The following is a 107,612-nucleotide window of genomic DNA, read 5'->3' as shown; positions in this document are numbered from 1 at the left end:
CAAAGTAAAGCGCCCTCTGACAGAATGATAAAGTTTTGAAAATATTCTAAATATAGCATACACTTATAATTACTGTTTGCACTGGTGTGGTCTTAAAATGTTATGATAGGCAAAGGGAAAACCCCAATCTTTTAGCAGGAAAAAAAAAATCCAGATGAAAAGACCAAATAAAACACAGCATTAACTCAACAAGCGAAAGGTCAATGTTCAAAAGTACAAAGAGAAATTCACCAAATGTGGTGTGAAAAGTCCGTCAGATCAAGGACATTTCATTGTGTAATCAAACTTAGTTAAACATTAAAAGTTTGTCACATGTTATAGAAGGACTCCTGATGCTTGACTTGCAGATTTATTTGATAATTCTCTTCAGCTTCAAGATTATGAGCAACTTCTTTTACACTGTAACACTGTTTTCACATCTTGTGGTATTAAGAAACTATTGATTACAGACCTTATATGAAATCTGCAGCTGTAGTGAAATTGTCATTGACCTAAACATCTACATCATGGCAGATATGATGTGACAGACCCAAGAATAGGTTGCAGTACTGTCTGCAATAAGATATTAAAGAGAAATAGCTGCACGTCTTCCAAAAATCAGATCATCAGATCACAAATCAGTTTTCTTCTGTGTTTTCTTAAAGCAAATGAACAAAAGAATGAAACTGCAGATACAAGCAGCTGAAATGGGTTTTCTCAGCAGGGTGGTTTGCATCTCTCTTAGGGATCAGATGAGAAAATCCCTCATCCATGATGGATTTTCCACCTGGTCGACTCCCCGGACAGATGTTGCAGGCACATCCAGGTGGGGGGAGGCCACGGGGCAGACCAAGGTTGTTGATGGATGGTTTTCATGAAGCAAATTATTTTTTATAACAAATAGTAAATACTAAAGCACTGATGACTGCCACAAAAGATAATAAATTGTTTGCACAAAGAATTTAAGATCAAATCTGTGCATGTAAACAATTCATGTGTGCAGCCCAGTGTTATTGATGATGTTATTTTGAGATTAGCTTGCTGCATGAGTGATTGAAATATGCTTAATAATAACAAGAGTAAGATTCCCTGATTAACAGAGTGGTGGAGGATAATATAATTATATATGTCTAATTTTTCCTACATTATTGGTGGAGAATGTAGGCATATTCAATATGTAATATTTTTCCTACACCTCCAAGTAACTTTATTTCTCAGTTGATTTGCTACAATACCCCCTTAAACACGTTTGTTTGCAAAGTTGCTGTGAAAAGTGAGAAACTGAGAAATGTTCTGTTTATATTTGTCTGAAATCCAAAAGTGAATCAATTTCCAGTAAATATAGTTAATACTGTTTCCTCACTGCACGCCCACTGAAACAGTAAACAGATATTTTGCAATAAAGCCACAGGTTAAATCTGATGTTAAAAATTAACAGGTAATTTTTAAACAACATGAAAAGCAGCCAGAGGGATCACATCAGTCAAAATTTAGAGGACTGACCACCACTGAACTTGGAAGATGAATTTCACCATTTTACTGTTTGTGTCGCTGTTCTGGAGCCTGATTTTGGCCAAGGATGGTGTTAGTACAACTGAAATAGGAACAAATACTGACATACCATTTTGCTTTCCTGACATGTGTGATCTCCTGAAAGAATTTGGTGCCATGAAAGAAAAACTGGGAGCTATGGAAACCAGGCTGAAGGAGAGTGAAACCAGGCTGAATGACAGTCAAAACCAAATTCTTGAGCTGAAGAACAAAGGTAAAGTAAAACGTTTAGTCTGATGGATTTAAAGACTTTGGAGTGATGGAATAAACAAAATATAACAGTATGGAAGTAAGATACATTAACAAAATAATGCGAATTCAATGTTTTGTTTTACATAGAAAGAACGATGGTCGTATTCAGTGCAGCAACAGGTCCGGGAGCAAAGGGTAAGAGTGGACTCATTGGACCCTTCAATACAGACAAAACTTTAGTCTACAAAACAGTGAAAACAAACATCGGTAATGCCTACAGTCAATTCACTGGTAAGTAATGGTTTTGTCAGTAATTTCTTTATTTACAGAAAAACAAGTAAAGTGTTATGCTGTAGTGAAGACACCAAAATATAATAATGTAGATATGTCTATAGCAGTTTTTCCCAAACTTTTTTCTGGGGACACACTTTTTAAAAATAACAAACCGTCACGACCAAATTCTCAATACCTTATCAATAAATCATGGAAAGAGTTAATTTCTTGATAAATTGAACTTTCCTGACATTTTTTGGTGCCACTTCCACATCATCTTATTGTCTCTTGACGCATGCATATACACATGTTGAATACTTTATAAGTGAGAAATAAATATATTTAGGCTGAATTAACAGACCATCTTATTATTTGTATTCCCTCTCATCAAGTTGAGACAATTCAAATTTTCATCTTACTGTGACAGATTTTTGAGTTTTTGAATCAAACTCAAACTCTTAAATTTTGAGATTATTTTTAAACATTTTGCCCATGTAGTCGAGATAATTTACTTTCCTTCTTTAGATAAACTTGAATCTTTGAAGTTTATAGGCTCAAAAAAAAAAAAAAAGATTTCCAGAATTATTCAAAGTGAACTGTGAAACTGATTCGTCATTATTTGGGTGCTTGTAAATGCAATGTTATTTATTGACAGTATTAAATTATTAACTCAATGATCCAAGTTTATGTTAAGAAGAAAATTTAATTATCTCAACAAAACATTATTAGTTGGTAAAACTTTTTTAAACTTGAGTTAAGAGTTTGAGTTAGGCTAAAAAATGTACCAAAGTAAGTTGCCTTGAAATTTTCTTCCATAGCCTTTTATTTGTTTGGTGAGTAAAATCTCCTGCGGGTCATGACCCAGTCTTTGGGAATGACTGGTCTGTAAGGTAAAGGCACAAAGGAGGAGATGGGTTTTTAATTTGATTTGCAGACAGTGAAGTTCATCTTAAAAGATTTTTCATCAGTTTTCTTCAGATGTGTTGTCCAGGGTATGATAAAGCTTAACTGATACTACTGATGTTTTATGTTTCGATTTCCTTTTTTCTTTTTTAAGACTCTTCATACTGTAAACAGTTTCTCATCTTAGACATTTGAGAGCAATTCTGCCATCATCTGTGCCTCCTCCATTACATACATAACTTTTAGTCTTTAAAAAAATGGACCAAAATAGTTGTGACTCTGAGTCTGTTTCCACTACTTTTTTCACCTTAACAGCTTTTAGTCAGTTACTTTTTCTTTTTCCAAGACATGGAGCATATACAAGTTAGGTACATGGTTAAAATGGTTAGTTTGTGGATAGATGTAGGAGGAGGAAATCAATGGCAGTAGAAAACAATTCAATACAGAGAATGAAGCATTTAAGTAAGTATTTTCCTTCCACTTTTAGTCCGTTTCTCATGTGGTATTAGTCTTAATAAAGAATATACTTTTAGCCACTGAATTGCAATATTGTAGTGCAATAAACAGAGGAGGAACTGTCAGTGTGATCCAACCAGGTCTCCAAGAAGGATTCAAGGACTTCTACAAAACTGTGTCAGTTGTTTGAATAACATGTTGTGTTTCCACAGGGATCTTCACTGCACCCGTTACAGGCATTTACTACTTCACCTTCTTCTGTCACGCCCATTCAACACACTTGATTTGTCTAAAACTCATCAAGAACAACGAGGTTGTTGTGAACACCTATGACCACAAAACATCAAATGACGGAGCTGATAACGGAGGCAATGCAGTGTTCTTGCAGCTGCAGCAAGGGGATGAGGTGTATATGCGCATGTGCCCAAATTCAACTGTTTATGGAAACAATTACATTACCACCTTCAGTGGTTTTCTGGTCAGTGAAGTTTGAGGCACCAGTGTTATTATTTGTCGTTAACAGAGCCGAAATGATCAGGCAATTCAGAATTTTATCTGTTAACTTTAACTGATTCCATGATTATTATTACAGGTGTTCTGGGGGTTACTGCAGTACAATTTGTGCACAATTCAATAGATATGTAGCTGGAAGGTCAGTTCAGAATTAATAATCTGGGAGCTCATTTAGTTTTTCCTCCTCGAAAAGAATAACTCAGACCTAAATGCATTTTAGTGCAGGTTTAGTGTCTTTCTATTGAATTTGTATAGTCTGTCGATCTTTTGAACTTTTTTGATTGAACTTTTGATGAAAGTCAAATTTCTCAGTCCTTTTATTTGCATCATTTACAGTCTGCAGAGTTCTTCAAACTCAAAAGCTGGATAAAAAGATGATAAAGTTGAGATTTTATACACATCCATGCCATAGAAATGTAACAAATATCAATACATTAGAGAGAGAGAATTGTATAAATGTGATTTGTGTCTAATAATTAAAATCATGTTTTGACCAATGATTCTGACTTCTGCATTACATATTACCAAAAACATAAGGGTTGTTTGTCTCTTGAGACAGCTGGTAGGAAAGAAAACAGCCAGTACAGTTCAGCAGTGCAGGAGCTCTACTTCTGTTTACATGCTGTACTGAAACATTATGAAAGGAAAAGACGATGTAACCAGTCCCCAGAGCTGGTCGGCCCTATACGGCCCTTGTTACTAGGCAAGTTGTGTAGGGCCCCAGGAGGTACGCAAGGGCCCCAACTCTTCCTCGTGTCAAAGTGAGTGTCAGGGTTTATGACTTTGATGAGAGGATGAAGCAGAGCGAAAGAGAAAATAACATGTCAAGAATGAATGGGGTGAACAGTAACCAGGTAAACTTGTGTTTCCTCCTCTCCAAGTTTAATATCATTCATTCACTGTAACGTTAAGTTGATGCTCCTCCTTCTGTCTGTCTGAAGTTAGCTGAGCTGCAGTCTGTCTGTCTGTCTGTCTGTCTGTCTGTCCAGACAATGTATGGACATGATGTTACTCCTGCTAGGTGAAAGTATTTAGATCCTTTACTAATACAAAAGTAGTAATATCACACTGTAAAAATCCTTCACTACAAGTAAAAGTCCTGCATTCACAAAACCTTACTGAAGTAAAAGAATGGAAATATTATCAGATAAATATACTTAAAGTAAAAGTATTCGTGTTGCAGTAAAATGTTCCCTGTCAGTGTCAATACCTCTGGTGTTTTTGGATTAATTATTAATTGGTGATTAATCTATTGGTGCACTGTGCTTTGCATTTGTTGTAAACTTTGATGTTCACAGAAGAATGATTATGGTGATATTTTATTATACTCTTTTCAAATTTGGTATGTATTCATTTGATTTCTTTTTTCAATTGCCTTGTGCTTCCTTTACATCCTGTCTTACTGTTTTATATAAGGCACTTTGAATTGACATGTTGTTGAAAGGTGCTAACTAATAAACATGCCCTGTATGTTCTTTGAGCCACACAGTCACAATTGGCAAGAAAAATAGTTTGCTAGTAAATGTATTATTTCCTCATTGTTCAAACAGCTGGAACAGTTAGATGACATATACTTCAGAGTAACATAATAAAGCTACATATTCACCATTTTATGTTTGCACTGTTGTTTAGCGGCCTGACTTTTGCCCAGGATGAAGGTAATACTGTTCACACAGAAAAATAGTGAATTCTGCCATCCTGTCACGTGTGATGTCCTGAGAGAGTTGGGTGCCTTTAGAGAAAAACTTGTAGCTATGGAAACCAGGCTGAAGGACAGCGAGACCAGGCTGAAGGAAAGTGAAAAACAGATTCTGGACCTGAGAAACAAAGGTAAAGTGGAGGATTTTATTCCAGGAATTCATTAGGCACTTTAATTAAAGCAAATCCTCCAAACTAAACAATAAAATATGTGAAAGAGTTTGTCTCCTGACATAAAAGTCAGTTGAAATCTACGCATCACAAACACACAAACAACTGATGCTTTTTTTGAGAGGACTCTGGAAATACTTTACAAAGTAACGTGATCTGAATGTTTTATTTTACACACAGAAAGAACCAGTGTTCTCTGAAGGTCTTTCACAGCGTCTTGCCTTATACACAAAAACAACAGTTGCTGATTCCATGACAATGTTGATTCAATCATTTCTTCTTCAGATGTTAATGTGTAAACACAGTAGCCTGTCTGAGTACAATGTCCCATTGATTTTACACTCCACCTTACAGTTATCTTCCTCACTACTTGGAGACAAAGAATCCCCTAATCAATACATTGAATATTCATCAGAATTGATCATCTTCCACAGTTTGACACTGCAAGAGATAAATGCAAACAGGAGGTGCTATCAGTGATACATTTTAGCTCACATGTTGCAGGAACTTAGATGGTGGTCCAGCAGTCTAAGTCATTTATAAAGAGAAATAACTTTCATTTATATTTCCACTGTGAAACTGTTTTTTAAAGAATTTTCTAATCTTTTGTCTTGTTTCACTCTCAGACACAACTACACCTTAAAAATCTGCCCATTTGCTGAGTGTCATTCCCCCTCTCTCTACCCCCTTTCCTGTCATATCTCCAGCTGCCAATATTGTAATAAAGGCAAAAAAGCTGTGCAACCACCAAAAATTGTGCAACCACTTTTGTGTTTAATTGATTTATTTAGCTGAAAAACAATATACTTTCATTTTGAAGGTTTAAAATTGTCTGTAATGAGGTACATGACAGTAATGTTATTTTATCTTTCATATGTAATATGAAGGAAATATGGTAAATGTAAGCAACACCCAAGCAAAACTTTTCTCACACAGTAATACAGCCTTGGATACTTCCAGATAGTGTTGACCTCACACTGCTCAACAAAAAAAAAACAAATAAAGGATTTATTTTACATCTGCACTTAATAAAGGATTATATAGAAAATAACCATTATGATTACATTCAGGCAGATGGTTTTATAGAATTCAAAGGGAAAGAGGTGTGAGGTGTGATGACGAAAAAGGCAAGATAACGCAGACAGGAAACAAGAAGAAGAAGAAGGGGGAGCAGTTGTGCCCCGGGTTATTTAAGGCGGGACCTGCCGCCCACTCCTCAGACACAACCTGGATGACGAACTGAACGCTCCTGTCTTCATTCCTGCTGCATTTTAATCTGTACTTAACAGGTCAGAGGTCAGTACTTGGTGAAAGTTACCAATTTCAACTCCTTAAAAGCTAATGTCATGTGGGAAATTACAAAGAAGGTGTGACAGGAAACAGTTATTTTGTTAATTGCTTTACAAAGAAAGAGAGTTAATGTTTCTGTTAATGCACTTATTTACGCAACTGTTTACATTGTGAAATAGGTTGTTTAAATTTTTTACACTGATACAAGATGTAGTTAAACGGTAAAGTGTTATGGTGAAATCTGGTTACAGCCAAATGGTGTCAAATTGGAAATAGTTTACATTTCTCTTTGAGTGGAAGTGATGTTTAAGTGTGTATGTCCAGAATCATAGCAGATAAGGAAAATGCTGTTATTTGCACTATATCTTTACCAGTAGCCCTGATGCACTTTTATACAAGTGATATCGCCTGCACGAGAATGCTGCTTTAAGTATGAAATTGTAATACAGCTGTGAAGGTATTATGTGAGGTGTTTTGGACCAACAGATTTTTGGATGTTTATTGCACTTACCTTAAACAGTTGTAGGCTGAAACAGAAACTGACACTCAGAGGAAAGTTTTAAAATAGCGGCGCAACCTGGATGAAGAACTGAGCGCTCGTGTCTTCATTGCTGCCGCATTTTATCTGTATTTTACAGATTTGTACTTTCTTGCTGTGGTACCATACTCTGGGACCCGTAACACTTATCTTATCTTAAGGAGTTGCATCAAGTGAAAAGAATCATTCAACCATATGATGGATTACAGTTTGTGTCTAATTGTGGTTTACACTTTAGTTACTGACACCTATATAAAGCTCCTGAGTGAAAACACGTACATTATGTTTTTGTGGCTAATTTCTTTCAACTGAGCACTGAGCACTACAGAGTTTGCATTGCCAGATAAGGAACTTTTACATGTAGACATTTAGAATCACCTTTTTTATTGAAAAGCTTTGACTGTGTATATAAGAAGTTGTTAAAATTTTAATGTATATTACAAACTATTACACAATGAATAAAACAAACAAATAAAAAAAAATAATTTCATTCAGTTAAATTCCAGCATCTGCCCAAACTTACAGCAAAATTTATCTAAAGGCATGTGACAAATGGAAGTGAAAAGTCAACAGGTCATCATAAAATCACATCCTGTAAAGTAGGGAGAAGCAATCTTGAATGAACTTATGATTTACAGTTGTGGTTGTGTTCTGCAGTCTGACTTCGGGACAGGACGGTCTCAGCACTGCAGAAACATAAAATACTCAAGCACAGCCGGTCTGCGATCCAACATGTGTGAAAACGAGATGGATCTGACCCTGGACGAAAAGCTGGCAGCAATGGAAACCAGGCTGAACAGGAGTGAAAACCTGATTGAGGAGCTGAGGAACAAAGGTAGAAAGTTAAACTTTTTATTGGTTTAATGGAAAGAGTAAATTAAACATTTATTACACAATGTGTGGAAATACAAAATAATGAGATGAGAATATTTTTGCTCTAGAGAAAACAAAGGTGATGTTCACCGCAGAGGCAGGAGCAAGAGGAGCGATTGGACCTTTCAGCACAGACACAAATCTCATCTACGAAACAGTGATTACAAATATTGGAAATGCCTACAGTAAATACACAGGTAGGGGCATCATAAAATACCTGCAATCACTCACTTATTTAATTTGGATATGACCACTGGTGAGGGTTTTTTTTTTTTTTTGGAATGGCTAAAAGGGTGACTTTGGTGTTTTTCAAACTGGAGCCCATGATTTTTTGTGTCTCATGCGGACCACAATTTGCCTGGAGCGATTATGTTGTAGCTTTGTTTCGTGTCTTTCGGCTGCAGCGCTCTTGCTCAATAATGGAACAATTTCAAAAACTGTTTCCTGTATTACTCAGTTAGGGTCCAGGATGGAAAAATAACATTCATTCATTCAGCGCTGAATTAAAAAAGGGTTATGGAGTTGACATGTTATGGTTGAGAAATATTATTTAAACAGTTTATCAAAAAAATTACTAGAGCTTGAGCGGGACTCACTGAAAATGTTATGTCTTGTGTGACACAGTGTTGTGTTCCTAATGCGTGTTCTTGTCAGCTCGCTTTGGGTCAACTTGTCACTCTCTGGATAAACTAGAAAAACTGTTTACTAAAAAGCTGTTTATTAACCTAATTTTTGCCTTAATCTTAAGATTAAACCTACACCCCTGATGGTAATTTCAAACATGATTTTTTATATGTATGCGATCATCACTTTACAAAGTTACACTTCCATTTGTACTGCTAACATTATACTTCACTGTTTTCAAATGACTTTGACCTTTGACCTATCATAACATTATAATGGAAAATACATGGGAATCTGGGGTGTAGTTGTAAAAACAGAGGTATGTTTCCCTCATTTCAAATAGTTGGATAAAGACGGATATTACTGAGCCCCTGAACTAAATAGTGCTAAAATATATTGACAAGATGGACTAAACAACAAAATTAATAAAAATATACTAACGGGCTTACAAATATCAAATAAACATATATGATAACGTGTTATTCAGTCCTGCATATAGATGAACACGCAACAATTCTCAACAAAAGACTTCATCCCTTTAACAAACAGTGGCTTGCTGGTAGGTCAGAGAAATCATGTTGTGTAGCTAAACATTGCCAAAATCCATAGAACATTATTTTAAATTATTTATTATAATTTATTATTTTAAACTGGGACCCTAAAATATCCAAAGATCCCAATTACTGTATGACAGTAATGTGAAAAAACTTAAGGAATGTCTTAAACTCTGTGACTTAGAATTTCATTTAGTTATTGAAAAAAAGTTAAAAGGAAAAACAAAAACCTATTAAACATGACTAACACCCTCTTATCCACAGGTGTCTTCAGTGCACCTGTTGCAGGTTTTTATTACTTTACCATCTTCCATCATGCTGGAGGAGAACATGGGACAGTGCTGCATCTCTACAAGAATGGCCAACACATTGTCATGACACAGAATCACAGAGCTGTCCACGAAACGGCTCATAATGGAGGAAACGCAGTGTTCCTGCAGCTGCAGCAAGGAGACCAAGTGTATGTGCGCATGGCTGCAGACACACATGTGTGGGGATCCAACCACCACACAACTTTCAGTGGTTTTTTGGTCAGTCAGATGTAAGAGTGGATAAGTCCACAAAAATCTACCATTTTGGCTAAGACAAAGAATCAATACTTACACATATATCTCTAAAAAATGATTCATTTATAACAGACTTTAATATCGGCTTATAAAGAAGGCAATTGGGATGTATTTTAATGCAGATAAATGATTTATGTTATGAAGCTTGCTGTTTTATTGTTTAATGACTGAAAAGTCATTAAAAATTCAAAGCACACATGATCATCTTTATTTGTTTGTTTTTCAAGATTTGAAGAAAGTAGTTCTGACATTTGAAATGTAGATGACCTGATAAAGTACTCACATCATACGCATATAAATTAAAGTGAGCAAATTACTGATGTAAATGATTGTGTATTTTGTGGAATTGTTTAATAAATACAGCTGCTTGTGTGACCTCTGCACAGTTCATGTCCCTGACATAATCCATTGATATCAGATATGAAAGCCATTTCAAGTCAAAGTAGAGGGACAGTTTCATGAACAGGCAATAAAATGAGATGATTTTCCAGGCTCACACTAAAGTGTGAGATAGGTCTGCTGATCCATGAGGATACAATGTCAGCGTCATGTTTTGCCCCACCTAATCCTAACCCTGCTAATTGAGAGACTCTTTTTACAGAGGACTATGTAGGACTACTGAATTTGAACCCAAACCCACAGAACACTAAGGCAGGGAAATGATACAAGTAAAATAATATATTTTGAACAATACTTAATGAATGAATTAGTTTCTCTACGAGGGGGGAGTGTAGAGGCTGAGTTGTGAGATAAGGATTGAGCAGAGGAGGCAGGGTGAGTCCAGAGATCCAGCAGATCCAGAGCGTGTTGCAAGTTAGGCAGGAGTGAGACAGAGGCAGGAGTTGGGCTGGACAGCTGCACACACAGAAGACAACATTTAGTAACTCAGCTTAAACACAGAGCACAAAGAATCAAAGGGGCCAGCGCTAGACTGACTGGGGAGCTGAGTATATGATCTGGCAGTGTGGAGGAGTTGAGGCCTGGTTTATATAGCAGAGTTGATTGGAGATGATTAGCAGCTTGGTTCCCAACACCTGCAGACCTGATCCCACTCCTGTAATCAAGCACAGAGAGACACAGAGAGAGAGAGAGAGACTTCTGCTAGGAAGCAGCAGAGGGCATGGAATATAGAGGACTGATTTGGTAAACTGGTCTCCTCGTCTCCTTCACTTGCTTCCTTTCCTCGCGTCTTAGCTCCACCCAGGAAATGAAAGAGGGATGCGAGGAACAGACGCAAGGACATAGGAGACAAAACTCCGAAATGAAAAATCCTCGTTCCACAGCATCAGTCCAAAGGCCCCATTAATACTGAAAGGTACATACAAGTTTTGGAGCCACATATGCTGCCATCCAGTCGTCTTTTTCAGAAATGGTAAAACAACAGTGTGGCTTCATAAGAAAAAAACGGTTTCAGACACTAGACTGACCTGCCTGCAGTCCAGACCTCCAGTCTCCCATTGAAAATGTGTGGTGCATTATGAAGCACAAAATATGACAAGAGACCATAGACTGTTGAGCGACTGAAGTTGTATATCAACCAAGAATGGGAATGAATTTTGCTTTCAAAATTTAAATATTTAGTGTCCTCGGTAGCCAACCACTTACTTGCCCAAATGATTACTGAGCGCCGCTGGGGGAAAAGGTGACGTATCACAGTGTTAAACATGCCCCTGCCACAACTTTCTTGGAATAGGTTGCAGGCATCAAATTCATAATGTATTTACAAAAAAACAGTCAATCAATTTGAACATTAAATCTTGTCTTTATATTGCAATAAAATGAAAGTAGGTCAAAGCGTTTTTGCAGATTATTGGCTGTTTTCATTTTACATAACATCCCAACTATTTTGGAGTTGGGGTTATAAATTTATTATTGCTGGCTTGACTGCAGAAGGAGAACATGTGGACTTTCACACTTTTTAGGTAAGGCAAAATGTGTCACTGCAACATTTTACTCAGTGGTTCATAATTTGAATATATACAGATTCAAATTTTTCTTCCAAGTAACTTTGTTTCTTTGTGGATCTGTTATAATACCCCCTGAAACACATGACTCTTTGCAAAGTGACTATAATATCAGTGAAAAGTTGATCAATACTCTGTTTACATTTCTCTAAGGTACCACAGGTTAATAATTGCCAGTAGTTAAACAGTAATCTTTAAACAACATAAATGAAGCCAGAGGGATCATTATCAGTCAGAGTTTAGGTGACTGAGGGACATTCGACTTGGAAGATGAATTTTACCATTTTAGTGTTTGTGTTGCTGTTCTGTGGACAGATTTTTGCCCAGGATGGTATTAATGCCGCTGAAACAGAAAAAAGTAGTGTAACACAAACGTGTTTTCCTGACATGTGTGATCTCCTCAAAGAGTTTGTTGCCATGAGAGAAAAACTGGGAGCTATGGAAACCAGGCTGAGTGACAGTGAAACCAGGCTGAGGAACAGTGAAACCAGGCTGAAGAACAGTGAAACCAGGCTGAATGACAGTGAAACCAGGCTGAAGAACAGTGAAATCAGGCTGAGGAACAGTGAAAACCAGATTCTTGAACTGAAGAACAAAGGTAAAATAAAACATTTGCTCTGACTGGTTTAAAGACTTCAGTGCATACTTATTTCGGCATGATGAAATTAACACAATGTAACAGTGTGGAAATATACTAATTCACAAAATAACATGATTACAATGTTTTGCTTTATATAGAAAAAACCATGGTAATATTCAGTGCAGCAACAGGTGGGCGTGGAGCCATTGGACCCTTCAATACAGACATTGCCTTGATCTACAAAACAGTGAAAACAAACATTGGCAATGCTTACAATAAATTCACTGGTAAGTACTGACATTGATAAAGAGTCATATTACTGGTGTTTTACCCTTTTCCTTTATCTTGTTAGCATATTAGCATGCTGACATGATGCAGCGTTTAACACTATCACCTCACAGCAAGGGTACAAGTTTGCATGTTCTCTATGTGCCTGCGTGCTGGTTGCTCCATGGCTTCCTCCTTTATGTGTCAGCCCTGTGATTGAGTCCATCACCCACCTCTAATCGCTTATCCTTGAAGGGTTGCAGGGGGCTGGAGCCTATCCCAGTTCACATTAGGTGAGAAGCCAAGCGCGCCCTGGACAGTTTTCCAGTTCATCAACAACCACTGATTCCACCTACAGGCAATTTTGAGTCACCTTTGGAGGAAGCCAGAAAATACACAGGGAGAACATGCAAACGCTGCACAGAAAGATCCTGCCTCAGCCACAGCCTCCCTGGACTCCTCGGACTGTGAAGACATGTATTTAGAAAAACTACACACCCAATGGCTGCGCAAGCAAAGTCATGACTCTCTCGATCCAAAAGTTAGCCGCTGAAGCTACAATACCCGTGAGTTTCCATACCAGATCTTGGTGATTCTGTCAAAAAGGGCAAACTATTAAACTATGAAAACAACTGAGAATTGCTGAATACAGATATTTGCTACTTGGAATGTTTTTATTTTTGACATGTTGTGGCAATGATAGAAAAAGGTCCAGAGAGCTGAAGGAATATATATGACTGTATGAATTAAATTGCTACAGTTTCCCGCAATAAATACAGAGAGCACTGTCAATGACCCACCAAGTTTCAGAAACATTCCCAGGAAGGATTGAAGAACTTTCACAAAACTGTGTCAGTTGTTAATATAATGTTGTGTTTCCGCAGGTATCTTCACTGCACCTGTTACAGGCATCTACTATTTCACCTTCTTTTATCACGCTGCTTCATCACACCCAGTGAGTCTAACCCTCGTCAAGAACAACGAGATAGTTGTGAACACCTATGACCACCGTACATCTCATGACGGAGCTGATAATGGAGGCAATGCTGTGTTCTTGCAGCTGCAGCAAGGGGACCAAGTGTTCGTGCGCTTGGGTGCAAACACAAACGTTTGGGGAACTGATCACATAACCACCTTCAGTGGTTTTTTGGTCAGTGATGTTTGAGGAACAGTGATTAAAGATGCAAGTCATTTGTCACTATCATTGTTATAATTGTTTGTCATTAACAGATTTGAATCAGAATCAGAAAGATCTTTATTGCCATTATATTCAGGTACAATGAAATTATGAATGGCTTCTCTCCTTGAATCAGAAAAATATACACATCCAAAAAGTATAGAATTAAAAAAATATATAAAATGTAAATAGATTAGAAAACAAACACCAGTTATAGCAGCTCTAAAACAGTTTATGTACATTGTGCTATCTTTTGCTATCTGTTCATTTTCATTTATTGCAATCATTACAGCTGTTCTGGAAGTCACTGCAGGTTGCAAGTACACTTGCAGTACAATTTTGGCACAATTTAATAGATATGCAGCTGGAAAGTTAGATTTACAGTATACAGAGTTCCTCAAACTCAATAGCTGGATAAACAGATGATAAATTTGAGATTTGTATGCATATCTATGGCATAGAAATGTTAATATGGAATGATTATGACAATCTAAAATGAAGAACATGTTAAAGCTACTATAAGGAGTTTGTAATTGGTTATGAAATGCTGTCAGTTTATCACTGACGCCTGTATATGACTTACTTAATTTAATGAGACTGTCCACAAGAAGACTGGCTATAGTTATTCGTAATGCCTGCCATAAGGTTGGATTCTCTTTGAAATTAGATTAAACAGACCTGTGTTTGGATTGTTATTTAGATAATTTCACTTTTGACATAACTTAATGTTTAATTAACAGTGAAAAAACTGCAGTTTATGTCCACATGGACCTCCAAAGTTCACAAAACAAAACAAAAAAATCCTTGTAGTAGCTTTAAGTATGATTAGTTCAGGTTAGCATACAAAACCATGTATCACATAAGGACAGAAATGGGGACACAAAAACTGATCATTTGATTATGTCTCACAGGACTGTTCCACTGGTGGTTAATGGTCAGCATCAGTTCAAGTGCTGTCTCACTCTCTCTTCCTCTCCCATGCATAAAAAATATATTTTGGCCATTCAAATGAATGCAAAGACTATGCATCTTTCACAACATTTTGTATGACATCATTGAATAGATTAAGTTTTTCGCAGCTCCCCCAACTCTGACTTCTGGTGTCCCCAGTCTTTGGTCATATCTCTAGTCCTTGATCTGTTCATGTGACTTCTCAAATCTATTGTTGTCAGCTATTATTGCACTGATATCAAACTCAGTTCCGGGGGAACGTGGGTTTTACAGTCTCACAAACAAGTCATAAAATTAGTCAAGCCTTCAGAATACTGAAACAGGGCAAGGGACAGTTATCCTGTGAAGTGTACCTTCAGAGTTTCCTTTTCTGTCACGTCCAACAAGTTATTGTATTCTATGTTTTATTAAGCACACATTATTATGAATAGATTCAGATATTGGTTTATTTGGTTTGTATATAGTCAGAGTTGATTGGTTGTCTTCTGCTTTCATAGCTACAACAGCTCAGACATCTTACTCAAGAAAAAAAAAATGTCTAATGTGTCTAATCTACAAGCTGAAAATGAAAGAGATAAACAGGCAGAAAGATGAAACCATCAACGAAGTGTCAAAAACTGCAGTTTCTCGAATGGCCACTTGAGGCTGGCTCCAAAAGCGAGTCACTCCCTGTAGACAGCCATATTTAAATATCCAACTGCACAGCAAAAACAAACATGTTTACAGCCTGGTCAAAAAGATAGTTTGGTATCTGTAGCTAATTTCCTCATTCATGACAACGGTATAGGGGGTGAACTCACAGTTAAAATTATATAAAGGCTTAAAGTTATACGTGATTAAGGGTGTGCCTGCTTTGAGTGACACTTGGGTACCATCACAGATGGCTAGCAGCTGGGCACCTGCTTCATTCAGCTATCTCAGCTCCACTCATCCTCCACCTCTTTGCCTATTTTTGGATTAACCAGGACTTAGTTGAATCAGACACTGCCAAGATGAGAGCAGCCAGAGCCTCCACAACGTGAGCTTCACAAGAAGAAACTTCGGAGTAACATCACAGACACTCTTTCCTCTATGTATTATATAGTCTATGGTCAATATGTATAAACTTAAAGAAAAAGGAATATTATTATTACTGCTACTGTGCATCACCCAACCCTCTCATAAACTGTTATTTAAAGCCTCTGAAACTTGTCTTGAAAAAGTAAAAATGCATACTTGATATCCAAGTTTACTTTCTGATTCAGGATCCGCAAAGATCTGAGTGAAAATAGACGTTCATAAGTATTAGAAAACAGGGTTCAAACTGCTCACTTTATTTCAATGATATATTCACATCTTACATGTAACACATTAGAAAATAATGACTAATAAAGGGAACAGATACAAAGCAATGTGTGACTTGGTTATTACAAAGTTACCCATTACAAACTAAGTTAAGAGTGATGAACTCACTAACAGCTATGTGATTCATGAAGGGCTGCAATGCAACATTAATCCATGTGTATCATTTATTATCTAATAATTCAGCATTTATGATTTAAAACATCTAAAAAAGATTGTGGATATCCTTTTTACCTCATCAATGCAGGCACAGTCAAATTAAGTGTGCAGTGCACAATGAAGGCTCACACACACACACATGGTAATCTTTCTGAACAAAAGGTCTGCATTACTGAAAAAAGCCTGATACAACCAAAACAAATAATTGGTTTAACATTGTTTGATTTAATCGTGCTGGTTGCGGATACATGCTGTTCTTCAGTGACACCCTGATTCAGTTTCACATATTTGGCTTATGTACACCTGGGCGCTGTTGGTACAAGCACAGTCAAAGTAAGCTTCATGGTCTCCAGAGACAAGAAATAAGCTCGGCAAAAAACATCATACTAAATCCAATGTAAAAGAGACAGAACACCTCACCAGCTGACCATAACACACTATACAGGCATTATTTACACATACACATGCAAATTGTGTTATTATTATTTCATTTCATTGACATTTCTCTCTATGACAGTGTCTTCATAGTAAAGTTTAGCAGACCTGCATTAGATATCTTTTACGCAACAATGATAACTCCTCCTATGTTTTTGTGTTGTGTACAAGTGGGTGGCAAGTCAAGTTATTTTTCTATGAAGATACTCCAGAAAGCACAAAGGACAGTTCAGTAGTTTGATCATTAGCAAATGTATTGAATTTGGACTCCTCGTCATCAAAACACCAAATTAGTAAATAACTTTTTGTAAGAAGAGTTTTCTATCTTTTAGTCAGCTTCAGTGACAAAGATAACCTGTGCCAAAGAACAATGACGCTGTTCTGGATGCTCATGGTCTTTAACGCACACATTCTTTTAATGTCCATCAATGTTAATGGGTGTATATGTTCACTGTCATGTTTCTAAACTCATACTGCCTCTTCCTCCTCTTCTACGTGTGCAATGCTTGACAACACTTCTGATCCTGAAGTTTCAAATAACTGGAAGAATAGCAAATTATTGTTAGGAGATATCTGATACATCTGTAGACTCAGTGAACACAGACAAAACTCATACAGAATTTGTTTCTGATTCTGGTGTCAGGTGCATTCATGTTAGTGTTTGGTGTTTGCATTTTCAGTTTGCGGGTCCTCAGTTCCTGGTTCTAGGATGACATGACGGAAAGATGGTACGATAAGCAACAGTATATAAGAGTCAGACTGTCTCCTGTTCAATACATCACCAAGGAGGAAGAGGAGACGATAATTCTGCAACAGGTTTGTGATTACCTCTTATTATTTTCTGTCTTTTCTTTAATGGACTGACAGCCACTCAGAGTAGTCTCTCTTTACAAGTATTATTAATGTCTTTTTATTGAAGGTCAACATCTGCACGAGTTTCACCATGAAGATATTAGCTGTGTCTGTGCTTGTCATTGCCATGGTGGCTCTGACTAGCGGTGCTGGTGAGTATCACTATTTTGGCTGTTTGTGTAAAAACAGATTCAGACAATTTATCCAGTTTTGTGCGCCAGAAGCAAAAAGAGTCACTTACTGTTGTATCAAACTGTCCCGCTCTTCCAGAGGCAGCTGCTAATACAGAACCACCACCTACAGAAAGTAAGTGCATTTTTCTTCAGATTTGTATCAGGCCACATGATAAACATGTCTTTAAACTCAGAGAGGAAGAAATTTAAACATATGCATGAGTTTCACCATGAAGATGTTAGCTGAGTTCATACTTGTTGTTGCCACGGTGCGTCTGACTAGCGGTGCTGGTGACTATTACTGTTTAAGCTGTGTTTGTATGTGAAAATTCTGAATATTGTCTTCAAGAGAGAAAAGACTCAGAGAGGAAGAGATTAAAAAAATAATGAGTTACTTACTGGTGTGTTAAACCTTTAATTTTTCAGAGGAAGTGGAACCTGAATCAAGTGAGTACATTTTTCCTCATATTTCTATTCACATCACACTTTGTTATGTACATTGTACTTTGACACAAGTAAAAAGAGTCACTCACTGGTGTTTCCAACGCTTCAGCTCTTGACAAGGAAGCCGAAGAACCTGAGATCGGATCATATGGTGAGTGCAATGACAAGTTATTATTTTAACACTTCTGCTAACTTGCTGTCTCAAACTAACACAAAGAACCAATGACATGTAAACCTGCATCTATATCTTTAACCTCACCAACACACAGACACACTGCAGATGAGGTCATTACAAACTCAACCAACCTTTAAAGCTGCTACAACTTAGTGATTCTGAAGAAAGATGGTTGAGTGTTGAGCCTCATTCCCAAGTTATCAAAGAGCGATGGAGGTCGTGGTTCCAAAAGTACTCATATCATACCCATATAAATTAAAGTGAATGTTGTTTTTAATTTTGTAATTTGTTTTAAATATGTGTATCATTTAAACTTTCTTTTAAATCATCTAATATATGCATGGGTGTGTGTTGTTTGACGATCACTCAAAAAAAAAGTCACCTTTATATCCTAAAGTCCCAGACACATCACGCACAGACTGACGGTGCATGATATTGCATTGGTAGCTATGGAAACCAGGCTGAGTAACAGTGAAACCAGACTGAGGGACAGTGAAAGCCAGATTCTGGTGCTAAGGAACAAAGGTAAAGTTGAAAATTTGAGGATTTTATTCAAGGAATTCATTAAGCACTTTGGGACTGATTTACTGGAGGTTTGTGTGTGTAAAAACATGTTTAAACTTGATGTCACCATCAAACTAATGTGCAAACTGATTTACTAAGAACGTGCACTGAGGATTACATCTTTCAAATGTGTTCATGAATGTGCAATATGGGGCATTTCTACCCTGGTGTGCAAAATACTGGAGGGAGAAAATGTAATTAAGTTAATTTTGCAGATGCACAGTGATTTACCAAGCCTGAAAATAATTTGTGGTGACTGTGACTGCATCTGTATATTATATGTTTGAAAGGAAGGTACTAATTGGCCCAGTGTTGTGCACAGATCGCTGCTGTTACTGTGGCAAGGAGGAGATACTCTGATTTAAAGTAATTTCTTGTAAGCCGTTTGTGGGATGCACAGAGGATATCTCTTACACAATTAATTTTAATATTATTATTATTAAAAAATAGTTGAACAAGTTTTATTATAAGGCAATTTTTCTTCTGTTCTTCACCTTATATCTTGCCATCTTCTCTTAATTTCATCTGTTGTTCTTTACTTTTTTATGTTAACTTGTCTCTTCCACTAACACCTCCACAGGACAGAATTTCATTTTGCACTTGCAGTAATTCTACCTTCCATCCAAACTCTCTGTGGCAGAAACCTGTAAAACATGTAAAACCCTCATTTAAATACTGCTGTCTCAACAGTGTTTGTACCTGTTGTCATTTCTACAGTTATTCTTGGTTGATCACCCACAGCGCACACCAATAAAACATGCAATATGTTAGGATGCACCTGCAATTTAGTACTCTTTATTTGGGATCTTAGTAAATCAGGTCCTGTGTTTATTGTCTATTATTAATGGAAACAAAACAAGTCCTACAAACCAAACAATACAAGATGTGAAACATGGAAACAACTAATGCTTTTTCATGATTGGACTTCTGAAATAGTGTGATGTAAAGTGATTAAATGTTTTGTTTTACACAGGAAGAACCAAGGTGATATTCAGTGCAGTAGCAGGAGTCGGAGACAAAGTCATTGGACCCTTCAACGTGGACACAACTTTAATCTACAGAAGAGTGTTTACAAACATCGGTGATGCCTACAGTCCATCAACAGGTAATACTCACAGTCACCAACATGTTTACCAATGTTTTCAATGATTTATTGAAGGGTGAAGATACTTAGAACCCTAGAAGCTTACACACATGGGTAGAAATTTTGGAAAAAAAAGTACTACTAAAAAACTATTCTCCATGGGTAAACAGTGTAATTAGGTGCAGTTAGCAGTTATATTTTTCAAAAGTAAACAAAATACTTATCAATTACTATATAGTGCACGTATAACTAAATTATTTTAGTGTAGCTATATTCTGATAGTGTAGTTGTATTATCTTAAGGCGGCATGATTGTCAGCACTGTCATCTCAAAGCAAGACGGTTCTGAGTTCAAGTCTTCTGCCGATAGCTGTCAAACTTTTATCTATCATTGTACCTATTGTCACTGATATCACTTATTAATAATCCTGACAACTAGAGGGTAGCTACATTTTTCTTGCCAATGAGTTAGACAGTACGATTTAGTAGAAGAAGACCCACAGAAACCTGAATGTTGACCAACTATCGCTGCATTATAAAAAATTCTACAGCATAACTCCAGCGGACATTTTAATGTTGATACTTTTCTGTGTTCAACACCCTGTTGTTTCCACAGGTGTCTTCATTGCACCTGTTGCAGGCGTTTATTTCTTTTCCATCTTCTACCATACTGGACGTGGGGGAATGTTGAATCTCTACAAGAACAATCAACTCATGGTCATGACACATGACAACCCATCAAATGGAAATGATAATGGAGGAAATGCAGTTTTCCTGCATCTGCAGCAAGGAGACCATGTCTATGTACGCCTGTCTGCAAAGAGCCAAGTTTGGGGATCCAACTGGCATACAACTTTCAGTGGGTTTTTGGTGACTCAAATGTGAGGCTCCATATCTTGTATATCTACTCAAAAAACCAATGTGAAAGAAATTCAATAAAAAATTTCATCAGATTATGAAACTTATTGTTGGTTTTCTCTCAACCGGTGTGGTCAACTATCTCAATCATCAGAAAATTCCCCAGTACCCATGTAGGAAGGGGATACACTGAAGAACTTGTGGAAGGCTCCCTGATCCATTAAAGAACACTGGAAATGTTCCTAAACCATCCTCTTTTTGGTATAAAAGTCCTGCAGGTCATAGTTGTCTAAATGACTCTACCTGGAACGTTCCATTTTGGTTATTTTATTATTTCACACTGCAACATTACAAAGAGGACATTTTGCTATGTCAACAATAATGGTTAATCAGATACTCCTGGTCAAATATTACTCAACTACAAGTGCAAGTTGCTCAGTCAAAATTTTACCCATGTTAAAGTACTAGAGTACTTGCTTTTAAAAATACTTAAGTATTGAAAAGTACAAATTACAAAGTACATTTTCTAATATAAATACATTGCTGTATTGTCATAGTCATTTACAGAAGCTTGTAACTCTCTGAAACCATCTAATGATGCACTGACTTGCTTGTAGAACCACTCTGCTACACAAAGCCTATAGAAACACCTATAAAAACTTCAGCATAGAAATACAATCAAAAACAAAAAAGACAGTTGTCATTTTCTGACGTAACTGTATTAAAATCACCACATAAAATTAGTTTGAAGCCAACTGTAAGGAGTTCTCCAAGTCTGGTAAATAACTGAGATTTCCTTCTTTCTTCAGGGGCAGTATATACATTAATACATACATTAATTTTGCAGTGTTTTTATTACATTAAAAGACTACCTGGAATTATTTCTCTTATTCTAATTCTAATTTAAAAAAACTCAAATACAGATACTCAAAAAATGTACTTAAGTACAGTACTCAAGTAAATGTACCTCTTTACTCTCCACCACTGGTTATAATTCTTCAGTAAAGTCATACAACATTTATGGTCTGTTCTGTCTCTTCAAACACCTGGGAAAAGGCATTTAATGTGTCTTTATTTGCTTGGTGCGCTTTAGTGTTTATCAGCTAGTTTCTGATTTTCTCTGTTTTGAATAAATAAGTCCTCAAGGCAAAAAGATGAGCTGAGAGAAATGGAACTCTTTAGACCTGCAGATAGGGTTAATAGTTCAGTATATAGCTCAAAAACACAAATGATTATGCAGTTTTAAGGCATTTATTTTTCAAACATCCAAAGCAAACATCAACACAAAATTTCTCAGTGATAGAGAAAGCACAAAAATGTGGTGAAGATTAATTTTACAATGAGAGGATTATACACTGGGAAAAACAGAATGACTTGAAAATAACATTTTAATATACATTGTAGATAAGGGATCTATTAACCTTGACGTTAAGTGACAGTTCAATTTGCACAGTTGGAAGAGGCTGTAAAGAACTTTAGATGGAAATGTAAATCTCAGTTACAGTGGGAAATATGTTTAATATAAAAGAGCTCAGCCCAGATAAAATAGTCAAATGTAACAGAGAGAATATAATCGAAAACAAAATCACATGTAAATATTTTTATGCAAGCAAAAAAAACACTTCATTTAGCTAAACTTGACATAGTCTTGGATCTCAGCCCAATACTGAGCCTGAAAACTGGAATCTGATGTCTACTGACTCTCCAAAAACTTTGTCTATTCTAAGCACGAGGTCTGCAGTGTCTGGCTCGAGTGTCTGGCCTTTGGTTGTTGTATGCTTCAAAATGGACAGGGCGGCAGCGGTTTTGGATTTTATCACATGCTACTATCACAGGTGTTGTTCTAGTCGCTAGTCTCTCAATTTGGCAACCCCTGCGATTGCTGACTCTGACATAATATACCAGCATGGTTGAGTCACTGATGCATAAGTTACCTTGGTAACTACTACACAGGGGCCTGCCGGAGCCATTGCAGATCCGCACGACTCTTGGCTGATCCCCCTCACTGATGAACGACTGCCGTCTTCTGTCGCAGAGACGATACTTAATCAAGTACCTGTATGATGAGATCACTGTTTCACTGCATAGCTAATGGAATTTAACAAGTTTTACAACACGCTGGCCTTTGAACAAAATAAAACAGTAATGTTACTTAGCTGACACAATGGAAACATATATTCAAAGATACTGCAAAAGTCTGTATTGCTGTAATGTACAATCTTCTTCTCCTTGGTAGGATTTGATCTGTGCACCTATAACATCTAAGCAACTTTCTCCTTTTCCTGTAAAAGTGGCAGTTGGTCAAATTGTAACAGTGACATGTATTCACATCTTAAGTTAGCTAACGTTGCATTCATTAGCTTGCAAGTAAGCAAAATGGTAGTAACTCGCAAGCTAATAAATGCAACTTGAGAATGTAGTTTAACTTTCAACATAGACAAGCCCAGCACGTTTCATATCTATTCTGTTCGCTCAACTGTCATTGGGGCACAGAGTGAAAAGGAGTTGGACTATGGAAGAGTCGACTTCACAAACAACTCACTGACTTAACCCTTTAACTCACCTTCTCCATTCTCTCTTTGATCTCCTGTCAAAAGACTCCTGGAGGATGTGTTTCCTAACAAATGCATTGTAGGCATTGTTGTTAGGGTTCCTCTGACAAGGACTTTGATTGTACCCGTGAACAGATGCAAGAGTGAACATGATGGTGATCATCTTGTCTAGAATGAGAGACAGAATGAGAGGTTTTGCATGTTAATTTGTTGTTTAGAAACACCTAAAATTAACAACCACCTTGTCCAAACTGAAATGTTGGATATAAATGATGACAGTATTTAAGTATTTCATATAAGATCAAATGGCTTAGTGACATGCATCTTTAAAAATGAGGTACCTAAAGATAAGTTTTGAGCTGTTTTTCACACATATTAAGGGAAGCTTGTATGTGTCAAAAAGCTCACCACAGACTTTACTTCTCACTCAAGGCTGTTTTCATTTATTTGTTTTTTAACATTAACTGGACACAGGCTGTAGTGAGCCGGTGTTGGACGGCTGTAATCAAGTTTTTGTCCATTTTCATTTACGAGTTGACTCAAAAACAGAAGACAAAGAAACTGCAAAATATTTAGCCATGGCTCGTGTGCCTCAGTTTCATTTCTTTCATTTTGAATGTTATCCAGGAAGTACATTAGGTGCCTTTGTATGGGAAAATTATGTTTGCAGTTTTTGTCTGTAAACACCTTAAAAAACAAAAAAAAAAACAATTCAAGACCCACTTATTTAGTTTGTCTTTTTAATGATTGTTATTGTTTCATGAAGTAAAAAGCAAATGGTCAAGAAGGGTGTTCTCTTTAGAAAAACTAAACTTACTTTTTTCAGTTGTTTAGTTAAGTCATAAGGACTAAAAGCACATAATAATAATAATAATAATAATAATAATATTAATAATAATAATAATACAGTAAAACTATTCATTTTTGTTAGCGATGACAATGTTTTCTCACCTGCTCTGCTCAGCCAGCCTCTTTACTGTAAATGTTGCTGCATTTTTTTGATGTCTTTGCTGAAGTCAGTATTTCTCACCTTTTAAATTTCCTCGTCCTGTAAACATGTGATCACAACCAATCATTTAAACCATAAATAACAGCCAGTTAAAATACTGCAAACTGCCTTTTCACCATATATGTCTATGGTAATTACCAATAAAAAAAAAGTGTACAACAAGGTGGTAGGGTGACGTATTTGTTGACACTAACCACCTCTATTTCTGTAAATGAGGATGTCCTTGTGCAGCGAGCTGCTGTATGTGTGAAGCCACTGAAATTCTGCAAATATATCAGCTATACATGCAGGTTGTTTGTTGTTGGCAGGCCTGGTTCAAGAACACAATGACTGCAACACATCTGAATTTTGTTATTGTTACCTGCTACAATGTTTCTTGCATTGTTCCTGACAAATAAACTCATAAAATGAAGAAATACAGATTAGTCTTATGTGTCCCTAATCACCCACCTGTGTATTTAGTCTGTGTGTTTCCCTTCTTCTTCTGTTTGTCTTTCTGTCAGTGGCTCCAGCCTTTGCCTTGTGTTTGGGTTTACTGTCTGTTTTCTGGAATTTGAATTTCCTGCTTCCCCCTGTGGATTTATTTGCCTTTGTACTGCTAGTCACTCCTTAAGACCAAACTGTAAGTCTCTTTTGTATATTGACTCTGAGATGTTATTGTATTATTTTTGTCCATTTCTTTCTGGTTACCTCACATGACAACAGGACAAAACTACACAGCAAATGTGCTGGAAAATCAAAACAACAATGAAAGTGTCTGAAAACTCTGTAAAAATGCAGAAATTGGTGGTTATTTTGTGATTTCATTACATTTAACTCATTTTATTGGAATATAGATTTCAAATGCAGGTTTAATGCATGCAAGCAGGATTACAGTACAGTTTAACAAACAAAACTATGCTAAGGAGATAATGAATGGATACAAATTATGGGAGGATTCATTTAACATGTTAAAGTAACTTGCATTCTAACTTTACCGAAAACAAAACTGAGGTTAGCATGCAGTTTTTTTTGTCAAGGTTGTAAATTAGCTTTAGCTTAAATAAAATTCTGTCAGTAGAAAATCTTTAATAAAGGATAAGTTAATTTGGTTAAATGGTGAGGTTGAGGGTGGGAAGCTCAAATTGTGTACAGCTTAGAAGTCAGAAATATAGAGAATCTGACAAATTGCTATATTTTCACTGCTTCCTGACTGATCCGCAACTGAAAAGATGATGGTCATTGAAAATCTGTGGTGACATTGGGCCATATTTCAAGCTAAAACAACATATCTCATTAGCTACCCTGACAGAACAGATAATGTTAGCATTCAGCCACTTCCTAGCTAACATCACTGTTAGATCGTGTTATGAGACAGAGAAATTAACTACGGTATACACATCTTGGACAACAAGTCTGGAAGATTCATCTTCATAGATATTTTGGTTAAGTCAGTAATGTTATATGACATGCTGACTGGAACAGACTTTTCTGTGTAATGTTCCTGCAGATTTCATCCAACACAAAAAAAGTAAAATCAGAAATAATTTTGTTCTGACATACCAGTAACCCTGTCTTAGATTAATGCTACATGCTTGGACAAGAGACAGCAAGACAGGAAATGTTATATTGCGAGCTTGTATGTAATGTACTGTAATATTCATTCATTTAGCTAAGCTTTCTTGAAATCTTGGACGTCAGGGAATAATTAGCCTGACAGCTGGAATTAAGCGTGCACTAACCCTCCAAAAATGTGGTTACATGCAGCGTTTAACCAGCTTTTGATGGCTGCCTCCCTCAAAATGGACAGGGAAGCAGCGGTTGTCAATCTTATCACATGCTACAGTCACATTCTTTTGGCGAGGTGTTACTCTGCAAATTTTGCAAGTTTTATCAGACACAACTTCATATACAGTCATGGCTGAGTCGCTGATGCACAAGTTGCCCTTGCTTCCAGTAGCACCCTGAACGCGCCAGCCAGCACTACTACAGATCTGCCGGACTTGACCCTCTGGAGCGTCAATGAAGGACTGCAGTCTCGTTCTGCCACAGAGGTTTGAGCTCTGTAGGTATCTGTAAGGAGATGATTGTTTCACAGCACAGTACTGACAAGCCCAACTTTTAATGTAGCTGTCACAGTGTGTTCCTGCTATTAACTACGGCGTTTTCAAACCTATATTTTACTTACTGTGTGCCTAAACTTTGGATGAGTTTTTAATCTTGTATTTTCTCCTTTTTTCTCTCAGAAAAAATGTGAACCATAATACATCACTAAAAGTCATGTGAGAACATCATGTATCAATGTGTTTGCAATGCAGTTATGTATTTTAAACCAAACTGCTGTTGTATTCAAAGCTAAACATCACACAGAAACTGTAGGATTTGGAAGAATCATTAAGTTCAATTGTAATACAGCAACAACTTCTGGTTCTTTAAGAATGAAATAATAGATTTAAACTTTTACCTTGCCCATTCCTGTTTTGAATTTCTGTTAAAGCACTCTTTGAGGATGTGTCTTTTGACGAATGTATTGTATTTAGAGATGTTGCTCTTCTGCTGACAGGGCTGTAACATGGGAGCGGCTGCCCAGTTGCTGATTATGTGGTTGCCATCAGAAAACCTTCCTTGCCCGCTGTGGGCTACAGAGAAGATGATGGCAGTCAGGAGGATGACATTCATTTTTCCTAGAGTGAGAAAATGGGAGACACAAAAAATCCAATGAATTTAATTTTTAAATAGTTTAAAATGTATTAAATTAGCAAAACATGAATAAATTATACAGATATAGAGAAGTTTTCTCACCTTTCTCTGCTGCTGTGCGAGTCTCAAGTGGATCAGTACCAACTGACGTTTAAGTGTTAGATTGAAGCCATCCTTTTTAAACCTGTGTTGTGAATGTTGCACAAGCAATCTCTTTAGCCCACAACGATTAACGGCCAATTAAAATACTGCATCTGTTGTGACAAACCAACTTCTGACAAATGAGGAAGTGTTCTTTTCTTAGGAGCTTGGTGTGAGGGATGGGTTGACGCAAGAAAAATATAAAAGTGGCAAGTCGCTCTGCTTGATGCAAGAAAACCACGCTGTGAGAAAAATGTGAGAACCATGTTATTGTGGATGAGACTTGATAGGATCCAAGGACAAGCCAAGAGCCTTGTAAGTGATCAGGCTGCTATCAGGCTTCTGCAGAGGCTCAATGACGAGCTGATCATTTGAATCAGGTGTGTTGGAGCAGGGAAACATGAAACATGCAGGGCAGGGGTCCCCGAGGATCAGGACTGAGAAACACTGGTCTAAATAAACCCTTACTTCACAGTGTGAAGGAGCGCTCAGGACAGGTGATGCTGGACAGCGGCTGCAGCCTTGGAAGAGAAACTCTGCACGTCCGTTGACTTCATAACTGAACTATAGGAGGATGCACACTTTTAATTTCTCTGACTGTGTGAAAAATCCAATATTAATAAAGCATTAAAACCTGAGTCTAGCTGGTGAAACACGCTCATTTAGGCTCATATAGGAAATATAGTGTGGCGCACTGCACTGTTAAAATAAAAAAAATCATTGAATATTTGTATAGGCGGTCAAATTTGATTTTACTAGGAAAGAATCTTAGTTGTGGACAGCCCTACCATGTAATATCCATTATACAGGCATTCAGTGTTGGTTTTCAGCCTTGTCCCCTACGTGCAGAGATTTCTCTGGATTGTCAGAATCTTTCAATGATATTATGGATTGTAGATGATTAAACCCCTAAATTCCTTGGAACTGCACGTTGAGAAACCTTGTTCTTAAATGTTTTCTCAAAAGTAGTCCTTCCATAGTAGAATATCATTTGTACAGAAATGATTTCTGTAGAGAAATCAAACTTTACTGTCCTACAGACCGGTGATGCAGACTGTGTGAGACATGCTGACATCTTCTGATTCACAAAGATACTCTGATTGTGTTGTAACTGCATCCAGATTGTTACCAGAACAAAGTTCAAAAGCTAGAATTTGTGATGGTGATGTGATGGGGGTGATTTAGTGCCCATGGCATGGCTACCTTGCATATCTGTGAAAGTCACATTGATGTTGAAAGGTACATACAAATTTTGGGGCAACATATGATGCCATCCAGACATCTTTTTCAAGGCATTCATGTTTATTTCAGAAAGACAATGCAAAGACTCTTTCTGCATGTTACAACAGTGTGGCTTTATAGTAAAAGAGTTCAGGTACTAGACTGACCTGCCTGCAGTCCAGACTGTCTCCTATTGAAACTGTGTGGTGAATTATGTAACACAAGATCCAACAACAGAGACTGCTGAGCAGCTGTAGACATACATCATGCAAATTTGTGAAATAATTTTGCTTTCAACATTTAGTGTCCTCAGTACCCAAATGCTTACTGAAATGAGTGTTGTTGAAAGAAAAGGTGATGTAACACAGTGGTAGACTTGCCTCTGTCCCAACTATTTTGGAACATTTAAAACAGTGTTCAAACTTTTTTGGCATTGAGGATTTGTCACCGACTCTCAGTGTCTGATACTGATACAGAGTACTTTTACAGCTAACTGGGTGTGGCAATGAACAGACTGACAATCAAGCTCTCTAGACAAAGATTCCTTGGTACTGGTGGTAATTTAGTTTGCTAGTATTTACACTGCTTATGTCTCTTTGTTTGTGTGGACTGTCAATTTCATCATCATGTTTAAATTGTTATGCAACAAGAATTTTTCCATGAAAGGAATATAGTCGAGTGATGATCTTGATTGAAGTCCAGGACTTTATTGTTCTTTTACTGATAAAGTCTGATATGTTGTATTTTATGAATATATGACAAAGAGAAGGTTGATGAAAATGGGACCACTGCTGATTTCTACACTTTTACGGTTCAATAATAAAGATGAACTAGGCACTGATGGTACTGATATCAAATGCAATTCCAGGTTAAAATGGAACAACAGTCTCACAAACAAGCCATAAAATGAGTCAAGTGTTTATTGATTTTTGCTATGGTTTCCCTAACTGTACCTAAACCTACCTAAAGTTGCCTAAAACAAGGTTCAAGACAAGTCCATAGACACTGTTATTCACCCTCAAAGTTTCCATTTCTCTTACTTCCCACAATGCATGAAGATAGTGGCCCTTTATATCTTATTTTTCTTTATGCTTTTATATATATATTAAAGGTGCAAAACAAATAAACTTGAACCTGAACAAATGGCCCACTGGCCATGACTGGCTGCACTCTCCAGGCTTTTAAGCACCAGGTCCTGATTGCAGAGCAGCTGCACCTGATGCCAATCACTGCGACCTGCAAGGGGGGAGGGGCAGAACCTGGGCACAGGAGAGCACAGCACCACACAGACACTGTGGCACGTAACAAAGACTCTTTCCCAATACAACACACAAGAAAGAAATCACCTGAAAGCTTTGGTTTGGGTGGTAGTGGGTGGATGATTTATACCAGTGGTGCCCAACCCTGGTCCTCAGGGACCCCTGTCCTGCATATTTTAGATGTTTCCCTGCTCCAACACACCTGATTCAAATGATCAGCTCACCATCAAGCCTCTGCAGAAGCCTGACAACAGCCTGATCATTTGAATCAGGTGTGTTGGAGCAGGGAAACATCTAAAACATGCAGGACAGTGGGCCCTGAGGACCAGGGTTGGGCACCACTGATTTATACACATATGAAGATTCAGATGAAGCCGACTGGCTCATCACTAAAAATCACCACAAACAACCTTATAATCAACAGTTATAATCAGGGAGGGTAGAGTTTATCTGCCGGTGAGAAACACTTTTGACATTATTTAACAGTCACATTTATACATACCTTTATATATATGCATAACTCCATCAGAAGACTGCACAGCTGTCAAAGCTGACTGACAGCTTATCCAGCTGTGGTCAGTTGTCCTCTCTCCTTGCATCCTTGGTCCAAGGGACTAAGACACAAGGAAAGGATGCGAGTGAGGGATGCATGGATGGCAATTTAAGAGACCTGGGATGTAACCCAGGATGACCTTTTAAGTAGAAAAATCTAGCTAGGAAAAGGGGTGGCTGTAAACCCTACATGCAATATTTCTGTATTTTGTCATTGTTTCCTGCTGCAATGTTTCTTGCTTATTTCACTGACAAATAAATGGATAAAAGAAAGAACAACAATGATAATGACCTGTCCCTGCATGACCAAGTCTTTTTTGCATATAGACTCTTGTGTTTGTTAAATAATTTTGAACTGCCACAGCTCAGCCTATACTCTGTATTTGATTCTGATCTCTGTTTTTTCTGGTTACATCACTTGAAATGTGCTGTAAAATCATAACAATGATCTAAAAGTGGTTGAAAACACTGCAAAGCCTGCATGCCCAATAAAGCCGGAGCGCCCATGTTTCAGGATGTTTTCAGGTCATAGTGGTGTTTGACCTTGAGACAGTGGAGACAACATTTCAGATCAGAGAAAAATTCTCTTTTTTTCAGGATTTTTAATTCTATATACTTCAATCATTCAAATTTGGCTAGGTGGTTCTAACATGTTTCTGTGGTGTGAAAAACTCAGAACACACATTTATTTTTGCTTTGCACAACCTTTAAGGTATTTATTTGACAGTATAAGAAGCAAAACAGGCAGGATTATAACAGTTTCACAAAAAATCTATGCAAAGCAGATAAATAATGGGAGGATTCTTACAGTCTAACCTTAAGGGTAACTGAAAACAGGTTAGCATACACAAACTCTCAGTCACAGTAGAAAATGTTTAATATAGAAGAACTTAATTTGGGTCATATTTCGAGCCAAAACAATGATAAGAGCTAACATTAGCATTCAGCCACATCCTGACTAACATGTTTGATAGTTTTATAATACAGGAAAAGCATGAATTTTTCTGAAATATCAACTCACACATTTATTTAAGCCTGGAACTAACACACTGGAAGTAATCATGCTTATTATGCATATGCTAATGTTAACATTAACTGTGGTGAGCCTCGTTTTCCTTTGTGCTTCAAATCATGTTTTAGCAGATCTGTGACGCAACTGGTTTCAACTACAGTGTGCCTTCCACAAAATACCAAATATGCCTGGCCACACCTTCATTTTGCATTTGTTTGTAGATCTCCTGGCCATGGCCGGACAGACTAGGCACAAATTTGTCTGCTATCTTGCAGACGTGGCAAAAATAACCGGTGTAAGATAGCAATGCCACCTGTAAGATAGGGTCCTGAGTGTGACTTCAGAGTAAACTTGCTGCTGTGTGAATATGGTGTCTCCTTGTAACAGTTCAAAGGAAATGTAATTCTTTTTCTTCTTAATGCATAGCACGTTTTTCACAATATGATTAGAAAAATGTTGTAAAAACAGGGTCAGAGATGTACAGAGAGAATGTGTAGCTTCAGAATTAAAAGGCAGGTCAACATTTCATTATATTTTAATGAGCAAAATTAATTCATTTAGCTAAGCTCTCTAGAAACTTTAGATGTCAGGAAACATTTTGCGTAACAGCGGGAATTAAATGTGCACAAAACCTCCAAAACTGTGTGTTACTCTAAGGTTACATGCAGCGCCTATTATCTGGCTGTTGGTTACTGTATTTCTCATAATGAACAGGGAGGCAGCGGTTGTCAATCTTATCACATGCCAGGATCACACGATGACTGACATGATTCACATTTGTAACCCTGCAGCCCCACCTGTTATTAGATTCAACATCATATATCGTCATGGGTTGGTCGCTGATGCACAAGTTGCCCTTGCTTCCAGCAGCACCTTGTACACGCCAGCCAGCACGACTACAGATCTGCTCGACTTCATTTGGAGCGTCAATGAAGGACTGCACTGGAGTTCTGCCACAGAGGCGGGAGTCCTCAAGGTAACTGTGAAATTAGATGAAAGTTTCACTGCATAATATTAACATTGTTTAAATACAAGCTTTAATTATCACAATATTACATGTTCCTGCTGTTAATTATGGGTATTTTCAAACCTATAGTTTGTTCACTGTGGTCTGAGTCATTGGTTTTTAAATTTGTGCTTCCCCATTGGTTTGATTTCTTTTCACTCAGAAAAAAATTATGTGAATCATGATGGCTGCGTGAGAATGTTGACCCCTTGATCTTTCGAGTTGATTAGCAGTCATTTCAGGCCATTAGGTTTCTAGTCCATGTGCATTTAATGAAAGCATTTAGATATATATATTTTTGGGCACAATGTGAGCTGCCTATTAAATACTAGTAGCAAAAAGGCTATTGACTCTTTAAGTGCTGTAAAAACCAGCATGGAGATTGAACATTTAGTTAAGTATAACCTTGTTCAAAACACAGGAATAAATTACCTCCAGCATCACAAAAACAAACACTCGCAGACTAATCATCATGATGGACAATATATATTTACAAGTTAACTTATTAAGTTACAAACTTCCTCCTCAATTGCTTCATGGCTCCTGTCCCCACTTGAACCCCTTGTGTCTTCATTGTCTTCATTGTCTCCAGAGTCAAGAGTCCTGGTCAGACCCATTGTAGCTTTAAATCACCTCAGAACTGAACTTAAATTAAATTAAATAATTAAATTAAAATAATTATGATCTTTCAACTGAACTAAACAACAGTTTGGAAAATGCCATAAATTGCACAGGACTTACTTTCTGGAAAAAAAAATAGCAGTTATTGGACATAATCAAATTGTCCAGTACACAGCACTGACAAACTGTGGGATTAGGCGGTATCATTAAATTAAATTTGTTCTTTCAAAAGGAAATAATAGATTTAAACTTTTGATTCACCTTTTCCATGCCTCGATAGATTTTCTGTCAAAGTTCCGTTGGATGGTGTGCCTTCGGACAAATGTTGTGTATCTGTCCATGCTGCTCCTCCTCTGACAGGGCTGTAACATGTAAGAAGAGGCTCCCCACTGGCTGATTATGCTGCTGCCATGAGAAAACCTTGCTGAACCCCCATGAACAAGGGACACAGTGAAGATGATGGCAGTCAGGAGAACGATGTTCATTTTGTCTGGAGATTGTTCAAAACAAAATGAAAATAAATTAATTGTTCCTTCTTTAAATGCAAGGTCTAAAATGATATGAAATACATTCATTAGACAGTAGTTAAAACCTAATAAGACACCATGCAGATAACTGTACACTAAGTAAGGGGTAATGTACAGCGAGTGGGTCATTATTGCAAAATAAACCCCAACAGGGTGATGCAGGACTCTGATACGAAGTGGATCATCCTGAAGGGGTTTATTTCACAAAAACGATTTGCTCACTGTACATTATGCCCCTTATTACATGTTACTTACTTAAAAAAAATTATTTGACACAAAATATGCTTTTTAAAATGTTTTATAGGTTTAAAAATATTTTTATTGTTCCTCAGTGTCTATAATCAGAACTACTTCCACAGCAATGGTCTGTTAGACAGAAGTAACAGACCTTAATGTTGTAACTGACCAACTAGAACTGAACATTTTACTAATATTCTTTGGTTTACAATACAGTGCTCTTGTTATGTCTTTTTACTGTACTGTAAAATAAAGGGCGACTAAAATCCAATGAATTCATTAACAGTTTGAAAATGCATTAAATTAACCAAAAATGTAAATTAAACAGATAAAGAGAAGTTTTCTCACCTTTCTCTGTTGCTGCGCAAGTCTGGCGATGATCAATACCGACTGATGTTTAAGTCTTGGATGGAAGTCCAGAAATAATGCTCCCTTTTTAAACCTCCTCTTGACTTGTGAACATTTGATCACAACCAATCATTTAAGGCCAAATAGGTTAGCAGGCTATTTAAATACTGCAAACTCATCTGGTATACATATGTTGACACAAACCAAACCACAACTGAGGAGGGGCACTTTTGTTAGTAGCCACGTGTGATGCTGTGAAGACGGGTTGATGCAAGAAAAGCACATAAGCACCCAGTTACTGTGGGTGAGACCTGATAAGATATGAAGACAAATGTAAATGTAAATGCATGCAGGACTACATCATCATCATTATATCCAGCTTGATGCATAAAAAACAAGCTACAAAAATTACAATTGTGCTGGTGAGTGTTTGACTTTCAGTTCCATAAACAAAGCATCAACAAACAAATACATTGTCAAGAAAATTTTACTTTTTATTTTTCCAAAAACAATTTTAAAAAAACTATACAACATTTAGATATTTTTCCCCATACCCCAGTTCTGTTCATGTACACTAAGAAGACACAACAATAAAACCACTGGCAGGCAAAGCGAACAAGACTGATCATTTTGGCACTTGTCAGTTCTTGAAGTGTATGTGTTGGAAGCAGGAGAGACTGTGTGAGTGACTGTGACAAGGACTGTGACAAGGACCAAACTGTGATGGCTGGAAAACTGGGTCAGAGCATCTCCAAAATGGCAGGTCTTCAGAAATCAGGGGTGAAATTGTCCAACAAAGGAGAACCGATGAGCTGGCAACAGGGTCATGGGCGCCCAAGGTTCAGTGATGCATAAAGAGAACGAAAGCTAAAGGCTCATTTATGCACTATGTTAGATAAATATATGATTACGGACACAGCCCTCTTCTGCATTCATTTCATCCATGTTTCTGCTGGTTTTCTGAAAGTGGACATGGACGAATAAGAGCAGCACCTCCAGTACTCAAAGAGCCAGTGTAGGAGTGTAGTCAATAGTTTGAGTGAGATATGACCACAAGGTGCAACGAAGAAGCCTTAAACGTCCTAAAGTATTAAAAATGATGGTTGTCATCAATTAGATAGTGAAAAAAATTTTCACAATGTGCCACACAGACCACTGACCTACAACGCCTCTTTGTCAAGAGGTACATTATTACAACCTTCTCCAGCATCGCCATGTTTGTTGTTGTCAGATAATTTTGATTCTTCTTCCTTTTCTTTGGGGTAACTTTTGACTGAGTGGTGTCCTCTACTGATGATGTATTGCCAACGTAAAGGATGCAAAGAACTATGTTGGCAGTTACATCATTTAAAACATACATTTCTATTTTCACATGTAAAAGGGAGCCTGAATGAGGCTTAACCTGTCTGATTCAAGAGCAATTGCATTGTTTTGGTTGCACAAGGAGCACCTAAACAATTTTGCAATATAAGACGCATGTTTTTGTATGGCGTTGGCTGATAACAGCGACTGGCAGATTTAGCAATGGAAACCACAAGATGAACAAACCCAAGACAAATGGTTGGACTGATCAACATGGAAATATCAAAGTGTCAAAAAAAAGGGAAGTGGTCAGTGTGCACTGGATGTTGATGTTAGATTAACTGTAGATAAATTACAATATAATAGCAAACCAGACACATAAAAATAAAAAAATAGAAAAATATATGGCACATAAAATTAAACTGGTGAAAACAAATAAAGTATACATCAATTTAAGAATTAAGAATATCCCATTTAAGAAGAAAACAGAAAGAAGAAAAAAGAAAACTGTCTAAATCCTTTGTTGATGTCATGAAACATCATGCCTCAGTAAAATGTTACTGCATACCCAAATACAGTTTACATTTTATATTGAGTGGTGCATTATGACTTTCTGTGCTTTTTCACAGCAGAGATAACCAAAGGATCCAAGTTTTTCTTATTTTGTTGAAGATGTGGACTGAAATATGGGCAAATTTCACCGCTGAACGAACACTCGGTGAACGAGTAGATATGAGATCGAGCCGTCACATCGTAGAAGGACACGAGACCTTCCTCATAATCCACGAACACCCCCACCTTCTGAGGTTTCACTGGCAGTGAGAGGCTGACGGGTGGATCTGACAGGGCTGCGTACTTTTCATTTTCATAATGTACAGTGACCCAGTAGCCATTATCTGGGGTCAGCGAGAGTTTCCCTTTACGATTCGCATTGCGTCTCGCTACACCTAGATCCCATCCGGTTTTGTTGCTGACCTCCACCTCCCAGTAGGACTTCCCAGAGGTCAACCTGTTGAGCCCAAGGACGCTGCCAAACATATCGAACCTCTCAGGACCAGCAGGAACTTTTGGGTTCATTCCTCCATCTCTCACTTCCTTCCCATCAAGAGAAAGAGCAAGGCATCTGTGCGCAGTGGTCGGGTCCAGCTTTACATCCACTGCAATTGAACAGAACCCAACAGAGGGAGGGAAGGGACCAAAGGGAGTCTGGTTAGTTTGGCAAGGGCAATAAAATAACTGTTTCTGGTTAAAGAAAAAGTGCCTTACTCATTAGAAAAAGGTCTCTCTCTGGAGGGACAATGTTGTCAGACATTTACAACAACAACCTGAGCCGGTCAGTGGCAAAGCAAGCACTTTCTGTACAGGTACTTTAATGGTGCACAGGTGACAAGTCAAGACAAAAATGAACGTGTCCACCTGGGTGTCATGTTTACATCACGGCTGATCAGACCAAATGCTGATTGTACCCTCCCACTAAAGACAAAAGACAGATGTTGGAGGGTGATTTTCTGCAGTGAAAAAGGGGCTTGAGATGCAAAAACATGGGAAAATAGGACCCTGGTTGAAAAATGCCAAAGATCTTCAAAATCTTGAACAATGTTCATATCCTTACAGACAAGTCTGCAGTTAAAGGAACAGGCCAAAAAAAGTGTTGTAATCACGATTACAAAGAAGAAACTAGAATATGGATCAAGACAAAAATCTGACCGCTCATATTTGCATGATTGTTATCATGATTACAAAACTTTAATACATGCACATGTATTGGAACTATGTGGGCAGATAACAATCATGAGGTTTTGGCACATCATTTGGCACATGTTGTAATTTTTAGGTTCTGTAATAATAAATATTTCAGCTAAATTTAATTAATTTGAAATGCAGTTTTTTAGACAAAATTGTGTAACTCCGTCTGAACAACTTCAGCATCTGGTATGCCAGACTATAACCATGTTTCTTCCCTATCTTTCTGTGTAAACACCATGCTGTATCTGAAAAGACTCTTACAGGAGGAAACAATTACAAATATGATTTAAAAAAGGTTTTATAAGCTGGACCCTGGCAAATGTCTTGGCAAGAATAATCCAGTTTACCTTCTTTTGCCTCTACACTCGAGCTTCTACACAATACACCTCTACAGTTTGATATTTAGAATCAAAATGCAGAACAATTACCATTTTACACTTTAAATCACACTTTTTTGAGTCACTTACCAGCAAATGTGGGAATCCTCTTGAGTTCTGTGGAGAGAGAAATTATGTTTTGATGAGTGGCTATTAATTAAATGCAGACTTTGATTAAATTAAATAAAAAACTTAAGGAGTCCTCACCAACAGAAGAGAGTTTTTCCAAATTCTGTTGAATTTGTTTCATCATGTTTGATGTTTGACATCTTAGTGTGCCAAGGGAGAATGAAACATCGACAGTTACATTCTTCCAAACTCGAGATTCATCCAGGCCCGTTAGAGGAGAAACCTGTGTGTGTGTGTGTGTGTGTGTGTGTGTGTGTGTACATGCATGTGTGTGTGTGTGTGTATGTACGTGTGTGCAAGGGTAAAACATCACATAATCAATATAAAATATACAAAATTGTTAACATCTTTAATTTGCAATTATCTTGATGCCGTATTCCAGTAATGTAGGTTTATTGCTGAACCACTAAACATTATGCTGTGACATGCAGCAGAGGGGAAGCATAATGACTTCCTCAAATGTTAAAAAGGCCAAAAGCTCACCTGGAAGTCTGGGTTTTGGTCCAGCTCATCCATGGTCCTTTTGAGTTTGTCAGTTTCCTTTTGCAGTTTTTCGACCAGATCTTGTGCTTCTTTCTTTACTCTCTGTCTCCTACAAATAACAGACAATACTTTAGTTCATTTTAATAAAACATGCCATACAATAACTGGTAAGGTGATATATCACCGACCTCTCCTTCAAGGGTTGAAGGGCTTTCTTCCAGGTGTCCTCCACAACTCTCATAACCTCTGAGAACACTTTATTGATCTCCTGATATTCAGTATCCAAGCTGTCCTGAAAAGAGTAATAGACGACGGGGATGTTAAAAAAGCGATAACTTGAAAAAATATAGAAGAGTCCACTCAGTAAAGTGCTGATCTCCTCCAGGCAACAGATGGTGAAGCACCTACTTCAATGCCACCACAACTACCAAAAGCACACATCGAGGATTTGCAAATATTTGAATAGTTTTTTGTATGGTCTAAGTTTTCTGATATGAACATAGGCAACAATAGTTGTCTAGTCTAGTCTCAGCTTTCTTTCAGATGCAAAGAATGGTTGGGTGGTATTGCAGCATTACAACAATATAATAGATATAGAAATCTACATTTATCTGCTTTCAAAAGTTCAAAATAATTTACACTTGATGTTTTCTATTCATAGAGTACAGCCGGCAGGTCCAAGTGGAAGTTGTGACTATTCAGAAGGTCAGAGTTTTGGCATAGAGACAATTAGATTGACCCCAGTAACTTAACTTCGTTCCAAGGAGCTTTACAGCCTGTGAATTACAAATACACCACACACCCTAATGCATGATCCCCTCCAGATTTACACCTGGCAGGGATAAAAAGAAAAACGTCTGCTGTAGCTTACCTCGAAGGCATTTGCAGATGATCTGACTTCAGTCATCTTTTGTTCTCTCATCTGAATTTGTTGCTGTAAATCAGCCCTTATCTTGTCTTGTCTTGCCTTGAATGAAGACAAAAAGTACTGATATACAAAGTCGATAGGATTCATCCTTTTAAGGGCCTGGTAATCCAACAGTTATTGACTGACTGCTGGACCAACCAAAAGATTGACATTGCATGTCACACTGCTCATTTTGATTCAAAACAATAAACTAGTTTAGTACCTTTAGTAGTTTTTGAGCTTCCCTCTCTTGCTCCCTTTTAATCTCCTGTGCTGCAACTGCTGTTTCCTGAATTGTTTGATTCCAGTGCAGCTGCCCCACCTGAAAGACAAAAACGCTAAGTACAAGCTGGAGCAAATGGTAATATAATGATGGATTTGATTTACACACAGGAGAACTTCTCAATCTGCAATGGATCAATTAATGAAAGCACATTTGAAAGGGGTGCATGGCAACAAAAAAGAAATGATGTAATACAGATGCGTCAGGATGGCTGAACTTAAAGAGACTGTGCTGGTTATTTAAAGCGAGGTTGTGTGAGGCACTTATCTATTACCAACAGCAGATGCCAGCTGACCCGCCCCCAGTTTGGAGAAGCAGAGAGGAATACCTGCATGGAAACTCAGCCATGTACTGCTGTGGACAGTGTCAGCACCACAACATATTTTAGGCACCCAAAAAAGGTTTGCCTTCCCTTCAGACACCCTTTTCCAACATTATAAAAGCCAAATATCACTTGCTCCAAAACCAACTGGACTCCATTGGCAGATCAGTAACTTTACTTTACAGAGCGCAAGAGTTGCTTGTAAAGGTTGTCTGATATAAAGGTTAAGTCGTGGAAATATTCAAAAAATAGCGTACACTTAAAATTATATTGATTTTTTTTACGTAGCTAAAACATATTTTGCTGCTGACCCTGTCCACAGCGGTACATTGCTTTGATTCCATGCTGATTCCCCTCTGTTTCTCCAAACTGGGGGCGTGATGTCCGGCGTCTACTGCAGGTGAAAGATAAGTACCTCATACAAACCCACTTGAAATGACCTGAACTATTCCTTTAAGAATTTGTTCACAGTATGAAGCTGGATTTGCTCTCCAGCAGGACATTTAAACAGGTGGAGAATCTGCTGTACCTGCTGTGCACCAGTGGAGAAATCGAGCGCTCGACGAACACTGGGGATGGTTTGATAAGAGGGCTGTGGAGTTTCAAAAACTGTAGAGAAAGAAGATGGTCACTGTCAAACAACACTGCAGTTTGAATTGTTTCTACATGTTATTCCTGTTATGGTCCTGTTATATATTCATTTATTATACAAGTGAATTACAGTTATAGAGTGTATGTGACTTGTTTGTCTCCTTCAGTATGGCCTCTGCATCTGTAGGATGGGTGTTGATGGTCTGTGACACTGGCATCAGGAAAGGCTGGCAGAGAAAAGTAGAGGATAAGATTTTATGGGTTTTACTCAACAAAACTTTTCCAACTTTTCTTGGTCACTTTCCACTTTAAAGTGTTAGTTAGGAGAAGTAGAGAGGAGTACAAATATGACAGCTGAACAACATACTGCTATGAATGGGGAAACCGCTGTTATATAAGGCAGGTAGTGCTCTTTCCAAATCAACCAAGCTCCACAGGCAAAATCAGGAATTTTATCCTGCAGAACAAAGGAGTTGCTGGTCTGCTCCCTCAGTCTGTTAGTGTGTTTGTGTTATTGTGTGACTTCAGTGAATCTATCTAAGGCTATACTTTTAAAACATCAATCATCACGCAATAACCAGAACAAATTAGCCAATCGAGGCAGCAGTTGTTGAGCAACTCACATGTTCTGCAAGGTAAAATTGCTGATTTCGCCTATGAAGTTTAGTTTGTGACATTTGGCTCATTTAATGGCATTTTCCTGTCAAAACAGGCTGTCTGGCAGCAAGATTAAGTGGTGACAATATTGTAAATATAGATATTTATTACTTTTACCATTTTTTAGGTAGCTAACATATCTTTTGCTGCTGCCCCTGTCCACAGCAGTACATTGCTTAGTTTCCTGATTGTACTCCTCTGTGCTTTCTCCAAACTGGGGTGTGTCAGCTAGGTAATACAGATAAGTTCTCATACAATCCCACTTCAAACAATCTAAACTAAACATTCAAGGATTGATTCACAGCATTAAGTTGGATTTTATCTCCAGCAGGACATTTAAAGCAGGTGGAGAATCTGCTGTACCTGCTGTGCACCAGTGGAGAAATCGAGCGCTCGACGAGCACTGGGGATGGTTTGATAAGAGGGCTGTGGAGTTTCAAAAACTGTAGAGAAAAGAAGTTGGTCACTGTCAAACAAAGCTGCACTTTCAATTGTTTCTACATGTTATTCCTGTTATGGTCCTGTTATATATTAATTTAATTTATTATACAAGTGAATTACAGTTACAGAGTGTATGTGACTTGTTTGTCTCCTTCAGTATGGCCTCTGTGTCTGTAGGATGGGTGTTGATGGTCTGTGACACTGGCATCAGGAAAGGCTGTCAGAGAAAAGTAGAAGATAAGATTTTATGGGTTTTACTCAACAAAACTTTTCCAACTTTTCTTGGTCACTTTCTACTTTAAAGTGTTAGTTAGGAGAAGTAGAGAGGAGAACAAATATGATAGCTGAACAACATACTGCTATGAATGGGGAAACTGCTGTTATATAAGGCAGGTAGTGCTCTTTCCAAATCAACCAAGCTCCACAGGCAAAATCAGGAATTTTATCCTGCAGAACAAAGGAGTTGCTGGTCTGCTCCCTCAGTCTGTTAGTGTGTTTGTGTTATTGTGTGACTTCAGTGAATCTATCTAAAGCTATACTTTTAAAACATCAAAGTCACACAATAACCAGAACAAATTAGCCAATCGAGGCAGCAGTTGTTGAGCAACTCATGTTCTACAAGGTAAAATTGCTGATTTCGCCTATGAAGTTTGGTTTGCTTGGATAAAGTGACATTTGGCTCATGTAATGGCAGTTTCCTGTCAAAACAGGCTGTCTGGCAGCAAGATTAAGTGGTGACAGTATTCTAAATATAGATATTTATTACTTTTACCATTTTTTAGGTAGCTATCATATCTTTTGCTGCTGCCCCTGTCCACAGCAGTACATTGCTTAGTTTCCTGATTGTACTCCTCTGTGCTTTCTCCAAACTGGGGTGTGTCAACTAGGTAATACAGATAAGTTCTCATACAATCCCACTTCAAACAATCTAAACTAAACATTCAAGGATTGATTCACAGCATTACGTTGGATTTTATCTCCAGCAGGACATTTAAGCAGGTGGAGAATCTGCTGTACCTGCTGTGCACCAGTGAAGAAATCGAGCGCTCGATGAACACTGGTGTTGGTGTGATTAGACAGCACTGGAGTTTCAAACACTATAGAGAAAGAAGATGGTTACATGAAATGAAGAGACACACTTTGAATTGCTTCTCCTTCTTCTCCTGTTACGAATGAATTACAGTTGTATAGCATACCTGATTTGTTTGTCTCCTTGAGTATGGCCTCTGCAGCTGCAAGATTTGTTTGCATGTTGAAGGCCTGTGACACCGGCGTCAGGAAAGGCTGTCAGAGAAAAGTGGAAGATAAAATTTTATGAGTTTTACTCAACAAAGCACTGCCAACTTTTCCTGGTCACTCCATAATTCCATGACAATTTTTCCTACATGCAACTTTATTATCCACAACAATTTTTGTATGAGGGACAAGAACAAGGTCTGTCCTTAACTGTTTATCCAATACAATCTTTTATTTTTGCTTGAATGTACCTCATTTCTGACCGGAGTGCTGTAATCTGCTTCCTCCAACAGGCTTCTCAAGGCGTTCCATTCTCGCCCTGAAAGTAAAGAAGCAAATCAATTAAGTAAATTCTGTCTTTGAGGCTGTAAATAACAACAATGTTATATTCAGTGGTTTGGGAAAATGGGTCAGACTAGTCTGTGGTTCACTGCACTGGGAAGTTAAATGGTGTTAACACTGATATGTGAATGAATAAAGTGAATGAACCGCCTTTCATTATGTCTTAAGCGCACTTCATCGTGTCTGTAGAAGAAGTATTGTCATTAAAGAGGACCATACATTTTTGTCCACCATTTGTTTTTGCTACATTTGACCCTTCGCTTTGAATAAATTATTGACACCAGAGAACATGGATGAACACTAGAGGAATCAGTTGTGTACTACTCACCAGACTTGACAGAAGAGGTGAAGATGTCCACGAAAGGCTTTTCTACTTTGACTGCAGGCTCCAAGGTAAATTTAGGTGTAAAACTGTTAAATCTGTATTGTTCGCTCTCAGGGATCCTCATCCCCTTCGGCGTGCATCCCATCTTTCCCTGATGAATCCTCAGGCCCTTGTAGCTTGTAGCTTTGGACCAGCCGCAGCAGCCGCAAACCTGGTAACTCATGTCTGACGTGGTGAATATCTGTAGAAGTCAAAAGCACATTTTTAGACATTTTTTCCTCATACATAACAATAATCACCAAGGCACAGGGTTAAATGCACTTCTTGTTGTGGCTGCACTGTGGCTATTAATCCTTCCATTCTGACATTGTGATAGACATTTAATCTGTGAGATTATAACCCATGCACATACTGTTGGCCTGCATTTTTGTTGTTGTTGTTGTTGTTGTTGTTTTTACAAGTGTGTGCACAGTAAACAGGTGTATGCTTAATGCATTTACACTTTATTTGAATATTATTAATTTAATTTCCGAGGCTGTGGTAGTCACTTCATCTGACAGATTGTTTCAGATGCTCAGTTGTCTGATTATTCATGTGGAATAAATGCACTTGTTGCATTTGGATGTATTGTGTTACTAATTGTGGCTTCAAGCAAAATTTTAAAAATCCAATTTATAGATTTTATTCAGGTGTGAAGTCCCCCATACTGCTTTTGTCAGGTCCTACTGAAAAATGTCTGCATTTGCCAGAATGTAATTCTCTAAGTGATCATTACTTAAATGTCAGTGATAACTCATGACAGCTGACTCAGTTGTTTGCAACATGAATGTGGAGGAGTTACATTAGACAGTGATCTGTCTCCCTCTAGTGGTACTGAGTATGTTGTACAGTAGAGACTACTTCCTGCTGTAAATTATACAAATAAATGAGATGAAGTTTTACTGCAGAGAATTAGCTGTCAGTGTGAATATCCTCTTAAAACCCCTTGTTAGATCCAGTGCCTTAAGAAGTATTCTTTAAATGGGAATTAATCTTAGATAAGAACAAACTTTATTGATCTCAGGGGACATTTAGCCTTTCAGCAGCATAAGAAGTTGAACAGAGAAGCACAAGATCCAGATAGGTTAGTAAAAACTACAAAATAGTTAAAAGACATCAATTGCTATGCAAATTAATTATAAAAAATGTATATATTTAAAATGTGTGTGTGTAATGTGGTATAATAGTAAAAACATAAATGCAATAATAACATTTTTTTTAGATTTCTCCATCAAATTCTTGAATTCTTGGAAAAATGACATATATATGTTAAATAAGTTTGTCTAAAGTTTAGCAATAGATAACATCACTTTACTCTACTCTTTATTAAAATATGTATTACTACTATTTTTGACGTGTTGTGTACACACCCTGAAACCTCAACTTTACCACAGTAAGCTGTTATTTGCATTTCTGCCCTGCCCTGATTTCCGTCTCTTACAGTCAGGAACACTGAGAGAACTTTACAACCTACACAGACTGTTGATACAGCTCCTTTTTTTCTTCCTCTAAATAACATAATATGAACACAAATAACCTCTGAAAACATTTAAACACGTCTGGAAAAAAAATGCATAAACGGATTTTAATATAATTTATTTCCTCCGTCAACTGAACTTTAAAGTGTTACTAAACAGGACTATAAGTCACTGAACCTTTAATTCATAGTTCTTGTAGACATCACAAAGTTTGTTTTTTTTCAGTCTTACAGTTTCATTTAGCAGACGCTTTAATCTAAAGCGACGTACATCTGACAGCTGATACAACACAAGCCAGGAGTGTATTTTTTTTTTTTTTTTAAAGTAAAGAATGACAACAAAATCACTTTAAATCTCCAGCAGGTAGCTTACCTTGTTCCCTGTGACGCTGACGCTCCTCTGTGTGATCTGTTTTTCATTCACTGTCTCTCCTCCTCTCTGTTCGTCCTGAACTGTTTCAGTTTCGTTTCCGCCAAAAGAATTCTGATGTTTTCCTTTAATTCCCTCAAACGCGTCTTGCATCACACACTGGGTGTGTTTTATTAAGGCTACTGGGAGATTTCACAACAATGTAAAGGCAGAGAAAATATTTTGTTGTTGCTGCGGAATGTTCATTACCCATATAAAAAGTAGTAATGGGCCACAGACCCTTGTGATTGTATGTCATAACAGCGTATGGCATGCTTACACTGTAAAAAAAAAAAAAAAAGTTGAGAAAACTCATAATTGCATGTTTTTTTTTTTCTAAGTTTTGAATCAAACTCAAACTCTTACGTTTTTAAATACCCTGGACAGATCAGGGCTAGTGTGATATTGGTTTTAAAAAAAGAAAAGGGAATAAAAAGAAAAAGAAGACTAAGATATTAGAAAATGCAAGCAAGTTATAGCTTTTTGTCTGCTTTTTGTCTGCTGTAACTACTTTACTCACTCTGATGTGGATATTTGGCAGCAAACAGGGATTCAAATAAAGAAACACATTGCTGATTACACAGGAAATGTGTATTTGTACAAAAATGGACATTCCTAATTAGATATGAAGAAAGAACATGAACTCAACTCGCTTAGAACAGTCATTTACATCATATTAAGCAAAACCACACTGGGCTTACTCATCATTGTGAATACTACATAAATGAAAATTGTATACTTGTATAACACCTGGCTGTGGTGGGAGCATTACAAAATATAAAGAACGACCCTGACACCATTCAGCTGCATTATGGGAAATGTTTTTAAAGTCTGTCCGATGCTAGGGGCGATGTAAGTGTGCTCCTTAGATCTGGACTATTTTTAGGGAAAAAAAAAAAAGTCTGTCTGAGCTTCCCTTAAGCAAAATGTAGCTTTAACAAAAATACAAATTTTGAGCATAAAAACATCCTGATAATAAAACTATGATACAGTTGAAATAATCAGCGTTTTTCTCATCTTGTTTTTGATGTAATAATGTGAGAAGATCTTGTCAGTGAACAAACACTCAGTAACACTCAGTCTCGTTGCTGACAGCAACCTCCCAGTATAACCTCCCACAGGGCGCTGCCAGACCTCCCCGGAGCTTCCTGGTTTTCTCCTCTGTGTGCAGCAGGTGGATGCAGCTTTAAATCCACTAGAATTAAGATAAAAGAACAACATTTAACAGTCAGTCTTTATTTTCCTGTACTGTAAATCAACTCGAGACACACCTTGTTTGCTGGTCCGACAAGACCAGTGCCTGCTTCTTATTACTCTACCATTATAATTTTGTCTTTGTTTGTAGATCTGGTTGACATATTATTTTTAAATGGATAAGTAGCAGATGTGTGATTTCTCTTTAACTTACTGGACAGTTCTGTTGTCCCAAATTACCCTATAAGGGTCAAACAGTGGGAAATAATACATTTAAGTTTACAGTGCAGTTCTGTTGTAATGTGTCTTTAATTACTGTGTAATAAAGTCAAATAATGGTTCAATTAAGGATCTAATACTGTCTAATGAGGAACATATTATTTCCAATTTTTGTCTTATTTTCATAAAAAGCATGATTTCTTATGCCTTGTTAGTGTACTGTAAAATAAAGTGTGACTACACATGGTATGAGATACATCCGCTACACATTATATTTACCTACATATTTGGCTGCTTATGGTTTATATGCTGTGTACTTTTTTTTTAAACTCTCTGGTACCTTAGTAATATGAAAAATTAGATTTACAGTTGTCTGCTACCTGTGATGGTTTTCGTTGCATTCTGTGTTTCTCCTTTGGTTGGACTGTTGTTTCCTGTGTCGTGGTAGCTGAAAACATCCGGGCCAATTCCTTCACCTGAAACATGTTCAGCAGTCAGTGCAAGCTGGACACAAATAAATACTGAAAACACAATAACATTTGTTGATAGTTCTGAAAAGTGCTGTCGAGAAACAGTAAACCAAAATGTACCATCTGCAAAAGTATACTAAAAAAAATCAGCTGTACCTTCAAACCAGTGGAGAAATGTGATACCTGTGCAGTTTCAAAAGCTGCTGAAAGAGAAGATGCACACTGTCAGTCACATTTCATTAATTTCACTGATTATCTTTTAATGAATTATTATATAAACCCCAAAATAGTTTGGATACTGTAAAACCAACACTGAATGCAAATGATCTCAGGCAGTACTGCATTAAAAACTGTTAGTGTCTACATCTTTGAAGGCCCCATTGATGCTAAAAGGTACATTCAGGTTTTGGAGCAACATATACTCCCGTCCAGACGTCTCTTTCAGTGATGTCCTTGCTTATGTCAGCACGACAAGTCCAAGACACATTCTGCACGTGTTACAACACTTTCAATGGGAGAAGAACACAGACCCTGGACTGTTGAGCACCTGAAGTCGTATATCAAACACAAACTGGAAATAACTTCACTTTCAAAATTTCAACAATTTGTGTCCTAGATTCCCACACTTATTGAGTGTTTTTAAAAGAAAAGGTGGTGTGACACACATGTTAAACATGCCCATGTCCCAGTTTTTTGGGATCAGTTTGATCATGAAATATCTTGTCTTTGGACTGTTTTCAATGGAATACAGGTGGAAAAGTTTTTGCAAATCATTGCGTTCTGTTTTAATTTATGTTTTACACAACCTCCCAAATTTCCACAACCGGGGTTTGTACATACATGATTTGGGATAATCTTCAGTTGAGGCTTCTGCTGATGAAGGATTCATTTGGGTGGTGGTACTTGTTGAATTTGACACATTCTGTCAGAGAAAATGAGAGAAAGTGTCAGAGATTATTATCATATTCTGTTCATTTAAAATGCAAGGATCATGTGAGATAATTTATCCGAGACCAAAGCGACAGACCGACTGACCAACATTGCTGTCTGGGGTAAAACCACTACCACAGCTAAAAACAGCACAATCAAAGCACTGGTGTTATACCTGTGGTACGTTTTGATCCTTCTTGTCTGTATCCTTTGGGTGGACTGCTGTTTCCTGGGCTGTGGTAGCTGAAATATTTTGGCTAATAAGCTTCACCTGAAAAACAAATACTTTAGTAATACTCCAGTAATTACTGAGTATATCCAAGCAACCACCTCATAACCACATCAAATACCCAGGCAATCATCCCCCTACAAATTATGATTTTTACTTTCTGGTACTTTAGTGATGTGAAAAATTAGACTACATTACAGAGGGGTCTGTTACTGGGCTGGGGTGGTTTCTATTTTTTTCATACCTTTATATCCTCCCGACATTTACTGGGGGACGTGGTATCATATGTGTAAAACGTATGTAAACTTGACTCTACTCCACTGCAGACACCTTAACCTGCTTCGGTCTTGAAAAGCTGCGGCTTTAATTCACAAACTCAAACCTAAACTGTACATTTACTGCCAGACTGACAACTTCACTGCTCACCTTTTCCTTCGTGCAGTGCATGTTCACCATCACTCTCTACCACTTTGTCATTTGATCACACAAACACTCACTACGCTACTCTGACCGTAGTCTACAGTGTTTGCTAGCTTACTTCTATCATTGGACCTAAATCCAAAATACTTCCAAACAGGGGCAGTGACATTTTTCTGTGTTACTAGTTAGTTCTCTTCCTAGACGCCATGTTTGTCAGCTGCACTGTCTTGTCCACCAGCAGAGACACTGACCTTTGGTGGCATGAGCTTAAGTTTAATAGAAAGAGGAGCATCTGTCTTTTTGACAATAGCGTTGTGATTTCCTAATGCCCTGGTATATTGTAATACCTCTATACTGCACAACCCTATCTACTACCTGTGGCGCTCTGTGTTTCTCCCGTGGTCGGACTGTCGTTTCCTGTGCTGTGGTAGCTGAAAACATCCGGGCCAGATCCTTCACCTGAAACATGTTTAACACTCAGTGCAAGCTGGACACAAACAAGTATTACGAGACAGTGCTGCATAAAGAAAAGTTCATTATTATTAGAAAATGTCCATGAAACGTAACAGAACAAAATATTAAGTATCGGGCTGAATGTGTTTTAACAAGACAAAAGTCTGCTGTACCTTCGAACCAGTGGAGAAATGTGACAACTGTGCAGCTTCAGACGCTGTTCAAAGAGAAGACGGTTGCTGTCAACTACATTTCCTTCATTTTCACGGATATCTATTATTGAACCATTATACATACGTGATGTATGATCCTCCTCAGTTGTGGCTTGTGCTGTTGCAGGATTCATTTGGGTGGTGGTTTTTGTTGAGTCTGGTACATTCTGTCAGAGAAAGATGGAAGGTTTGTAATATTTAAAGCATCTTATACAAAATGCTGCAAAAATAAATTTGAGTAATTTTGATTCCAGATGCATAGAAATTTGTGCTAAAACGAAAAGATATCATTTAGTGTTTTTGATGTTATGGCTGCATCTAATGATTACTTTCATCAGAGGTTGATCTGTTGATTATTTTCGAGTTTATTCCTTGTATTGTTTTATTAACACTTCAAAAAATACCATACCATAGTTAACATGGACATGTTACTACACTTAACTACTAGACACATTAGGTAACTGTTATTAACTGTTATTAATCCTTATTACTGCATTACCTAATGTTATTTAATGGAACTTTATGTGTTAGTAATTAATTTAACTCCAGTCTTTTTCTTTGCTGATCCGAAAAATTAGCCGTGATGATCTAAACCATGAATTTTGTTGCACTGGTGTTGTACATGTGGTAGGTTTTGATCCTTCTTGCCTTTCTCTTTTGGTTTAACTGCTGTTTCCTGGGCTGTGGTAGCTGAAAGTTTGTCGGCCACAAGCTTCGCCTGAAAAATAATAAATACTCAGGTATCCAACTAGTTAATGGGTGTAGCCTACTTTCTGGTGCTTAAGTGGCATGAAAAATGAGAAGTGCCGAGGACCTTCTACCTGTGATGTGGGTTTTTGTTGCGCTCTGTGTTTCTCCTGTGGTCGGACTGCTGTTTCCTGTGTCGTGGTAGCTGAAAACATCCGGGCTAATTCCTTCACCTGAAACATGTTTAACACTCAATGCAAAGCTGGACACAAATAAGTAATGACAATATAGCAACCGTCGATAAGGAGTGCTGTCAAGAAACATTAAACCAAAGTGTGCATCTGTACAAAGTATAAAATAAAATACTGTATCAGGCTGAACGTGTTTGAAGAAGTCATAAATCAGCTGTACCTTCAAACCAGTGGAGAAGTCTGAGAGCTGTGCAGTTTCAAAAGCTGTTGAAAGAGAAGACTGTCTTTGTAAAACACATTTCCTTAATTTTCACAATGATCTATTAATAAAACATTATACACACATGATGCAGGATCCTCCCCAGCTGAGGCTTCTGCTGATGCAGGATTCACTTGGGTGGTGGTGGCACTTGTTGAGTCTGGCACATTCTGTCAGAGAAAGATGGATATTTTTATAATATTTGCCCACTATATTCATTAGAAATAGTAATATTTTTATGTACTTATTTCACATATTTGTCAGTTGTATCTAGGAGAGGGGGACAAACAGGAGCAGGGCAGACAGGCAGGATTTACTCGGGAACAAAAAAACTTTAAATTCATGATGTTATTATACAGTTCAGCTCTATGTGTGAATAGAAAACAGCAGAGGGGCAGAATCATGTGTTGACTAGCGCTGAGAAATGCATTTCTGGTGTGTCAGCCAGGTGGCTTCATGGTGCTTCATCATGCAGTGTCTCTCTGCAGTTAGCTTTGGGGCAACAGCCAGTGTTTTGGGGCTTCTGGTGTAGCCAGTGGTTATCCGGATAACGGATATCCAAGCCAAAAACTACTCTTCATTATGCCAGTCATTGCTATTAGTCCATTTAGTGATTTAATATCTGCATATGAATCCAGACAAGTTTTTAAAAAATGAATAAAAAGGTGAATTGTTGTCAGACAATTGGCATTTTGGTAGTTTTGGCACCTCTTGCTCTCCAGACGAACTGTTTACCTCAGCCTTGTTCCTTGCCTACAGATTCTGCATTCATATGCAGATATCTGTTGATAGAGATTAGGGCTCTGGTTTTGTACCTGTGGTAGGCTTTGATTCTCCTTGTCTTTCTCCTTTGGTTGGACTGATGTTTCCAGGACCGTAGGAGCTGAAAGCGTCTGGCCTAAATGCTCCACCTGAAAAATATTAAGAACTCAAACATATTAAACACATAGTGGTTAAACTGATGTTAATCTATGATATCCTAAAGATTGAAACAGGATTCCAGTAACCTTCTCCCATCTGGCATCTCAGTACAGAGGGTCTGCTACCTGTGATAATTTCCGTTCTTCTTTGTTTTTGTCCTTTGGTTGGTCTGCTGTTTCCTCGGTTGTAGCAGCTGGGAACATCTGGACTACTTCCTCTCCCTGCAACATATTACACATTCAGTGCAAACTTAAACTTCTGCACTATGTGCAAAGATGCCAAAAGAAATAGTATGCATATAAATTCAAAAAGATTGGCTTCAAGCAGTCCATTTTGGCAAACATGAGAATAAACTGGGTAAAAATTAAAGCTGAGTGTGTCTTAGAGTATGATGAAATTCAGATGTCTGATGTACCCTCATTCCAGTGGATGGATCAGGCTGTGAAGTCTCACACACTGTAGAGAAAGAAGACAGTGATTGTTTCATTTTCATGATTATTCATCATGATTATTCATGATTATTTCCTATGTTGAATAAAACCACACTACAACATACATGATTTGGGATCCTCCTTTATTGTCACCTCTGCTGCTGCAGAAGTCATTTGGGTGTTGGTGCAAGTTAAATCTGGGACGTTCTGTTAGAAAGAGGAGAAAAGTTGTAAATGTTGAAATTGTTTCACAACTTTCACAAAAATTAAAGTCTTTTCCAGGTGATTCAGCAGCTCTATAATATACTTCTTAAAGTCTCACCCCTTTATGATCTGTGCTGTAATAACAGTTGACCAAAATTATTACTTTCAACTTTCTCCTTTTCTTGTAAAAGCAACATAAGGTCACATCTTAAAACCCTTTCAGCTCTGTGTCAGCGCTGTAAAGAGTGTCCACTCATCTCTCTCTGCTTAAAACAGCTGCCACATACATGCAATAAGTATATAATGTAAAAAACAGCAGTGTAACTCCTGTCCCGCCGTGCTGCCTTACCCTTTTACACAGACATCTTCTCGACTGTCACACCGATCAGAGGGACAATGATACTGAACAGTTAAACACTATTCAAATTATTTTATTTAAGAGGCAGCAATTACTGCATGCTACAGAACTTTTCCAATGGATGATTTAAAATATCATCAACTATAAATCCAAAGTGAAAAAGAAGTAAATGCAGCTGTGTACCTCACTGGCTCTCTCCATTTGTACGATTTCACCCATTTTTTCCTCTCTCAGCTGCATTTTCTGCTGTAATTCAGATTCCTCTCTCTCTTGGGGTGCCTTGAATGAAATCACACACACAAACATGCACGGTACATGGACACACATAGATATAATGAATGTCATGTCAGTAAACAGTGCTGAATATAAAGTGGCTGTTTGTTTTAAACAATCAAAGTGCTGAAGGACAAGCAAAAAGTGATGGTTGTGTCTGTCACAGCTAGGTTTAAAAATGCTCATTAAAGCATTAAATAAACATTATGTCCTCTTGAGGAACTGAAAATGGTAATATAGAGTGTTAAACAGTAAATGGTTGAATTTCAACAGTGTGGTACCTTTGATAATGTTTGATCTTTGGTGACCTTCTCCTGTGGCTGGACTACTGTTGCCAGTGTTGGTATTGTTGGACATGACCAGCTTGATCTATTCCCCTGAAAGATGTTAATCAAATTTACAGAGCTTTTCAAAACAACCAGATATGCAACAAGAAAAGCAGGTGACTGTCACAACAGGTTTAGAGAAAACATCAAAGATTATATTAATTTAAGTTTGTAGTCAGAGAATTCCAACACATCTGCTTTACCTGTAAACCAGTGCTGATGTCCTGCAGACTTGCTTCTGAGTTTGTGACTTTTTGGACAGACCTTCGTGGAGCTGCAGCAGCTGTAATGAAAGAGGGTGATTAGTCTCGACCTTAACTGCTTGATTTTTCAGAGTGTAATGCGAAATCTTGTTTTTACTCAATTGTAATCCTGTACATACATGATTTGGGCTTCTCCTTGATTGTGGCTGCTGTTGCAGAGTTGATCCTTGGTGACAGTGGCACTAGGGGTGGACGGTGAACCGGTTTCATCACCGACTCTGGTATCAGGTTCTGACAGGACATAGTTTTTGCAATACTGTCATTATCGTGATGAATGTTTTAGCATATTTAAACAAATGTGCTTTACATGCAGGCAGAAATGCACATAACTATAAACAAGAACGTTCTGGCATTGACTCGCTATAGCTATACTGTTTCATTCTAGGGTCAGAATTGCAACAGATCTGCTTTACCTGCATAGAAGTGGAGAAATCATGCGGCTGACAGACTGATTTTTTCTTTGTGGCTCTTTGAGAAGGCCGTCGTGAAATTGCTAAAGCTGTAATGAAAGCACATGGTCTGTCTCAGCCTTGGCTGCGTTACAATTTAGCATGATTTTTGAAATATTGTCTTGAATGAACTGTAATTCAAGTTCTGTACATACGTGATTTTGGCTCCTCCTTGATTGTGGCTGCTGTTCTTGCAGAATCAGTATGGCTGTTGATGTCTGTCATCACTCTATTGTCTGCTATCTAATAAAGATATAAATAAAAATATCTTGAATATGCTATTAAAATATTTAATTTTTAAAAATAATGTAATGTTTACAGGAAGCAGTTCAGTACCTGTGATAATGTTGGTTCCTTCCTGTCTTTCTCCTTAGGTCGAACTGCTGGTAACAGGTATGTTGAATCCTCCCAAAACAATGAATTTACCTGAAGGATGTTTATTTCATTTGCATGTTACTTTCAGACTTTGTCATTATGAAGTCAGAGAACTTGTACTATTCATGAATCTGCTTCACCTGCACACCAGTGGAGAAATCACGCGGCTGACAGACTGATTTTTTCTTTGTGGCTCTTTGAGAAGGCTGTCGTGAAATTGCTAAAGCTGTAATGAAAGCACATGGTCTGTCTCAGCCTTGGCTGCGTTACAATTTAGCATGATTTTTGAAATATTGTCTTGAATGAACTGTAATTCAAGTTCTGTACGTGATTTTGGCTCCTCCTTGATTGTGGCTGCTGTTCTTGCAGAGTCAGTACGGCTGTTGATGTCTGTCATCACTCTATTGTCTGCTATCTAATAAATATATAAATAAAAATATCTTGAATATGTTATTAAAATATGTCATTTTTAAAAAAATGATGTAATGTTTACAGGAAGCAGTTCAGTACCTGTGATAATGTTGGTTCCTTCCTATCTTTCTCCTTAGGTCGAACTACTGGTAACGGGTATGTTGGTGTTGAATCCTCCCAAAACGATGAATTTACCTGAAAGATGTTTATTTCATTTGCATGTTACTTTCAGACTTTGTCATTACAAAGTCAGAGAACTTATACTATTCATGAATCTGCTTCACCTGCACATCAATGGAGAAATCATGCTGCTGACGGTGTGACATTGAATGCTGTGGAGTTTCAAAATCTGTAGTGAAAGCAGATGGTCAGTACCAGCCTTATAGCTGCTTCACCTCAATGATTGTTTTGCAAAATCTTGCATTGACTGCACTCTAATCCTGTACATACCTGATCTGAATTCTCCCTTGATTGTGAATGTTGTTGCAGCGGAGCTGGTATGGACATTGGTGCTTGGTGGCACTGGCACATTCTGTCAGTTGAAGGTGGAAAGTCAAAAATAAACTAAGATTACTTATAGCAAGGTCAATGGACATTCAATGGGAATGTCCATGAAAACACACAATATTGCCAAATTGCGGGCAATACATCATTGAAGGCCAAGTCCGACATTTGCACTCAAAGACTGTGAGAATGACGTCTTCAGTGGATTTGTGGCTTGTAAAAAGTGACAGAAAGTATTAGCTTTTGATAGCGGCATGCTAGGCTCATCATCACTGTAGAAACATATTGACAGCTGCAGGAGCACAGGCGCTGCACCAGTTGAGAAAACAAGTGAGTGACTGTATATTTGTTGCAGGTCAGGATGCAGGATTTATATTCACGGTTCAGGACAGGTGCTGATTTGACTCAGAGGTAATTGCATGTAAATCAGTTCTGATTCTCACGTTTGGGAGTGCAGGCGGGGACCAGCATGCTAACATGCTCACAGTTACAATGCAAATCATGTGATTTTAACCATCTTTGTTTGTTAGCATACTAACATTTGCTAACTAGCACTACGCACAAGTACAGCTTAGGCTGATGGGAATAGACAAATATAGCTCAACAGTGAGGTTCCAGAAGGTAAAATCCCACTCATACTCTGAGTAGAGGAGTTAGATTATGAGCCATAATGTAGTAACCATCCACTGTAGACTGACAACAAGCTATGAGATTGTGAAACTTCTGTAGAAGCCACAAGTCTGCCTGATATCAGCCTTGTTTTTGGAAAAAAAAACTTTTATTCACGATGTTGTAATTGTTAGAACTTACCTCTTTTTTGACAGCTGGTCTCCTTGTTGGCTGATCCACTTCTCCCCACTGATTCTTCCAGTCGTACTGCTCTTTCTTTGGGATCCTCGCTCCCTTCGACAAGCATCCCATCATGCCCTGGTGAGTTCTCAAACCATGGGAAGTCGTCACTTTGGACCAGCCACAGCGACAAACCTGGAGGCTCTTGTCTGAATAGTAGTCTGCTGAGACTGTTTGAGACATAATTGAGTTGATTTTAATCACAGTCATTTTTGGAAGATTTCAAACCTTTAGGTGAAAATTAAACTAAGTAATACATTTGTTTGTTGTTTCATTCCCCTAATTTCATTGATCCAGCCTTGTCAATTAATTTGCCTTGTTGTTTGTGGGAATGTGAGGAATAACCAGTAATCACACATATTTATGAAAAACCTACCAGTCTTCATGTAAGTGTAGACGTCCAGCTCGAGGTCCTTTATAGATCCCACATTTCCCCACATGTGCATGTGCTGTTCACTCTCCTCAACCTTCACACCCCTCGCCGTGCATCCCATCTTCCCCTGGTGAATTCTCAGGCCCCGGTAAGTCGTCACTTTGGACCAGCCACAATGACAAACCTGGAGGCTCATGTCTGGTGTATCTCTGTATAAAAACAAATTACAACGTGTTACTGTTGACATGGATAATGCCACTTTTTTTTCCATTTTCATGTATAAAAGTTAGCACTTGCAAGCAGAGGTGGAAGGTTATTTTGTACTTCATTTGAGTAGTTTGATTGTATGTTTTTACTGCTTCTGCTCGACTATGTTTCACAGGGAAATGCTGAACTTGTTACTTACATAATGTTACATTGGTAATCATTATCCAGTGTCATTATTGCATTATTGCATTAACCCTGAGAAAGACATTTTACCTGCACATTGAGTAGTTTTACCAGGGACAGTCGGCCAGTATTTTAACATTGTTCAGTCACAATCCTATGTCAATATCACTGTCACTATTGTTTCTATTTTATTGTTATTTTATTATTTTATATGCAGCATTTTTCTTAATACAAGTTACTAATATCAGGACTTGTTTACATTGTTAGTGAACAGAATGTGGCACTTGATTTGTGATGCTCAAACAGCCATTAAAAAAAAGTACTTTTGAAAAAAATCAACATCAATTCCGCTTCCCGGAAATCATGACCTGGTTACTCAAGATAATCCTCAGACTTTGTTGTGAGCAGTTTCATGTCAGAGCTGTTTTCTTTTGAAAGTAGAGTCTACCGGAACTAAGGTGCTCACAACAAGGTTTGTGGAGAGAGACGTTGCTGCTGAGTTTTTCAAATGTCACGTGCCCATTTCGTCCTATTAGAAGACAGACATCTCTACACCAGGTATATCCAAAACTACGTATTTTTCATTTTCTGGTGAACTGGCCCTTTAAATGTAGAAACACAGTAAGAAAATAGGACTGTGGGGACACACTCACTACATACTCACATATTACGTCTCCTTTCCTGCACAATGCCTGATTAATACTCCTTGTCAGAGTTTTGTTTCCAAGTTTTGCTTATTGGTACCTGATTCATGCAATGATATTACACTGAACTGCTGGCTATATTCATTACCACAGTATTAAACTGCATTACAGTGCATGATAAGCAGGTCAATGAGTTGATGAAGTTGTAAAATCTGCTATTTGTTACTTACCAAAACTTGTTAAAACACAAAAATCTTTCATGGGCTTCTTAATCTGGCTGTGAGACTGATGTAAACTGTCGTCAGGGTTGATTCTAACACCACACAACATTGTGAAGACCAAAAGATTAACAAATTAACGTAATTTTTAACTACTTAATGTCAGTAACACTCAAGCTGACTTGAAAAGTGTGCACTCTGCACATACTCCACGTTAATTAGCATTAAAATGTAAGAAAATATATTCACGTGTCACTTACTGTGTGGTCCCCTTGTGTTTTCTGTTGCCTCTGTTGCCGCCCTGCCACTGTGATGTTTGGTGGGGCAACGTTTTCTTATTTCAGTTTCATTTCCGGAAAATAAACAAAAAAAAAAGGCGCCAACCACCCACTTTTCACTCAGCCAGCCCAGACAGGCTTCAACCACAATGATTTGTCATGCACGTCTGTTCAAGTGGTGGATTAAAACAGCCACAAATATCTTAGGAAGAAAAAAGATACCACATGTAATTTGAAAACTTTTATTTTTATTTACATTTTGAGATTGAAAATATATAATTACAGCACATTTTGTATATAATCAGCTATAGTAGACTTTTGTTGCCTAAACTTAACTCAAAACTAATAATAATAGTAATAATAAAAAGAAGAAGTAGAAGAAGAAGAATTTTAAAAAATTGTAACTAACAGGTATTACTGATTTAATTTATTTCACACTACTCTCAGTAAGAACTCAAACCCCAGTCTCCCACAGGAAAGCCCTGCACATAGCCTCTTTTCAACAATGAATTTGTTGCTCTTTATAGTCTTAGGACTATAGGAACTTAGGAAAGGGAATTGCTTAAAAGGTTACATTATTTTGGACCAATGTCATTGCAAAAACTACATGTAGTTAGGTTGCATGTAGCATGTTAGCATGTTACTGTTAGGGCAAGGGTCTTCAAACTTTTTGCAGCCAAGGCACACCGAAGAGCAAGCCAAAGTCTCAAGGCATACATGTATTCATGTCCACGCAAAATAGTTCATGTATCCCACTTAACTCAAGGAGGCAACAAGCACTAGCCAATCAGAGGCAAAGTTACGGGAGTGCAAGTGAGAAAAAAAGGCATCAATCAATCACTCTCCAGCTCTAGGAAAACACAAACTTGCATATTCTTCACAACATTTCCGTGTCCTACTACTGACATTTCATAGGAGAAATAATCAAAGGATAAGCGTTTTTTTCATCTTGTTTTACATGCGGACTGAAATATGGGACGATGTCGTCATTGAATGAACACTCAGTAAACGAGTAGATGTGAGTTTGAGCCGTCACATCGTAGAAAGACACAAGACCTTCCTCGTAGTCCACAAACACCCCGACCTTCTCAGGTTTGTCTTTCAGGGAAAGACGGATTGGTGGAGCTGTAAGCGCTGCGTATTTTTCATCTTCATAGTGTACAGTGACCCAGTAACCATTATCTGGGGTCAGCGAGAGTTTTCCTTTGCGTATTACGTCGCCTCTCGCCACACCCAGGTCCCACCCTGTCTTGTTGCTGACCTCCACCTCCCAGTACGACTTCCCGCAGTTGATCCTGTTGACCCCGAGGATGCTGGCGAACAGATCAAACCTCTCCGGAGCATCGTTGACCTCCTGGTCTTTTCCTCCATCTTTCACTTCCTTCCCATCATCAGAAAGAACAAGACGTTGGTGTGCAGTGATTGGGTCCAGCTTTACATCCACTGATAATTACAAGTTGAAAATAATTATAAGATTTAAACACAAAAGTCTTTTTTGAAAGATACTGTCAGGAAGAAAGAGATTTTAATCACGCACCTGTAAACTTTGGAAGTCTCTGAAGTTCTGTGGAGTGAGGAAATTGTTTTAGATCAGTTAAGTTTTAACTTTTATCATGCACCACCATTACTTAACTCTTACCAATGGAAGTCAGCTTCTCCAGTTGCTGTTGAATTTGTTCCAACATGGTGTTTGTGGTTTTTCTCAGGGTGCCAAAAGACAATGATGTGTCAAACTCTACATCTGTCCAGTCTTCGATGCTGTCCACATCTTGCAGAGATGGGTAACTCTGAGAGAGAAATCAAAAAAGGTACTTTAAAGTAGCTGGAATATTGTGCAGCTCCTCAAAAGACTCACGTTCTCTTCATCTGTTAGACATATATGTGTTGAAAAAAAAGTGGTCCAGTCCTGAAAAGTGTCCTCTCACCTGCAGGAAAAGGATGTGATCCTCAAGAGCAAATATATCATCCAGTTTAGAGACAGTCTTCTCAAGCTCGTTGATCTCTGATTTCAGCTTGTCTATGAGCTCTTTTGCCTCTTTCTCCAGAGCCTGCCTCCTGTCTGTCAGTGGCTGAAGAGCTCTTGCTTGGGCTCGCTCCACAGTGGCAATCATAGCTGCGAACAGAGTATCAATATCCCACCACTCTTCCTCAATCTGGTCCTGAGAATGAGAGAAAAACAAGCATTACCCATTTGACATTTGACATGAACTGTACTTAAATGGTACCTTCATGTACCACAGCATTTCCATACTATGCTCTTGTCTGTTTCTTCAAATATTTGGCCAGATTGCTCCATTAAATGGCCAAAAGGTTTTTGTCAAAAGAGGAGAAATTAGAGCTTCTCTGCTGAGCCATCATGAGTAACGAACTTTTTATGTTTGCTAGCAAACAACGTGATGTTTTGTTAACTTTTAGCTCATTAGCAAACAATATAATGTTTTGTTAACTTAGCTAGCAGACGATGTTTTGTTAACTTTTTAGCAAGCTGTCAAACATTGTCACATTTTGTTAACATTTTAGCCAAAAGTCAATGGCTTCCCACCTCTTTTCTAGTTACTTGACAGCACTCAAATTTATATCAAATTATACAGTTATTTAAATTTATTATTTTTTTAATTTAAATTTGGGTAAAAAAAAACATATACACATGGAATAAACACAATTTATTTTAGATTTAGCTTAATAAACTTATATTTACTTAACAGAATTTTTAACATAGCTCATTTTAGATTAATCTTTGTTGGTTCAACCCAATGTACAAATTCTTAATGGTTGCTCCATTTAACTGCCATACTGTTTGAAAACTTGCTTTGTCAGTTTTGACTTTAACAGACTGGTCTGATTGGCTTTTCGGTCCAGGATCTCTCACCGTGCATTGCTTTAGAGATGCATTAATCTCATCCACCTGTGTTTCTCTCTTCTTAATTTTCTGTTGTAACTCTGTCTTGGTGTTTCTGAGCTCACCCTGTAGTAAACAGAAAAACAAGTCAGTATTACATCTTAAAACATTTTCCTTTTCATCTGCATGTTGTGATATAATACACATTGATCTTGTCATTTTTGTACCTCTTGTTTATAACTCTACCAATGTATCCTACATACCACAGTGGACTAAAGTAAATACTGTCAAGACTTGAATGAAAACATTATAGAGCCTTCATATGTTCATTCACCTTCTTCTTGTTCCATTCATCTTCAGTAGTAACAACCTCATCTTGACTGTTACACATATCCATACAGCGTACACAAATGCACCTCTCCTCCTTCCTGCTGTACAGCTCCAGGGGACGTCCGTGCCGCAGACAGGCCCGCTCGTCCAAGTTCTCCACAGGTTCCACCAACTTGTGGCCCTTCAGCCTTTCAGTTGAAAAGTGATTCTCCAGATGGGTTGAACAAACGGAGGCAAGACACACAAGGCAGGACTTCTTGGCCTTCAGTTTTCGCTCCGTGCAGAGGTCACAGGCCACTTCACCAGGTGCCCCAGTGTACTTATCATTGTCTTTCTCTGGGCTCTTCATCTCTTCAACAATGTTCCTCAGGACGATGTTCACATCTGGGGTTTTGTTCTGATGCTCCTTACATAGAGGGCACGACCTGTCATTGAGGTTAATGCTGCGGTCCAGACATTTCTTACAAAAGGAGTGGCCACAGGGTGTAGTGACAGGATCCACAAATGAATCCATGCAGATGGAGCATGTTAGATGTTTCTCCAGTGAGCAGGTCTCACTGGGTGATGCTGCAGTGGAGGCCATATCTGTTTAAAGAGAGCACCATGGGGTTACTCAATGAAAGACATGTAATATGTCTCAGACTATGTCATGTCGTTGACTTCTGGCATTACCAATAAGCTTGTGCATGGCAGAAACCTTTCCTTTGTTCTTTGTAATACTTGTCGAAATGTTCAAACAATAACTGGTTACTCAAAGTGAAGAGACTGCTAAAACATATTCTAACAAAAGCTCAAGTGAAGAGGAGTAATAATATCAGTGAACTGAACATCTAATTAAAGTTTCTAAACATTAGCTAGCATTAGCCACCATAAGCTACGGGTCATAAGTAAGGTTGTAGCAACAAAGCTGTTGAGGCTGAGTTTGCACCTACAAAGATTAATTTTATAACCTGATTAACTTTATATTATGTTGCACCAAACCTTTAAACTAGCTTAAAATGAAGAAAGATTCAATTTGAAGCTTTCTTTAAACCTCATTTACTTTTTAGTCTAAACAGAGATTCAATATTAACTTTAGACTTACACTTGAGTAGGTTTAACTTTAACGATATATTTAAATAAATATATATATATATCATAAACATGCAACAACTAATGGCTTGAACTAATGTCTACTAACTGACAAGGAAACTGTTTAGTCTGAGGCAGCCTTAGTATTTTCTTGTTTCAGTTTCTTGTTTCCTCTGACTGCCTCGCCCAGCACCTCTCCAGTCTGCCTCCAGCCCACAGCCCAGCTCTCCTTCCCTGCCGCTGTACACTTGCTGATGTCTCTAAACTCCTTTTCACCAAACCTCTTAATAACTGTTTTACTGTTACCAGCCTCTGTCCATGTCATGATTGTTGGGTTCACAGAAAAACACCCATAAAGAAAATGAAATATTATAGTCAATAATTGTCATTTAATTCCAGTAATTTTAGAACATTTCCTACATTTCCAGCAAGAGCCTGGACTGACAGCAGGGCTCAGGACACAGGTTTGCTTATACAGGTAACAGAAATTATAGATTTCTTTATATCTTCTGAGGTTTTTATTAGAGAGATTTCAAAAGGCAAGATGACAAAGTATTTTTTTCTGTACAAGGAAACATCAGTGGTCTAAGGTATTACTGTTGACACACCCACTGGATAATTTAACCCTTGGCAGTGTGTGTGTGAACAAGAACAATAAACAGAACAATAAACACACTAACGATTACTGAGGAAAAAATCCTGTCTAAAATACCACAGGTGATCACACTGCATATTCTAAAATCAAGTGCCACAAACAGTAAAATAATAGACTAACAACTAAGGTACAAGCTGATCATTCCCTTTATAAGAAACATTTAGAATGACGGAAAAGATATACGTGGAGTGTAATATTACCTTTTAGCGATTGAGGTGCTCCTTGTGTCATCAGCTTCTGTCTCTTTCTCTCTTTACTCCACCTAGTGTGTGTGTGTGTGTGTGTGTGTGTGTGTGTGTGTGTGTGGGTGTGGATGTGTGTGTCCTTCCTCTGGGCTGTCCTCCCTCTCATAAGTTTCATTTCTGCTGCAAAGCTCTATACCGGTCACTTTTTATGCAGAAAAGGGGCATGTCAGCATGCAAATGAGTAACCAGATCATCTATGTGTGAGCTGCAGGGTGTGTTGCATGTTGAGCAAGTTAGCACAGATCCAGCGGTGGAACAAGTAATCAGATCCTTTACTGAAAATGGCATCACTACAGTGTGAAGTCCTGCATTCAAAACCTTAATGTATTATCAGCTAAATATGCTTTAAGTTAAACATAAAAGTGCTCATGCAGAAAATGTTCTCTGTTTCACTGTTATATATGATAGTTTTGGATTAATATTCTATGACATAATTTTGCTTTTTATGAGATAACAGCTGTTTTCAGCTTTGTGACATTGCGTTTTCCAGCTAATCCAAAATAAGTTAGTTTATTTACACTGTAAAAAGTTATACAAGACTTTAGTGGAATCAACTAATCTTTTCTCATTAACTTAATGTATATATATGCATTCATTCAAATGAATTAAACTCTCAAAAAGATGTTCGTCTTCGGTGCAAGCTTCCTTTATTACAAATTACTGGAAATTACAATGAGCTCTGATGTCTGCAGAGTCTGGCACTGAATCCAGAAAAGATATAAGAAGGGTTAATGAAAGCTGTGATCCACACCCTAACTGTCGCTCATTATCTCCTTTTTGTGGGACTTATTGGCACTTTTACTAGTGGAGTATCTCTCCTGCCTCTGATGTTTTCATGTCACTCCAAATGATGAAGTCAATAATCGATATCTCTACTCTTGCTTAACTTATTTTGATGGTACAGTGCAATGACCTCCACTCTTCATCCTGTTATTGTTATCTTGTTCTGCCGACTCCTGATTTCACCACTGGTTTGGCAGTTGTGTTTGTCCCAAAGGAAGAGACGAAGTTCATCTGCCAATTCTCTGGTCACTGTGAGTTTGTCAGAGTTTGACACAGTCACTATACTTTTGCCCTCAGAGTTTGGCAAACAGCCTGGCAACGACATCCTTCCAGTGAAGCACAGGCCTCTCTACTTTAATAGGACTCTGCTTTCATAATGAGATTTTTAAGACAACTCACTGCAATAGATTTTTGTGTTTTGAGCCCAACTTGACATCTTAATTTCTGACATAAACTAAAAGTTTTGCTGACATATGTATATCCTTTAGTTGAGATTATTTAGTTTTCTTCTTTAGATATCAATCAAAAAAAAAAAAGAAATTAAAAATTGGTCACAGTGAGCTGTGAACCTCTTCTTTACACAATATTTTTTGAGATACATTTCTGCAACTCAGTGACTCAACCTCATCTAAAGTAAAACTTTTTTAAAAGAGTTTGATTTGGGCTCAGAACTCAAAAATATATTGCAGCATGTTGCCTTGAAATTTTGACAAAAACAGACCTGTTTTCAGTTTTGTGACAATGCATATTCCAAGTAATTCAAAGGGGGGTTGAACTTGTTTATAGACTTAATAAAAAAATCAAGAATTTAGTGGAGTCATTTTTTAGTCATTTCTATCATAAACACATTTTATTTATTGAAGTTAACCTAAATGCTGTCAAACAAATGTAATGAAATGGAAATACTCAAATGATGTGCCTCAAACTTGTACTTAAGTAAACTGTACTGGAGTAAATGTACTTAAGTGCATTCCTCTTCTGCACAGATCAAATATTGCACAATTGTTTAACTGGGACACTCAGTGAGGTTTTATGTAACTCTGTTGGTCAATGTTCATGTTCTACTGGTGAAGTGAAAGTAATTACCATCCATACGTTTCATTTCCAGGATTTCAGGCAAAAGTTTAAAAAGTTAAGGTAACAAAACACAAAAGTATTAACTTCTGTTATTTTTAATCAAAAATACACTTTATTGTTTTGCATACGTTCTGCATTTAGGGTTTGACATTTTATTCATTCATCAAAACAAAACAAAACAAAAGCCAATAAAAAAGCAAAAAACTGTTAACATTTACACTGAAATACTGCAGTGCATGTAAGAACACATTATACTCAAAATGAATTCACCATCCATCCAGGCATGAGTTACACTCATACAATACTGTAAAATCTGGATTACTGGCCATGCACACCCTGGATCAAATCGATTTTTTAAAAACTTACCATGCCAAAGCAACTACTGTAATCCCTGAGGTCTACTGTTTCTTTAAATCTATACAAATCATCAGTTTATTAGCACATATTTGTTGTTTTAAATAAATAAATAAAAAGAAACCCTGCTAGATAGTCACAGGTCAACAGGAAATACAATCAAATGAATCTGTTAAAGTACACAACCAGGTTGGAAATACGCTTATTTGCTTTCATGTGGAGAGTAACATGAGAAGATCAAAACCAGTATCTGTCTCTCAACTATAAGTCTACAACCAGAAGCTGGTTGGCTTAGTTCAGCACTAAGACTGGAAACCCTGGGAAGCAGCCTGGGTCTGTTCAAAAGAAACAAAAGTCTCAGTAAATAACATGATATACCTAGTTTGTTACTGAGAGCTTTAGAGGTTGATTTGTAAAAACAATTTTTTGCTGATTTATGTGGGAGGTATGTCCCAAATTATCCGCTGGCTCAAAGATGTAACTTCCATGAATCTCTGCTTGGTTGCCTGACAACTGCTCCATGCCAAGAAATAGTCGAACACATGATTCCTCCATTAAACAGCAATCTGTGTTTTTTATACTTCAGTTGTTGTATGAATCAAACAATTTGACAGATGTGGTGGTGGTTTAGTCTTCTCAGCGAATGTTACATTGATCATACCTGTAAAACACTGAGACAGGCTTTAATATTGTTGTATTACCTGTCATTTAAATAGAAGTCTATAACCAGCAATCTCATTACAGTTTTGGATGCCCCCCGGTTGTGATGAGATCTGCATCCTTGTTCTAGTGCTCTTTAACGTCAGTCGTCGACATGTTTGTCCAATAATTAAGATGAAGCGGTGTATAAAAACCTCTGTAGAGACGAGAGAGATGGCATTAAAGAATCTTATTAGTTATTCTGCAGTGTTTACTGTCACAAATATTGATGGAATACCAAAGAAATAAAAAGAAAATAAAAAGCAAATTCACTGAATGTTTGTAATTTGGTTATTTTTGACCATGACACAGACCTGTAGAAAGTGGAGGCTATCTTCAGTGTATGAGAGCTGCTCCAGCTCAGTGTTTCTCCTCTGCAGCTCTGAGATTTCTTCCTCCAGTTGTCTGATGAGATCTTTGTTTTGTGCCCATGCCTCTTTTGGATTTTCCCCACTCAGGTCTACAGAGAGCTTGATTTTCTCAACTTTACTCAGTCTCTCTTGAATGGCTTGCTGAAGTTTCATCCTTCTTCGTTTTAGTTTAACCTGCAGGGGGAAAAAAATCACATCATGAGAACTGCTGTGGCATGTCACACACTATACAAACGGGGTAATTTACATAAAGAGTTGCAATCCCAACCACAACCCATCACTGATGTTAATTTGATCTCATACAGTATTTCTTTAAAGGCTGATAAAAAACTTCATTGAGGTTTTGAGACTTTCAGTCTACATGCATTAAAGTTTCTCTGAGAGTAATTTATTGTGTATTTCCCCTTGAAAGATGCTATGTTTGTTTTGTTTTTATGGATGATTGTCAAACTGATTGTGGTATTTTTGTATAAATGTATGCTGAAATGAGAACATGTTTAAAAGAACTATGTCCTGCCAGTGGTTTTTGTTCTTGTTTCTCATAATCAAGACCAGATGTTCTCTAAAACTTCTAGCCTACAGTCATTGAACTGATGTTTATACCACTCAACATTGTTTTCTTTCTCTGTAAAACACAATATGCGATCACAAGAAATCACTGAAACCTTTAGTTTAGCTTTCAGGTTTTTGAGTACTCTCATAAACATGAAACCCTAAACACAAATACAAGCAGATTTCACACCAGCGTCCTAGTGTTACACAATGTTTCCAGGTGTGGTTCTTTCATTTGACTTTACCTTCTTCTTTGCAGCTTCCTTGTTGATAGAAATAATATGATGGCCCCTGTGTTCTGTTTGCACACACATGGCACAAATGCATGTTTGATCACTCCTACAGAACCTGTTCAACTGCTTTCCATGCAGCCCACAAACAGAGTCCTCCAGGTTCTTCAACACACTGATCAGAAGATGGCGCCCAAGATCTTCATTCTGGTAATGTGGCTCCAGATGAGCGGCACAATATGAGGCCATGCACTGCAGGCAGGACTTCACTGCTCTCTGCTTTGCTGGGGTGCAGAAATCACAAGGAACCTCTCCAGCTTTTAAAGGTACAATTGCGTACTCAGTCGGAGCACCAGCCTGTAGTCTTTGATCTGTTTTCAGCAGTGGCCTTGTGGGGAAAAAGGCCTTGCAGAGGGGGCACTGACAGACCCCATGGATCCTCCAGTATTCACCTATACAGCCCAGGCAGAAGCAGTGTCCACAGGGGAGGGAGGCAGGGCTGGTGAACTCATCCAGACAGATGCAGCACTTTGGAGGCTCTGACATGAGGTCAAAACTTAATGTCCGTCGTGCATGTATGTGCACACACCTGTCTGTTCTGGTGTGGTTTCAGCATGCACAGATGATGGTGTATTCACTATCTGTGCAGAAAACAAAGACTTGTATTAGTGCACATACGAGGTACAGTACTTCTTTGTCAATTTAGCTTTGTTAGCAGGAACCCAAACCAGGTGAACAAACTTTTTATGTCAGTGTTTGCATTGCTTAACATGATCAAAAGATCAAAGACAGTTGGATTTAATTCTATAATTACAAGTAATTTGAAGTGCCTAACTGTTATATTGTACAAAAAAAATCATACAAGAATTTATTGGAATTGATTAATTTTTTTTTCTTTAAAGCTAGTACTTGTAACTATTATATTGTGAACAGTGGACAAAAGCAGTAGTGTTTCCACAGTAAAAACCACAAAATACATCACTTTTTCTGTAAAAATGCAAACACAGCACCAGAAATAAATTGAGACTGTTTCATAATCAGTTAATCTTAACTTAATATAAACATGCAAGTGAAGTAAATATGCAAGTTTTATTTGTTCAATTTAATTATGCTGAGCTGAATTAGATAGCAGGCTTCCCAGAATGCATGTTTGAGAGTCGAAACTTTACTGAGACTTTTTTTTATAGCTTGAAGAAAACATAAATGATGAAAACTCACTGTGTACCTATAATACAGTTTAGGTTCATTAAATATTATGATCAATTGGTCAATTACAGCATTCTGAAGGCCATTATCTTCGTACAGCAGAACGTTGATATGTGAAACAGAACACTGCTACAGATGTGGTTCTGATCACAAAATGTGGAGGAACAATAAAATAATTTAAAATCCATAAACTAATTTTAAAATGCATATTTTGTATCAAATTATTGATTTTTCAAAATTATTTGGAAAGTAACCATGTAATAAGAAGGACCCACATCATCCTGTCAGGGTTTATTTCACAAAATTGATCTGCTCACTGTACTACAGCTGTAAATAACCTAAGAAACAGTTTCTTTAAGTTTAATAATGTCAAGTTGTCATAACAAAGAGATCTCAAACAATGTCTACTTATTGACCTAATGACACTTAATTTATTTAAAAGGATCCCCATTAGCTAATGCCCATGACACCAGCTAGTCCTCTTGGGGTCCAAAATTCTCAACACTTACTTACAACAGTCATAGACATTTATTTCATGACAGGTGCCATGGCGTGGTTATGACAGAGTCATAAGTGTTACCAAATAAGCATTATTTCACTTCTTCAAGGAAATGAATAACCTTCCAGTAATGCGTATTTATCACAGACTGGCATCCATTCAGAAGAGTGGCCAGATGCTACGTCAGAGCCATGTGGTATTTTCAAAATACTGCACATCCCCTGGCCAATCAGAATCAAGTATTCTCTGTGATGCTGGAAAAACATTATGATTGCTACATTTGTCATAAGTGTATACAGTAAGAGTATTTATATCAAAATATATTTCTGGTTATGGATTTCTGTTTTGACATGTCAGACTAAATATCCTGAGTGGCTAAAAATGAAACAGGTTCATTATTAACAGGAACTGTAAACAATGTAGTTTTAAAATCAGATCACGGTCTTTAATTTCCACTGACTAAAAATCTACTGCGAAAATCAAAGCGTTACTAATAAATACATTGAAATTAAAATATCAAACTCACATACCTTTCATGTGCAACTACCAGCTTGTCTTTCCTGAGGCTCTAACAGTGTTGTGTTACACTCTCATCGGTTGGTTCTTCCTTCTCCTGTGCAGGTACAGACACACCTATCAATGTTGGGAAAGAGGGTGGGCCTGTTGGACTCATTTCCTGGATGGTCATAAACTCATATACACCTGATAAAACAGGTGGTGTTTCCTCATGACGAGCCAGCCGCAGCTCCAAGAAAGGCAACAAAACCACTACATGTTTTTATTGTAGGAGATGATTAATACAAAAACACGTTACCACCTTATTCCACTTTTATTCAAATGAAGAAAATCAATGTATGTTCAGTGACATTAAAATAAAAGACAAGCAACTTCTCATGTCATGACAGTATTGCAAAATAATTTATAGTATCTTGTAGCTGTTTCAAAAAATCACCTGATAAGGAGACCTTTGCATTCATTTTAATGACAACGTAAGCGTAAGCAGGCACGATAGGTCTGTGGTTCAGGTTTGCACATGTCCCAGCAGTGTGAGTAAGGCAGTAGTAAGAGAAACACTCAAGTGTAAGGAATGGATGAAACAGTGTCTTTCTGCTCTCAAGTAAGCTGCAATCATTTGCTCTCCCCGCTAACTAGCTCACAATTCAAAGCTCCCCGCTTGCATGATGTAGTGTGACATCTGTTTAGTTCTTGTCAACATTATTGTTACCCTCACCCACAAACTTAGTGGTTTTTCATAAGATAGTTACTTCACTTTTCAGTTAGTGTGGTAGCCTACATATTTGTTTTGTATAGTGTTTTTATTCAGTGTCTTTGATAACTTACCAAAACCACCTTGGCTTGTCTGGTCAAAATAAACTTTTTCACTATGTTAGACATAAAAATAGTCTCGCTGTCTATGCTGTTTCTCTGGTGTGGGGACGGGACCTACCTCTCACTCTTCTCCCAAAGTTTTCAGATCTAATGTGGTGAAAGGGTTCATTTCAACTGCACCAGAGTTGGTGGAAAGACTAGCTGAGAAGTTCTTGGCGAGTTTTATTTTGTTTCTGTCAAGTTTGATTTAAAATGGCGATGTTAGCTAGCTACAGTTGCAAATAGTTAGACAATGAGGTGAGATGCTCAAAAACACTGTATACAAAATGAACAGTAAATAATATGTAGGCTGCTACACTAAACTTGAAAAGTGAAGTAACTAACATGAAAAATCACTAACTTTGTAGTTATAATAATAATTATTGACTTGTCCAGGGTGTACCCCGCCTCTCGCCCAATGTCAGCTGGGATAGGCTCCAGCAGCCCGCGACCCTTACGGAATAAGCGGTTACAGAAAATGAATGAATGAATGAATAATAATTATTATAATAACAGCATTGATAATCACCTCAGTGTCTTAGATAACTGTTAGTAATGTTAGCTAGTCAGCTAGCCTGTCATCTTTATTCAAACATGACAGAAACAAAATAAAACTTATCAACTGACTAGGCTAGGCAAAGCTAACATTACTATAGCATCGACAGGAAGTAAACATATGTGCTGCTTGTAACAGGGGTATACATCATACATCATGGGTTACGTTAAAAAATTTATGTAGGTTAGCTAGCTAGTTAGCTAGCATTTTGCTAACATTAGCTATCAGATGTAATACTTTCAAAATATAATATCACATTTTTCTTATTTTTTGGATGTTGTAGGAGATTACTCAACAATGCATACTTTAGGATATTAGGGTTTTGTTAAAGGACCTTATTTGAGGAGCAGGGTTTGTCCTTTCAGAACATTCCACTGTTGAGCTATTCTTTAGTTTGTTTGAGGGAACGTAAGAGAGTGAGATAATCTTGCACAAAGGTAATAACCAAAGCCTCTGATTTCTTGGCCCTGCTGTACAGATAGAAGTATGGGAACAGTTTCTCAGTGAAAGACTCTCCTGTGAAAGAGTAGATGTGCAACTTCCTGTCCACATCATAGAAAGAGACTCTGCCTTCGTTATAGTCCAGATACACTCCTACATTTCTTGGCCTGGGACACAGGTGAAGGACCATGTAGGGTGTACAATGAACTTCATAATCAAAACCCCTCTTTCCTATGGCAAAGAAGCCATTTTCCTTTTTCAGAGTGATCTTCCCTGTTCTGGTTACTGTTTCCTTAGCAACACCAACATCCCAGTCGTTTCTCAGGCCCACTTGGACTTCCCAGTAGTGACGCCCGGAGGTGAAGCCCTTCGTCCCTAAAATCATGGGAGAGTCGAACCTCTCAGGGTCGTCAGATGATGTGGGGCTTGCAGCTTTATTGTACTTCAAACGTTTCCCAAACTCAGACACCACAAGGTAGGAGCCAGCCGTGGCTGGGTCAAAGGTGATTGACTCTGAAAATTAAAATTATATTTCAGATTATTTGATGTGGGGCGGTATGAGGCACAAACTAGCAGATCAAGGCAGCACTAATCCAGCAAATTCTGTGATCTGCACAGTAAAATGACTGATTTCACCCAGGGAGTTTGGTTGGTTTGGAGAGAACTGATTTTTTTTTTTTTAGGTAGACCTTTTTCAAGTGGTTAAAATATCTTTTGTTGGAGATCTTGTCCATGGCAGTTTATTGCTTAACTTCCATGTGGTGGCCCACTCTGCTTCTGAATGCCACCTACTGAAGGTAATGAACTGGCTATGGACAAGTATCCCATACAACCCCAATTCAAACAATATAACCTATGCCTTTAAATTTAGTTAAAACTCTCATCCTGTCAATAATAAGTAGATCTAATTTGCAAGACAAGTAAATTAAATGTGTGTATGATCTCACCTTTATATTGTCTCACCCTGGTCAGTTCTGTAAGAGGTAAAAATGTAACACCACGGTTATGGGAAACTCATAAAATAGAGACATCTCCACTGATGAAGTGAATACAGATATTTACCCATTTCTGTTAGTGTTTTCATCTCTGTTTGAAAAGTGTGCATAAGATGAGTCATGGCTCTCCTCACTGTCTGCACGCACAGATCTGTGTAAACCCTGATCGTAGACCAGTTCTTGGTGACTGATATGGTGCCCAGGGCCTGCAGAGTCTGAAATGATTCACAAACACATGGTCATGAGTGGCACGGAGCTATTTTTTAAATCTTTTTTTATAGCCAACCATCTTCACCCAAGCAGTCAGGTGTCTTGTCACCGATACCTTAAATGAATAGTTCAACATTTCAAGAATAAAAGGGGCAGTTCACCCCAAAATCAAAACCACATATTTTCCCCCTGACCTGTAGTACTATTTATCCATCTAGATTTTTTTGGTGTGAGTTTTAAGAGGAGATATCGGCCATAGAGCTGTGTGCCTTCTCTCCAATACAGTGAGACTAAATGGGAATCAGCTTGTGGTGCTTAAAGTGCCAAAAAAAAAAAATACATTTGAACACCAATGTTTCTGTCCAAAAATCTTAAGCTGGTTGCCCAAGATAATCGACAGATCTTGTTGTGAGCAGTTTCATGTAGGAGCTACTTTCTTTCTGCCAGAAAGAAAGTAGTTCTCTTACTTACAGTAGATACAGCCAGCTAGTTCTACAACATCTGTGATGGCTAAATGCTAAATGAAATGTAACCACAGCTTGCAGTAGTAGGCTACTGTCCTGACTCCTTAATCATCTGTCATCAAAATATGTAGACCACAATCATGTTTAGCCTCATTGTTTTGTAAATTGTTTTTAACCATCGTACAGTTTCACTTGTATAATATTTACTTGTGTCTGAATTTCTGGTATTGTGTCATACTTAGATGCAAGAAAAAGATGCAAATGGAGGGAAACGAGGTGACAGATAATGTGAGTGTTAACTGACCTGCAGCAGTTGAAGGGGGTCGTCACTTTGTGAGAGCTCCTTCAGCTCAGAGTGCCTCCTCTGCAGCTGGCTGATTTCTTCCTGGAGCTCCTCAATCATCTCTTTGTCTTTGTCTTGTGATTTTCTGAGCTTTTCTTCGATATTATGTTTTAGTTTAGTTTGTGCCTCTTGTACATGATGCATCAGGGTATTGAAGAAGTTAGTGCTGTCATCAATCTCTTTATTTGCTTTTTCCTTTAAAAGAATCATGTCATTAGCACAGATTTATATTAAAGTGCAAAATTCTCTACTTGCACGATGTAGTGACATGTATTTGTGTTACACACTGCATGTTTAAAAACTTTTACTATGTTCAGCATCACAGTAAGGACATAGAAGTGCGGGACAGGTGCATTTAGATGAAAATAATATTTTTGTGAAAGACTTCAATTTGAAATAATGTCATTACAATTTTGTTACATCCATTCTAAAACATAACAAATTTCCTCCAAATTACATCACATTACATTGTACAAGTAGAGAATAGTACATGTGCAAAACTTTTCCTGGTACTCACTTTGCTCATTTCAGAGGCGTATGTGAATTCCCTTATTTTTTCTATTCTGTCCTCAATCATCACTTTGATCTTTGCTGTCTTGGACTCAATTTCTTCCTAAAACATAGAATTTCAAGAGAAAAAAAATAGTGAGATAATCAGTCTTTCATATGAGACTCTGTTTACTTTCTGAGACACTTAACACAACAACCTCTCTTACTTTCTTTTGAGCCCCTTCTTCTTCGACCGGCACCGTCTCGTGGTATTTGTGGTCCGTCTCGCTGCACAGCAGACAGATGCACACCTGTTCCTCCCTGCAGAAGAGCTCGAGGAGCCGCACATGCTTCACACAGATCCTCTCCTCCAGGTTCTCCACTGGGTCAGTCAGCTTGTGTCTCATCAGGGAGGGAACTCTGTGGTGAGGCTCCAGGTGGGCTTCGCAGTATGACGTCAGACAGACCAGGCAGGACTTCAGGGCCTTGCGCTTTGCTCTTGTGCACACGTCGCACGTCACCTCCCACGATGCAGCAGCACTTACAAATGTCTCGATTTTCCTCTTCTTTATTTGTGCTGAAATCTCCTCAATGACGGCGTTTGTGGAAATCTCAGGCCTCATGTGGAATCTTTTGTTACACGTAGGGCAGTGGCATAGATCGCTCTGGTCCCAGTGACTGCTCAGACAGGTCTTGCAGAAGTTGTGACCGCAGGGTGTGGTGACCGGATCAGTGAAGACATTCACACAGATCGAACACTGGAAATGATCCTCTGGCAATGAAGCGATGACACTGAATGATGACATAATGGAATCTCTGTGGGAGAAAATGTCATTTATATACTTAAAGAGCAATATGTAGCCATGTGGCATGCAAAAATAAGTACAGCAGCAGTCCAAACAGGAAGTTGGAGCTATAGACTGTATATTAAATAGATTGTAATCCTGTTTATACTATGATTCTCCTGACAGGCAGCATGCAGGAACTCCAAAGGAGCACAGGATCTGCACAAAATTGTAAATTGACCATAACAAGCAATGACAAGCAGTGTTCAAGTGCAAGAGGTTTGGTCTTAAATACACTGCATTTGGAACTGCCTTCTGATATTTAAATTCCAAATTCTAAAAAGTTTTGAAGAATTTATCCACATTTTTGGTAAGAAAATACAAATAAATGTTTTGCTGCTCTGCTTTAGCTGTGTATTCCCTGATCTATGTGAAATATCGAAAGTTTAAATGTCCATGTCCACTTAGTAATGGATCTGTGTACCATGCTGTTTTTTTTTTCATCCTGTGACTCATTCATACCAATCCTTGCTGTCATGACTGCTGTCATTTTTAAGTCTGTTCTAAAAAAAATAATAAGAAGAAAATATGTGTAAAGGAATTACCTGAGAATAAAAATCAAATTTCTTTTTTGTCATTGTTGGAGTAGATATTGGCGTTTAATGGCATAGCACAAAGTAAATGTGATAAAAGCACAATTTTGAGTTCATGCAAACTTTAACACGATGCCAAGTTTTTTGCCTTGTACTAAATACAGACACAAAAACAAAGAAAAAAGACAAAAAGTCAGATAAGTTTTTAGAATCAAATCTATTTTAGGCTGTTTACAATGCGAATCCTGTCCCGCCCGATGAGTCATAGTCACATGAATCAGCCTGCACATCTTAATTTTGCATAACATCTTTATAGTTATGTATTTTTAAAAGCATAAATAATAGAAAAAAACAGCAAAATTAGTTGGAAGAATGACTCACCAGATGCCCTGCAGTTCTTCTGTAAAGTTTGGAGGCTTGAACTGCCTCTGGCATGTAAGATCATTCACAGTAATTTTGGCACCACAAACAATTCAGTACTCATCATCTCAAGACGAGCCGTGTGAGGATGATGAGGCAGCTGCACTGACTTTGGTGGGTGTGGCCAAGAGATACAGTTTCACTGAAACGAAACTTACAGTGTTTTCTGAATTTCCATGAAGCCAGAGGAAGAGACATTTGAGAGAACATTTATTCTTATAAATCATGAACACTTTTCAGTTCAGCATACAACCTTTGCAGCATCAGTCACACTAAACAAAAAATCTACATGCAACCATGAAGTCAGAATCTAAAAACTACTGTCTTTAGATTTATTCATATCTCTCTCTCTCTCTCTCTCTCTCTCTCTCTCTCTCTCTCTCTCTCTCTCTCTCTGTGTGTGTGTGTGTGTGTGTGTGTGTGTGTGTGTGTGTGTGTGTGTGTGTGAATTAGCTAACTTAGCTTAGCAAAAAGACAGAACAGGGGTAAAGGGGCATGTCCAGTGGTAAAACTGATTGATGATGCATTTTAGTTGCTTAGCAGCTGTCACTGTTGCTGTCAATGAAACTTTGCGTCAGTCTCAAACTTCAATAATTTGGTCAGAGTAATTCAAGAATCTGAAGAACATAAAGTAGGGGTGACTGAGGACAGTTGAAACGCTTTTTGTCTCAGCACCTATAAACTGCAGAATTTTTGAGTTCAAACTCTCAGATTTTTGACACAAAGTACAAAAGCAATTTTTTCAACTTTGTTTTATTATTGCACAATTTAAAGAAATGATGAGAAAAAAACAGTCAAACATACACAGAATGGAGGCATTGCCAAGTTCTGCAATTTAAGCAGAACAAAAGCTACTGACACTTGCTGAATTGCAATACTAGATTATATTATTATACATATTATGTTGCATGCTTCTATATGATTTTATGTTTTAGATCAGTTTATTTCCAGCCTTTCCCCAAAAGCAGAAGAAAATTTGGAGGAAATTTGTTATGTTTTAGAATATTATAAAATACATTTAATTGTTTGTTTCTCATTCCAAGTAATTCTAGATTAATCTATGTGAATGGGGTCTCTGATGGGTATTATCCTACGGAAATTTACAGCTGTGAATATATGCAATCATTATGTATTAGTATATGCAGTGACATACCTATTTTTCTAATTTTATTTTGACTTTTTTTTTAAAGATATTCTAACAGAATAAATGCATTAATCTCTTAATTTGGAATTTATCAGTTGTGATTATACAGTTTGGAATTCAAGTAATTAAAATGACCACTTACTGTAGTGTTAGTGGTTATGGAGTTCCCGCATGTCAAATGTTAATTCGCACAAAATAAACTAGATATAATTAATTAGTAAGTTTTTATGATGCTGCTAAGTGGATTTTGTTGCTTTTGGACAGGCTAGCTCTTTCCCCCTGTTTCCAGTTTTCCAAGCTAAGCTAATCACTTGTTATCTCTAGCTTTATATGAGAGTGGTATCATCTTCTTATCTAACCCTTGGCAATATGCGCATTTGCCAAAATGTCAAAATATCCCTTTAAGTCTTTGCGCTGATATGAATAGATAAAGTGTACAATTAGTATATTTGTTGAGCTACACTATACATGTAATCAATATACATAACACAAAAAAATACAAGATTTCATCAAAAATTTAAAGTCACAACAAAATGCAGTCACTTTTCACTTTCATGGGGACTTTTCAGTGCTGTTTTTACTGTCAAAGTTGTCATTAACTTTGCTTGATCAGGCTTTTCTCATTCACCGGACAAATCGCGATGGTATCAGAGGCTTTGTCGCAGCAGTACAGGTAGAAAAAGGGCAAGATCTTCTCTGTGAACTTGTCTTTGAAGGTGTAAATATGGGTCCAAGCCCTCACGTCGTAAAAAGACACTTGCCCCTCCTCGTAGTCCACATACACACCCACTCTCTTGGGCTTGGGGTTTAGGGGGAGCAGTAAGGGCGGGGATGTTGACACACGGTACTCCTGGCCCTTCTTCATGGCTAGAGCCCAGTAGCCCTGCGTGGTGCTTACAGAGATCCTCCCCTTTCTGTTTACAGAGGACCTGGCCACGCCCAGGTACCAGTCGTCCTTTTCCCCCACCTGAACCTCCCAGTAATGTCTCCCTGAGGTGAAGCCCTCGCGGCCCAGGACGATGACCACTGTGTCAAAACGATCAGGGTGGTCCGGGAGGTCCTGCCATGCACCCAGGTGTCTCACCTGATGTCTGTCCTGAGAGAGCTGCAGCCAAGGGTTGGCTGAGTCAGGGTCCAGAGTGATGTCCACTGCACACACACATAAAGATTATATGAGGGATTTATCTTATTAAAGAGTTTCAGGATGATAAAAAGTTTAAATGCAAAAAGAAAAGTTTACCTGCATATTTCATAATCTTTTTGATTTCTGTGAAAAAAAAACAAAATACAAAATTCTCTTCAGATATATTTCGTCCGGCTCATTCTGGTGACGTTCTCAATTTAAAATCGACATGAACAGACACATGTAAAAGACAGACTGGAGTGTTAAAGGAAATCTTACCACTTTCGGCCAGTTTGTCAATCATTTCATTTAACGTTGCCTCCAGTTGGTACACGGATCTCCTGATCATGCCCACACATGTGTCAGTGGGAACACTGGTGTCAGACCAGTCTTTGACAACAGGTGGAGTGCTGAGGGCAGGAAAGTTCTACAGACAGACAGAGCACAAGAAATTTAATCAATTAGTTAACCACATAATAGTATATGCATGAATGAATGAATGAATGACTTTATTTTGAACATAAAATAAGAGTTAACACAACCCTTCCTCATCCCTGCACCTCCCAAAATATCTCTTTTGTGTAGTTTTTTAAATTGATTTATATCACAGACTGAAATTCACATACTTACTTTATTGTATGAACTTCTGTATGTCCTGGGCATGACAGGTTAAAATGATTAAATCTACTACTTTCTTTTAAGGGCACAACAGCCAGTTCAAAGCAGGGCATGCCAAACTAGCCACGTCACTGAAAGGAGCATTCACAGCACCGGCTGATGTATTTTTGATTTTCTGGTGAACTGTCCCTTTAAGTAATAATTTTCAGGGAGCCCTGGAGTGTATTTTAAATTATGTTTGTATTGCAGTACACTTCAGAACAGGAGGAGGGCACTGTTGTTACAACACAAACAGTGTAGAAGGCCTCTGATGTTGCTGCCAAAGCAGATGGTGGAAGAAAAGCCAATGTTAAGGTTAAATTTATCATGATTATATCCTCAACAAAGACAGTGGAGAAAGAAAAAATAGTTCCTCTACTCTATGCAATGGCTGGATTGGAATTTCAGATTGAAATCCACACCTTAAAAAACTTCCCGGGCAATTACCGAAACAATGTTTGTACTGAACTTCAAAGTGTTCCTTCAAACAAAACGCCCTCTCACCTTTAAGAAGTGAATGTGGTCGGTGCGAGCCACGTTCTCCAGGTCTGCGTTCCTCCTCTTAAGCTCAGCGATTTCCTGCTCCAGCTCAGCGATGAAGCCTTCAGCCCACCTCTCCGTCTGCCTCTGCTTCTCCTCGATGGACAAAACCAGCTCGGCCTGAGTCCTCTGGATGGAGCGCACCAGCTCTGAGAAGACCTGCACGCTCTCCTCGACCTCTTTCTGAGCACTGACCTGGAAATACAGACGAGAGCACACAAATCTATGTGGAATAATTCATGAATAATTCCAAAATCTTGAGGCATCAAAGGTTTTGGAGCAGCACATGCTGCCATCCAGACGACACCTTTTTCAGAGACGCCTCTGCATACATCAGCAAGACAAAGACAGGATTCGTTCAACTGAACATAGGTCAAAAGGATTTGCAGATCGTTCTGTTATAATGTCCCAACTTTTTTGGAATTAGGGTTCGTAGACGCATTTAGTGATGGTGTCAGAATTTTAATGTCGCAGTAAGCTCTGGATCAGCAGCTTATATTTAACCTCAGGAGGACTCACTTTGTTTAGCTCCACAGAGTGTTTGATCTCCTCCACCTTTTTCACTCTGTCCTGGATCATCTGCTGGACCTCTATTTCTGTCCTCTTCAGCTGCGCCTGCACAACATGATTTCACACAAACAAGGGTGTTGACAGACATGCACACGATGATTCAACAACTAAAAACATATCCCCATCTCTACTTTTAGTTGTAGTTCTTTGCACAGTTTTAGAGACAAAAACATTTGCCGTTAGCTGATTTAGGTTTCTTCCTTGTGAATATACAGTTTTTCATCACAAGCTGCTATGTTCATATCGTTAATTCATTCAAATAATTTGATATTTGTGCACATATTAAGTGTTTTCTGTTTCTTGTTAGAAGTAATAAATTCAGAGCTTTCATGGTGAGTCTTCAGCTCGGCACAACCATCTGTTGGACTTGGAGGTCCATGGTCTCCGAGTGCCCTTCTAGTTGATCTTTTATTTGTTCCGTCTCACCTTTTTGTCCGTCCACTCTCTCTCCACAGGGACGGTGTAGTGCGCCCTGTGGTCCGTCTCTGTGCAGAGCACGCACACACAGGTCTGATCCTTCTTACAGAACAGCTCCAGGAGCCTCTCGTGCTTCGGACACATCCTGTCCTCCATGTTGGCGACGGGCTCCATCAGCTTGTGCTTGGTGAACCTGGCGGAGTGAGACTTCAGGTGCTCCTCGCAGTAGGATGTCAGACACACGAGGCAGGATTTAACCGCTTTGGGCCTTCCGTCCCCCAGGCAGACATCACAGAGCACTTCCTCCCAGGAAGGAGGCGTGAGTGAAGAGGAGGGAAGTGAAGGTGAGGCCTGAGGAGCTGGAGAAGAAGGGATTTGAGGTGAGGGTGGCGGTGATGTTTGAGGCAGTGGTGGCGGCCCCTGAGCTGTGGCTTGGGGTGACGGTGGAGGAGAGGTTTTGAGCGGTGACACAGGAGGAATCAGTGGTGGTAACTCCTCTTGTTGTGGCTTCGTCTCTCCTGGTTTCTCCTTCTTCCTCCTGTTCTCCTCCTGCTTCTGCTTCAGCTCCTCCAGAAGCTGCTGCCTCTGATCTTCCTCCAAAAGCCGCTCCTCATCCTCCTTTTTCCTCCTCTCCATCGTCAACTTCTTCTCCGTCTCGTCTTCCTTCTCCTCGCTCACCGTTCCCTCCACGCTCCTGACCCTGATCTCCTTGAACTGCTCCGCGATCTCCCTCAGGACCGTGTTGATGCTTATGTCTGGCCTTTTGTAGAAAGACTTCTTACACATAGGACACTGGTACAGAGGGCTGGTTTTCCAGTATCCCAGGATGCAGCTCTGGCAGAAGTTGTGTCCGCAGGGGATGGAGACGGGGTTGGTGAAGACGTCCAGACAGATGGAGCAGTGCACCTGCTCTTCAGAAAGGTTCCCAGTGGTGGCCATTCCTACACGGCGGAGAGGCAGGGTCATTGTCAGCGCAAGAAACCAGGCTCTGAACGGGGCATCAAACCTGCTGTGATATATCGAGGTGGCTGGGGTCAGATGGCATGACTTTATTTATTTAGGGACATTTTCATGCAAATCTACTAAGCAAAGCATGACAGGACTCATTTATTGTTACACATTTCAAGCCAAAGATTTAAAAGTATAAACTTATACCATAAGATTAAGTCAAACCCTTTGTGTTTGTCTTCTTTTTTTGCAATAAATGAGTCCCTATGAGACTTTGGGGAGTGTTGTTTGAAGTTTCTTGAGCCTGACCAGTGCCAGATTTTTTAGGTTGAACCATACTGATATTTGAGAACCCTGTAAAAATGAAGCAGGAGTTTTGTGGAATCAATTGATCTTTTCTCCTAAAACTAAACTGTGTACTATTTATTCACTTAAATTTAATAAATTCCCTGCACTATAAAAATAAGTAGGAGATCCAAAGGAGTTCTCCCTGAATGGTTAAGGTTCTACCCAGAAATATCTGCCTCTGAAAAATCCTTTTTTGATGGAAGGGTAAGTCAAGGGTTCTTTGTAAGAGTAAGCGTTCTATTTATTTTTCTTCTTTTTCTTTTTTTACCATAATATAAAAAAGTTCTCTTTATAGGTGGGTTCTAGACGAACCCCTTGGAAATTAAAGGGGCTCTCAGTAGAACTCCCTTTGTGGGTTCTTGTTAGCACCCTTAAAGGATGTGTTCTGGATACAATCTCTAAAGATTGTTCTGAGTGGAACCATTACACCATCAAAGGTTTCTCTGTAGAATCTCTCTGGATGAAACCTTGCAGATGATTCAAGGTATAACATAATTAGAATTTGAATTAGAAATCATTGCAAAATTACCTCAACTTGTCTTTTCATAAACATTTAGTTAAACAAAGATTTTGTGTGACAGTGAATTTCTAAAAATCTGATAATAGATATATCATGACATAAGCAAAAAATTTTCAAAAGGAGATGAGGTTTCCACCAAGGTATGAACTGAGGGATATTTCACAGCTGAAAAATATACTTAACAGTGCTCTCTGCTGGATACACTATGTCATGACAATGGTGTTTTCTTTGTACTTAATTACGACAATTAATATCTTAAGCTAATATTTGTTACTTCAAATGATTTTGTGCCATTTCAGAACTTGATTTTTTTTTTTTTTTAACTAACACATCGGTCCATGACAGTTCTTATAGATTTATTCAATTAAATTATCATGATACAATTGAATTAATTAATTAATTTATTCATTCATTCATTTATTTTACAAAATGTTTCACTGTTTAATGGATAGTTTAATTTCTAATTCTAAAATAGTTGATACATTATTTTATTTATTATTTTATTTCATTCATGTTATTTTTAGACAATTTCATATTTTCTATTATTTATATTCAAAATATATTTTGTACTTTACTTACTAAAAAAAATTCTGCATTTTATTTTATGTAAGCAGTCAAAGTGAAACACACTCTATTGTCATATGTATGTTATGGGTATTCTGTGTTGACATTTCTCTTGTGTTGTTTTTTCACTACATATAAGTGTAAGCAGGCTACATCAAATTATTCCAAGGGAATGAAGGGGTTCCTTATATATTCTTGCAAGGAGTCCTTGACTTAGAAAACACTGATTTAAACAACACATTTGTGTCTCTACTTGAATTTCAAGCTAAATATATCAGGTTTTTTAATTAGCTTGCACACTGACAGCATATCTGTTAAGCTGCAAGTAAGTGAGTTTGACTTTTGACACAGGCAGCTCTCTGCTTGAGGCCTAGATACTCATAGCAGACCAGTTAACCTCCATCAAAAAATCTTGGTCAAGTCAGCTGTCTGTCTTGTAGTGCTTCCCTTCTCTAAATAGTAATTTGGGTTATTTTTTTTACATGATCATGCCTCAGAAAATGCAAACTTGTATCTACAATTGAAGCCTTTCCTTGAATTTTCCAAGATCTTAGCTGAAATAAAAGTTATTAGCTCAGGTCACAACTTTTACACAACCAAATTGTAATGAGATAATCCCAGAATACAAACAACACTCCCTGAAGAGACCGACTGGTGCACGGAGAAGCAGATGAGACAGTAAAGAAATGAAAATGCAGGAGAGGAAAAAGCAGAGATATGCAGTCACACTCACCAGAGAGCAGCTGCCTCAAGACTCCGCTGTACACTGACACATGAGACTGTCTGTAACCACAGCCACCTCCAACTACCCCCCCACTAATACACACACACACACCTCAGACCCAAAATATACCCCCCTCCCTCCCCCCACCTCTTTCTACCCCAGATACAAATTTATACTGTCCCGGCCGTGGCCCTCAGAGCTCCATGGCTTTAACCCTTTGGAGGACACCAGCAGTCCAGCTTGGATCAAATACAAGAGGGGAACAAAACAAAAACAAAACACTAGAGGGAGCAAAAGTACACATATTCTTTATTCATGTAGAAGTACAGATACTTGTGAAAAAAAAAAGAAAAAAACATTTAACTTCTTTAATGCAGTAAAAGTCAGTAAAAGTCTCTCATTATGTCTTTTGCATCTTTTTTGTCCTTATGTCTTTTTTGTCTTGTTACATCATTTGCTTCATTTTTGTTTTGTTACATCTCTTACAGATTGTTACATCTTTCTTGTCTTGTTATTGTTTTCATCTTGTCATGTCTGTTGTGTGTGATATGCACTGATGGAGTCATATTTTCTGTTATTGTCCCATCCATTTAGGTTGAAATCAGTCTTGATGTTGGGAAGGCATGTGTGCAATGATGCAAAATTAAAATAATCTAAAATTCCCTTCAAATGCATTAAAACTAAAGTAATAGTAGATTAATAATTAATAAATAAATAAATTAAAGGTGGCCCTTTAGCTCAGTTGGTAGAGCATTTCTACTTTGTTATTTCCAACCTCTGCAAAACACACCACTGTCATGTCCAAGAAGTCAGGTTAAGTTATGTTTAGTTTTTGTCTTGTGTCTATGTTGTCTCGTGGCTTCCTGTTTTATTTTGACACCTAACTCTCCTCTTGTTTCAGGTAACTTGCTCCTTCCCCCTTGTGTGATCCCACTGGTCTGATTGTCTGCCCTGCCCTGATTGTTTCCACCTGTTTCCCATTACCTCGTGTGTGGGTATATAGTCTGTGTTTCCCTTTGTCCTGTGCCAGTTCGTCTTGTCTTGTGTGCCAGAGAACCCATGTCTGTTTACTCCACAACTCTTGTCAATTCAGGTTTTGTATTCTTTGATACTTTGTTTTGCCTTAGCTTTGCCTTATGTTATTTTGATACTTTGTCTTGTTATTTTTCCTCGAAAGAGTGATTTTGATTTCTTCTGTGTTTATAGTATTTTTCCTCATCAGAGTGTTTTTTGTTAGTTTGAGATCTTCCTCGATTGAGTGATTTTCCTTTGTTACTTTGATATTAAAAGATTGTATATTTGACCTTGTCTCTAGAGTCGTGCATTTGGGTTCAGTTCTAGTTCGGTTGTGACAACCACAGTGCAACAGCCTTGCAACACTAAAGGAAACAGTGGTTTGGTATTTGGTTTCTTCTTCTCAGGGGAAGTTAGTGTTGATTTTTTTATGGCTATAATTGTAATTTTGATAAAGGTGTAATTTGTGTTATTTGAAACATGTCAAATGTTAAAACAGCCTCATTAATTTGGTATAACAGGGTCACTTTGATTTACTGTAAAGTGTTTCTCCTATATGTCCTGGAGGTGGTGCACATGAGTCTATAGCTTGGCTTTAAAGGACCAGTGTGTAGAATTTAGTGGCATTTAGCACTGAATTTGCAGATTGCAACCAACTGAATACACCCTCCCCTTCCAAGTCTGATTGACTCAAATTCCAACAAGAAATTATCATATCATATAAAATATAATATAATATAATATAATATAATATAATATAATATAATATAATATAATATAATATAATATAATATAATATAATATAATAAGGGCGGCACGGTGGTGCAGCGGTTAGCACTGCCGCCTCACAGCAAGAAGGTCCTGAGTTCGATCCCCCAGCTCCCCGACTGGGTCAGGGCCTTTCTGTGTGGAGTTTGCATGTTCTCCCCGTGTCTGCGTGGGTTCTCTCCGGGTTCTCTGGCTTCCTCCCACAGTCCAAAGACATGCATTCTAGGTTAATTGGTGACTCTAAATTGCCCGTAGGTGTGCATGTGAGTGTGAGTGGTTGTCTGTCTATGTGTCAGCCCTGCGATGAACTGGCGACTTGTCCAGGGTGTACCCCGCCTCTCGCCCAATGTCAGCTGGGATAGGCTCCAGCAGCCCCGCGACCCTTACGGACTAAGCGGTTACAGAAAATGAATGAGGATGAATATAATATAATATAATATAATATATATGTAATATTTGGATGCATTTATTCACTTCTGCTCAGAAGAATAACTGATGCGTCTTGTATTGTGTTCTTCAGTACTCACTATAAACACTACAAACTTATATATCACGCTGTTCCTGTTTATTACATGTCTGATCAGAAAATGTTTGTGTTCTTTTGTAAAGATATTTTATTATATTGTTTTAAAATAAAACAAAGCAGACAAGATATGTTGAAATTTTAAACAGTACATAAGTATTGTGAATAATAGTAGCTGTTGTTATATTTACAGAATTTCAAGGGTTTCACCACTGACATATTATAGTATTTGTTTTAATTACTGAATAACTTGCAGATCATGTGCAGTATTTTTGCATGTATTTTCAAGAGCCTTAGCAGGTGGATTTTCTTGCCTGACACATTCACACATGCAGCAGCTCCCCACAAAAGGACACTTCCTCATTTACACAAACAGGAGTTGGTTTGCTGCAACATGTATGTGCACATTACCCTGCTGTACACTGTTAAGTAATTGTCATGGACATATATAGTAAAAGAGTAATTTGCCGTGCTTTGATTGGCTGTTAATCTCTTGTGGTTGAAATGATTGGTCGTTGACACGACGAGAGGAAGTTTCAAAATGGGACAAAAACATGTGGACTTCAAGAAGAGACTTCAGACTAACGCAGCAACATTTATGGTACAGAGGCTGGCTGAGCAGAGCAGGTGAGAAAACATCTGGATCGACAACAAAAATGAATTGTTATATATATATATATTTTTACATTATTATAAATATTATAATTAGTCATTAGAATAATATATTATTAGTGTTTTTAGTACTTTTTATGGGTTAACTAATCAACTGACATAAAAATTCTGTTTTCCTCTCACATAAAGCAAATATAAAATATATTGATAGATATTTATACTAAAAGACAAAAGCAAGACATGAAATAGAGACAGAATAGGTCTTGATCTGGTTCTTTCAGTTGTCCAAACCTGAATTCTTCAGATGAAAATAAAACACCTTTATGGTTTCACTAGACGAGCAGTTTAATACTCTATCAACAGTTATTTATAGTGCGACACACTGTAGGAAACACTGAACTTATCAAACTTGACAGATTCACAGAGGCATGTGTGATATGTGATGTACGGAGGAACAACAATGACAGGCAATAAAATAATTCAATGAATTGTTAAATAAAACCGACTATTTTAAGAAATATGCAGAGAAAGGCAATTGAATTTCAGTTTAATTCAAACTGATTGCTTTATTTGCACAAATGTCCATTGAAACATTACTGCAAAAGTGTGAAAGGTCATAATAAGGATAATAATAAAGGATAATAATAGATAATACAAGGAATAATACAGCATATTATCATGATAGTATATTGATATATATATATAGTTAAAACAATGATATATCACCATGACTATAGGAATAGAAATGCCATCATTGCCACAATGACATACACATATCCCTAAATATTTCCACAATAGTGAATAGGACCAATAATTAAAAATAATAATAATAAAAAATAATGAAAACTAAATAATAAAATGAAATTAAAAAATTATGAATTATAACATGAATACAGCTTGTGTGGGACTAAATGCTGGAAATTGAAAACAAACTTAGACAAGAAGTAAACTTTGCGGTCTCTTTTGAGGTTTTTGATACAAGCTTCCTTAAATGCATGTGACAGAAAGCTGAAACGCATAAATAACAATTTTTCAGTTCTCTCACACATGCTATCAGAGATTTCATTTTGTATCTGGTGGCTGATGATTTTAGACGCTGCATTGTATCAGTTAATTTGGTGTGTTTGTATTGTTTTTGAAGAACAAATGAACATGTTCATTCTGCCTCTCATTCTAGACAAGATGAACATCGTTCTCCTGATCATCGTCATTTTCACTCTTGCGTCTGTTCACGGGTACAATCAACGTCCGTGTCTGAAGAACTCTGACAACAATGCCTACATCAACTTTGTTCAGAGACACATCCTTCAGGAGTCTTTTAACAGAACATCAGAGACTGAATGGAGAGAGTAAGTCACTGTGTTCATTATGAAATGGCCACTAATTAGATAATACACTCCAGTAATGTCTATTTCAGTATTATCTTTGAAGTTATGTTTCCACTGTGTCAGCTGAGTGACCAACATTTCATATTAAGTTAAACCTGAATAATGTTTTCTCAATGATGCACAAGCCTTTTTTTAAAATATCACATTACTGCTTTATTCACATGTTTCAAAGGTTAAAGTGTCATAAAACTTTTTCAGTGCAGTAACTATGCAGTAAAACATTGATCTCATTGTACAGGTACTTAATTAAGAATCAACTCTGCAACAGAGGACACCTAAAAGATGGGCTTTCCTTCATCAGGAAGAGGGATCAGCCACTTGTCGTGCAGATCTGTAATGGCTCCGGCAGGCCCCTCTTTAATAGTTACCAAGGTAACTTATGCATAGGTGACTCCACCATGTTGGTGTATTATGTCAGAGTCAGCAACGACGGGGACTGCCAAATTTTAGAGATTGAGAAAAGACCAACGTTTGTGATTGTGGCTTGTGATAAAATTGAAAACCACTGCCGTCCTGTCCAGTTCGAACCGTACAGCAACCAAAGTCCAGACACTCGAATCAGACGCTGCGGGCCTCATGCTTCCGGTTTCTAGACTCGTTATTGGCCTGTGAGCCTGTTTTGCTTACATAAAAAATATCTTGAGCTAGATTATATTTTCTCAGTTACATCTTTGAGCCTTGTTTCACAACATTTAGTGAGATGAGTTTGATCAAAACAACATGACAGAGAAAATTACATTTCCTCTAAATAACATGGAGGAGGTGACAAGAGACAGTGGGTGATAACAGTACTAACAGTTAATATTACACAGAATTTCTACCATGAATAAGATCTACATTTTCAGCTAAAGCTTCTTCACAATCTCTTCCCATTGTACGCTAACCTTGTTTCTTGAATTGTTACCCAACCTCAAGGTTAATAGGTTGCTTGTCTATATTAAACTGTTAGCTATTCTTTTTTTTTTATGAGTCCAATCCATGATATTGTCAGTTTGTATAATCTTCCCCACATTTATGTCCATATACTTTGTCCATTACTGAGAAATTGTGTGAATCTCTATGAAAATCCTCTGTTTATTTTGTTTTGTACTGTATATTGCCAAGTAAATGCTTTAAACCAGTAAATAAATGTTTTTGCTGTTCATGTTTTACAGCACAGTTATATTTGCAGTTTTGCTATTAAGAGACCTGTCGCCACTTGTGCAGGTCTGCAGGGTTTTCTGTCTCTTTCAGCTTATTTGGTTTTATAGTGTATTTATGTAACACAGAGAAAATCAGAAACTAACTGATGAACACTGTAGAGCACCAAGCAGATAAAGACCAAAATGTATTTCCCAGGAGTTTTAACAGACAAAACAGAGCTTAAAAAAACATATCTGACTTGAGTGAAGAATTACAAACCACAGTAAAACTTGCTTAGCTTGCACTGTGACAAATCTCTCCTGCCTCGGCTCTGAATATCACCTTTGTCCTTTCTAAAGCAAAAATATTCTTGTCGCGTTGTTTTTGTATTTTCACATTCCATCACAAGTCACACGTTGCTCAGTAAATGTTTCAATAAACTCTTTTCATTAAACCAATCATTATGTTTCACTCTACATTTGATCCTCGGCTCCACGGTCTGGTTTTCACTGTCGTTCAGCCTGGTTTCCAGAGCTGACAGGTTTTCTTTCAGGGGATTCAACACTTGTCGGTGGATCACACGTGTTGGGATTGCAGACAGACTGTGTTTGATGAGTTTTTTTGTTTCAGCAACACTGAGAATGTCAAAATTGCTTCTCAATACTGGATCTAAGACTTCTCTGGCTGCATGTACAGTATGTAATTTTAGCAGAGACAATCTGTGGACTTAGACGTCCCACTTGTCTCATGCCTTGCTGTAGGATTTGACAGATGCCCTACAATGCTGGAATTTGGCTGAATTAAATTGTTATTTAATTCAATGTCATTCAATACATTGGTTCTTAAGTTATGCATTTGCAATGTTAACTGTGTAGATTGAAAGAAATAAACTTACCATCCTTTTTGTCAAAGAAGGGGCTGCAAGACTGTTTCACTTTACTGGCTGCAGAGTGATGAAGGGAACCACAAGTATTTATTTGTTTTCACAGACAAGCATTATGCACAATTCAGATCACAGTATAAATCACAATCAGACACAAACCATAGACATTCACATGGCTCCATCCACTTAAGTTAGAGTGATTCCATCAGGGTTCTATTAAGAACCCTTTTCATCCAAAGAACCCTTTTTTCTACAAGGATCATTAAAAATAATTGAAAAACTCTTTCATCAAGGGATTCTTTGTACCAGAATATGAAAGGGTTGTTGATTGAATGGACGTAATATCAATCAATCTTGGCAAGAAAGCTAATAGATGTAAGGATACTCCTCATTTGAAGTTCTAATTGTTACCACTTGACAAATGTAACGTCCAAAATTTACTCTCCTTTTAGCTCTGTTTAGGTCTCCACTAACTCCTGAGAAAACACCAGGCTCTTAGTCGTTAAATATTACAATACTGTGTTCACCAGCTAGTTGCTAACTTTGTCTCTCTATCATTTGGAGCGAGGTGCGTAGAATGGGATTATTTTAACTTTCTGAGCTATTTTGAGTCTGCAGCTGGAAACCAGGAAGATGAGAGTGAACCAATCAAACAAAGATGTGGCACAAAACCCAAAACAATGAGCTAAAAGAAGCTAATCTGCTCCATAGTGTTGATGGGAACTGTGGGTTTGTCGCTTCAGTGTTACCTATAGTCATTTGTTAATCTAAAAATAATGCAAAAATATAGCTTTAAGGAGGACAGTTAAATCTTTTTTTTTTGGCTCAGTGGGAGATAAACCCTTTGGATAAAAGACACATCCCTCTCTCACAAGTTGAGAGAAAAATACATGTATTATTCTGCAATTATTTGTGACTAATCATCTTTAATGAACAACTTCAGAAAATCAATATAAAAGCAAACATTTCATATAAAAATACAGAATGTGCAGTAGTTTCATGACCCTTGGTCCACTTTAAATCTTCAAAAATGTTCATTGCAAACGATATCACTGATGGACAGTATGTACAAACATCTATACATCGAGATATTAGATTTACATCTATTTAACTTCATTGTTTTACTGTGTAAAGTCTCCAAAGTCTTTTAGTTAAAGTTAAACAAAGACCTAGACAGTAAGGAAAGTGCCAGGCAGAAGTACAGCATTACTCAAACTCAACTATCTCCTTAACACATCCAACTGAAACAGGACTACAAAAAGTGAGAACCACAAGTCAGTTTAGGCCTTTGGAATAATCTTCTCTGATCCTTCACATGTTTTTACACAACAATATCTGTCTTGTTTGATTTATTTAGACTTCATGATAAGAAAATACAGGGATACTTTCTAAATGCATTCAGTAAATACCAAGTACCATTCGTCCTACATTTTACATTTCCTCTGGTAACACAATGCTTGATTCATTGTGTTGCTTCACAGTGTCTCTGTGGGTCACAGACCTTTACAGAATCTGTACTGAAACTGATTTTTAATTGAGCAAATGCAATGACATGTCCACATAATATGATGAGAAAGTGTTGCAGTGGTTTGTTTTGATACTTATATTTGCTTTTACTTCATTAGATTGAAAGTTTTTTTTAGGTAAAGTGCTGTGCAAACATGTAAACTGTAATATAGCTGGCTCATTATGAAGACAATGTCATATTTTAAACTGGTAGTTTGGATTATTTGAAGTGGAGTTGTATGAGGTACTCATCCATAGTCAGTAAAATACCTGCGGTAGACAGAGTAGAGAGGAAAACCAGTACAGAAGAGAAGCAGTGAACTACTGGACGGAGTCAGGGTTTTAGCCACCTTAAAAATGTTCACCTTAAAAAATTACACAAACACATGAACAGATCGAGGCATCGACCAGTAGTAGACCAGCAACACAGGTGTTCTGGGAGGTAAAATTATTGATTTCTTCTATGGAATTTGGTTGATTTGAAGAGGGCAATATTTGATGGCGGTTGTCTGTTAGAAAAGACTGTCTGGCAGCAAAGTAAAGTTGTGAAAACATTCTGAATATAGCGTACACTTAGAAAAGTGGCTAAAATACACTGACTAGGTATGAGTACCTCACACAACTCCACTCCACATAATCAAAAGTATCCCTTCAAGACCAAATGAAGAATGAAATCACCTATCCAAATGAAAAACAGAGGTATCTGCACTTTGCATAAAACTTTTTTTGTCCTAAACATGTTATAAAAGTTTAACATATGTTGACTAATTAGACTTTTGATTGGCTGTCAGCCTCAGGTGTGTTTAACAGTGTTTAACAGGGGTTATCATGAGAGGAGAAGTGTTCTTCCCCTCCTGGGTCAGACAGGGGCTGAAGATTGGGTACAGACTCTCAGTGAAGGCGTTGATGAAGGTGTAAAGATGCAGACGTGCCTTCACATCATAGAAAGAAATCTGGCCTCCATCATAATCCAGGAAGATTCCCACTTTACTGGGTTGGGACTGCAGCATTAGAGGCAGGCGGGATGATGCCAGAGCCTTCACCTCCCCATTCTTCAGCCACAGGCACCAGTACGACCCCTCAGGACTCAGCTTGATCTCACCCTTGCGGCGGGCTGAGGCGCCAGCCACCCCAAGGGTCCAGGCTGTCTTGCGCCCCACGTCCACCTCCCAGTAGTGTCGCCCAGAGCTGAGACCCTCCCGGCCCAAGACGAAGAGGGCGGGGCTGAAGCGCTTTGGACCTTCGGAGTGGGAGGTCTTACGCTCTTCATATCTCACCTGGCGACCATCATCGGTCACAACCAGGTTCTTCTGGGCCGTGGCAGGGTCCAGTATCACTTCACCTGGACAGAGTAGAGCAGAATAAGAGGCTAGGAGAAGAGTTTGTTTTGTTATCGACAGTTGTGTGGACTCACTAATATGTTGTGTCCATGTCCATGAACTGGGGTTTATGGTGTATAATATTTCCATCTGCAAAGCTATACTGGAGTAGAAGTGTCAAGGAGTATTGATTGAAAGTACTCAAGTAAAGTCAAAGTACCTCAAGATTGCATTCAAGTACATGTAGATTGCAAAGTTGTGACACTTAACTTAACCCTCTCTAACACCCTGAACTGTGTTGTGAAGAGGTGACGCCATCTTGTGGACAATTTGGAGAACTGAAAATCATATGAAGCTCAAGTTGCACTGCTTGAGATTGCTAAACCACCTGCACTCTTCTAAGGTCTCTTAAAAAAAAGTCCTGACTTCCTGCTCAAAACAAGTGCAAACTACTGATCACCGAGCTGACGATGTAAATTCTTTACTCACTTGAATAGTTCTGCACCTTCCGGAGCTCTGAGAGACAGAGAGAGAGAGGGGACAATGTAGACAGAAAGACAAAAAGAGAGAGATGAAGTCAGCAGATCACTCAGCTAAAGAGTCAAAGTCAAAGCAGACGGCACGTGTGGGTGGTAAACATGTAGCTCTAATCCAGAGCTGTAAACGCTGAGGACATGTGCTGCTGTCAGTCAGCTGCCTCTCCATTGATTCCAAGTGGATGAACTGAGGCATCAACACTATCTCCATCTGTCCGACCAGCCTGTGTGCGTGAACGTGTGAGTCTGCTGGGGAGGTGGGGATGGGGGGGTGTTTGGTGCAATGATGAGTCACTTTTCTATTTCAAAGTGCTTGTACAGTGACCTACATATCCTTGTTTTGTATTTTGCACTGGAAGTGTGGTTGGTATCGAACAAGAGGGGGTAGATTTTACTGTAATTTTGCAAAGATAATCCACCCAGGCGCCCAATCCACACAGTTTATTGTGTAGTCCTTTTTCAATTGATATGGACAGCAAAAGCATGAAAAGTTGTTTAATTAAAGTGTAGTTTTTTTAGGCTGGGTTGTCCGAAAAGGACTAATTTATAATCCTGATTAAATCATTTCGCACCACATCTTAAAATTAAGAAAAATTACATTTAAATCTGTCTTTGAACTTCAGTTTCCACTCTTAGCGTAGCTTAAATTCAGTTTAGCTGCAACAGATCTTTAAACCCATCTCTCAATACCCATATAAAGTTTATGGCAATCAGTTATTCAACGAAACTTCAACGAAATAAAATCTTTCATTCAACTTTTTACAGTCATAGCTTTATGGTATTGTTGAATTTGACTGCATAGCTACAAGCTGTTTCTTTCTTTTATTTTTGTCAAGCCCTGTGTGTCAATCATTCATGTTGGTTGTACAGCGTCTTTTCCCATGGTATATAACGTTCTGTTTCTCTTGTAGTGTATGTGTTGGTTTGTCATGAAATAAATTTCTTCTTATATTATGTTTATACTTATTTACAGTGAACTAAAAGTGTATCTTTTAGAAATCACTGTGAAACATTCACTTTGGCTGCTCACCTTTCCCATACAGCCTCTTGAGCTCCTCCTGGAACTTGTCGATGAGGCTGCTGACGGACGAGCGGATGGTTCCCAGGTAGAGGTCAGTGTTGACGCTCACCGCCGACCAATCGGCGGGCTCGGGCGGGGGCGGCAGTGTGGCCAGGTTCTGATGGAAATGGAAGAGGAAGGTTATGCAAGGTGAGATGAAATTAAAATGTGATGATGCCACGGGGGAAATTAAGTCTTTGCAGGGGAAACAACACAACGTGACACTGATGGAGACCTGCAAATGAGTTAAAAAAAAGTTCTCATTATGTTCAGTGCTGTCTTGGTGAGTTAAACAGCTTTGATCTTGATTTATTTATATGTATAAATCTAATGGGCTGACCAACAAGGATTAAGTTTTCATCCAGTGATCCAGAATTACCATTTTAAAATAGCTGCATTTTTTTATGGATCAAGTAAAACAATCAAGTTCTTAGAAGAAAGTTAAGGGACAGACTCGACCTAATTTTGTTTTATCATGCTTCTCTTCTTTCTTTCACCTCAGCTGGTCTGTTAAAACAGTCTGTCAGTTGCTGCCAGACACTTCCCCTTTTCCTTAATGTGTTTTTTTTGTTTTTAATTCTCTATTATTTAACCATATGGCTCTGTTAACAGCCTCTCTGTCAAGCCATCATGAGTACGATAACTTTTTAGCTGGCAAGAAAAGAGTGTAAAAGTTTCTTAGCTGCTTAGTAAACAGTGTATGTTTTGTTTACTTTTCATTGGCTAGCAAATAATGCAAACTGTTAACTTTTAATCAATCTGGCAAACAGTGTAATATTTTCTTAAGGACCACAGCACAGCTGAAAGTTAACAATTTTGATATTTTTGCTCAGATGTGATTTGTATAATGGTATTAGTTTGTAACCATTCATGTCCACATAGAGTGACCAAGACTTTTTTGAAAAGTTATTTATTAGCACTTAACTCTGATAACAACTCAGGTAAAGCAATATTTTACTGGTTTAAGGGAATGTGCTGGTGCTGCATTACAACGTAAAAACTCATGAACGCATCAAAGTCTGAAGAACACCTTCCCAACTCAGAAAATGAATCATCTGAGTGGTGCATGAATGCAGCATAAGTATAATACTGCAGACAAACACCAAACCCTCTGCACATTATTACCTTGACAAAAAATCAATCAATCAAGGAACAGTCAGTGCAGGATACTGTCTCGATAAGTTTATATCAGAGGACCCACAGACACGCAACACTTAATGTATCTGTCAACTTTGCTCTTTCACACATTGTGTTTGAGTGTTTGGGTTTGTGTAACTCTATACCTCTGCTTCTCCTCATACTAGCTGGGAAAATCCCAAATAAGATACTTCAAAGACGTCTTTCATGAAAGAGAGTCGACAATTTATCTTTGTAAACAGTGAGGATAAATGCACGAGGGAGATCTTCCATAACATCTGGCTCTGTTCATCCAGGCTTTTGATGTTGTGTCACAATCCTCACAGCAGCTACAGCTGGTGTAAGTATGGAGGTCCAACAGATAACTGGCTGTGTGGATTTTATTCAGATAAATAATGACAGTGAGAAAAAGAGAGATAATTTTAAAATATATATTGTTCCAGCCTAGTCTGTAATATTAGTCTCTTATAGTAGACATTACTTTCATCACTGTAACGAAGCTTCCACTTCTATGTCTTAAGGCCTTGGCCTTTTAACTAATTAGCTCCCTCGCTGTGTCCTAAATACATACTAAGTGTGTTTTGTGTATGTAGGCTACACATTGGAAACATGACTAATGAAGTCATACTTAAAATGCCAGCATGCATTTTTAAAAATTACAGTTGGAGTACGGCCTTGATTTAAAATATTGATCATGGAAGGATTTGAAGAACTACACCAGAAGCTGGAGAAAAGTAGGACATTGTGGAAGATGGTGTAAATGTGGCTCAGCCAACAGCATGTAAACAGTATTATTTATTTTATTATTTTATTCTGAAAACAAAAAAATGAACAAGTATAAAATCTTAATTCTTAGAATTTAAAGTCATAGTTCTGAGATTAAGATCAGAATAACAAGTTCAAAGTGAAAACTCTGAGCACAAAAGTTAAATTCTGAGAAGAAAGTCAGAATTCCAAGTTTAAAGTCAGAATTGAAAGTTTGAAGTCAGATTTCAGAGTAAAGATTCAGAATTCTGACTCAAAACGAAGAGCTAAAGTTTTCATTATTGTGGTCCTACTCCTCTGTCATTAAAATGTCATCTAAATCTTCAAAGATTCTCAGGAGCTGGACCTCCAACATGGCTGTGTACTACCTGCAGGAAGAGCACTTTGTCCTGCGTCTGTGCCTGGGCTTCCAGCTCGTTGCTCCTCCTCCTCAGCTGGCTCAGTTCGTTCTCCAGACCTCGGGCCAGCTCCTGAGCGTGACGCTCGGCCTCACGCTGCCTGGTGGCGATCACCTCCACCAGGTCCGCCTGACTCTGCTCCACCATGCGCTGCAGCTCTGCGTACACCTGCCAGCTCTCCTCCAACTCCTTCTGAGCGCTGGCCTGTGAAGGACGACATGTGGGAGGAGGATTTGATTTAATAACTGGCAGTTGTACATTGTCTTCTGTGGCTCTGAAGGAGTCTGAGAAAATAACCCTGAAGATGTCACAGTGATGTCATCAGGGTCATCTCAGTTTGGGCTTGGACACTTGGATAACAGACATTAAAAACTTTATGGGTTGACTTTGAAAACCAGGGGCCTTTTTTATTTTATTTTATTGGGGAACTACAACAAAATCCCATTTTACCACCTTGTAAATGAGGAATAAATCACCTTGTATCCTTGTATTTACCAGACAGAGAGAGTCTTATGAACAGGTACTATCAGCTGCATTGTGGGAAATGTAGGTTCCGGTGCTTTTTGTCACATAATCCATACAATATCCTAAAAATTTGGCCTCTGCTGTTTCAATTTTGACCATTCTCTTTTAACTCTGTGGAATTTCTTTAGTAACACCTTAAACAATATATAGTATATCCAGATGACAGAATCTGGGTCCTGGCTAAATTTTGTGCATTTTCCTGACAATCGATTAATTGTTAATAATTAATAAGATATAAAAAGCTTGTGGGTTCCCTTTATTTAAACTGATAAGAGATGGGTGTACTACATGGACATCTCACAGAAAACATGAGGTCTGTTCAAACTCTAAACTCCTATATGTGATCTTAAATTAAACTCTTCATGTAAAATCCTACTTAAATGTGTTTTTTATATTCATTCGTGTTTTTTTTTTTATATCTTTTCCACATGCCTTTGTCTTATTTAAAGTATAAATCACTTTGAATTGCACCAATTACAGTCCAACCTTTGAAATGCTGCACTTTCATTAATCATAGCTCTTTTTCATCCTTTGTTTCCTGAGCGGCTCGTAAAATGTCTGCCTGCCGCCTGAACAACTGGACTAACAGGTTACGTCTGTCTGCAGTGTTGGAAACTACCAGACTTTTTACCCTGTATAGGTGTCTGAATTACTCTGCAATCTCCAGTCATATTTTTATTCCCAAATGACTAACATTATACTGTAATTCATTTGTTAAGTAGATTAATTCATGTATTCATTAATATAAAGTTTATTTTGCGCTCTGCTGTGTGTGATTCCTCTCCAGAATTCAAAAGAATGCAGTAATGCGTCATCACCTTTATCTCAGAGTCGCATCATTTAAAGCCACACAGAGCAACATGCACATGTGCAGTCATGTGTTTCTATGTTTTTTACACACACACACACACACACACACACACACACACACACACACACACACACACACACGTCCTGATATTCAACCCTCTGGTAACTGAATCCTCATTGTATTTGTAAAGTAGATGAAATGTCACCAAGCAGTAAACTATACGGGCAGCACTGAATCTGGGAAGATTTGAGAAAGAAATTTAGCTAAATAAATCAGCATCACATTGTTCTTTTAATGCAGTTTTCCTTTAACCTGACTGCATTTAATCTCTATGGTTTGACACAGATATTACTCATTGGATTGTTATGGAAAACTGTTTAAAATGTCAATAACATTTAAGTCATTTGACAACTATAATTAGCATCCTTTTATCACGTGAACAAAAGTGGCTAATCCTTCATGTTTTTGTTTCTTATCCTTGAGGTAAGTTTTACTGTAACGAAGTTGTGGTTAAAACAGGGTGTGGGAAACTAAAGCAAAGGGTTTACGCTGGTCACACCGGTTAGACGACCACAGAAATGGATCTGAGTCTGTTTACGCAAGAGGACTAGAAAGTACGTTAGCAGGCCGCCCTCTTCACCACCACTGAACTCGAGAGGTATGAGAAAGATGCAGGCAAGGTCCTGAACAGACGTATTACTGATTTCCTAACAAAACAAAGATGAATCTACAGTGAGTCTGCAAATGAAATGTCATCCAATCATCAGCTGTGTGTCCTGTCGAAGTGCACTTGAGCAGCAGTCTGCTCACGTTTTGTATGATCGCCTGGATCACAGTGCTGCCTGCAAGAGCAAATAAAGCCTTTGAGCTTGAGCACAAGAGGAGCGCTGCATTAGAGAAGACTGGGCAAATATTTAACATGCAGTACATGAAGGACGGGTACAATTACCACACAACAGACTGTCTGAGCACCACAGACTTCATCAACACCTGACATGCAGGTTTAAAATCAGTTTAACTGCAAGACAAAAAAGTAATGATTCACTTTAGATGCAATTGTTGATATTATTAAATTGATCAGTACCACACTGGTTGGTTAAAGGAAACCAGCCTAAAGTGTTACTAATAAAATAAAATATACTGGCCACTGTGGTGCATTATGAAGTACAAAATATGCTAACAGAGATTCTGGTCTGCTGAGCAACTGAAGTGATACATCAAGCAAAAATGAGAAAGAATGTCACTTTCAAAGCTTCAACAGCTTTCACACAAGTGCGTTGTTAAAAAAAAAAAAAAAAAAAAAAGATTTAACACAGTGGTAAACATGCCCCTGTCCCAACATTTTTTTGTAACTTGTTAAAACATCAAATTCAGAACAAGTCTTTTTTTACAAAAAACAATAAAGTTTAGCAGTTTGAACATTAAATATCTTGTCATTGTGCTGAAATGTTTTTGCAAATAAGTCCAGCTTTTTTTGGATTTGGGTTTGTAATCATTTAAGTTAACAGTTACTTCTCTCAAAAGCAGTTAGATTACATTACCACATACAGGACATTAAAGTAATTTGTAATGAGGGAAAATAACATTTGCGTTACTTTTAAGTGTCTGTTTCAGTTCTCTTTTAAATACACACAAAGCTATATTATTTTAGTGACAGCTGTCAAGTTTCTATTTATCATTGTGCCCATTATCACTGACAAAAGTTATTAATATCCCAGACCACCAGACGGCAGCAACCGCTGGCGTTCCTACCTATAAGTTACAGTTTTATCAACTATAGTTTGAGCCTGAACTGCTGTGCTCTACAATATGGTCAGGTGATGTTGGATCATAGATTGGGGAACAGCCTGCGTTTGTGATCAGTCCTCTGCAGTTAATTTAGTTTACATTATAATTTGAAAAGTAATTAGTTACTTGTCTAGTTACCAAAAGCAGTGGAATTACCAGTTATTTTTTTACACGTTACTGCCAGCACTGGAGTGAGAACAGGTGGTGGCTGTGTGAGGTTATCAATTTTGCTGCCAGATGAAAAAATGGTTTATTCCATTTTTTTTAAAGCCATATTCATCAGTGGATTTATCAGAACACTCGAACAAGCTTTTTTCCCCTTGTCTAAGGTAAGGTAAGTAAGTATTTGTAATGCAGCCATTGACTGGAATAATTCACAGCTACACACTGATTTCATAGCATTTTTTAGAATTAATTAGGCTTAATTATTGAAATAAAGTTCCTTTTCCTTCTGTTTGTGTTTATAATTATGGATTAATGTGACGACAATAATTCTGTTATTGTTTTGTCAACAATTTGTCATGTTTTTGAATGCACTATTGAAAACGCCTGACAGTATATTTAATTCTAAATTCAAAATCCTGTTTTTTTTCTTGAACTTATTTATGTGGACTGGATCAAATCGGGGCTGTAAGCGTCATGAAAGAGGCTGTTATTAGACCTGGCTTTAAATTGTAAAGAGCTGAAAACTGACACCAAGACTTTCAAACATGCTGTGTTTTGTCACCTATGATGCCTGGGCTCCAATAACACACATTCACAGTCTCCTACTACACTTCAGCCAACTCACCTTGATGACCTTGATGGATTGTTTGATCTCCTCCAGTTTCTTGGCTCTCTCCTTAATCAAATGTTTGAGCTCCGACCTCTTCTTGCCGAGATTACTCTGTAAGAAGAAAATCAGTATTTTGGCTTGCTGAAAACAAACTTCAACACAGCTTTATACAATTTAAATCGCATCAAAGTCCTTGTAACTGCAAGTAAGGCCTTCATCAGGTTCTTTTAAGTCAAGATATAGAACCTGAACCTGTTCACTTGTGGTACAAAATCAGCTAAATGTCAAAAATATGAGTGATTTTAATCCAAAAATCCAAAAACCACCCATTAGTCATTGCTAGAACATTACTTGACAAACAGTGACTGCAGCTCACCATCTTCTTCTTCCACTCGTGGTCTGTGGAGACGATATCGTGGGACTTATGCGTGGCCTCGGCGCAGGCCGTGCAGATGCAGGTGTGATCCGTGCGGCAGTAGACCTCCAGAAGACGTTCGTGTTTCTTGCAGATCTTGTCCTCCAGGTGGAATGTGGGTTGGATCAGACGATGAGACACCAGAGACTTCACCTGCATGTTGGGAGACAGTCGGGGATTTGAATGGGCAAATGTAGGAACAACAAACTCTAAATCTACCCACTACCAGTCATTTGCCTCTCTTAACCGTGAGTACACTCAGTGAATCTGCAATGGCTTGTGGGCCAGTCGTGTTGGACTGAAACATCTGATATTCTGTGTCTGTTTCTCCCCTCTTTGGCACTAACCTTTGCAGGATTTCAGACACCTCAGTTATATTTTAGAGAGGGGTAGCTGTATTATTCATTGGAAGCTGACAACATGTACTACTACTGCATTCAGAATTACAGTAACTGGATAAAACAGATAGAAGCTTACAAAAATAAACAAAAATTTCAGTGGGGTATTATAAATAAGAGGAATCGTAACTACATTTTTATATAAGCTGGTGCAATCGTAAAAAAGTCCTTATAGCAATTTTCAGCTCTTTTTTTGATGTTAAGCTGCCACAGGACACCAGGCTGTAAACTTTAAAAACCAAGTGTCTAAATCACCCAAAAAACACAAAACTAACTGTGACGAAAGTAGAGAAGAGTGATAGAAATGGAGCGCAGGTGACGCACTGTAAGCCACTTCACCCCAGGGCCCTACGGACGCAGCACGCAGGGCAGGTGATGCTTGTTTTTGCCACTGACAGGCTCAGTTTTTATATGTCTAAAGAAGTTACGTACATTTTGGTTAACCATTACTCTTGCTCAGTTTCCTTTTGGAAACCATAATCATCATCATCACCTTCCTTAAAACTTGATAGGAACAAATTAAAACTTCTGAAAAACGTCTTGGTTTGTATTTCCAGTGTTCCAACAATTAACAACTCTGGTCTGGTCAAAATAAACCCTTAATTCACTTAATAAACCCTGCGTGAATTAGTGCAGAGTATGCAGTGCAGGTAACACCGGGCAGTGACTGCATCAACATCTGTAGCCTGGGAAGAGAAGACTCACAGTGCGCTGATCGCATGGGTCATATTTCAATATGAGGACACATTTAAATTTTCTCTGACTGTGTGAAAATCTGATGTTTTCACATGCCAGATGTGATGAAGAAAACACAAGTTTTACTGGCAAAATCTACTCATAGATAGAGGAATTTAGTGTGACACACTGAGCTGAAAAAAGAACAAATTGTTGAACAGTTGTATTGGACGACCAAATCTGATTCGACTGCACAACCCTGGCTGTGTGAGATAAATATTTGAATTATATAATGGCAGTTTCCTATCTGAAAAGTCTATCTGACAGCAAGGTAAATCTGAAAAAACATAAGTTTTGCTGCTGATCCTGTCCACAGCAGTACAATGCTTAGCTTTCATGCTAACTGGGGGTGGGTCAGCTGCCATCTACTGCAGGTAATACACTGATTATGGATAAGAACCTCATACAACCCTCTTCAAATAATTCCAACTATCCCTTTAAATCAAAAAACTTTCAATATATGAAAAAATAAATAATAGCAAAAGGAACTGGCTATCAGAAAGAAACAACAAAATCAGACCTTTTTATGATGTCTGAGATGAGCCTCACAGAACGACCCAGGACAGTTCACACAGGATTTTATCGCCTTTAACTTCTTCCCGATGCAGGCATCACAGGGAACATCCCCCGCCCGGGCAAACTCCCCAGTATCCGGCCCTGGGGAGCCCCCGTGGCCGCTATCTGAGCTCAGATTCAGCGTGGATCCCCGAGAGGCGGCCTCGGCTCCACCGGCCCCTCCGGCCCCTCCGGCCCCTCCGGCCATCACCAGCCCCTGGAACTGGGTGGATATTTCCGCCAGGACCCTGTTGACGCTCATCTCGGGTTTTTTTGAGTAGCTCTTCTTGCACATGGGGCAGACAAACTTCTTGCTGTGGTTCCAGTAGCCCTGCAGGCAGGCCTTGCAGAAGCTGTGGCCGCAGGGTGTGGAGACGGGCTCCACGAACACCTCCAGACAGATGGAGCAGCTGAACTGCTCCTCAGAGAGGACCCGGCCTCTTGGAGAGCTCATGCCTGGAACAAAGAGAAAGAGAACGAGAGAGATGACGATAGATTTGATGAACAAGACTTTAGATGTGTTTCTAGAGATACTAAATCAAGGCAGTTGGATTTGTTTGGAGTTCATTTGTCTCCTGGTCATTAAATTTTTCCCAGAGAACAAGTGACACTTTATAATAACCACTAATATATAGTAATATATTATAAATCAGTTATTAAGCACCTATAAAGTTTTAGAAACTAGCTACTTAATAATAGCCATCCAAATCATGTTTAGTCACACTGCTCAGTATTATTTAACCATTTTTGTTTTTTAACACCTGTTTCTGAGTGGCCAAAAGATACACTGACCGTTTGTCTTGCCACCCACTCAAGGGGGACGTTCACACCTTCATGTTATGTATGAGTTACTAAGATCCTGCAGCACTGATGTCAGAGTCGTGACACATGAATTGAAGTGTGAATTGCTGTGAAACTGTCTTCAGGACAGCAGTTTAGTAGTTGGACTTGCAGATTTAGACAAAAGTGACTTAATATTTGACAAAGAAAACAGGCTTTGTAGAGCGTGTTGTTTTTTGTACGCACAATCGGACAGTTAGTCGTGATAATATTAGAGGGGAAACTTTTGATGCAAACAGTGAAATGGGAGTGATATGTGTTGCCTGTGCTGCCCTGAGTCTTGGCTACAGGGTCAAAGGTCAGTGTGTTAACAGCTATAATCTGGTGTTGTTTGAAAAAGAGTTTAACATGACGCCTCTTATTTTTTTTATGTTCTATCTGATTTTTGTTAAAAACTTCCTCTCACGTCCCTCCCACATGTTAAAACATTTAAAGACATGTAGGAGGAAATATTCAGATTCCTGGGTGCTGTACAATGTGATAATTAAACCACAGTGTGTAACTTTAAAAACTGATCATTTAGTGTGTCTCTTTTCTTTCTTTCTGTTCTCGCAGCATAGACGCTGGGAGGGAAAGGACCTGATTAGCACTTATAATCGTAAACTATTTGGAGAGTTGATAGGAAAGCGTGAACAAACAGAAACAGCGCAGAAATGGTTTCGAAATATTACCGAGAGGAGTGGGAAGATTAGTTTGCCTCGAAAAAGCTACAACACGAGAAAACAGCTTTTTCATACCGAATATCATGAAAGTTTCTGAGAACACAAAGGGTTTTCACACAAGCAGGAAGTGTATTTAAGAGCAGTGATTCTGTCTCATGGTGGGTGAGAAACTATCTGAGGAATGCAGAAACTCAAGACCGTCTACCTCACAGCACCTGCTTCAGGTTTGAAAGAAAACACACTGAGAAAGCCACAACAAACAGCCAATGACGGTATTCTTTAATTAGACTCATCATTAGTTTATTAGCAATAATGTAAGGTATGTTTTTGTTTGTTTGTTTGTTCTTTTAGCAATTTAATGTGCTGACAACAATGACGTTTATTATAATAGCCACTGACATCCAAATGAGACTTTGATTTAAAAATATCTGTCAGTGCAGCATCATATGGAAGCATATTTCTGCCCATGTGATGAAAAATAAGTATCTGTTGAGATATTAAGTCATTATTTTGACGAGGTTTCTCATTATTTTCAGATATCTCAATATTCTGAGATTTTAAGTCATTATTTTTGATATATTAACTGATTATTTTGAGATACTAAGTCATTATTATGAGGTAAAAAGTCATTATTATGAGAAATTAAGTCTATATATACTAAGTCATTTTTATTACATATTCAGTCTAGTATGAGATACTAAGTTCTTATTGTGAGATATGAAGTTTTCTATTATGAGATACTACAGTTTCTTTATCACAGAAATGTGCTTCCATAATATAAGGACATTAAGTCAGCTAAAATAACACAAGACTTTAAAAAAAACACCAGCTTTTGATCATTTTTATCGTGCTAAACAAACATACGCACTTAGCTGTAAGTTTTCATTAGTATATGACACTGAAAGAGGGTTTCTCTGGTGTTTTCTTGTAGAGAAATATGTCCATTTCACAGTTTGTTATTCTTCAACTGATATGGGACAAGCTCTAAAGAAAAGTTTTCGAAAGATTCACAGAAAGGTTGCCCTATAGTCAAAAGAAGAGGTAATAAAACACGTAAGATAAAGTATAACTTACTCTGCATATTTTCCTCTGACGTGGAGCAGAACAGTCCTTCACTTCATGTACTTTGCTATGAATCACAGGCGACAGGTGCTGCTCTCTTCCTGAAACTTCAAGTGGCCCTCCCACTCTCAGTGTGACACACCCAAACCTGCACACATGACCTGCTTTTACCACACTCTGATTTCTATTGCTCTGTGGTGTAGTTAATGCAAAAGGACGTGCTGTGTTTTCTCCAATTGAATAAATCTTTCCCTGAAAAGATTAGACTGTGTTGCACCACCAACCTATAGTCACTTTATTCATGTTTCCATCATTAAAACTTTAACTGCTCAATTAATTCATTCAATTTAAAAGCAAAAAAACAAACTTATACATGGAAACATACAAACATACATGCAAAATAAAGACAAAACTGCTTAACAGCAATCACCATATAATATACATAAATAATTCAATTTGCATGAGAATATGTTTTTTTGTTATGATGATATCTGTACAATCCTGTGCACGGCCAAATAAGAAAATGCAGGTAGAGATTACTTTTATGTTGTAATCTCTAAGATCAGAATTTTTAGAGAAGCTGCCTCCTTCTTTTCAGATGCCGAGCACGGATCAAATATGGGCTAAATCCTGTCTGTGAAGCTGCACTTTGTGAAGGTGAACATGTGAGTCTTGGCCTCTGCATCGATGAACGATACCTGTCTCTCCTCGTAATCCACAAACATCCCCACCCTCTGGGGACGAGCAGGCAGCATTAAAGGGAATGGATTTTGCGTGCACACAAAATACTGCCCTCCATCCCTGTGACCTACAGCCCACAATCCGTCCTCCAGGGAGGGAGTGATCTGCTCTCTCCTCCTCAAAGTGTCAGAAGTGACCCCCAGCATCCAGTTGGATTTGTCCTCCACCCCGACCTCCCAGTAGTGCCTGGATGTAAGAATTAAATATGAAATAATTACATATAACCAGTGTTGGGCAGTAGCGGCATTACTAGTTTAATTACGTTTCCCAGTAATGTGGTTGTAACGTCACTGTTTTCTTCATCAAATATTATTTGGATTTTGTTTATTGAGTTTAGTAGTTTGAGTATATGGGTAATCTACAGTTTTATTTTTTGTTTTAGTGCTGCAGTTGGTGTCGGCCTTTGCTCACAGGAGCAGCTGGTGCAGTGGGGGTTAACCTGTTGATTTGTGGTGTTATCCTTTTAAGGTTTGCTGTGGCACTGGTGTTAGTTTGGGTGTGTTTCCACAACTGTGCTTCATGGGCCTCTTAACAACTCTCTGCTCTCCTCCTGATTGGCCAGTTGTACCTGACTGTCAGTATCCCCCTGCTACAGTAGAATAACTTGTAGCTTAGCTCACTACATTTTCCAAGTAGCTTGCCCAACACTGCAAATAACATTCAGGTTTAAGAGGTAAAGATAACTTGAAATGTTAAAAACTCAAACGAGTGCACATTTCTGCACTTTCTTAAGCTCTGTGGGGGAAGATAGTCCATAATTAGCAATGTGATAAATTATGCTTTTGATGTGATCGGTGATAAATGACAGAGCCATTAAATGAATAAAAAATAGCTCAATTCATCAAATCACCTGTGGTGTTCAAATCCTCTTCGGCGACAACATAGTTTATCACTCTTTTTTGAAATAAGCGTTTTCATCAAATAACCTTCTACCCATCAGACTGTCAATGACACAGTGTCAGAAAAAGTGATCACTTTACATTAATTTATTATTAGTGATCCTACAGAAGCCCTGAGGGGCAAAAAATTCTGGTGATCATTTTTTTAATATCTGATGTTTATTTTCTCCTGTGTTTATGAATCAAAACAAGTTGGGAAAAAAAGATTTCACCAGGACAATTTTACTTTCTAAGTTTCTTATTTTTTTTCATCTTTGACAAGAGGTAGTAAAGTTTTCTCAGGATGATATGTTTAAGGGCTTGTTGTTGTAATACTCATTTTGGCCACAAGAGGTTGAAGTGCACCACTACCCCATGTTCCCAGTTGGGAATTTGAACTGGAACACCCCCTTAAGTTGGATTTCCAACTCCGAAAGTCAGAGGACCCTCACCAAACCCGGCCTCAAAATCCAATGTGGCTGCTCAGGCACCACCATATAAAACATATCACCAGAAAAAGTAAGATATGTAGGCTTATACCTTGTATATCAACATACATTAATGTTCATACACTGTACAAGCTATAATTTATAAGCAAAGTATTCATTTGTTATTCATTAGTCCAACTCACACGCTGTTCATACACTGTGTGGTGGAGGAGAGGAAATAAAATACCATCCATCACTGATGTTTTTCTTTTTAAAGTGAATATAAGTTATAATGTTTACAGAATACTTGCTTTTAATTTTAGTAATTCTTCTGCACCCTGCCAGGCAGAATTAATGACATTGCTGAGAAAGTCCAAAGCAATATTTATTTTGTTGAATTGCTTTTTTTTTTTTCTCTATAAGAAGAGAAAGTATTTCTTAACACAAAAAGGCCAACATTAAAAGGAAAATAGCAAAAAATAAACTATCCATATACTATATATATATATACTGAGCAAAGCTGAAGTTGCAGTTGGAATACAATATCCTGGAAAAATCTGATAAGGTAGTTAAAATAGAAGTGCTGAAAGAAGTGTAAAAGTAAATACTAAAGCTGAGCATACACTGTGCAAATTTAGAAATGTTGTTATATAATTCCATTGCATGTAAAATACAAAATAAAATGCTCTGTCAGCCCCTGCGGACAGTTCTCACAACCAACGATTGTAACTGAAGATGTGTTTGAAAGCTCAGAGGCAGGTGGACGTTTGTTCGCTTGTAATAATGCTAACAAGGCTGAAATGTGCTGCCTTGATCATCTGTGCATGTACGGCGAGGGGGACGTGGACAGTACGGCTCATCCATTTTGCAGAG

The 107,612-nt window shown here is 38.0% G+C and overlaps 10 protein-coding genes and 3 long non-coding RNA genes across 14 annotated transcripts; 5 read left to right on the top strand and 8 right to left on the bottom strand.

Annotated features, from left to right (window-relative positions):
• The first annotated feature begins 1,447 nt into the window (after positions 1-1,447).
• On the top strand, positions 1,448-3,847 carry LOC146305924 (complement C1q tumor necrosis factor-related protein 3-like). The gene is made up of 3 exons (XM_084712305.1): positions 1,448-1,744; positions 1,870-2,013; positions 3,567-3,847. Exons 1-3 carry the CDS (start codon positions 1,501-1,503, stop codon positions 3,845-3,847), a joined length of 669 nt encoding a protein of 222 aa, XP_084568431.1. The 5' UTR covers positions 1,448-1,500.
• A 3,031-nt stretch (positions 3,848-6,878) lies between these two features.
• On the top strand, positions 6,879-10,556 carry LOC146305923 (complement C1q-like protein 2). Its single transcript, XM_084712306.1, has 4 exons — positions 6,879-7,032; positions 8,222-8,399; positions 8,506-8,634; positions 9,880-10,556. The coding sequence occupies exons 2-4, from the start codon at positions 8,297-8,299 to the stop codon at positions 10,158-10,160; spliced, it is 513 nt and encodes a 170-aa protein (XP_084568432.1). The 5' UTR covers positions 6,879-7,032; positions 8,222-8,296; the 3' UTR covers positions 10,161-10,556.
• A 1,844-nt stretch (positions 10,557-12,400) lies between these two features.
• On the top strand, positions 12,401-14,190 carry LOC146305922 (caprin-2-like). The gene is made up of 3 exons (XM_084711960.1): positions 12,401-12,743; positions 12,884-13,012; positions 13,877-14,190. The coding sequence occupies exons 1-3, from the start codon at positions 12,416-12,418 to the stop codon at positions 14,155-14,157; spliced, it is 738 nt and encodes a 245-aa protein (XP_084568086.1). The 5' UTR covers positions 12,401-12,415; the 3' UTR covers positions 14,158-14,190.
• A 3,576-nt stretch (positions 14,191-17,766) lies between these two features.
• LOC146305921 (uncharacterized) lies at positions 17,767-18,297 on the top strand. The gene is made up of 3 exons (XR_014769028.1): positions 17,767-17,871; positions 17,975-18,059; positions 18,178-18,297. It is a non-coding gene; the product is annotated as an uncharacterized LOC146305921 (long non-coding RNA).
• Positions 18,298-19,133: 836 nt separating this feature from the next.
• LOC146305920 (complement C1q-like protein 3) lies at positions 19,134-21,311 on the top strand. The gene is made up of 3 exons (XM_084712255.1): positions 19,134-19,224; positions 20,237-20,368; positions 20,963-21,311. The coding sequence occupies exons 1-3, from the start codon at positions 19,149-19,151 to the stop codon at positions 21,229-21,231; spliced, it is 477 nt and encodes a 158-aa protein (XP_084568381.1). The 5' UTR covers positions 19,134-19,148; the 3' UTR covers positions 21,232-21,311.
• A 4,244-nt stretch (positions 21,312-25,555) lies between these two features.
• LOC146305919 (uncharacterized) lies at positions 25,556-27,909 on the bottom strand. The gene is made up of 3 exons (XR_014769153.1): positions 27,547-27,909; positions 27,209-27,428; positions 25,556-26,817 (listed from the first exon to the last, which is right to left on the bottom strand). It is a non-coding gene; the product is annotated as an uncharacterized LOC146305919 (long non-coding RNA).
• A 7,877-nt stretch (positions 27,910-35,786) lies between these two features.
• LOC146305917 (uncharacterized) lies at positions 35,787-58,015 on the bottom strand. Its single transcript, XM_084713159.1, has 29 exons — positions 57,948-58,015; positions 56,439-56,644; positions 56,024-56,232; positions 55,160-55,241; positions 53,415-53,494; positions 53,167-53,262; positions 52,176-52,257; positions 52,035-52,075; positions 51,745-51,840; positions 51,514-51,609; positions 50,784-50,868; positions 50,660-50,703; positions 50,383-50,481; positions 50,184-50,279; positions 49,647-49,728; positions 49,523-49,566; positions 49,173-49,355; positions 43,513-43,750; positions 43,094-43,161; positions 42,803-42,890; positions 42,624-42,703; positions 40,447-40,526; positions 39,536-39,719; positions 39,277-39,372; positions 38,594-38,697; positions 38,406-38,514; positions 38,001-38,145; positions 37,884-37,910; positions 35,787-36,827 (listed from the first exon to the last, which is right to left on the bottom strand). Exons 2-29 carry the CDS (start codon positions 56,629-56,631, stop codon positions 36,274-36,276), a joined length of 3,381 nt encoding a protein of 1,126 aa, XP_084569285.1. The 5' UTR covers positions 56,632-56,644; positions 57,948-58,015; the 3' UTR covers positions 35,787-36,273.
• Positions 46,422-47,580, bottom strand: LOC146305918 (uncharacterized). Its single transcript, XR_014769113.1, has 3 exons — positions 47,474-47,580; positions 47,228-47,323; positions 46,422-46,629 (listed from the first exon to the last, which is right to left on the bottom strand). It is a non-coding gene; the product is annotated as an uncharacterized LOC146305918 (long non-coding RNA).
• Positions 58,016-58,510: 495 nt separating the features above from the next.
• On the bottom strand, positions 58,511-63,333 carry LOC146305916 (E3 ubiquitin-protein ligase TRIM21-like). Its single transcript, XM_084712669.1, has 7 exons — positions 63,061-63,333; positions 61,139-61,719; positions 60,835-60,930; positions 59,891-60,124; positions 59,605-59,752; positions 59,503-59,529; positions 58,511-59,408 (listed from the first exon to the last, which is right to left on the bottom strand). Exons 1-7 carry the CDS (start codon positions 63,218-63,220, stop codon positions 58,864-58,866), a joined length of 1,791 nt encoding a protein of 596 aa, XP_084568795.1. The 5' UTR covers positions 63,221-63,333; the 3' UTR covers positions 58,511-58,863.
• A 2,601-nt stretch (positions 63,334-65,934) lies between these two features.
• LOC146305915 (E3 ubiquitin-protein ligase TRIM47-like) lies at positions 65,935-70,069 on the bottom strand. Its single transcript, XM_084712672.1, has 4 exons — positions 69,407-70,069; positions 67,187-67,812; positions 66,333-66,563; positions 65,935-66,175 (listed from the first exon to the last, which is right to left on the bottom strand). Exons 2-4 carry the CDS (start codon positions 67,715-67,717, stop codon positions 66,149-66,151), a joined length of 789 nt encoding a protein of 262 aa, XP_084568798.1. The 5' UTR covers positions 67,718-67,812; positions 69,407-70,069; the 3' UTR covers positions 65,935-66,148.
• Positions 70,070-70,078: 9 nt separating this feature from the next.
• Positions 70,079-75,874, bottom strand: LOC146305914 (E3 ubiquitin-protein ligase TRIM39-like). The gene is made up of 7 exons (XM_084712671.1): positions 75,502-75,874; positions 73,970-74,558; positions 73,771-73,866; positions 73,215-73,448; positions 72,304-72,451; positions 72,189-72,215; positions 70,079-71,754 (listed from the first exon to the last, which is right to left on the bottom strand). The coding sequence occupies exons 2-7, from the start codon at positions 74,546-74,548 to the stop codon at positions 71,183-71,185; spliced, it is 1,656 nt and encodes a 551-aa protein (XP_084568797.1). The 5' UTR covers positions 74,549-74,558; positions 75,502-75,874; the 3' UTR covers positions 70,079-71,182.
• A 918-nt stretch (positions 75,875-76,792) lies between these two features.
• LOC146305913 (E3 ubiquitin-protein ligase TRIM39) lies at positions 76,793-83,182 on the bottom strand. Of its 2 annotated transcripts, none has more exons than XM_084712667.1 (7): positions 83,105-83,182; positions 80,001-81,000; positions 79,524-79,619; positions 78,969-79,199; positions 78,087-78,234; positions 77,925-77,951; positions 76,793-77,833 (listed from the first exon to the last, which is right to left on the bottom strand). In XM_084712667.1, the coding sequence occupies exons 2-7, from the start codon at positions 80,955-80,957 to the stop codon at positions 77,280-77,282; spliced, it is 2,013 nt and encodes a 670-aa protein (XP_084568793.1). In that variant the 5' UTR covers positions 80,958-81,000; positions 83,105-83,182; the 3' UTR covers positions 76,793-77,279. The 2 variants fall into 2 exon arrangements, with proteins under 2 accessions (XP_084568793.1, XP_084568794.1); XM_084712668.1 differs by having other exon boundaries at positions 80,001-80,997; positions 83,105-83,177.
• An 8,262-nt stretch (positions 83,183-91,444) lies between these two features.
• btr12 (bloodthirsty-related gene family, member 12) lies at positions 91,445-104,771 on the bottom strand. The gene is made up of 8 exons (XM_084712670.1): positions 104,705-104,771; positions 102,094-102,584; positions 100,402-100,593; positions 100,041-100,136; positions 96,097-96,330; positions 93,797-93,944; positions 92,720-92,746; positions 91,445-92,253 (listed from the first exon to the last, which is right to left on the bottom strand). Exons 1-8 carry the CDS (start codon positions 104,709-104,711, stop codon positions 91,715-91,717), a joined length of 1,734 nt encoding a protein of 577 aa, XP_084568796.1. The 5' UTR covers positions 104,712-104,771; the 3' UTR covers positions 91,445-91,714.
• Between the last annotated feature and the right edge of the window lie 2,841 nt (positions 104,772-107,612).

The sequence above is a fragment of the Lutjanus erythropterus genome, chromosome 23 (assembly GCF_056507025.1).
Source record: "Lutjanus erythropterus isolate fLutEry1 chromosome 23, fLutEry1.hap2, whole genome shotgun sequence".
NCBI lineage: Eukaryota > Metazoa > Chordata > Actinopteri > Lutjaniformes > Lutjanidae > Lutjanus > Lutjanus erythropterus.
This window is presented reverse-complemented; position numbering and strand designations above follow the sequence as displayed.

Coding starts and splice junctions, on each gene's coding strand:
- LOC146305920 (XM_084712255.1), top strand. CDS start 19,149: ATGGAAACCAGGCTGAGTAACAGTGAAACCAGACTGAGGGACAGTGAA. Junction 19,225..20,236: donor TCTGGTGCTAAGGAACAAAG/GTAAAGTTGAAA, acceptor TGTTTTACACAG/GAAGAACCAAGGTGATATTC. Junction 20,369..20,962: donor TGCCTACAGTCCATCAACAG/GTAATACTCACA, acceptor TTGTTTCCACAG/GTGTCTTCATTGCACCTGTT.
- LOC146305923 (XM_084712306.1), top strand. CDS start 8,297: ATGTGTGAAAACGAGATGGATCTGACCCTGGACGAAAAGCTGGCAGCA. Junction 8,400..8,505: donor TGAGGAGCTGAGGAACAAAG/GTAGAAAGTTAA, acceptor TTTTTGCTCTAG/AGAAAACAAAGGTGATGTTC. Junction 8,635..9,879: donor TGCCTACAGTAAATACACAG/GTAGGGGCATCA, acceptor TCTTATCCACAG/GTGTCTTCAGTGCACCTGTT.
- LOC146305922 (XM_084711960.1), top strand. CDS start 12,416: ATGAATTTTACCATTTTAGTGTTTGTGTTGCTGTTCTGTGGACAGATT. Junction 12,744..12,883: donor TCTTGAACTGAAGAACAAAG/GTAAAATAAAAC, acceptor TGCTTTATATAG/AAAAAACCATGGTAATATTC. Junction 13,013..13,876: donor TGCTTACAATAAATTCACTG/GTAAGTACTGAC, acceptor GTGTTTCCGCAG/GTATCTTCACTGCACCTGTT.
- LOC146305916 (XM_084712669.1), bottom strand. CDS start 63,220: ATGAAACTTATGAGAGGGAGGACAGCCCAGAGGAAGGACACACACATC. Junction 61,720..63,060: donor AGCACCTCAATCGCTAAAAG/GTAATATTACAC, acceptor CTCTTTAAACAG/ATATGGCCTCCACTGCAGCA. Junction 60,125..60,834: donor CATCTCTAAAGCAATGCACG/GTGAGAGATCCT, acceptor TCTCATTCTCAG/GACCAGATTGAGGAAGAGTG.
- btr12 (XM_084712670.1), bottom strand. Junction 100,137..100,401: donor ACGAGTGGAAGAAGAAGATG/GTGAGCTGCAGT, acceptor TTCTTCTTACAG/AGTAATCTCGGCAAGAAGAG. Junction 92,747..93,796: donor CAAGAGGCTGTATGGGAAAG/GTGAGCAGCCAA, acceptor TCTGTCTCTCAG/AGCTCCGGAAGGTGCAGAAC.
- LOC146305924 (XM_084712305.1), top strand. CDS start 1,501: ATGAATTTCACCATTTTACTGTTTGTGTCGCTGTTCTGGAGCCTGATT. Junction 1,745..1,869: donor TCTTGAGCTGAAGAACAAAG/GTAAAGTAAAAC, acceptor TGTTTTACATAG/AAAGAACGATGGTCGTATTC. Junction 2,014..3,566: donor TGCCTACAGTCAATTCACTG/GTAAGTAATGGT, acceptor GTGTTTCCACAG/GGATCTTCACTGCACCCGTT.
- LOC146305913 (XM_084712667.1), bottom strand. CDS start 80,957: ATGACCCTGCCTCTCCGCCGTGTAGGAATGGCCACCACTGGGAACCTT. Junction 79,620..80,000: donor GAGAGTGGACGGACAAAAAG/GTGAGACGGAAC, acceptor CATGTTGTGCAG/GCGCAGCTGAAGAGGACAGA. Junction 79,200..79,523: donor ACTCTGTGGAGCTAAACAAA/GTGAGTCCTCCT, acceptor CTGTATTTCCAG/GTCAGTGCTCAGAAAGAGGT.
- LOC146305917 (XM_084713159.1), bottom strand. CDS start 56,631: ATGAGCCTCCAGGTTTGTCATTGTGGCTGGTCCAAAGTGACGACTTAC. Junction 49,729..50,183: donor AGGATCAAAACCTACCACAT/GTACAACACCAG, acceptor TTTCTCTGACAG/AATGTACCAGACTCAACAAA. Junction 36,828..37,883: donor GAGGATTCCCACATTTGCTG/GTAAGTGACTCA, acceptor GTTCAATTGCAG/TGGATGTAAAGCTGGACCCG.
- LOC146305915 (XM_084712672.1), bottom strand. CDS start 67,717: ATGTCAGAGCCTCCAAAGTGCTGCATCTGTCTGGATGAGTTCACCAGC. Junction 66,564..67,186: donor AGGAAGCTGCAAAGAAGAAG/GTAAAGTCAAAT, acceptor TTCCCCCTGCAG/GTTAAACTAAAACGAAGAAG. Junction 66,176..66,332: donor ATAGCCTCCACTTTCTACAG/GTCTGTGTCATG, acceptor TCGTCTCTACAG/AGGTTTTTATACACCGCTTC.
- LOC146305914 (XM_084712671.1), bottom strand. CDS start 74,548: ATGTCATCATTCAGTGTCATCGCTTCATTGCCAGAGGATCATTTCCAG. Junction 73,449..73,770: donor ACGCCTCTGAAATGAGCAAA/GTGAGTACCAGG, acceptor ATTCTTTTAAAG/GAAAAAGCAAATAAAGAGAT. Junction 72,216..72,303: donor GAAAACACTAACAGAAATGG/GTAAATATCTGT, acceptor TACCTCTTACAG/AACTGACCAGGGTGAGACAA.